Source organism: Schistocerca serialis, chromosome 3, assembly GCF_023864345.2.
Source record: "Schistocerca serialis cubense isolate TAMUIC-IGC-003099 chromosome 3, iqSchSeri2.2, whole genome shotgun sequence".
Classification (NCBI taxonomy): domain Eukaryota; kingdom Metazoa; phylum Arthropoda; class Insecta; order Orthoptera; family Acrididae; genus Schistocerca; species Schistocerca serialis.
Window position 1 is genome coordinate 411066357 of NC_064640.1, and position 121896 is coordinate 411188252.

Genomic DNA, 121896 nt, shown 5'->3' on the forward strand with positions numbered 1-121896 from the left:
TTCACAGCAAAACTTTCTTTCAATAGGTGTGGTACCAGTGCACTCCCATAGGATAACAGAATATTATGTCCTCCAGGAATCACATTGGGCACACCACATACAGAATAAACTGTACAGCAATTACAATGTTTTGTGAGCAAGTAATACCAGTCAGTACCATTAACTTTAACGTAACTCTTCACTCCCATAATTACCTGCTTATATGTGTGCTTGTACTACAGGTTATTGGTAAAGCAAATACTAATTGAATGGGTCTTCACACTTTTAATACTTAGCAGAAATTCTGAAAAAAGTAAATTGTTTTATTACTGTATCACCTCTATGGTGAATCAAGAGGTACTGACTCGTTTCTTTGAACATTTAATAGAAGCCTTCTTCTTACCTGCTATTGATAAAGAGCCATTCCAAGTTCTGTACAGAACAATCTCTCGCATTTTTCATGAGGTTTGTTATTCTGTACACTAATATTTCTTCTTCTAAATGGTAAATAATGCATTCAGACATTGTTGGTATTAAAGGTAATTCATGAAATAAATTATATTTAAACCAGAAAATTAAAAATTCCACATGGCACATGAAAAGCACCTTGCTACACACATGTATGTACAGATTCCAAAATGTCTGTGTATTTGAGTTACAAACTTTTTTAAATAGAAATATGAAGAGCACAATACTTTGGATCTGCAATAACTCAAACGTAAAATACTTTAGTTCCCTATGGGAAACTTTGTTCTTTCTGTGACTCGTGCAACTGCTTTCACTCTTAATGGAAAACTAAATGGTTTATGTTAAAGTTAACTACCGAAAAGTGTAACCATTGTTACATAATTTCTGTGCAGTAAGATTCCTTAATGTTAATTCCTTCCTTTGTCTTCATAACTTGATAATTTCAGTTCCGTATGGGACATATGAACTAACAAAATGAAATGCTTTTATTACTATGCCCAAACAAAATCTTTTTAACATGTAGTACACAGTTCAAATTAGCAAAAAGTGTAACCATATAATCAAGGTAAATGATGAAAATTAGGCATATAACATGAATACTGAAATTTCCCAGATTTCCAAGTGTAACTGTAATCACTGTATTCTGTACTTTGTAGTGCTAGAAAGATAATTCTATATGATTATTTGCATTCTTCTGCCCCCCTCCTCAACACAGGAAAATATAATAGAAAGACCTCCTAGCAAAATAATGATAAAATTCAGAAAATTAGGTTTTGCCTGAATCAGGCCCCCTTATTCTAGAATGGTTCTAAAGTAATAAGAATTCTTACGATCAATTGGAACATTGTGTTCATTCTAGAAAGTATTAAAACAATTTTATTGCTCTTATGTTGCAGAGTATCCACAAACATTACTGTTTGAAACATAGGTCCACTGCATACTCCATTAGATCACATCCATCCTGTGATTAAACTTTTTCTTGAAGTGAAAAATTCAAGTTAACATAGTTATTGAGTGAAATATTTTCTCTCACTGAAAGCCATCTGTCAAATAAGTCCCAGAACATTTTTTTTCATTAATTTCACACAAATTACGTGTTTTTAATGCAAGTGCATATTTTGTAACACCAAACATCTTAAAATAAGCTTATATAATAAACAATTATAATTTCGTTACAATATCTACACAGGATGTAAAGAGTTAATTTTACTTCAATGTGATTCATCCTTTGAAGTTCATCATTACACAACGACAAATCTATGGACAAAATAGTTTTAAAAAAATCTGTCAAAATGTCACACCCATCTGCATGGAATGTCCCATTACACAATCTTTTCCAATTTGAGCACTATACATGATTAAACAATATGAGTTTATTTAACTTCTGCCTTATACTTGATTTGTTGTTTAAAATTTTATCTGCAGACATTTTTTTACATATGTTTTTAAGCATATGCAGGAGTACAGGGATGCAATCTTGCAAACAAGTTGAGTCTGATGTAAGTCCTCAATCCCAATTTCATTATGGTAATCATGACCAAGAGCAGGAAATGGGTAATCTACAAATTTATTTTTAACACAATGCAAAATCTTGGCCTGTATATACTTCTATCGCATATCCCCAGCAATCACAAACATCTGAAACAGTTTCTCTGAGTATTCTACAACAGAGTACATACAGTCACTTGTTTTAACGAACTTCCCAAAGTTAACAAAATTCACAAATGCATTTTTGTTGGTCATATTGGGAAAAGCACAGAGAGCATCACATTCTAATGCAGATTTAACTACTGGTGGCTTCAGTATGCGAAGACAGTCTTCGCATGTGATCTGCCTTGAAAGGCGCAATGACACATACCCTGCAATATAATAGAGTATGTTTTGCTTGTAAAATGAGAACTTAATCTTATCATCAAGAAGTGCACACCACTTCTCTACTTCATTTTCTGCAGCACTTTCATCACTTTCTACTACATGCTTTCTTGCATGAAAATCATAAACAGGTGGCAAACAACACACATTAAAATTTGAACAATTCCCATTCATTGCAGTGACACTGCTACCCAAGAGCAACTTTCTCATGGCACATTTGAACTGGTATGCATTTGGATTGTTGTTCCAACCACCTCTGGACCAAATGCAGGAAAAAAACCTCTGTGTGGTCTTGTGTTTATGTGTTAGCAAATACTTCAGAGGAGATTCAACACGAAGCAAACTTGCCAGAGCTATGTGCCTGACAGATTGCGTATTGAAAATTATCGCAAAAGCAGAAGTATTTCTTGCATGGAGCAGCAACGGAACACCATTCATTTTTAAGCTTTTGATATAATTTTCAGTATCTCTGAAAATACTAAGACAATAAGATCGGTTGTCAAGTCTCAGGGGGCTCTTATACCCTTTACCTAATGGATTTCTGGAGTTCAGAATATGAAAAATCCTATCAATATAATACAAAAATTCTACTGTTTCTTCACTTCCTTTAAAATTTGGATCACCAACCCTCCTCAAAAACTCGATACTATCTGCCACACTAGAACTCAAAGTCTGTGCAGCTAATGAAACATTCATTTTTCTATTTACATAACTTATATGTTGTCCTGATAGTTTGTTGGCAAATGTCATACCTTCTTCTTGTTGTACCTTGTTCAATTGCTCAATGAAATGCCATTTAATAATCCCAGTTGGAGACTCAATAGCAGATACTTATGCTAGAGCATTTCTGGCTAACTTAATCATGTGACACATGTCCAAGATACAATAAACATTGCATTTTTCCACAGGGTGAGGAAAGTGGCTTTTAAAACCACCCTTGGAAAAATTTAAAGTACAGCCAAGTGGACCTAAAGTGTTTATATTTACCTTGGAGCTATCACATGTAACACACCAAACCCTAATGCCAGAACTATGCGGCCTCTCTAAAGCAGATTTTATCAGTGTGGCCTGATTATTTGCCTGTAAACTGTTGATAAAGAAATATGCAATTGGACACTTAAATCCGCCTTTAATAGAGACAAGCATGAAAACCAGAGCCTCAGATGCCTCTATTACTTCTTTTGACTGATGCACTTCCCCACCAAAGTTTAAAAAACCTGTGTATTGCTTAGTTCCTTGGTCCCAAACTACTTGCTTCCTAATTTCCATACTGTCTACAATTAGACATGAATCACTGAACTGATCCCTTAGAATTGGGTTCAAATCAATGTACTTAAAAACACCTTTTAAGAATCCAGGTTCACAGTCTACACTTGCCACCCATTTGACGAGAGAGAGTTCACTAAATTGCACACTTATTCCACTTGTGTTCCTTTCTGATGATTGAGGAAGTTATGTAACTTCTCCTTCAATGAACTTATGATGTCACCCATGGAAAACACTTTCTTCTCTCTTCTTCGAAGTTTTTCACGGACGCACTTCCGTTTACGTTTTAATTCGTGCACAATGTCTGAGAAAAAGTTGCAAGTTTCGGGCGCCCTGTTTTCCATTTCTACTTTCGACTGTATACCACAATTAATTACTGAAGAACCAACTGCACTCTGAAATAAAGAAATAATTTCGTTATATATGACTGAAAGAACTCAAGGCTTGATGAAAAAATATTATAAGAAAACTTTGGGGGGTGTGAAAACATCCTTATCTAAAGTTTACGACACAATTCGCAGCTTCTGCATTGGATAAATGGGACATGCTTTTCACGGAAGAATTCTCATTGACAACATTCTCCACGCAATCAGTAGCTTCTGCTGTGGGCAAATCGAGCACAGATTCCATGACAGAACGCTAAAAACACAAATATGGACCTGTATTACAACATTGCTTAGACCTACGTTGCCTATTTGTGTCCGTACGAAATAAATTCACAAAAGTAAAAAAAGCACACACACAGCAAGGAAATTAATTAGCTACTTCAAATGGAGAAGCATCGTTGTCACTCAAAATCCTAACAACATGTTATCGTGGCTGTTTATTTGGTGGCATCAAATGTGTCGGAAAGTCAAAACATGATGGCACTGCTTCGGGTTTGAGACGTTTCTTCCACGTTCTAGGGCTCACTACGTAATAATCTTGTCGGAAATGGTTTTCGCAAAGCAAACTGCAAGACATTGGATTAACACCTTTCCGCTTCACGGAAGTAATCCACTTCTTTAGCAGCTCTGGGTGCTTTAGAGGAAACCTGTTCAAAAACATCGAATTATCAAACGCACTAAGTCTGTATTTTTATCGTATTGTATCGGTAGCCCTATTACCTGTGAAATGGTAAGTCACTTTCCTTACTACATCACTTCGTACAATTGAAAGCGGAACAAGAAATCACCATTTCGATAATCCTTAATTCTTTATACACCGTACAGACCGAGAGAAACTTCTTGTCAAATTCGAATATGGCGCACAATACAGACGACAGTAATCAGCTGGTAGAGCCATCTATCGGTAGGTCCACATCCCTCATTTCACTATCCAGACGCCTGTGCGGAAAACGTGCTAACTGCTAAGAGATCGACAGAGAGGGAAGAAGTTCGAGCTGTATTGGCGTCTGCGTGACGTACGGACGAACTGGGAGTTTCAAGTTTGTAGTGAAGCTGGTTAAGTTAGAAAATGCAGTACACGTACGCGAATTAGGTATGGTGTAAAATAAATGTGGTAAACTCAATATCTGTGTGTAAATAATACTGGAAAATTGATTGCTATGTTGAATTCCAGTAATTTGTAGCCAGAACCATTTTATGTTTGGACCTTACGGTGTTTGTGTAAAGTTTCAGTTGTGTGGATGACACCAGTGCTGCGTATAGCAGTCAGTTAATGTGCTTTGGAGTTGTTATTGTTAGGACGGCGGTTATAGTGAGTTATTCGCAATTGAAATATAGTAACATGCCAAAGAATTGGGTGTATTGAGGCTTTGCAGACGCCGGTGTTATGAAAAAGATACACATCGGAATTATAGTTATATTTTGTGATCGTATTCAGTAAGATAAATATATTTACGTTTTTTGGACTCATTCCCAATACTAAAACGAATCAGTCATTCGTTGGAACACCAATTTGTCAATCCAACTCGCAGCCGTTGAACTTAGTAAAGCGCCTTATGTCTTGGTTTGATAAATGGTTTGGTAATGGTATTAACAGGTGCAGAATAAGAATTATCGTTTTGTGGTTAAATAAATTTTTAAAATCATTAGCAGCGCTGTATGTGGTAAAAATAGGTAGTATGTACTAAGTCCTGCGGCGTGGTTGTCAATAAATTGTAATCTAATATTGTATTGCTACTAGTTTATAGGCTAACAGAATTTAAATAGTTTCTGTATAGGATTAGTTTCCGACGCTATTGTCAACTATATAGGAGCGTCTAAAATTTACCGTAATACAGTGTGCAATAATTGATTCTGGTTTCAGAAGTATAAGCTGTCTATTTTTGTCAGATTTTAATCGCAATCACTATTTTAGAGGTATCAGCTGAATTCTGTTAAGGCACTCTACAGTGAATTTCTTGAAGTTGACTCTGTTAAATTATTAGGTATGAGCACTTTCTTTATTTATGAAGACTTTTGTGAAAGAATGTAGGCCCAACCAGTCATCTAATTATCAACCTAAGTTCCATCACCAGTATTGCTGGAAGTAATGATGATTTCACTCAGATAATCGTGTCTCAGAATTGTTTTTAGTTTGATTGTTATAAGTCATAAGTCAAACTGATTTTTGTTGCTCAGTATGTGAGAACATTGGTTTCTCAGTTACCAGGAGTGTGCAGTACTATTCGACTCACCAGATCAAAGAATCTGAGTTGTTGCCCGTTATCAGGCCATTGTCACAGGAGCAAGAAATTAAAAAAAAAGTAATTTATGTGTATAGGACGTCGTACAACAGATCCGTCAGGAAGGTAAGACAGTTCACACACATTCTGCAAAGTTAAAAGAATCTTGTGAATTATGAAGTTGTGCTTTTAATTTTGTTTCATCATTTTACTCTTACAGTATTTTAGACATTCTGATTTGTGTGCAGTTAATAAGTTTTTACATTAATAGATATAGTAACACTAGAATTATGCCCTTTATTTGCAGATGAGTAATTATAATTTTGTATATAATTAACCTCAGTTTAGACTTTAATGAAAATGCTGATAGTGTCCTCACCTTTCTTCTAGAGAGCTGTTCCCAACTATAACTATACATATAATTTTTTTTTACTGTGGAAAGTGTATAGTAAAGTATCGTTTGGTCTCCCATTCTCTAAAATGGATATGTTGCATGTGGAAAAAGGTTACCTGCTTATGTACATACTATGATTAATGTGTTACGCTGTAGTTTTTGTATGTTATATAAATTTTGGGGAGTAATACGTTCATTAGTGTGGTAATGCATAATGGCCCCACCAGCCCAGTCTCCATTGCCTTGGCATCTTGGTTGTGGTGCCACACCGATCTGCACCACAGCATGAGGTTTGTGTTAGGTTGGAAGTTGACATTTTGGTTGAGAGGTAATGAAGCCAACATGTGTGAGTGTGAAATGATTACAGTAAAAGATCTGTAGCAAAGTCCATTGGGGTTCCCCTTTCATATTTCTGTATGGTGCAGGTGTAAACGTTAGCCTCCGCTACTGGTCAGTTTGTCACAACCAGACTTCCTGCTTTCACATTCATTGGCTTGGCCAACTCTGAACCAGTCAGTCTTCGTCAAACCAAACCTACATTTCAGCTTGTGCTGCAGCTTCTACTGTCATAAACAGAGAATAACATCCTCTAAATAAATTGTGTAATGTTTGTTGCTTGATCAGACACTTGCCGACCTAGGAAATATTTATTGTATGTAGGTTTCTTTGGCTCCAGATGCATTTCCGACTGCACGATAGTAAGTGCGACAGAGTGTAACGTGTTTGTGAAATTTTTCAGGCAGCTGTCAATTCGTCTTTCACACACAACCAGTTGAAGTTTTTAAAAATATGAATTCCGGTCCCTCAGCGTTGAATATTTGGGTAATTTTTTTTCCCCCTAATTCCAATGGAAGTAAGTACTTGACTGACTTGTCGTGCATAATCAGTATCCAGTTTGAAACATAATGCAGCTTTGCTATCAGTCTATTGATTTTACATTCCCCTGAAAAAGAAGTCAAATGGTGTTTTTGTGAGTGTTTCTCATATGCTGGAGATTACTGTATGGCATAGCTCACAGTGATGGATGACAGTAACAAAGAAATTTCCACATGAGAGGGGATCTCACAACTTACAAAATCGTTGATGAAACTGCAAATTCTACCTGAACTTCGAATAATCATTGCAGACTGATGTGGCAGCTTAGAAAATTTCATTTGGGATCCTGGTTAGCTTGTTACGTGGTGTAGGGGGTTCATTTGTGCGGTAGCATTGCGCGTGTGTGGTATTGGTGTTGACCGTGCTTTCAGTGGGATATTTTTCAATGAGTTAACAATTTTGGTTTCGTTATGTCAGCATTATTGTAGTTTTTTTTCCTGTTCGTTGTGTGTGAATTTTGGTAAATCACTTTGTTTATGTCTTTGGTAGGTATGGATATGACTGACAAGGTCAACAGTTTTTTGGTTGTTGGTGATGATGGAGGACAGTGTGTTGTCTCTAATAAAATTTCTTAAGCTATTTGGCCTGTTGGCTGAAGTCATGATGTGTTCAGTGTCTCGTGAAGAAATGAGGCTTACTAAAGTTCCGGCAGCTTGGATAACAGGTCAAGGGAGATGTTATATTCAAATTTTGATTTAGTAGATGTTTTCTTTTGTGGTAGGATTAAGTGTGGTGGTGGTGGTGAAAGTGTGGTATTGGTAGTTGCTGATGACCTATATAGGTCAAGGGAAGTGTTAGATTCCAGTGGATATAGTGTTTAGTTGATTTTGGGAAGGTTGTGGTCGTTTTATTTTGTCGTTTGGTTTAGTGGTGTGTGTTTATTTTTAGTTTGTCCCCACCCAGAAACCCCCCAATTTCCCCCACTTGTCCCATTAGTTTTATTATATTTTTGAAGGAATATGTGTTTTACTGGATCTATTTTTGTGTTTGTTGTCATGATTATGTAATAACATCATAGTCGCGATATGGGAGTTGTTGTGAATGGCTGTTTCCGTCATATTGGTGACACTATTGGTCAAAGCATACGGGTGGAATCGGACATTTCCATTAACCTCTAGTGGCTAGCGTTGCTCGCTCCGGATCACGGGTTTCCAAGTTTGATTCCCGGCTGGGTTGGGGATTTTCTCTGCCCAGAGACTTGGTGTTTGTGTTGTCCTCATCATTTCATCATCATTCGTGACAGTGGCTAGATTGGACTGTGTGAAAAACAATTGGACTGTGTACGGGCACTGACGACTGTGCAGTTGAATGCCCCACAAACCGAACATCACCACCACCACCACCACCACCACCACCACCACCACTTCATAGGGTCCCCTCTTGGTGACATCTCCGAGTGCTTGATTAATCTTTGCTAGGCAGTTGATTAGATATGAAATTTCAGCTTCCATCATACTTAGCTGGACCATATGTCAGAATGCCACAGACTGTGTGTGACTGAATAGTGTCCATAGTGTGGAAGTTGATATTTTTACCCATGATAAATTTCTCGTTTTGTCTTTTTTTGTCCTCAAAGAATACAAAAGCAAAGCTATTTTTGTTTATCCATAGAACATAAGTGCATGTACATTTCAGTAGCTGGATAACATTGCAGATATAGGTAGCTATTTATGAAAAGTGAATGGTGGTGGTGGTGGTGGTGGTGGTGGTGGTGGTGGTGGTCAGTCCACAGACTGGTTTGATGCAGCTCTCCATGCTACTCTGCCCTGTGCGAACTTCATCATCTCCCAGTATCTACTGCAACCTACATCTTTCTGAATCTGCTTAGTGTATTCATCTCTAGGTCTCCCTCTACGATTTTTATCTTCCACGATGCCCTCGAATACTAAATTGGTGATACCTTGATGCCCCAGAACATGTCCTACCAACCGATCCCTTCTTCTAGTCAAATTGTGCCACATATTTCTCTTCTCCCCAATTCTATTCAGTACCTCCTCATTAGTTATGTGATCTACCCATCTAATATTCAGCACTCTTCTGACACTTAAACCTATACTGAATGTTAACAAATTTCTCTTGCCATAGCCAGTCTACATTTTATATCCTCTCTACTTTGACCATGACTAGTTATTTTGCTCCCCAAATAGCAAACCTAATATCCTCAGTAACACCTGATTTAATTCAACTACATTCCATTATCATTATTTTGCTTTTGTTGTTGTTCATCTTACATCATCCTTTCCAGACACTGTCAATTTTGTTCAGCTGTTCTTCCAGGTCCTTTGCTGGTCTGGCAGACTTACAGTATCGTTGGCAAACCTCAGAGTTTTTATTTCTTCTCCATGGATTTTGATTCCTACTGCAAAATTTTCTCTTGTTTCCTTTACTGCTTGCTGAATGTACAGATTGAATAACATCTGTGACTTATTAAACGTATAGTTCGGTAATTTTCACACCTGTCAACACCAGCTTTCTTTGGGATTGGAATTATTATATTCTTCTTGAAGTCTGATGGTATTTAGCTCGTCTCAATCATCTTGTTCACCAGATGGTAGAGTTTTGTCAGGGCTGGGTGTCCCAAGGCTATCAGTAGCTCTAATGGAATGTTGTCTACTCCCAGGACCTTGTTTCGGCTTAGGTCTTTCAGTGCTCTGTCAAACTCTTCTTGCAGTATCATATCTCCTATTTCATCTTCATCTACATCCTCTTTCATTTCCATAATATTGCCCTCAAGTGCATCACCCTTGTATAGACCCTCTATATACTCCTTCCACCTTTCTGCTTACCCTTCTTTGCTTAGAACTGGATTTCCATCTGAGCTCTTGATATTCATACAAGTGGCTCTCTTTTCTCCATATGTCTCTTTAATTTTCCTGTAGGCAATATCTATCTTACCCTTGTGAGATAAGCCTTTACATCCTTACATTTGACCTCTAGCCATCCCTGCTTAGCCATTTTGCACTTCCTGTCAATATCGTTTTCAAGACATTTGTATTCCTTTTTGCCTGCTTCATTTACTGCATTTTTATATTTTCTCCTTTCATCAATTGATTTCGATATTTCTTCTGTTACCCAAGGATTTCTACTAGCCCTGGTCTTTTTACTCACTTGATTCTCTGATGCCTTCACTATTTCATCTCTCAAAGCTACCCATTCTTCTTCTATTGTATTTCTTTCCCTCGTTCTTGTCAGTCGTTCTCTAATGCTCTCTTTGAAACTCTGTACAACCTCTGGTTCTTTTAGTTTAGCCAGGTCCCATCTCCTGAAATTCCCACCTTTTTGCAGTTTCTTCAGTTTTAATCTATAGTTCATAACGAATAGATTGTGGTCAGAATGAATAGATCTAGAAAATAGTGTTACTATAATTAGAACATTGAGCAAGTAGTAGTGTGAAAAGACAAGGGGAATCATGGTCTGATCATCTAGATTTAAGTTTTCTGTGGTTTACCAATATCAGTCAATGTGAATACTGGGATAGTTGCTATAACAAGACCACAGAATAAATCTCACTTCCAGACTGTAAAAATAATGAAAATGTGAAAGTGACATTCTGGGATAGGTTTTTTGTTGCAGAAAACGAATACATAATCAGGTGATATAATACTTGAGTAATTTTTGTTTCTTTGGTACTGGTGTAAATTATTCAGTGATTTTTGACATGAGCAGGAAAGTATATAGCTTGAAATATGGATGTACATGTTAAGGTATACAATACAAAAGCCTGTCATATTTTTAAGATGACAGCATTACCGTTCCAATGCCAAGTGCTGTAATTTCAGAAAAAGTTCCAATGTGATCATCAAGGAGTTAACTGAAATTTTGTGTGAACATTTGCATATGTTCCGAATGAACATTGGTATAGTTTCATGATCATTAATTCAATACTTCGGAGATATAGTCATTTGTTTGACCCAATAGCGTAGCTACACTATGTGATCAAAAGTGTCCAGATGCCTGGCTTAAAATGACTTAAAAGTTCATGGCGCCCTCCATCTGTAATGCTGGAATTCAATGTGGTGTTGGCCCCCATTAGCCTTCATGGCAACTTCCACTCTCGCAAGCATATATTCAATCAGGTGATGGAAGGTTTCTTGGGAATGGCAGCCCATTCAAGGAGTGCTGCATTGAGGAGAGGTATTGATGTTGATCAGTGAGGCCAGGCACGAAGTTGGCATTCCAAAACATCCCAAAGGTGTTCAATAGGATTCAGGTCGGGACTCCGTGCAGGCCAGTCTATTACAGGGATGTTTTTGTCATGTAACTACTCCGCCACAGGCCATGCATTATGAATAGGTGCTCGATCGTGTTGAAAGATGCAATCGCCATCCCTGAATTACTCTTCAACAGTGGAAAGCAAGAAGGTGCTTAAAACATCAATGTAGCCTGTGCTGTGATAGTGCCACGCAAAACAAGGGGTGCAAACCCCCTCCATGAAACGCCATAACACCACTGTCTCCAAATTTTACTGTTGGCACTACACACGCTGGCAGGTGACATTTACTGGGCATTCGCATACCCACACCCTGCCATCGGATCGCCACATTGTGTACCGTGATTCATCACTCCACAATGGTTTTCCATTGTTCAATCGTCCAATGTTTATACTCCTTACACCAAGCGAGGCATATTTTGGCATTTACCAGCATGGTGTGTGGCTAATGAGCAGGTGCTAGGCCATGAAATAAAAGTTTTCTCACCTCCCACCTGACTGTCATAGTACTTGCAGTGGATCCTGACACAGTTAGGAATTCCTGTGTGACGGTCTGGATAGATGTCTGCCTATTACGTATTACGACCCTCTTCAACTGTCAGCGGTCTCCGTTAGTCAACAGACAAGGTCGGCCTGTACGCTTTTGTGCTGTATGTGTCGGTTCATGTTTTCATTTCACTATCACATCAGAAACAGGGACGTGGAAATCTCGTCTACAGACATATGACGCAAGTGACACCCAACCACCTGACTATGTTCGAAGTCTGTGAGTTCCGCGGAGTGCCCCTTTCTGCTGTCACATTATCTAATGACTACTGGGGTCGCTGATATGGGGTACATGGCAATAGGTGGCAGCACAATACACCTAATATGAAAAACATATGTTTTGGGGGGGTGTATGGATCCTTTTGATCACATAATGTATCAACAGTGCACTCTGGAGTTTACAGAAACTTTGAGACATAATATGTTGGCCAATATTTTCTTGAAAAAAATAAAATGTGATCATTGTATAAAGGTTTTTGCAGTCTTCAGTGAAATAATAATAATAATAATAATAATAAAACCCGTGGAGGCCCGGGAAAAGAATAGGCCTCCGGTATGTTCTGCCAGTCGTAAAAGGCGATAAAAAGAACAAACCACTAATAGGGCTAACCCCCCTTTTAGTGTGATTAGTTGGTTCAGGACAGAACTAAAGAAGCCTCGGACAAGCGCCGTCATGGTCGGGGACGACGCTTGAACCCTATGCACGCCCACAATGGTAACAACACTGCTAGCCAACTGGAAAATGATTTAAATCCAAATAGAGGTGTTTTGCAGGATATGCTTCCTGCAACCACCCTAGAAGGAAAACAAAGACAAGAGGATGAGATGGTCAGATGAAGTTAATCGACACCTTATGTTCTGTTATTACCAAGCAACAAACGTAGGAACCAACACAACTGGATACAGATCACAAGTATACACAACATTTATTACCAGATACCCAGAATTAAAATTTTTAGCAGAACAACGACTAGCTGATCAGATCCGTGTAATAATCAAAAATAACAGGATACCCCAGTCAGAATTAGAAAACATTAAACAACAAGTACAACAAATACTGGAACAAAATAATGTGCAATCAGAAGAAGAAGACAATACAGTAATGGACTCAAACATCCCAGAGCAAACAAACAAAGAACAACACGCATCAATTCAACAGTCAGAGGAAAACGAAATCTTAAGACAGCCACCAGAACAAGCACAAATAGAATACGAAGTGACACACATGTTAGATATAGAAGAAAAATTTCAGCTGACATATATAGAATACAAAGACACAAATACAGACATTAGACCATTCTTGCATAGACCGCCAAATAACCCACAAGTCGAAACAACAATAAAAACTATAAACACAATCATACACAACAAAATAAATGAAAACACAACTATGGAAGAGTTACAACTACTGGTTTATATAGGAGCACTCACTACACTAAATCAAAAGAAGCAGAAATTACAAGCATTGGCCAAATGACTTAGAAGATACAAAAAAAGTGAAAATAGAAGGAAACAAAACCAAACATTCAACACAAACCAAAAGAAATTTTACCAGACAATAGATAACACACACATTAAAATAGACAATCCACCAAACATAACAGACATGGAACACTTCTGGAGCAACATATGGTCAAACCAGGTACAACATAACAGGCATGCACGGTGGATACAAGCAGAAACAGATACATACAAGATGATACCACAAATGCCTGAAGTGATAATTTTGCAACATGAAGTCACCCAAGCAATTAATTCTACTCACAATTGGAAAGCCCCTGGAAAAGATAAAATAGCAAATTTCTGGCTAAAGAAATTCACCTAAACACATTCACATCTAACTAATTATTTAACAGTTACATTGCAGACCCATACACATTCCCTGATACACTTACACATGGAATAACTTATCTGAAACCTAAAGACCAAGCAGACACAGCAAACCCAGCAAAATATTGCCCCATAACATGCCTACCAACGATATACAAAATACACTCCTGGAAATGGAAAAAAGAACACATTGACACCGGTGTCTCAGACCCACCATACTTGCTCCGGGCACTGCGAGAGGGCTGTACAAGCAATGATCACACGCACGGCACAGCGGACACACCAGGAACCGCGGTGTTGGCCGTCGAATGGTGCTAGCTGCGCAGCATTTGTGCACCGCCGCCGTCAGTGTCAGCCAGTTTGCCGTGGCATACGGAGCTCCATCGCAGTCTTTAACACTGGTAGCATGCCGCGACAGCGTGGACGTGAACCGTATGTGCAGTTGACGGACTTTGAGCGAGGGCGTATAGTGGGCATGCGGGAGGCCGGGTGGACGTACCACCGAATTGCTCAACACGTGGGGCGTGAGGTCTCCACAGTACATCGATGTTGTCGCCAGTGGTCGGCGGAAGGTGCACGTGCCCGTCGACCGGGGACCGGACCGCAGCGACGCACGGATGCATGCCAAGACCGTAGGATCCTACGCAGTGCCATAGGGGTCCGCACCGCCACTTCCCAGCAAATTAGGGACACTGTTGCTCCTGGGGTATCGGCGAGGACCATTCGCAACCGTCTCCATGAAGCTGGGCTACGGTCCCGCACACCGTTAGGCCGTCTTCCGCTCATGCCCCAACATCGTGCAGCCCGCCTCCAGTGGTGTCGCGACAGGCGTGAATGGAGGGACGAATGGAGACGTGTCGTCTTCAGCGATGAGAGTCGCTTCTGCCTTGGTGCCAATGATGGTCGTATGCGTGTTTGGCGACGTGCAGGTGAGCGCCACAATCAGGACTGCATATGACCAAGGCACACAGGGCCAACACCCGGCATCATGGTGTGGGGAGCGATCTCCTACACTGGCCGTACACCACTGGTGATCGTCGAGGGGACACTGAATAGTGCACGGTACATCCAAACCGTCATCGAACCCATCGTTCTACCATTCCTAGACCGGCAAGGGAACTTGCTGTTCCAACAGGACAATGCACGTCCGCATGTATCCCGTGCCACCCAACAAGCTCTAGAAGGTGTAAGTCAACTCCCTGGCCAGCAAGATCTCCGGATCTGTCCCCCATTGAGCATGTTTGGGACTGGATGAAGCGTCGCCTCACGCGGTCTGCACATCCAGCACGAACGCTGGTCCAACTGAGGCGCCAGGTGGAAATGGCATGGCAAGCCGTTCCACAGGACTACATCCAGCATCTCTACGATCATCTCCATGGGAGAATAGCAGCCTGCATTGCTGCGAAAGGTGGATATACACTGTACTAGTGCCGACATTGTGCATGCTCTGTTGCCTGTGTCTATGTGCCTGTGGTTCGGTCAGTGTGATCATGTGATGTATCTGACCCCAGGAATGTGTCAATAAAGTTTCCCCTTCCTGGGACAATGAATTCACGGTGTTCTTATTTCAATTTCCAGGAGTGTATTAACTTCAGTCATTACACAGAAATTAATGACACATACAACAGAGAACAAAATTATAAATGAAGAACAAAAAGGCTGTTGCAAAGGAGCACGAGGATGTAAAGAGCAATTGATAATAGATGCAGAGGTGACATATCAAGCTGAAACTAAACAAAGGTTGCTACACTATGCATACATTGATTACCAGGAAGCTTTTGATAGTGTACCCCACTCATGGTTACTACAAATATTGGAAATATACAAAGTAGATCCTAAATTGATACAGTTCCTAAACATAGTAATGAAAAATTGGAAAATCACACTTAATATCCAAACAAATTCAAATAACATCACATCACAGCCAATACAGATTAAGCGTGGAATATACCAAGGAGACTCATTAAGTCCTTTCTGGTTCTGCCTTGCTCTGAACCCACTATCCAACATGCTAAATAATACAAATTATGGATACAATATTACTGGAACATACCCACACAAAATCACACATCTGCTATACATGGATGATCTAAAACGACTGGCAGCAACAAACCAACAACTCAGCCAATTACTAAAGATAACAGAAGTATTCAGCAATGATATAAATATGGCTTTTGGAACAGACAAATGTAAGAAAAATAGTATAGTCAAGGGAAAACACACTAAACAAGATGATTACATATTGGATAACCACAGCGACTGCATAGAAGCGATGGAGAAAACAGATGCCTATAAATATCTAGGATACAGACAAAAAATAGGAATAGATAATACAAATATTAAAGAAGAACTAAAAGAAAAATATAGACAAACACTAACAAAAATACTGAAAACAGAATTGACAGCAAGAAACAAGACAAAAGCTATAAATACTTATGCTATACCAATATTGACCTACTCATTTGGAGTAGTGAAATGGAGTAACACAGACCTAGAAGCACTCAATACACTTACACGATCACAATGCCACAAATATAGAATACATCACATACATTCAGCAACAGAAAGATTCACATTAAGCAGAAAGGAAGGAGGAAGGGGATTTATTGACATAAAAAACCTACATTATGGACAGGTAGACAATTTAAGAAAATTCTTTCTAGAACGAGCAGAAACTAGCAAAATACATAAAGCAATCACTCATATAAATACATCGGCTACACCACTGCAATTTCATAACCACTTCTAAAACCCTTTAGATCACATAACATCAACAGATACGAAGAAAGTAAATTGGAAAAAGAAAACACTACATGGCAAGCACCCGTATCATCTAACACAGCCACACATCGGTCAAGACGCATCCAACGCATGGCTAAGAAAAGGCAATATATACAGTGAGACGGAACGATTCATGATTGCAATACAGGATCAAACAATAAACACCAGATATTACAGCAAGCATATTATTAAAGATCCCAATACTACAACAGATAAATGCAGACTTTGCAAACAACAAATAGAAACAGTAGATCACATCACAAGCGGGTGTACAATACTAGCAAATACAGAATACCCCAGAAGACAAGACAATGTAGCAAAAATAATACATCAACAGCTTGCCTTACAACATAAACTTATAAAACAACATGTTCCCACATACAAGTATGCACCACAAAATGTACTGGAGAATGATGAATACAAATTATACTGGAACAGAACCATTTTAACAGATAAAGCACCACCACATAACAAACCTGACACCATACTCACCAATAAAAAGAAGAAATTAACACAGCTAATCGAAATATCCATACCCAATACAACAAATATACAAAAGAAAACAGGAGAAAAAATTGAAAAATACATCCAACTGGCTGAGGAAGTCAAGGACATGTGGCATCAGGATAAAGTTGACATTATACCAATTATACTATCAACTACAGGAGTCATACCACACAATATCCACCAGTACATCAATGCAATACAGCTACATCCAAACTTATATATACAACTACAGAAATCCGTAATTATTGATACATGTTCAATTACCCGAAAGTTCCTAAATGCAATATAACATATACCGTTCAGTTAAAAGGAAGTGACGCTTGATCAAGGTCCGCGTCACTTTCCATTTTTGACCAGACATAACGTCTGAGAAAAGAAAGAAATAATAATAATAAATTCTTGAGTGATTTACATATGGAAAAATCTGAAGCAGTCACCTGAAAATAATCACCTATTTATACCTCCAGAAGTATTTTCGGGGTATGGATTAAGTAACCTAATATAAAGGATAGTTTCCTCTTTTTTGTGGTTCTAGTACTCTGAGGTAAACACATCTGTTAAGCATAATTTTTTGGGTTCTGTCTTATCAAAATTTCTTCCGGAGCAGTAACATTAATGATATCATCTGATGAGCAGTACAGTTTTCCTCAGGACCTCCTACAGCAAGTTAATGAAACATGTAAGAAATTAAAGTAGCTTGAAGTAAGCATAAGCTTTGGATCCCAAAAGTGACATCTTCTAGCTTTCGCCTGTGACATTTACAGAATTATAGCATCAGCTTGAGATCCTGTGTAAAGAAACCCTTATCAAGTTGGGGAACCTGTGGTAAAGAAACTCACTCATGGCTGCTGTTGCACAGGTAGGGATGCTGGCTTTCTCACTTTAAAAGAAACCAGCGTTGGTTAAGCCACCACAGGGCGCACGCGATCTCGCGCACACACACATACATGTATACAACTTTTCATATGTACTCTAATGTTCCACATTAACTGCAGACTATGCTAAGACACAGTATGCTATACTTTAAACCAGAATTAAAGTATGGCATGAACGGCATTACACTATAAAAAAGAGATACTAACCATTCTGCATAACATGAATCCACTCCAAAACATGTAAGGAAGACTGCTGTAAACTTCACAAAAATTTGCACTATGTGATAATGTTGTAAAACATGCAGGCTATTTATATGATGTGTGCTGCAGCTGTTGTGCGGCAATTTTACTACTGTGATCTCCACTGCATTGGAAATGCACAGTTAACTTATGAAGTTTATAACCAGTTCAATTCTGTGGTTATAGTAGGAAAACAGACTGAAATATGTTACCATTAGTCATTGCAGAGGACATCTTTTTTAAAAAAAGTTTTTAGAGTTATTCGCACTTTCTCACTTCCTAGCCATGAAGACTTTTGATTTTGCCTTCCACAGAGTACTAAAAAATTGTAGAACATAATAAAAGATGTCAGATTTAACTGAGTACCAACGAAATGGCAGACCCTTTTCAATGCCTCTCCACCTTGTCGTTTTTAGGGCCTTATATACTCAGATTGCAAAACCAAATATAGTTTTTGGGTGGTCTAGGACATATTCTTTCCAATGAAAATGATTTAAGAGTTTTCAGAAGGCGAAATGCTACTGACAGACCACAGTGTCACCTTCAACCAACAGCTGTAACTGGATGTAGATATGGAAGGACATGTGGTGAGCACACCAATCTTTTGGTTGCTGCCAGTTTTCCTGATCAAAGCTTTTATTTCTCAACCAAGGAGTTCCCCAATTGGCCTCACAAGGGCCAAGAAAAAAATTGTCATTTTTGCCTCAATTTGTAAAGTGTTGGAAAGCAGTAGATGTATGAAATTTTATGTTCTGAGACCTTGTATTAGTAAGTTATTATGTGCAAAGCTTCGAGTTTATCCTGTTATTACTGCCAGAAATATAAAAACCATCAAAAATCTGGGATAAGGATTCACTGATAGTTTTTACCAATTTATCATCAGCAAATGATAATCATTTATTTTCAAATGGCCATTTATGTACACTAGTCCATTCAGTCACCAGTTGGACTCGACAATTTTTGTCCATCAGTATATGTGCTGGAATGAAATTTTCACTCTTCTGCGGAGCGTGCACTGATATGAAACTTCCTGGCAGATTAAAACTGTGTGCCGGACCAAGACTCGAACTCGGGACCTTTGCCTTTTGCGGGCAAGTGCTCTACGAACTGAGCTACCCAAGCATGACTCACGCCCCGTCCTCACAGCTTTAATTCTGCCAGTACCTCATCTCCTACCTTCCAAACTTCACAGCTTTCCTGCGAACCTTGCAAAACTCGCTCTCTTGGAAGAAAGGATATTTGCAAAGACATGGCTTTGCCACAGACTGGGGGATGTTTCCAGAATGAAATTTTCACTCTGCAGCGAAGTGTATGCTCATATGAAACTTCCCTTAGTATATGTGCTGTATATCTTGGCACTTCACATGTGGTGTGCTAGAAGTGGAGAGATAGGCAGAATCCTTTTTCATTTGCTCCGAGCATGTGGGAAGTGCTAAGTTACATTGTGTACGGAACAGTGGTTCTTGGTATGCTGAAATACTTTCAACAGTATTAGCTTTTGGAACATGGTGCTTCGGTATGTATCTGAAGTATAATTCTTGGCAAAGTACTCGTATTTTATAATGTTTAGAGCACTGTACAAATATACCTGCAAGAATTTACCACACTCCAAAAATGCAGACTTCACAAATCCTGAGATTGTGACAAATAGAAACTGTGTTTTAGCCTCTCTCTAATGATCAACATGATGTCTATTATCGCAAGAGTAAAATCAGTATCCTGTCAGTTCCGGATGCTTAATTTTTTTCCCCATCACGTGACCACAGATTTGTATCTCTTTAAAGACTGAGTTCATTGTTACTTTACCAATACTCGTCCTGAAGTAGACATTATAACCACATTTCAAAATGCAAAATTTCCACAAAAAATCAGAGTACAAGCATGGGCTTTGATGAAAATTCAGATGTGACTCCTGACTTTGAAATTGTACAGGAACATCTGTTTTTCAATGTTTGTTGAAAATAGTGTGATGCTTATGCCATGGTAGTTATGGGGTGTAACAAACAAGTGCCACAATGATTTGACAATAGACTTTGATGCCTTAGGCGCTAAGGCGCTTATGCCCTTACCTTGACCCTTCCTTCCTTCCTTCCTTCCTTCTTTCCTTTCCTTTCCTTTCCTTTTCTTGCTGGTGCCCTTTATCCAGCCAATGCTATGTCAGGACTGATATAGCACATTTCCAGTTTTGCGGGGAACTAACCATACCTGTACGTACACTATTATTATGAGGAGGTTGCCACTCCCAAAGATGTTTTAAAGCTACTGCCAGCCACCCTCCAGGGAGGAATATGTGTATCCCTTCTGGCTCATCCAGTGCATTTGCATGGCTGAAGTAACATTGTGTGACTGAGGTGGGAACCATTCCAATGTTTACCTCAGTGGATGTGGAAAATCACCTAAAGATCATGTTCAGGGTGGCCACCACACTAACCATTGTCATTAATCTGGGAGGCAAGTTTAATACTGGACCACTGCACCTCTCACCATCCCAGAAGCAGGCATTTTAACGTGTTCAGCTGTCCAGGTGGTTCATCTTGCCACTAAATAGATAAAGTGTGACATGGTCACAATGGAGGGTTCAGTGATCCTGTGTTTGAAACTGTAGAATTCATGTCAGTTTTTGGTTGGAATAATTTTTATATTTAATTTGAATATATTTTCAATCAATTATTGTCAAGAGGTTGATCTATGTTGATAAAATGATATATAAAAATGTAACAATGGAAAGTCCAGGTTGGAATATCAACAATATTATGTAAAGAGTAGTTTGCTACTCACCGTGAAGGTGACACACTGAGTTGCAGACAGGCACATCGAAAAGACTGTTACACATTGAGCTTTTTGCCAGAGCCATCTTGAGAAAAGGAAACACATACCTACATTCACACAAGCGAGCACATCTGTCACACAGGTGTGCACAACCCGTCTGCAACTCAACATGTCGTTTCTATGGTGAGTAGTGATTTATCCTTTTCATAATATATAAAAATTTAAAATTTTAATGTCACAAAATATAAAATGTGATAAAACTAAAAATTAAAACTGGGAAGTTGTACGCACACTGTCGGTCACTGAGCCACAGCTTGAAACCTGACTGAAGCAGCCAGGTGAACTTAGCCACTGGTGATGCCAACAACATTCAAAAATAGTGCTGGTACTGTGCCTGTTCTTAAGTTGGGAAGGTGATTGAAGTATTGTTGAAATAGTCTGCTATACCTTCATTAACACACTGTATTTTTACATTAAGTTTTCATCTCATTATTAAAGTTTTGAGTCTAAGGCCTCTAACCAGTTCCTTCCTTCTGTGAAGTGAGCTGGATTTTTTCTCTCTATATACATAAGTGGCTTGACAGACAGGGTGAGTAGCAATTTATGGCTGTTTGCTGACGACACAGTGGTGTACGGGAAGGTGTCGTTGAGTGACCAGCAATGCTCATGACGACTTGGACAAAATTTCTAATTGGTATGATTAACGGTAGCTTGCTCTAAATGCAGAAAAGTCTAAGTTAATGTGGATGAGTATAAAAGACAACCCTGTAACGTTTGAATACAGCCTTAATAGGGTGCAGCTTGACACAGTCATTGCGAATAAATATGTTGCATAGTGATATGAAATGGGAAGAGCACATCAGTTTGATGGTACAGAAGGTGAATGCTTGACTCCGTTTTATTGGGAGAATTTTGGTTAAGTGTAGCTCATTCATAAAGGAGACAGTGTATAGAATGCTAGTGCAGCTCATTCTTGAGTTCTGTTGCTGTTGATCAGCAAACACGTATTATGAAGATACATCATGAAGTCAGATGGGAATCTCTAGAGGAAAGATGATGCTCTTCCTGCAGGGCACTATTGCACAGATTTATTATTATTGCAGAACGATTCTACTGCTGCCAATGTACATTTCATTGAAAGGTCCTGAAGCTAATATGCGAGAAATTAGAGTTTGTATAGAGGCTTTTAGACAGTCTAATTTTTTCCTCACTCTATTTTCAGGTGGAATAGGAGAGGAAATGATTAGTATTGGTACAAAGTACTTGCTGCAATGCACTGTATGGTGGTTTGTGGCGTGTGTATGTAGTTGTAGATGTTTTGTGTTTGAAATATCAGGAGAAGGAATTAATTATCTACCCCTGCATTTTCAAAACTTCGTTGTTCCTGTTTAAACACTATTTGGTTATTTCTTATTGTATTTCAGTTAATGCAGTATATTAGAAACATATCTAGTCTCTTCTTGAATTTATTATCCCTTGTGTAGATTGGCTGTTATTCAGTGCAGATACCTAGTTGGTCTTGGATCATATGAACACCTTACTGTTCATTTGTACAGTAAGTGCTTTAGTCATCTAGCATGCTTTTAGAATAATCTTCACATAGGCAATAGATGAATTTACATTTTTCTTCAGTCAACTGCAATGTTCTACTCAACTATGAGAAATTATGATATACATAATTGTTTATTGTAACTGATTCATTTTCAGGACAATGAGCAGCTCGGAGGAGGTTTCTTGGATATCATGGTTTTGCGGGCTTAGAGGAAATGAGTTCTTCTGTGAGGTAAATACTGTAACTTGGCAGGTTAATTATGTAGTACTCATGTGTTCTTGTGTGAACAGATGCTTACTGGGAATGACTGTTTACAGAACAAAGAAAAATTGACACTGCAGTGCATTATTCACTTAACATATAATAAAACTGGAAACTTTAAATCAGAAAATACAAAGGTGTGCTGGAAAGTAATGCCTCTGAATTTTTTATGTGAAAACTCTTAAAGCTTTTTAAATAAAAGAAACATTAACTTTCAATATCTGTATTCTTCCCGTCAACATATTTGCATCCCTTTGCCAATAGAGGGCTCTGAATTGTAGCATGTAACAGTGTTGTGTAATGTAACTGTGTCAGTGCATGAGAAACAGCATGCTGTATTAATGTTTTGAATTTGAAAGTTCGTACACACATGGAGCAATCTCTCCTCTCAACATGAAAATGCCAGACCACACAAAAGTGCTGCAACAATCAGATACCTTGCATTCATTGTCGTTGATCATCCTCCATACAGTCCCAGCTTGGCCCCGTCCCGTATTTTTCTGTTTCCAAATCATAAAGAACACCTTTGAGGATTTCATTTTGGTAGTGATGAAGCAACACAACAAAGTTAAACATTATTCAGTGATGGTATCAAGAAACTGTTACCTCGTTGGGAGAAATGTATTTATTGCCAGGGTAACTGTGGAGAATAAATATATGGACATGAAGAAAAAGGGTGTAGAATGTCAATTCTGTTTGTTTTATTTAAAAAGCCTTAAGAGTTTTCACAAAAAAATTGGAGAAATTACTCTTCAGCATGCACTCATACATTTATTGGTGTGTAACGTCTGTCAGCTAGAAAGGCTTTTATGAGTCTGTGAGTCACACAGGTTAATAAGAAATCCATGGATAACAGGCAAAAATGTTCGAAATTACATGCTATTCAATATTGTACCACCAATTATGTGAGTAACACATTTTATCTTGAAGCCAGAGTAGTGATCCCACCACCGTAATAAAACAAAATCCAGTAGTGTTGATGCCTTTCATTTGAATCAGTAATATATTTAAGAATTGTGTTCCCTGAGTGAGTTCCAAATATGGTGTTGGATTCTCTTCTGGAAATGTTATTCTGTATTGAGAGGCAGCTTAGTATTGAGCATGTAATGTTTTCAGCTCCCTTTACAGGGGTTGTACAGTTGAAACCTGTATGTCTGTCACTGTAAATTGTTGACTGCTGCCAAAACAGGTCTGCTGATATTTCAGAGATGTGAGACAGTATTACAGCTTTAGTGCCAGGTGGAACTCACTGTTGATCTCACTAGCAGATGGAACACGTCTCACAATAAGGGAGATATTTGGCATTACAAAAATAAGTTTGTAGAATGTGAGGATACAAAGGAGTTTCACACATTTCAGCCTTTATGTGATGGTCCCCTGTAGGGTTTGACTTCCATTCTTCAAAATTTTCCCAAAGAGCGAGCCAAATAGTGAAGGACGCCTTAAAAGGTGCATTGTGTACATTGTGCATTGAGATCTTTAGCCCACTTTCTCTTTGTCGCATTGCAGTCCTGCCCATTCTCCATCTCTTGGGTGAGGACACCTTCCTGGGTGTGTTTTCCACCATGCACGATGCAGTGTCACTTTCTGCGCCAACGATGACAATGGACTTCTTTGCACCTGATATCCAGCACGGTAGACAGTCAGTTGTGGTGGGGCCACAATGTACCCTGTCGGTTGTAGCCCCCCTGACCACACAGGGATCTATCTGCTGATGCCTGCGCCGTTAACTCCCCACGTATGCCAAGGGGTAGATGCCCATCGCCCTGGGGAATCGGGACTCCCGGCAATGGCCATCTTGCCAGGTGGCCTTTGCTGCGGCTGGTGGTGAGGGGCCCCTGGTCGGAGTGGGTGGCATCAGGGTGGATGACACGCAGTGAAGTGTAGTCCATCATCTCTTGCTGGTGGTGAAACACCAGCAGTCTCTAAGCGAAGACGAGCTCAATTCAACATGCAGAAGTACGACCCCAAATCGCTCCCCTCCCTGGCCGCACCATGAGAGGAACGTCAGGCTAAGAATGGCAGCGGATCTTATTCGCCCTGGTACCTTGTATGTTTGAGAGCTGATGGGGAATCTTTCCTGACGATGAAGCCTCAGTTTTTTGTTGAGCTTTTAGAGGTCAAGTTCGGGGAGGTGGAGGGCTTGTCCAAAATGAGATTTGGGTCAGTCTTGATCAAAACAGCATCCTCTGCCTAGTCACGGGAGTTACTCGCTGGCGAATGTTTCTGTAACCATCACGTCCCGTAAGAGCTTAAATATGGTCCAGGGTATCATATTTCACAGAGACCTTTTGCAGTCAGACGATGAGCTGCTCGCTAATTTAGAGCGGCGAGGTGTACATTTTGTCCAGCGTGTCCATCGGAGTCTGAAGGACAATAAAGTTGTCACCGGTGCCTTCATCTTGGCATTTGAGGATGATAAATTGCCCGAGAAGGTCAAGGTGATGTTCTACCGGTGTGATGTGAAGCCCTATATCCCTTGCCCGATGCGGTGCTTTAAGTGCTGGAAGTTTGGCCATATGTCTTCCTGCTGTACTTCGAGTCACATGCTGAGATTGTGGACACCCATAACATCCCAATACTCCATGTGCCTGGCCTCCCATCTGTGTCAACTGCAGAGAGCACCATTCACCTTGCTCACCTGACTGCAGGATTCTACAGAAAGAAAGGAAAATCATGGATTACATGACCCTGGACAGACTGACCTAGACTGAGGCTAAGAGAAAATTTGAACGCCTGCATCCTGTGAGTATGACATAGTCTTACACCGCCGCTAGAACAGTTCTGGCACCGTCAGCTCCGCCAACCCAGGTCACCTCCCAGAGCCGGAAGACTACACCTGCCCCCTTGACGGTGGGTGGCATTTCCCTCCCTGTTGCTCCTGCACCACCTACTTAGGGGGCAACACCCCTCCCCCCCCCCCCCCCCCCCCCCCAAACCATTGGGGACATCCATCCCCACTTCTAAGCCAGAGAAGCGTAAGTCTTCTTCAGCTTCTCTCGCTAGGAAGGGGTCCTTTGGGTCACTCCCTTCCCAGGTTTCTTATAGTGGGAAATACTGTTGCAATTTGACCTCTGCCTCTTAAATACTGGGCCGCCACACATTTCAGTGTGGCTCATGGTAGTTACTTGGCCATTGATTTATCAATTTGTAGCCCAGGACTTCTCCGATTTATCCACTAGAGAGCACTTGACGACCTGTGTGGTAGTGACTGCTTCCCCGTCTTCCTGTCACTGCCCCAGAATCAGGCACACGAACGACTGCCCAGATGGGCTTTTAACAAGGCACCCTGGGGAACTTTCACCTCTGCTGTCACTATTGAATCTCCCCCACACAGTAACATCGATGTGATGGTTGAGCAGGTGACTAGCACAATTGTTTCCGCAGCAGAAAACACGATCCCTCACTCTTTAGGGTGCCAGAGGTGTAAGGCAGTCCTTTGGTGGTCGCCGGAAGTCACTGTAGCAATTAAGGAGCATTGGCGAGCTGTATTTAGCGGCATAAGTGGCGCCCTTCCCTGGAGCACCTCATAGCCTTTAAACGGCTCCGAGCCCGTGTTCGCTACCTTATCAAACAACGGAAGAAGGAGTGTTGGGAGAGATATGTCTCCACAATTGGGTGCCACACATCACCTTCCCAAGTCTGGGCAAAGATAAAACATCTTTTCGGGTACCAGGCCCCAACATCTGTTCTCGGTGTTACCATAAATGGTGAAGATCGCTGTACCCTGCTGCAGCTCTACAGAGCCCTTGTCCAATCCCGAATTGACTATGGGAGTGTTGTTTATGGTTCGGCGGCACCTTCAGCATTGCATTTACTCGACCCTGTGCATCATTGTGGGGTTGGATTAGTGACAGGAGCTTTAAGGATGAGTGCGGTGACCAGCGTACTGATGGAGGCTGGTGTCCCTCCACTGCAGATCAGATGTGCACAACTGCATGCCAGTTACGCAACACACATTCATAGTTCCCCTGAGCATCCGAATTACCGTCTCCTTTTCCTGCCCGGGCAGTCCATCTCCCGCATCAGCAGCCCAGATCGGGGCTAACGATTGCGGTTCGCGTGCAGTCCCTTCTCTCTGAACTGGAGTCCTTCCCTTTATTACCTCTACTTCTGGTCCATTCACGTATGCCTCCATGGTGTACGCCTCGGCCGCAGCTTTGTCTGGACCTTTTGCATGGCCCTAAGGACTCTTTTAACCCCGCCGCTCTCTGCTGTCACTTCCTTTCGATTCTCGACATTTTCCAGCACTCTGAAGTGGTTTACACCGATGGCTCAATGGCTGATGGTCATGTAGGCTTTGCATATTTTCATGGAGGACATACTGAGCAGCAGTCCTTGCCATTTGGCTGCAGTGTTTTCACTGCAGAGCTGGCGGCCATATCTCGTGCTCCTGAGTACATCTGCTCATGCCCTGGTGAGTCATTTCTCCTGTGTACGGTCTCATTGAGTGGCCTACAAGCTACTGACCAGTGCTACCCCACCACCCTCTGGTAGTGTCCATTCAGGAGTCCATGTTTACCTTGGAACAGTCCCGCCGTTCCGTGGTGTTTGTGTGGACCTCAGGACATGTCGGAATCCCCAGCAACAAACCTGCCAACAGGCTGGCCAAACAGGCGACGCGGAAACTGCTTCTGGAGATAGGCATATCTGAAGCTGACCTGCGTTCTTTCTTACACCGCAAGGTTTTCCGGGTTTGGTAGATGGAATGGCATAACAGCACGCACAACAAACTGTGTGTCATTAAGGAGACTATGAATGTGTGGAAGTCTTCCATGTGGTCCTCTCGCAGGGAATCAGTTGTCCTGTGCCGGCTCCACATTGGCCATATGTGGCTAGTACACGGTTACCTACTCTGTCACGAGGACCCACCTCAGTGTCGCTGTGGCTGCCAAATGACAGTTGTCCACCTCTTGCTGGACTGCTCACTTTTAGCCGCTCTATGGCAGACTGTTAACTTTCCCAGTACCCTGCCTTCGGTGTTGGGCAACAATGCCTCCACAGCAGCTTTAGTTTTAAGTTTTATCTGTGAGTGTGGGTTTTATACTTCTATCTAGGTTTTAGTTCATGTTCTTTGTCCCTCTGTTTCCTCCACCCTAGTTCTTCTAGGGTGGAGGTTTTAATGTGTTGCAGAGTGGCTGGCTTTCCCTATTTATTCTCATGGTTGGCCAGGCACTGTAATCTGCTTTCATGTTTTACTCTCTTCTGTTTCTACTGCGTTCCTTTTAGCGTTCGTCGTCTTTCCTTCGTTCTTATGGCTTTTCCTTTCTCTCTGTTTTGTGTTATATGTTTCATTCATTTTATTCTCACACTTGTGTTATTGTTTTATTTGGACCAGGGGACCGATGACCTCGTAGTTTGGTCCCTGCTCCCGCCTCTAAACCAACCAACCAACATTGGTCAGACCACACACAGTTCATGAAAGATGCGTGAAACATGATTTCCACACTTGCCCTTTGCACGCAAGTAAGTCTGACGTAGCTTCGCATTGTATTTCAGGAGTACTGAGGATTATTCTGCCACATAAATCTGACCCACGATGGGATCCTTCTGGGATTCAGTTATTAAGGATCTGTGGAAATACTCTTAGTGAAAGATGCTGTTAATGCTATTGGCAACTCTCAACTTGGTAAGACATGGGACCCTGCGATTTCATTAACTACTTCACAAAGACAAAATCTTACACCAAATATTATTTGCAGTGGCAATTAATTTGACCCCCAAATTTTTATTCTGTTGGCTCACAGGTAGTGAGGGGGAACTTGCGCAATACCACTGTTATGCATATGCCTCATATGGAACGACATTTGACAGAGGGAAATAAACTCATACAGCTGTTCATACAGCAAAAACCTGTGCATATGCCACTGTGACAATTTTTTGTATAAAGTTGATGTGCACCAGCAATCTGCTGTGTAAAACTAACTTGAAGATGACTGAATGGTTTTCAGTCGAAAATTTTGATGAGGTGTCACTGCCATCTATCTGCAGTCTCCAAACCTTGTAGAATACATGGATTTTTAATGGGTAACAAAAAGTTGTGGTTTCTGTCAAAATCAAGGCCTCTCTGTTGTCACTTTACAAGTTAACCTGTAAAGAGAATTGCACTCATTGACCTACAGTCCTGTGTAAATCGTTCCTCCTGCAATCACTCTCTCTTGTGACTTATTGTGAATGATAACGTTATGGCTTATTTTTTCTTATTTATTTTTTTTCTCTTCCATAATTACCACTTTCATAAACTCTTGAGTGCACCAGCTGACAGCCTTCCCTCAAACTTGTAATTCTCTGCTAAAAACAATGGCACAGTCCACCTCCATAGCTGAGCAGACTGTGTGTGTGAGACTGCATTGTGGAGGAAGTGGGTTCGATTCCCATTACTACAGTTGATTTTTTCCTTGGTTGGGGGACTGAAGGTGCACTCACCCTTGCAAGACCAATTGAGGTGCTTCTTGAATGGGAAATAGCAGCCCTTAGGGTCTGAAAAGCTAGCAGCTGCTGAGTGAGTGACCCCTTCATCTCTTGTATTTTGTCAAAATGATGGTATATGGCATATGACACAGCTCTTAGTCAGCATCATGTTGTCCTTTGGGCCTGAGTTACTTTGTTGCAGATGACACAAGCAAATTCCAGCCCAATTGATTTGGATGTGATATTTTTGTGCAGGGCTACTGTGTTCATAAAATTCTGAACCTTCATGTCGTTCTATATTGCATGTGTAGTGCGTCACAGTGCTACATCAGGAAATGTTTGCTGCTGTAATTCTATGTGAAGTTTTGTAACTTACTCCTATACCTTTTCTCCCCTTTCTCTATGTCCAGAATGTTACCAGTCCGTTTACCACCTTACCTGCCAACGTCTCCCTTGTATTCTTACATCCCCATTTCTTCTCTGCCTGTGTGTAGGTCGAACCCACAAATTCTGGATATTGGCTTCTGTATGTAACACAATGATATTGCAGTGTGTGATGTGTGCATGTGCAAACAGAGATACAACAGGGCTATGAAAATATTTGTTTTCCTTCTGTATAATTTTTTTGGGATATGGTTTGAGGCTCAGTTGAAAAGTGATATTTTATTGGTAAATTGTCAAAGCTAACAAATGTGATTTCATGAGAATAAGTATAATTATTGTTTTAGCACATATTTTCCACATATAAGCAGGTATTGACAGGTTCAATATTTTCCTTCCCTCTCATCCCCATGAGACACTATCCTCTTTCCTCTCTTTAATACTTTTCTTTCCCTTTCACTTGTACTTCACCTTTTGTGGTTTAATTACTATTTTTATTACATGTTTGTAGGTTGATGAAGACTACATTCAGGATAAGTTCAATCTTACCGGATTGAATGAACAAGTTCCACACTATCGTCAGGCACTTGACATGATTTTGGATCTTGAACCTGGTAAGTTTGTACAGAGGGGCTTCTGCTGATACTTGTCCTTGATAATAAATTCAAGACTTTGTACTTCCTCATACTTCATGAGCATCCCATAAGCTAGATCCTGAATGACCTCCCTCCTGCTCAGACAGTACTCTTATCTACTGGACGAACACATGGTTCTGTAAGCTGTGATATGCTTTATTGACATAGGTCTCTATTAGCTTTTGTTGATGTTGCTTCTGGAAGTAAATATGGCCCAGCTCACATGTCTGTCACTAACAAATTTCTGAATGAATTGTATTGTCCTTTGTGTGCCTCTCATATATGCTTTGCAGGATATTGTCTGAGAAAATGACAAATGGAGTTTTGCACAAGTGATGTTTCCTAAATCCTTGCCGATTTGTGGGTAGATTTTCTGTCTCAAGGAAATTTATTACATTGAGACGTGGAATATGCTTAATAATTCTGCAACAAACCAGTATCAAGGGTATTGGTCTGTAATTTTGTGGGTCAGTTCTTTTACTGTTGTTATATACAGGAGTCATCTGTACTTTTTTTCCAGTCTCTTGGGATTTTGCACTCTGAGAGATTTGCAATAAATACAAGCTATGTTAGGGACCAGTACCAAATTATTTAAATTCTACTAATGTATAGAGACCATGTAATCATGATCATTCAGCAAGACCACAATAAGCAAATGGAAGGGAAGGCTGTTAAATAACAAAAAGGACAATTGATCAAAACTTTTGCATTAGCTTCCTTGCTTTAACATTTGTTACTGCTCCTTGCAACAGTGACATAATCTTCTTCAGGTAAAAAATAAATCCGTATCAGGGAAATATCTAATCCTGACACATTGTTAAAGGTTGTTTAAGTTCTTAAGCTGACAAGTGATAATTTGAGAATCTTGTAAATTTATTAAAATGTGGATAATTTTATCATACATAGATGAACAGATACAAAACTAATTTTCTTTCCCATGAGTAATTAAATACAAAACTAGACAGATTTTTCACAGCTGCATCAACTGTAGTGTGTGTGCACTAAGAATGAATTGAATATGCCAGAGAAAGGGGGGGGGGATGAAGTAGGGCTGTAAAAGTAATGACTATATTTTGTATTGTATATATTCGTTATTGTCGAGACATGTACCTGTTACAAAGTATTCATTACTGAATGTTGTTACTTATAAATGTTTTTTATTATTTGTTGTTGACACTACTAAGACTTGGGAAGCTTCTTGACACAAGTCACATTTAATCATTTCTTGCCTCTTCTGTGAAGAAAATCACAGTCTGCATATTTTCCACTACATGATTGCTCTAGGCAGTGAGAAAATGTACTACATTATCATTGTTGTGAGCACATTTGAATAGTATATTGTAAATTAGAAGTAAATTCTCCAGTCAGTTCTTGAAACTTTCTAACAATTCAACATCGTGACCAATAGAAAAGCCAGTAATTTCCTGTACAGTAGAAACTAGAATGAGAAATGTATCATGGGGGAAGCAATTGGAGTCTTAAAAATACTACCAACTCATCCAAGCCGGACATAAACTGCATGTGGGAAAGGAAACATGGGAAACAAAACATTACTGGTAGGTTTGATCATCACGCGAGTGTTACGGAAATGTTATTACTGACTTGGACTGCTAAGAATAAAAAATTAGAGGAACTGGCATGAACTGCATGCAAGGAAGAAGAAGTGAGTAATGAAACATTTCTGTGAATCCCAAGCTACTGAGGTAACAAATTTGGGGAATGCGAAAACTACCAACTCGACCATAGTTGTGCACAAACTGTGTGTAGAGAATAAAACTTGCAGATATCTAAATATCTCAAACAGTAATGAAATGTTACGTAGTCTCATGACATATTTGTTATTTTGTAACAGCATGAGGATGAAGATCCAAAAGCAACTAGACTTCTTTTCCAGCTGGTGGAGGTGTTTCGCTGCTGGGGTTGTCCACTACTCAATGTTTTCAATAAGCTCATAAACTATCATCCAAATGAAGTCTGGTTAGGTCACAGTGATTATTTTGTGAGTGCTGTTTCATACATTTGGTGGTTTTTTAATTTTTTTTTTTAATAACTGAATTTGACTTGTAAAACTGATGCTTTGCACCAGTCTGTTGATGCTTGTGTGTTTTGTTAATAGGTTTTCCATTTTTCTTGCAGATGATGAACTGGAGGACAATCCAAACCAATCTGATCTTATTGAGCAAGCAGCTGAAATGTTGTACGGTCTCATCCATGCTAGATACATTCTTACAAATCGAGGAATAGGTCAAATGATAGAAAAATACCAATCTGGTGACTTTGGCCATTGCCCAAGAGTTTATTGTGAAAGCCAGCCAATGTTGCCAATAGGTAAATAGCCAGTTGGCAGATTTAAGACTACTGTTATAGCAGAATTTTCCTAAAGTAAGAATAAATGATAAAAATGTTCCTTTTCCTTTTTTAGTGTAAACTTCATGCTGTTTTGCTGTTTTTCTTTCCCAGTACACACACTCTACTAAAGTGTCCACACTTTGGTTTGTTAGACTTTGTCCACTCTGAACAAATAAAACTGTTGTTTCAAAAGCTTTGTGTTAAGTTGTCTCACTTTGTGGTGTTGCCACATTTTGCGTGTATGGAGTAACATAGGGGAAGTAGAACCATAATTGACCTCAATAATTATCATACTAGTTTTCTTATTGGGTAATTAATGAGTCATCACATATTGTAAGTGCTAGAATTTGAAAAGCTTTTCAAGTTGGCTCTGTTGTAAGTTCAAGTGATTGCATTCAGTTGTTGATCATCTGAACCTGTATGTGATATCTGCACAGTAACTGTCCTCTGTATTGAGAAAGCTAATGATAGAACTTGGAGGCATAACATCTTTCATTATATCTTCCTCGAGTCTTTCCTTTCCTATTTAGAATGGCTGTGTATGGAGACAGATGTGTATTAGAAAAGGTTCTGTCGTAAGTGTAACTACCCTCTATTTATTCACAGTATGTTGCTCGTATTAGGGGCACCCTGTTAGTAGTGCTGCTGCTGCTGCTGCTGCTACTACTACTACTACTACTACTACTACTCATCTTCTCTCTCTCTCTCTCTCTCTCTCTCTCTCTCTCTCTCTCTCTCTCTCTCACACACACACACACACACACACACACACACACACAGTGGCAAGGGACTGAGTGAGGTGCACAGTGGTTAGCGCACTGGACTCACATTCGGGAGATCGGCGGCTCAAACCAGTCTGTGGCCATCCTGATTTCGGTTTTCCACGATTTCCCTAAATCGCTTCAGGCAAATGCTGGAATGGTTCCTTTGAAAGGGCATGGCCCATTTTCGTCCCCATTCTCCCCTGATCTGAGCTTGTGCTCAGTCTCTAATGACCTTGTTGTCGACGGGACATTAAACACTAATTTTCTCACCTCACAGTGGCAAGGTTATCATTCTTCTTTAAAAGGAAGAAGTTGACAGACAGCTGAAATAGCTTATCTATTGCATTTAGCACACTTGTCTTGTATTTAGTCCCATTGTAGCACAAAACGACACACTGTCATTATATTTTTAATTCCCTTGTAATACTATTCTCTGTTGCAGAAGTTTACTAGTTTTCTGGTTCATATGTTCAGTACCAGTTGTATCACATTTAAGATATCAAAACCCCACAAACTCCTCCAAGCAATGAACACCTAAGTGCTGTATATACAATATGTGGAGCAGATGGAGTACTGTTGGCCCACTTGTGTGTGGCATACATAACTGCAAATTCGCTACGTGGAATAGTTTTATCACAGGAGTCCTAAATATTAACTGCCTAGCTGTTAGTCATTTTTGTAATTGGTAAACTTGCCCTTGTTACATAGGTAAAACTACTTTTTGTGCTCGGCATGTAGCAGTGTAGTGTGGAGAGCCTAGTTACTAAGCATAAAGTTGTAAGGCAACCAATAACAGATATTTACTTCTTTAAACTTAGTTTGTGTTTCATGTGAACTTAAAATACTTCACAGCTAAAATGTACAGAATGTTGTTATAGTAATGGGGCAAATATTCAGGTTACAATTCCGCTTTTTGTGAGAAAACTGTGTCTTTCAGTTACTTTCTTTTGGGCAGGTACTACAGTTGCACAAAATTTCTAAGGTGACAATATTTCTGCCATTCACTGTAATTTTTATTTATTTTCTACTAATGAGCAATTTCAGCTATTGTGCCATTTTCAAGTGGTAGTTGCTCTGCACAAGGGCAAACCCCCTAGTTGTCCAGGCACCAGCATATGGCAAGCAGTAAATTACAACAATGTATCATGTGTACTACAAAAACAGTTTATGAACAGCAGGAGAAATGAAAAAACTTTCCGCTGCAAGTCGACTGTAGTCAAATAAATGTTCATAGTTTGGTGATTGTTGAACAGGTAATAACGTCAGCAACTGAGTGCACATAGAGGCATTGGTCTCATTTGTGTCAACATAAAAACTCTTTAAACTATTTTTTACTAGTTGTACACTTATTTTAATATTTAATTGTAAATATGTTGCAAATAATTCGCTATAGTTAAAGAGGAACAATGACGTACATAAAAACAATATCAGAAGAAAGACATTCATTACTCCACATTAAGGTTGTCTTTAGCACAAAACAGGGTGCACAGTGCTGCAACAAAAATTTTTGATCTCTTACCCAGTGGCATAAAATGTCAGTCTGCAAATTAAAATTTAAAACGAACTGAAAGTTTCTCCTTGAAAACTTTCTGTTCCGTAGAAGAATTTCTATTAGTGTAATCTGTGATAACTGGTGGGTAGGAATTACTAACTCATGTCTGTATATTTCAAATAACAATGTTCAGCATGTAGCCAATTTACAAATTAATTTGAGATGTGAATTGAAAATGGCCCATTCCACATCATTAAGATTAATCACGCAAAGTGATCCTTGGAACATGAAACCAGCCAACTGTTTACCCACCATGTGCTGGTGACCGTATGCATTGGTGACTTGTCCTTACTCACATCAACTACTGCTTGAAAATGGCCAAAATTGGTCATTAGTGGAAAACAATCAATAATTACAATGGGTGGTGGAAATGGGCCAATAGTGGAAAATAAACAATAATTTCAGTGGATGGTGGATGTGTTGTCATTCCAGATATGGTCACTTTCATTGTCAGTGATATGCTCTGAGATTGAAGGTGGAGGACTCATTTGGATGAATGACATTTTATTACCCTTTGAAAAAAAAGTATTGCATCAAAGATTTTTAATTTCATTGTTAATTTAATAATGGAAAATCCTTGTAGAGTGTAAATAATTTTGGGGCAAAAATAACAAACAACTTAGCAAATTGTAGAGGTATTGAATTGTCCACAGGCATCAAAAAAAGACTGTCTATGGCTTGGGAAAAGATTCATTCAAAAGCTAGAGAGATTTGTCATGTTTATGTGCCTGTTGATGAATTGATGCCTCTGACTTTAAACTTCAGCCCCCTGCTTTTGTTTTACATCCCAAATTTAGGGATGTTAACTTTTCATAGTTTTCCAAGTTTTGCAGTTGGCATTGTATTTCTGTGTGAAATTAAGAAATGCTGGAACATATAAGACTTCAGCATTCAACAGTCATGTATTGCATGAAAATTTTAAACCTATAATTTATTATAGTGGTGAATGTTCCTTAGGTTTATCAGACATCCCAGGTGAATCCATGGTGAAGACATATTGTCCAAAGTGTATGGATGTTTATACACCAAAATCTTCACGACACCACCATACTGATGGGGCATATTTTGGTACAGGTTTTCCACAGATGTTGTTTATGGTGCATCCAGAATACCGTCCAAAGCGACCAGCTAACCAGTTTGTACCTCGGTAAGACCCTATAAGTTTTGAGTTCACCTGTGCGTGCGTGCGTGTGCGCATGCATGCATGGGCATGCGCGTGTGTGTTCACCATTTGTGAATGTCATTTCAGCTGAACATATTATTCTGCAGAACTGGCTTGTTGCAGACAGTGTATCTGTGATGATCTGTCATTGATGAGCTGTACTTGTCAACGTTTATACAATGCTTCTCAGATGTTATATTTTTCAATAATTGAATGATCAGAATTGTTTTTGCCCTGTAAAAACAATCCGTTAACTATTGTACTGAGTTTGTTTACACTTGTACATTCTGAAGTATCAGTTTGGTGAAATAACTTGTAGTTGATCTTTGATTTTTCTTAGGGATATCAGGTGACATATTATGTGAAAGTGATAGAGATCTTTGTTGGCACTGATATGTCTGATTACAATTTCATTTCTGATTTGATGGGTGAGGCCAATCCAAAAAATAGCCAATTCTAGTATTACTGGAGTAATATGGTTTGATAGCATTTTTTCTGCATTTGCTGCTTATGTCATACATAAAGTTCTCAAATTAAGTATTATCATTATCTTGAATTCCTTAATTTTTTTACTCTTAATAATGTGAATAGCTGGTTGTCAAGGGGATCACTAATATTGATAAGATTTCACTTGGGTAAAAAATTTCTGTAACGAATTAGTCACATAACACAATTTGATTACTGAAAAATTATTACTATGAACATAAAATGTTTGATTTAATTTATCCGGAGGGAGAAAATAAGTGTCTAATCCCCCTCCTGCCCACACTGAAACTGAATTTGTGTGGTCTCTCCCTGTCATGCTAGAAAAGCCAACTAGTACCTTTAAGGCTCCCATAAACAATCACACTTGTTTGTCAAATTTGCTCTTTCCTATCCCTGGCTTTATTGAATAAGCCCACAGACTTCCGAACAAAGTTTATCAATTTAAACTTACTTTTGAAACAGATGCTGTTCATGTTGTGAAGTATTTTGATACTAGCAGAAATGACTACCAATGCAAAGCAAGCATTTCTTGTGTTGACTTTGACACTGCGTATAAATAAGAAAAAGCAAACAAGATTATTGCCCAGGCAATAGTTGAAACTGAGAAAAATATACCCACAAAAATCTGCAAAAGTATAATGATCTATAATAAAATCTGCTAAAGGAAATAGTGTACACAGAACCTGACAGTTACATCAACGTTTTCCAAATGGACAGTCAGTAACTTGTTACTTTGCACTCATGTTGAAAAAGAGGACCAAAGTATTCACAGATTCAATCTCTTCTTGATCCTCCGACAGTTCATTAAAATACCACAATGTGGAACACACATTGTCTTTGGAGGAACTGGAGGGCTTCAGTTATGTTCATTTTATTTTATTGCACTCCTGTTTGTATGTTGTGTGTAGAATACTGATTTTGTTCTTAATATATACCTGTGTAATATATGGTTGGGAAAGATGCAACACCTCCACCATTTTGGTAACTGTCAGTGCTCTTTTGTTTTTGTCCTTGATTGTAGTTTCCACAATCATGGAAACTCGCAATACAGAGAAAGAAATTGCAATAACAAATTGTTGTTTATTAAATAAGTGTGTCTTCAGATTTTCTGGCAAACGCGATCTGTTTGACAAACATGTTACTCACAAACAGTCAAGTATTTGACAAAGCCTGTCGACGGCTCAGTGCTTCTGCTTTTCAGAGCACTGTCTCCTTTACTCCTCAAGCACTGACATTCTACCAGAACTTTACTAAGCAATTAAACAAACCTAGTGATGTTTGACAAATTATTTGTGTGTGTGTGTGTGTGTGTGTGTGTGTGTGTGTGTGTGTGTGTGTGTGTGTGTGTGTTTTGGGGGGAGGGAGGGGGGGCTTTAGAGTGTGGAAGGAGTCTCTGTACACTCTACTACATTTCTATTAGCCCCAATTTCTTCAAGAAGTAATGACACAAGTATTTTGTGTCTAATTGGCCTGAGTTGAGTAGCATTGGAAGATCCCCTGTAGCCCAGTGTGCACTCTTCCTCTGTGCGCGTCGTGTCTGGGTGCTAATTGAAGTTCCCATAGGCAGTCATTACATCTACCATGAGTGTAATCTGCCTTGTGTTTAAGCCCAAAGTTGCAGAAGTTCTCTTAAAAAATAATTTTGGCATTATTAGCCCGTCGTGTTTTTATTTATGGCTTTTAGTCCATTATTTAACACATTGCCTCCTGATCCAGCTGCCTAGTGATGGTTACAACAGGTTCATCTACATCTACATCTACATACGTACTCCGCAACCACCATACGGTGCGTGGCGGAGGGTACCTTGTACCACAACTAGCATCTTCTCTCCCTGTTCCACTCTCAAACAGTACGAGGGAAAAATGACTGCCTATATGCCTCTGTACGAGCCCTAATCTCTCTTCTCTTATCTTTGTGGTCTTTCCGCGAAATGTAAGTTGGCGGCAGTAAAATTGTACTGCAGTCAGCCTCAAATGCTGCATCTCTAAATTTCCTCAGCAGCGATTCACGGAAAGAACGCCTCCTTTCCTCTAGAGACTCCCACCCGAGTTTCTGAAGCATTTCCGTAACACTCGCGTGATCAAACCTACCAGTAACAAATCTAGCAGCCCGCCTCTGAATTGCTTCTATGTCCTCCGTCAATCTGACCTGATCCCAAATGCTCGAGCAGTACTCAATAATAGGTCGTATTAGTGTTTAATAAGCTGCCTCCTTTACAGATGAACCACATCTTCCCAAAATTCTACCAATGAACCGAAGACGACTATCCGCCTTCCCCACAACTGCCATTACATGCTTGTCCCACTTCATATCGCTCTGCAATGTTACGCCCAAATATTTAATCGACGTGAATATGTCAAGCGCTACACTACTAATGGAGTATTCAAACGTTACAGAATTCTTTTTCCTATTCATCTTCATTAATTTACATTTATTTATATTTAGAGTTAGCTGCCATTCTTTACACCAATCACAAGTCCTGCCCAAGTCATCTTGTATCCTCCTACAGTCGCTCAATGACGGCACCCACCTGTACACCACATCATCATCAGCAAACAGACGCACATTGCTATCCACACTATCTGAAAGATCATTTATGTAGATAGAAAACAACAGCGGACCTACCACACTTCCCTGGGGCTCTCCAGATGATACCCTCACCTCTGATGGACACTCACCACCGAGGACAACGTACTGTGTTCTATTACTTAACAAGTCCTCGAGCCACTCACATATTTGGGAACCAATCCCATATGCTCGTACCTTAGTTAGGAGTCTGCAGTGGGGCACCGAGTCAAACACTTTCTGGAAGTCAAAGAATATGCCATCCGTCTGATACCCTTCATCCATGGTTCGCAAGATATCATAAAAAAAGGGCGAGTTGCGTTTCGCAGGAGCGATGCTTTCTAAAGCTGTGCTGATGCATGGACAGCAACTTCTCTGCCTCAAGGAAATTCATTATATATAGTAAGATGGTGGACAGTGCAGTGCATTGTATTGAGAATGCTCTTGTGATGATCGGAAAAGTGGCAGGAGGAGGAAGATATATGAAGAAGGAAATGAAGAACGACTTACTAGAGGCAGTGAGTGAAATAAGAAAATGCTTAGAAACAAAAGCAACGGAGGAGGAGGAGAATAGGAATTCTACAAGAGAGGTTAGGAACATTCAACAAGAAGAGACGAACGGGGTAGAAGACAGCCGCACTGCTAGACAACTAGCGACATCTATTGGAGAAACGCAAGAAACAGCACGTAGCAGACAGTGCCTGCTGGGCACCTAGCGACAAATATTGATTACGCAGGAAACAGCACATAGCGGACAGAGGCAGACAGAAGAGACACCTACAGGATCTGAGAACTACTTCAATGGAGACATCGTTGTGGGTAGCTTTCTGGAAAAAGCAAAAAAAGATGGAAATAAGACGGAAATTGGAGAACTGAGGCATAAAGTGGAGGAGATAACTGATTTCCTAAGAAACCAGCTAGGGATATTAATACAGGAGCAAATAAAGAAAACTCTAGAGAAGGGATGCCACCTAGACCCAGAGAAAACCAAAACTGATGGAAACAACATACAAACTAAATACAACAACAAAGTTAAACCAGAGGGAACGACAATATACAGAAATCCTCTGCTCCAGCAACAAAATCAGCTACAAGTCCAAATCAGTGCACATGAGCAACATAATAAAATCCTAAATCAGGTTAACGAACTTGAGGAACCAACTTGGAGTTCTGTGTTAGGGAGGAGCTGGTACAGAAGAAACCAGAGTAATAATAAAACCATAATAGGTACAAAAAAAAGACGAAGAAATGCAAGCAGCAGAAACAACAGCGTGGCTATACATCGGTAACTTAAAGAGAACCACCACAACTGCTACAGTAGTGAAATACGTTAACAAGAACAGAATACTGGGACAACTAGAATGTGAAGAACTGCACACACTGGACGACAAAAAAGCTTTCAAAGTAGGCATTTCGTTTGAAAAGCTACAAATCGCACAAGAACCAGACTTCTGGCCAGAAAAGATAAAAGTATGTAGATTTCGTTTCCCAAGACGTTCAATGTAAGAGGGAGCAGAGCTCAACTAAACTAAGAAGAAAACCAGAAGAGCAAGAAATAAAAGCAGTCTTGTGGAATACAGAGGGAGTAAAAAGTGCTCTTAACCTAACACCAACAGACATTCTGCAAAATTTGGATCTTGCAATTCTAACAGAAACCTTCCTGATACAGCTGGCAACATAAAGATTTCTAAAATTATCACCTAATGGCAAAGAAGGGAGAAAGAGGACGACCCATGGGAGGAATATCTATCCTACTGAAACCCTGGATGATGCTCACCAAAAAAATCATAAAACAAGAAAATAGTATGCTAGTAGAAGCAGCAAACATAAATATAATTGCAACCTATTTTAAATCGCGCACAAATGCTGTAGAAATAATTGACGAAATAGTCACACTCATCAAACAATGTGACAGCAAACCCACCATTTTTGCAGGCGATCTCAACTGCAGAATAGACACAGAAAACTATAAAACAAAACTAGTCATTGAAACCCTAAAAGAAGATGGTTTCACCCTACTTAACGATAGACAGATACCTACATACATATGCCACAATGGGAAAAGCACCATTGATATCGCATTAACAAGAGGAGAAATAGAAGGAAATATTCAACCAATATGGCATGACTCCATTACTCCTATAGGAAAGCACATTCCAATCCAGATAAAAATAAATATAGTCACGTCACCGCCAGCAAGAAAGACCCACCAAATCACACAAAGAAAAATTGATATAGAAAAATTAACAAACCAGCAAGAACAATTAACACAAATAGAAACTTTAATAGAGGAAGGAGACCTTGAAAAAGCAACAGAGCAAATAGAAGACCTCCTTAAAAAATTCAGTGATACAAACAAACCCAAAAACAAGGACGGCAAAAAGATGGTTCGATGCTGAATGCTACAGCAAAAGGAACACTGTTCTAAGAATGCTCCACAAATTAAGAAACCAGCATGACGAGGAAACATACAAGCTGTACGCAGAAGAGAGGAGAATCTACAAAAAACTAATAGAAGAGAAGAAAAAAGAATATATATAAAGAGAGGCAAAAAGAGAAGTGGATGAAGCAGAGAAAGACCCATACATAGCAGCAAGACCAAGAAAAGTGGCTCATACACCAAATACAGACTTGAAGGAATGGGAAGACCACTTCAGTAAGATACTGAACAAACGAAGAATCAAAACACCCCCAAAGAAACAGAAACATCATCAAACTAAGTAAAAAGACAATATATGGGAACCTCTAAATGAAGAAGAAGATGTGAAGAAGTAATAAAAGCACTGAAGAACAAGAAAGCAGCAGGACCCGATACTATATATAATGAACATATAAAAGATGCAAAAGAGGCCCTCCAACATGTATGGAACAAACTATTTAACAAATGCCTGGAACTTGGAAGAATTCGGACACAATGGAGACACTCGACAATAAAAGTTATCTACAAAGGTAGAGGAGACTCAATGGACCCAAACAAGTACAGAGGCATAGGCCTGGAAAATACTCAATTCAAGATGTTTTCAAAGATAACACAAAAAATCCAAGCCTCTGTGGACAGTCATCTCCCAGAACGACAAATGGGTTTCAGATCTGGAAGATCAACACTTACGGCAGTCAGGCTTCTTCTAAACAACATCGACGAAGCGCTACAAAAGAAACAAATGTTCTACACAGTGTTCATAGACTTTACCAAAGCCTTTGACCTACTGGAAAGAGATCTCATAGTCCGAAAACTGGAAAACACAATGGGAGAAGATAGCGTATGGGCAAGAATAATAAAGTCAATTCTCAAATACGACTTAATCACAATATCAGACAACCTCTCCTTTTCGAACCCCATTCTGCAATCGAACGGAGTCTTACAGGGTGACCCAATGAGCTCTTTGCTCTACATTCTTGCCACTGAAGTAGTACTCCGAATTGGAGAAAATGAAGATGATGTATATGTATATGCATACGCTGACGACATAGCTGTAGGTTCAACAGATATACAGAAGCTGCAATCATTGAGAAAATAGACAAATGGTGCAGTGAACACAAACTACACATAAGCATAACAAAGACAGAAATGGTAATTTTCAGGAAAGGAGGCAAAACACCCAAGAATGTGGAAATCAGCATCAGAGGACAAAAAATAAAAATCTCATCAGACTTTAAATGCCTAGGAGTGACATTGCAACCTACAGCCAAATGCTTCACAAAACATACAACAGACTGTGCAGCCCAAGCAATAATAGCAATACAGGACATCAAAAACATCCGCCTACTCAGTCTAGAAACAGCCATGAAACAATTCAACACAAAAATCTTGCCAATCCTGGCCTATGGGATGTAGGTTATATGGGACCACCTGACAGAAAAAATCTAGAAACACTAGAAAAGGTAAAATCGATCTATCTAAAAAGAGCACTAGGTCTCTCAAAGAGAACAAGATCTAGACTAGTGTACCTGCTAGCGAGAGAGACATTCCTAATTTAAGACATCAGACTTCGATATATGATGCCACACACCAGGGCTTCCAGAAAGCAACTGAAGATCATGGAGGACAAACGAGAAAAAATATGACCGGAGTTCTATGGCACTGAAGCAATGACGAACCACTCATGGACAGCACCAAACTTCGAACAGCGACATGTCGTAACTAGACTTTCTATTCACGGCTTTCGTCATCTAATCTGCAAAAACAAAACTTATTACGACCCAACCACAACATGTGTATGTGAACTGTGTAACGAAGCCTGTGAACGATATCACATAGAACTGTGCAGTAAGAGTGAAATCGATAAATGAATATGCAAAAATGTAAATGTAAAATGTTAAGCAAAGTAACTGTATATGGCTATTTGGCTGCAATTTTATTAAATAAAAAAAAAATTATATTCGAATTGAGAATATGTTCGAGAATCCTGCAACAAACCAATGTTAAGGATATTGGTCTGTAATTTTGAGGATCCATCCTTCTACCCTTCTTATATACAGGTGTCACCTGTGCTTTTTTCCAGTCGCTCGGGACTTTGTGTTGGGCAAGAGATTCGCGATAAATGCAAGCTAAGTAAGGAGCCAATGCAGTAGAGTACTCTGTAAAACCAAATTGGAATCCCATCAGGACCTGGCGATTTATTTATTTTCAACCCATTCAGCTGCTTCACAACCCCAGGGATGTCGATCACTATGTCCTCCATACAGGAATCTGTACGAGACTCAAACGGCGGTATGTTTGTACGATCCTCATGCGTGAAAGATTTCTCAAATGCTAAATTTAAAATTTCAGCTTTCGGTTTGCTGTTTTCCGTTGCCATGCCAGACTGATCAGTGAGTGACTGGATGGAAGCCTTCGACCTGCTTACTGATTTTATGTAAGACCAGAATTTCCTTGGGTTTTCAGAAAGATCTTTTGCTAAGGTATGACGGTGGTAGTGGTTGTATGCTTCGCGCATCGTTCTTTTTACAGCAGCACGAATCTCTACGAACTTTTGCCTGTCCTCATTCTCCCGATTTTTCTTGTACCGCTAGTGCAACTGTCTTTGCTTCCTGAGCATTCTCCGAATTGCTCTGGGTCTTTTCTGTCCATAACCCACTTTTTTGGCACATACTTGTCCAATGCGTGATTTACAATGTGTTCAAAATTTGCCTATAATTCTTCCACGTCCATCGTACCGGAATTAAATGAAGTCTATTCATTTACTAAGTGGGATGCTAACAACTGTTTATCTGCTCTTTCTAGTAAGAATACTCTCGTAGCCTTCTTGACCGACTTCTTAACTTTTATAACCGTAGTTGTAATGACAACCTCATGATCACTAATCCCTGTCCCAACACTGACACCGTCGATGAGGTCTGGTCTGTTCGTGGCTACCACATCTAAAATATTTACATTACGCGTTGGCTGTCGATTTAGCTGCTGAAGACAGTTTTCGGATAATGTGTTCAAAAGTAATTCACACGACGGCTTGTCTGTACCACCTATAATGAATCCATAGACATCCCAGTCTATACTAGGTAGGTTGAAGTTGCCTCCGACTAAAATAGCATGATCCGGGTACTTCTGCGATACAGTGTGTAGACTCCCTTTGAATGATTCTAGAACTGTCACGGTGGAACCTGGTGGCTGGTGATAACACCCAACAATTAACTTTATTTCTCCTAGCCCTGTTAAACATGTCCAGATAACTTCACAATCACACTCTACTTTGACCTCAGTAGACACAATATTTTTGTCAACTGCAATGAAGACACCACCTCCTACAGTGTCTAATCTGTCTTTCCGATACATGTTCCAACCCTCACTAAATATTTCAGAACTTCCTATCTCAGGGTTCAGCCAGGTCTCAGTCTCGAGAATAATTTGCATGCCACATGCTTCCTGGAGGGCAATAAATTCAGGAACTTTATTCCGAACACTCTGACAATTTACTGCTAATGTCTTGATAACTGAAGTGTGTTTACACTGAGCTCGTCCTGATTTCCCTGTCTGCACGTCGACTGGTGAGTGTCCATCAGGACACCTCGCACTACTGCCTAGCCTAAAAAAAACCGAATGTGCACACCACAAGTATTCTGATACCCAAGTGGCCGCTCCTTTGTGTAGTGCACCCCTGACCTATCTAGGGGCATCCTAAAATTCCCCACCCAATAGCGCAAGTCTAGAAATCTGCAAAAAAGACCGTCACATAGTCGACGAAGCCTCTGGTTGAGACCCTCCTCCCGGCTCCAAACCAAAGGATCCCGATCCACCCTGGGAACGATGCTGTAAATAGAGCGCTCTGCTTGCACCCTGTGTGCGAGGCCAGCGATCTTCACCAAATCCGCCAGCCGCCTGTACGAACTGAGGATTGCCTCAGAACCCAAGCGACAGGCATCATTGGTGCCACCGTGAGCAACTACTTGCAGACAACTGCACCATTGCTGGCTGAATTGCTTCACAGCCGCCACCATTGGACAATGCTCTACCCCCCTCAACATCTGGCACTGAAGGAAGGCCACAAGTATTGCTTTGTGCTGCATGATATTGTGCTTTTCAGGGTTTTTAGCAGCAGCAGCAGACATTGGGCATGAGGCGAGATCCTTCATCGACTTGGCACATGCACGTATCTCATTTCAGGCCCATACAGAATGCAGCGCCGACATCACAGTCAAATTCTCCACGGTCATGTGCACGGTGATGCGTCTGTATCTCTTCCCCCCATATTCATGGGTTCTGAGGACAGCATGACCATAGCAGCCGCCAGAGTGTGTCACCACGACACTGCAGGACAACCCCATGGAGACGGAGCCTTTGCAGCCTCCGCCACCTCTCATCCTACCGATGGAGCTGGACCTGCCCACGCCACAGAGTCTGACACCTTCTGCATCTTAGTATGGACCTCAGGATGTGGACGAGTACTCTTCTGGACATTTTCCGGGGCATTTCCACCAGAGTGAAGGGCAGATGGCGGGGTGTGACCGGGTGTCTCTCACGTCCCATGCAGCCACAGCTTCTGGTCCATCAGAGGTTCTATGCTCTTGCCCTGCCCCCCCCCCCCTTTCCCATTGTTGTTTTCCGTATACAATGACAGTCTACTGCTTTGGGAGGGGGGGAGGAGGGAGGGAATGTTATGGTGTAAAGTCAGCTCCAGCTGTGAGAAGAGCTCTGCCAATTGCACGCTGACCGATCTCCCTCAAGGAACAAGGAAAACAATGTGCCAGCAGCGGCCCCTAGGTGAACAGGACACAAGTGCCACGCCCCACTGTTGGAACCCACTTCTATAGCAGTGTCAACATTAGCCACTTCGTTAGGAATCTCTATGTTGTGGTTGTCTATTCTGAAGAAGACTGATTATTTTGTGTGTCACCCTTTGCTTGCGACACGTCTCAAAGTTGGCCAATTGCTGCACCTTTAGTGGTCCTTAGCAGCCACCTTTAGTTCTACTTTATTCCTCCATACTGTAACCCCAAAAATTATCATAGGTCTTATTACAGGGGTGTAGATCCAGTCCATGCTGTGAGGGCTAAGACCCCAGTTTTTTTTTCCCCCACTGGTTGTTCTCGTGCACATGAGAGTATGTTTTCCCTTAGAACATATATTCGGTATGTGAGGGGTTCATGTTAGTTTTGCATGCAGGCTTACCGCTAGATACTTTAGTACCCCCTCTGCAGGTCGAGTTTTACTGAAAAGCATGCTTCCTCATGACCATTACAAAAACAATTTTACTTGGACCTACCCTTAGATCCTGTTTCCTACACCAGTTTTGTACAATATTTAGAGTGCATTGTGTTGCTGTTCTACCAGTACTTACAAATTTGGCAAGTATTGCTATGACTGAATCGTCTGTGTATCCCTGATAAAAATAATGTTCACCACTTATCACCTTTATGAGCTCACTTGAAGGTCGTGTTTCCAAAAGCCGCCTCAGTATTAAGGAAGATGGAAAATGACATTTCCTGGAAGAGTAGTACTTTTACTACTTTCCCAACAAGTTTGCGAAGTGCTATTTTGCATGATTTTCCTGGTTCATCATGTAACATGCACATGAACTAGGCTTTTTAAGTGTGTTTACAGGGTTATATGCCCCAGGAAATCTGGGGAAAACCCGGGAATTTTTTCATCCAGGAGAGAGCCGGAAAAAGTGGGAATTTTTTTGGAATTGTGGGAGTTTTCATTGTTTTACTTTTGAATTAATTATTATTATTATTATTATTATTATTATTATTATTAATTTTTTTTAGCCCACTACTGTAGAATAATACTCCAGCAATAAAACAACATAAGAGAGAAAAACACCAATGTGAAACTTAAGTTGCAAAGAAAATGTGCTCTTTAAAACAGCAAAACACAGTGCACACACAAGTGTCTGCCAACAGCAAAATGTCAGAGGCTTCAGGATGAAGACCATGCAGTACAGTGCAAAATATATATATGGTTATAATAGAGGGAAACATTCCACGTAGGAAACATATATCTAAAAACAAAGATGATGTGACTTACCAAATGAAAGTGCTGGCAGGTCGACAGACACACAAACAAACACAAACATACACACAAAATTCAAGCTTTCGCAACAAACTGTTGCCTCATCAGGAAAGAAGGAAGGAGAGGGAAAGACGAAAGGATGTGGGTTTTAAGGGAAAGGGTAAGGAGTCATTCCAATCCCGGGAGCGGAAAGACTTACCTTAGGGGGAAAAAAGGACGGGTATACACTCGCGCGCGCGCACACACACACACACACACACACACACACACACACACATATCCATCCACACATATACAGACACAAGCAGACATATTTAAAGACAAAGAGTTTGGGCAGAGATGTCAGTCGAGGCAGAAGTGCAGGGGCAAAGATGTTGTTGAATGACAGGTGAGGTATGAGTGGGGGCAACTTGAAATTAGCGGAGATTGAGGCCTGGTGGATAACGGGAAGAGAGGATATATTGAAGAGCAAGTTCCCATCTCCGGAGTTCGGATAGGTTGGGGTGTTAGTGGGAAGTATCCAGATAACCCGGACGGTGTAACACTGTGCCAAGATGTGCTGGCCGTGCACCAAGGCATGTTTAGCCACAGGGTAATCCTCATTACCAACAAACACTGTCTGCCTGTGTCCATTCATGCGAATGGACAGTTTGTTGCTGGTCATTCCCACATAAAATGCGTCACAGTGTAGGCAGGTCAGTTGGTAGATCACGTGGGTGCTTTCACACGTGGCTCTGCCTTTGATCGTGTACACCTTCCGGGTTACAGGACTGGAGTAGGTGGTGGTGGGAGGGTGCATGGGACAGGTTTTACACCGGGGGTGGTTACAAGGGTAGGAGCCAGAGGGTAGGGAAGGTGGTTTGGGGATTTCATAGGGATGAACTAAGAGGTTACGAAGGTTAGGTGGACAGCGGAAAGACACTCTTGGTGGAGTGGGGAGGATTTCGTGAAGGATGGATCCCATTTCAGGGCAGGATTTGAGGAAGTCGTATCCCTGCTGGAGAGCCACATTCAGAATCTGATCCAGTCCCGGAAAGTATCCTGTCACAAGTGGGGCACTTTTGTGGTTCTTCTGTGGGAGGTTCTGGGTTTGAGAGGATGAGGAAGTGACTCTGGTTATTTGCTTCTGTACCAGGTCGGGAGGGTAGTTGCGGGATGCGAAAGCTGTTGTTGGTGTAATGCTTCAGGGATTCCGGAAAACCCAAAGTTTGGTACAGATTTATTGATGACATCTTCATGATCTGGACTCACAGTGAAGAAGAACTCCAGAATTTCCTCTCCAACCTCAACTCCTTTGGTTCCATCAGATTCACCTGGTCCTACTCCAAATCCCGTGCCACTTTCCTTGACGTTGACCTCCACCTGTCCAATGGCCAGCTTCACACGTCCGTCCACATCAAACCCACCAACAAGCAACAGTACCTCCATTACGACAGCTGCCACCCATTCCACATCAAATGGTCCCTTCCCTACAGCCTAGGTCTTCGTGGCAAACGAATCTGCTCCAGTCCGGAATCCCTGAAGCATTACACCAACAACCTGACAACAGCTTTCGCATCCCGCAACTACCCTCCCGACCTGGTACAGAAGCAAATAACCAGAGCCACTTCCTCATCCTCTCAAACCCAGAACCTCCCACAGAAGAACCACAAAAGTGCCCCACTTGTGACAGGATACTTTCCAGGACTAGATCAGCTTCTGAATGTGGCTCTCCAGCAGGGATACGACTTCCTCAAACCCTGCCCTGAAATGAGATCCATCCTTCATGAAATCCTCCCCACTCCACCAAGAGTGTCTTTCTGCTGTCCACCTAAGCTTCGTAACCTCTTAGTTCATCCCTATGAAATCCCCAAACCACCTTCCCTACCCTCTGGCTCCTACCCTTGTAACCACCCCCGGTGTAAAACCTGTCCCATGCACCCTCCCACCACCACCTACTCCAGTCCTGTAACCCGGAAGGTGTACACGATCAAAGGCAGAGCCACGTGTGAAAGCACCCACGTGATCTACCAACTGACCTGCCTACACTGTGACGCATTCTATGTGGGAATGACCAGCAACAAACTGTCCATTCGCATGAATGGACACAGGCAGACAGTGTTTGTTGGTAATGAGGATCACCCTGTGGCTAAACATGCCTTGGTGCACGGCCAGCACATCTTGGCACAGTGTTACACCGTCCGGGTTATCTGGATACTTCCCACTAACACCAACCTATCCGAACTCCGGAGATGGGAACTTGCTCTTCAATATATCCTCTCTTCCCGTTATCCACCAGGCCTCAATCTCCGCTAATTTCAAGTTGCTGCCACTCATATCTCACCTGTCATTCAACAACATCTTTGCCCCTGCACTTCTGCCTCGACTGACATCTCTGCCCAAACTCTTTGTCTTTAAATATGTCTGCTTGTGTGTGTGTGTGTGTGTGTGTGTGTGTGCGCGTGTGCGCGTGTGCGCGTGTGCGCGTGTGCGCGTGTGCGCGTGTGCGCGTGTGCGCGTGTGCGCGTGCGCGTGCGTGCGCGTGTGCGCGCGCGAGTCTATACCCGTCCTTTTTTTCCCCCTAAGGTAAGTCTTTCCGCTCCCGGGATTGGAATGACTCCTTACCCTCTCCCTTAAAACCCACATCCTTTCGTCTTTCCCTCTCCTTCCCTCTTTCCTGATGAGGCAACAGTTTGTTGCGAAAGCTTGAATTTTGTGTGTATGTTTGTGTTTGTTTGTGTGTCTGTCGACCTGCCAGCACTTTCATAATGAGGGAAAGATTCCACGCGGGAAAAATATATTTAAAAACAAAGATGATGTGACTTACCATACGAAAGCGCTGGCAGGTCGATAGAAACACAAACAGACACATACATACACACAAAATTCAAGCTCTTGCAACAAACTGTTGCCTCATCAGGAAAGAGGGAAGGAGAGGGAAAGACGAAAGGAAGTGGGTTTTACGGGAGAGGGTAAGAAGTCATTCCAATCCCGGGAGCGGAAAGACTTACCTTAGGGGGAAAAAAGGACGGGTATACACTCGCGCGCGCGCACACACACATATCCATCCACACACATGCAGCTGTATATGTGTGGATGGATATGTATGTATGTGTGTGCGAGTGTATACCCGTCCTTTTTTCCCCCTAAGGTAAGTCTTTCCGTTCCCGGGATTGGAATGACTCCTTACCCTCTCCCTTAAAACCCACTTCCTTTCGTCTTTCCCTCCCCTTCCCTCTTTCCTGATGAGGCAACAGTTTGTTGCGAGAGCTTGAATTTTGTGTGTATGTATGTGTGTGTTTGTGTTTCTATCGACCTGCCAGCGCTTTCGTATGGTAAGTCACATCATCTTTGTTTTTTTATACAGGGTGGTCCCGAATTCATGGTACAAACTTTAATGGTAGGTGCAGGACATTGTAACAAGGATATATTGTATAGGAATGTATAGTCCCAGGTGACGCGGTGAGGCGTAAACAGGGGAAATAACGGCCGAAAGGAAAACGAAAGATTTTATTGAAATCGTTGTTGACAAGTGTCATGTTTACAGTAAGTGTTCAAAATTGCGTCCACCATGAGCGATACATGCTTGACAGCGTCGGTGCAGCGATTGGCGTACACGTTCAAAGATGCCTGGTATTTCACGCACACCTGCAGCAGCTACAGATATGCGAGCAACGAGATCCTCATCTGAGTCAACTGGAGTCTCATAAACAAGACTCTTAAGATGTCCCCATAAAAAGTAATCGAGGCAAGAGAAATCAGGAGATCGGGGTGGCCAAGGGACTGGTCCACCACGCCCAATCCATCTAGCACCAAACGTGGCATTCAGGTAATTCCGTACAGCAGTGCTGAAGTGTGCTGGCGCGCCATCGTGCTGAAACCACATGCGGTTACGAATGGCGAGCGGAACATCTTGCAGCAGTTCTGGTAACACTTCTTGCAGAAAAATAAGATAGCTTTCGCCACAGAGTCGCGTGGGTAGTAAGTATGGCCCAATCAAAAAGTTGTTCACAATACCAGCCCACACATTAATACCGAAACGTTGTTGATACGCATGTGGACGCGTTGCATGTGGATTATCTGTTGCCCACACATGGGAATTGTGCGCATTAAAGACACCCTCGCGTGAAAATGTCGCTTCATCTGTAAATAGCACATGACCTACGAAATCCGGCTGCAACGCACATTGCTGCAACAACCACTGGCAGAAGTTCACGCGAAGAGGATAATCTGCCGGATTCAATGCTTGTACTTTTTGAAAATGGAAGGGGTGTAAGCGATTTTCATTTAACACTCTGCATACAGTCTGATGACTCACATGTACGTCACGCGCAACAGTTCTTGTGCTTGACTCGGGTCTATCAGCCACTATGTTCAAGATGCGTTCTTCCAGTCTTGGAGTGCGTACAGCTCTTAATCGACCAGCGTCATGTCTGTTGACGTCGAACGTACCTGTTTCACAAAGTTGACGATGTAACCGTTGAAAAATTCTATGATCCGGCATTCGTCGATTAGGATACTCCGCGCGATACATTCGTAACGCAGCTCTGGCGTTACCATTTGCACGGCCGTACATGTAATGCATGTCTGCTTTTTCTGCATACGTAAAGTCACCCATCGTCTACGGCAGCACAATTGTGAATGGCGCTTGTCCCTACTGCGATACATCATGTTCATCTACTGCCCTCTACCGGCAGTGACACCAACCGATCACTCCATTTCTCTTTCCCCTGTTTACGCCTCACCGCGTCACCTGCGACTATACATTCCTATACAATAAATCCTTGTTACAATGTCCTGTACATATATATATATATATATATATATATATATATATATATATATATATATATATATATATATTTTGCATCAAATATCTTTCCAAAATTCCTTTTTTTAACTAGGTTTCATTTCCTAAAGTGCCAGGAAGTTCTATGCCAGTGTGTAAAGATTTAATATTCATAGAATTGACAGGTTTCACAGTTCCGAGAGGAAAATTCACTGTCACTTAACATGGAAATTGTATGTGTATTTTCAACCGGAAAAAAGAATATTTGTAACCTGGAAATCCTGGAATGTTTTTCTTGTCCACATGTACACCCTGATATAGAAGCAAGGCAACAGACTGATTGATCTCACATCCTGAGCCTTGATAGGATCAGTTCTCATTGGCTTTGGATTGAAAGCAATCTTCATTGTCCTCCAAGCATTAGGAATGACTCTTGCTGCTTGTTGCAGCAGAGCCAGAAAGTTACCATCTGGACTAGATGACTTGAAAGGTTGAAAAGTTACTACTGCGTGTTTTTTTTAAAATGTATATATTCCTTGACAGATTCAGTTCTTAAATTGGTTACCTGTAAACCAGTACCTCACAGGGTCCGTTTTAATCTGAATCATTTGGCAGATTGCATTTGGGGAACTGAGCCTTGAGTAGAACTTCTTCTATCTCATGTGCTGACTTGGACTACTCATCATATTGCATAGTGTGCCTCATCAATTTGTTTGTTACCCTAGTGAGGATTTTGTGAAGTCTGGTTGTGGCAGTTATAATTTTCACTTCTTCGCAGAATACATTCCAGGATGATTGTTTCGCTTCGTTAACAGAAAGATTGTGTTTAGCAAGGGCCTCTCAATATTTTACCTACTCTTTCCGTATGGAAAAATTAACAGTATTTTTTCCTGCTTTCTTTGCAGTTCCAGATTGTTCCACTGAGGAACATACCTGTTTGTACACTTAATTACGATTCAGCAGTTTACTAAATAAGAGGTAATGATGACAACCGTTACTCCATTTAAATGTACTGGACTTTTTACTGAAATTTAAACTTCAGAGAGATATCAGTTCAGAAATTTCCTATATGAATCCCAGTTTTAGGGTTCCTATCCTTCTAGTCTGTGTACACCCATTTCCACATGGCGTTGTTTGACGCAACTACTCATTAAGACAGTCCCAAGAGTTAAATCAGTTACTACTGTCCCATCTACTGTTCCTGAAGGTAGGTTCCTTACCCCCTATTAAAGCTGTCTGTTACTCCCTAATCATTATTCAAGTAGGTACTCACCTCTTCTGTTACTACCTCCCCACAGCAAGTTACAAGCATTGGCATAACAACCAACCAGCAGTTGTTTGTTCAACTGCAAGCAGCTGTCTACCAGTCTCCTCACTTTCTGGGATGGAGGAGCACTCTTCGTAAAGGAAGGTATACTGAGACCAATACCATTTCCCTCATACTCCTGTGCTTTAGCTGTTTCATTCAGATGGCTATTAAGTCCCTAGAACAGAAGTTCGCTATCAGCATTAATGAGATTCCATTTTTAACTTAAATGCGTGTTCCGGGGGTTTTCAGATTCCTCGCATAAATCAGCTTAGCTCCAGTTCCTCTGAGGCCAGTTACACCCCCTTTATGCAGGATTCTTGGATCAAGGCCTACAGTCTCCTAAAAGGAGACTGTAGGTAGCAGTTACCCTGTTATTGTCCCCCCAGGGGGTCCACAACTCTTTTGTGGACACGTGCGTAGCGAGCACGGGACCCCGAGCTAATGTGGCCCTCCTTCCTTTCCGGGCTGCATACCTTCCCTTCCCTTTCCGCATCCCTCCCCGTCCCCCATCTTCGCCCCCCCCCCCCCCCCCCTCACCTCTGGCTCTTTCCTTCCCTTTCTCCCTCTCTGGGAGTATGGTTTGTGCCTACGTCCGGAGACGGATGCTCGAAACTGTTCCCAATTCCTTGCTTTTACACTTGCAAGTCCTCGTCCTTCCTCTGTCCTTCTCTTTTCCTTCCCTCTTCTCCTTCCCTCTTCTCCTTGCCCTTTTCTCCGCTGCGGCGTTTGAGACCCCCTTTTCTTTGCTTTCCCTTTCTCTTTTTTCCTCCCTGTGCGTGTCTGAAGGCCGACCCACGCACTTCCATGCGTAGCCGGTGACGGGGTAACGCGTAATTCCCCGCCCCGGGTAGACAGGTAGGACACGTACGTACCCCCTGGTAACGGCCAGGCCCAGGGAGGGGTGATTACCCGAGCTGATACCTTCCGAAAGTGCCGATTGGTCCCTCCGTCTGTTTGTCGGGAGGTGTGACCTGAGGTGTGAACAATCACCTAAGGCGGGTGTGCCCTCGGTGAGGGCCCCCACAAGGGAGGAGTGCGCCATCGGAGACGCCGGTAATCATGGGGGATTCTTCCGCAATGGTTTCCTCACCTTCCACTATGTCTGCTCACAAACGTAAGTTCACTGAGTCTCAGCTACAGACGGTTCTTCCATCGTTGCCACAGTTCCTTGTTGTTTCTCGGTCTGACGAAGGTCACGACTTTTCCACGGTCAACCCTTTCATTATTCAGAAAGGTGTCGACGCAATTGCGGGTCCTGCAAAGTCTTGTTCCAGATTACGGAATGGCACCCTGTTGTTAGAAACACACAGTGCCCTCCAGGCTCAAAAATTGCTGCGTACTTCTCTGCTCCACACCTTCCCTGTCCGGGTGGAACCGCACCGTACCTTAAATTCCTCGCGTGGAGTCGTTTATACACGCTCCCTCGATGGATTGTCTGACGAAGAAATTCAGCACTATCTGTCTGACCAGGGCGTCACGGCCGTTCATCGGGTTATGAAAAGGGTTGACTCGAACATCATTCCAACCCGCACTGTCTTCTTGACATTTGACAAAGTTCAACTCCCATCAAAAATCAAAGCAGGCTATGAGATAATTTCCGTTCGCCCTTATGTCCCAAACCCTACGCGTTGCTATCGATGTCAGCGGTTCAATCACACCAGCCAGTCCTGTTCCAATCCGGCCAAATGTGTTACGTGTGGCAAGGATGCCCATGAAGGTGCTTGTCCACCTCCATCCCCTCGCTGCATCAACTGTATGGGTGACCACGCTGCTTCCTCTCGAGATTGCCCCGTTTTTAAGGACGAAAAGCTGATCCAGGAAATAAGAGTGAAGGAAAAGGTGTCGACCTTCGCTGCTCGAAAGTTACTCGCCAGTCGACAGCCCACCGTGCCTCAGAAAGGAAAATACAGCACTGTCCTTGCTTCTCCTCGGCCAACAAAGGAGGCGGCCACGCAGACTTGCGACCTCACATTTAGTACCACGGTCGTCAGATCGGCCAGCGCAAAGATCGCCCGTTCAACCTCACCTCTTTCGCCTGCCCACTCTATGGCTCACCCTTCGTCGGGTTCTGCTAAATCTCGAGCCCAAAAGTCAGACGCCAAGTCTTCGAAAAAAGAGCATTCTCGTGAAGAGTTTTTACGTACTGCAACTTCACAACCATCGGTTCCTCCTTCATCTAAACATACCTCCAAGAAGGCTACGAAGAAACACAGTTCCTCTCCTTCTCCGCCAAGGCGTGTCCCATCTACAGCACCACCTGGCGGAAATCGCCCTCGGCCATCTTCTGTGTCGCCGAGGCGCACTGCTGGTGGCCGGTCAACTGGCCGATCGTTTGTGGCAGGAGCTGCTCCTGACCAACCTATGGATCAGGATCTTCTGCCTTCGACTGAATGCCATTCCATGCTGTCGGTCGCAAGCTCTGAGCAGTCGTTGAGTTGACAGCACCCTTGGTCACGTTCCTCCATTTTCTGTTCACCCTATGTCCATTATCCACTGGAATATCCGCGGCATTCGCGCCAATCGGGAGGAATTGTCGATCCTCTTACGATCCTACTCGCCGGTCATCTTCTGTCTTCAGGAAACAAAGCTGCGTCCCCATGACGGCTTTGTTCTCCCTCATTTTCAGTCCGTCCGATATGACCTCCCCTCTGTTGAAGGCACTCCAGCCCATGGAGGACTCATGATTCTGCTCCATGATACTCTCCATTATCACCCAATCCCCTTAAACACTTCCTTCCAAGCTGTCGCCGTCCGTCTTTCCCTTTCTGGATACACGTTCTCTCTTTGTACGGTATACATTCCATCGTCTACACCAATGGCACGAGCTGATCTCCTTCATCTTCTTGATCAGCTTCCACCCCCCCTATTTGCTGGTTGGGGACTTCAATGCCCACCACCCGCTTTGGGGATCTCCACATCCTTGTCCACGTGGCTCACTATTGCTAGACGTCTTCCACCAAGCGGATCTAGTCTGCCTCAACACTGGGGTCCCCACATTTTTGTCTGCCTCCACGGCAAATTTATCCCATTTGGACCTTGCGGTCGGTACTGTTCCGCTAGTTCGGCGCTTCGAATGGTTCGCCCTTGATGATACACACTCGAGTGACCACTTTCCATGTGTTCTTCGACTGCAGCCTCAACTGCCATATATGCGCTCGCGACGCTGGAAGTTTGCCCAAGCCGATTGGACACTTTTTTCGTCTCTAGCGACATTCGATGACCGTCGCTTTCCCAGCGTCGACGATGAGGTCACACATTTTACCGACGTTATTCTCACAGCTGTGGAACGTTCAATACCACGCACCTCCGAATTGCCCCGGCGCCCTCCAGTTCCTTGCTGGAACGAGGCATGCCGTGACGCAATACGTGAGCGGCGACGTGCTCTTCGCATTTTCCGTCACCATCCAACTTTGGCCAACTGTATCCGATATAAGCAGCTCCGTGCGCGATGCCGTCGCATCATCCGCGATAGCAAGAAGGCGAGCTGGAAATACTTTATTAGCTCATTTAACACCTTCACTCCCTCCTCGGAAGTTTGGAGTCGGCTTCGACGGTTCTCAGGCGCGCCTAGTTTCTCCCCGGTCTCTGGGCTCACTGTCGCGCATGATACCTTAGTGGACCCCGTCGCAATTTCTAACTCATTGGGTCAGCACTTTGCTGAGATTTCGAGCTCTTCAAATTACCCGCCAGCGTTTCTCCCGAAGAAACGTGCAGCGGAAGTGCGACATCTTGCTTTCTCCTCTCAAAATCGCGAAAGCTACAATACTGTTTTCTCCATGCGCGAACTCCAACATGCACTCTCTTCTTCTCGCTCCTCCGCCCCAGGACCGGATGGTATCCATGTCCAAATGTTGCTGCATTTATCAACCCATAGCCTGCGTTACCTCCTTCGCCTTTATAATCGAATTTGGACCGACAGTACCTTTCCCAGGCGATGGCGGGAAGCTATTGTCGTTCCCGTTCCGAAACCTGGAAAGGACAAACATCTCCCCTCTAGCTATCGCCCCATTTCTCTCACGAGTAGTGTCTGTAAGGTTTTGGAGCGTATGGTGAATTACCGTTTAGCTTGGTGGCTGGAGTCCCGTAGTCTTTTAACACCAGCCCAATGCGGATTCCGAAAGCATCGTTCTGCCGTTGACCATCTTGTTGCTCTCTCCACTTATATCATGAACAATTTTCTCCGGAAACGCCAAACGGTAGCAATATTTTTTGATCTGGAGAGAGCATACGATACCTGTTGGAGGACAGGCATCCTCCGCACACTGTTCTCTTGGGGCTTTAGAGGCCGGCTGCCCCTTTTTCTTCACGAATTTATGGCAGAGCGCACATTTAGGGTGCGGGTGAACACTACTCTCTCCCGTACTTTCTCCCAAGAAAACGGGGTACCCCAGGGCTCCGTGCTGAGTGTTGTACTGTTTGCCATCGCCATTAATCCAATTATGGATTGTCTCCTTCCTGATGTCTCGGGCTCCCTCTTTGTGGACGATTTTGCGATCTACTACAGCTCTCAACGGACCAGCCTTCTTGAAAGACGTCTTCAAGGATGTCTCGATCGCCTCCACTCGTGGAGCATCGAAACCGGCTTCCGTTTCTCACCCAGTAAGACCGTTTGTGTTAATTTTTGGCGACGTAAGGAGTTTCTTCCGCCCTCCTTACATCTAGGTCCTGTCAACCTTCCGTTTTCCGACGTCGCTAAATTCTTGGGTCTTATGTTTGACAGAAAACTGTGCTGGTCCTCCCACGTTTCCTATCTTTCGGCTCGCTGTCTGCGTTCCATTAACACCCTCCGTGTCCTGAATGGTACCTCTTGGGGAGCGGACCGAGTGGTCCTTCTCCGCCTCTATCGCGCCTTAGTGCGCTCGAAATTGGATTATGGAAGCATAGTCTACTCCTCTGCTCGGCCGTCTATTCTTCGGCGTCTCGACTCTATCCACCACCGTGGATTACGTTTAGTGTCTGGAGCTTTTTACACCAGCCCTGTGGAAAGCCTTTATGCTGAGACTGCTGAACCTCCGCTGTCCAATCGGCGGGCAGTCCTTCTGAGTCGTTATGCTAGCCATCTGTCTTCCATGCCTGCTAATCCAGCCCATAACCTTTTTTTCGACGCCTCCTTTGATGTCGGGTATGCAGGCCGCTCCTCCTCCCTACTACCCCCGGGAGTCCGCTTCCGTCAACTGCTCCATTCTCTTTCCTTCCGCTTTCCTAAAACCTTCTTGACAACTTGGGGTACAGCACCGCCTTGGCTCCGTCCCCGGATCGACTTGCTCAGAGACCTATGTCAATTTCCCAAGGATGGTACCCCAACACTTGTTTACCGTCGGGCATTTGCTGCTCTATGTGCACAAATGACGGAAGCCACATTTATTTACACCGATGGCTCGAAAACATCGTTAGGTGTAGGGAGTGCCTATATTGTTGGCGACACCCCAAATCACTTTCGGCTTCCCGACCAGTGTTCGGTTTATACTGCGGAGCTTTACGATGTTCTCCAGGCTGTCCACTACATCCGCCGCCATCAGCGGATACAGTACGTAATCTGCTCAGATTCTCTCAGCTCTCTCCTAAGTCTCCAAGCTCTTTACCCTGTGCACCCTCTGGTCCACCGGATTCAGGACTGTCTGCGCTTGCTCCACCTGGGGGGCGTCTCAGTGGCGTTCCTCTGGCTCCCGGGATACGCTGGTATCTGTGGAAATGAGGCGGCCGATATAGCGGCCAAGGCTGCAGTCTCTCTTCCTCGGGCAGCTATTCAGTCTCTTCCGTTTACCGATCTACGGAGCGGTTTATGTCGCCAAGTTGCTCATTTATGGCATGCGCATTGGTAAACACTTCCCCACAATAAATTGCAGGAAGTGAAAGCCCTTCCTTGCGCTTGGACCTCTTCCTCCCGAACGCGTCGTCGGGAGGAGGTAATTTTAGCTCGACTCCGGATAGGGCACTGTCTTTTTAGTCATCGACATCTTTTAAGCGGTGATCCTCCCCCACTCTGTCCCCACTGCTCTCAGCTGTGGACGGTCAGACACCTTTTAATTGAATGCCCCTATTTTAATCCGTTACGCTCCCATCTACAGCTATCGCCTGATCTATCGTCGATTTTAGCAGATGACACGCGCTCAGCTGACCGCGTTCTACAGTTTATTAGTGACAGTGAAATGACGTCAGTCATTTGAAGCTTTTTTTGGGGGACAACCAACCCCTTTCTATAGTGGATTTTTAAGCATTCCTTCTGCCTTTAGTTTCTCAAATTTTATGACTTTGTTCCCATTGCTGCTGATTTTAAATTTCGTTTTTTTCCTGTTTTCTACATCACGGGCTGGGCGCTAATGACCATAGAAATTTTGCGCCCTAAAACCACAAACAAAAAAAAAACAAAAAAAAAAAAACCCTGTTATTGTGCTGCATGTTTACCTGCAACACTTTGACCTACCAACTTGGTATCATTGTCACCTTTCATGTTTTTGATCACCATGACAGTCACCTGAGGGAGCCCCCCCTTTTTTTGTCTCCCCCCCCCCCCCCCCCCTGGGGACCCACAGTCCTTTTGTGGGTATGTGTGTGGCATGCACACGGCCCCGAGCTATTGCAGTCTCCTTTCCTTTCCTGGCTACATTACCATCCCTGTTCCTCTCCCTCCCTATCCTCGCTCCTTTGTCCCTGCCCCCTCTTTTCCCTCTTAGTGGACTTCTTTATGTCGACCTGGCTGTCCACGCGTCTTTGTTTTGGTCTGTGCTATTGTTTAGTTTGCTGTTTCCATCTCCTTTACGGCATTGTTGGTCCCCTTGGAGATTGACCTCCATTTCAAAAATTTTCCGTTCAGTGTGAGCCACCTAGGGATGAACTATCTAACTTCCATGGTGCAGGTTCCTCTCCCTCTCCCCCTCGCCTCCCCTAAGTACCCACTTGGCTGAGCCACCTAAACCCATTGGGATCACATTGCTAGTACCTGAGCTGTTAACACATCGTGTATGCCCAGGAGTCGATGCTCATCACTTTGGGGCACCAGAACTCCCAGCAATGGCCGCCGTGCCAGACGGCCCTTGCTGTGGCTGGATGGTGCCCACAGGCGAGTCCCTGATAGGAGTGGGTAGTACTAGGGTGGCCGCCTTGCGTGTGAAGCGACAATAACTTCACCATCCTGGCCATTCTCTGGCTGTCTCAAAGAGTGATAGCAGACGTGACACTCCTTCTGATCCTTCAGCCTTCCCCTCCCTGGCCACCCCCTGGGAGGGGGTCAAGCTCACCAGCTTGGGTTGAAACTTTTCTCTCGGTACCTGGTTTGTACCAGGACGGATGGCGGAAGCTTTGCCACGACCAAGCCTTTGTTCGTCGTGGAGATGATTCAAGATAAGTATGGCGAAGTGGAATCGGTGAGTAAAATGCGGTCCAGTGCTTTGCCCATCGAGACATCTTCTGCTGCCCAATCTGACGCCCTGCATGCTTGTGACCATCTCGGTGACGTCCCAGTCTCCATCACACCCCACCAATCTTTGAACTTGGTACAGGGCACTATTTTCCACTGAGATCTTCTTCTGCAAACTGATGAGGAGCTCCGTGCTAACCTCAAGTGGCGAGGAGTTAGTATTATCCGCCGTGTACAGCGAGGCCCTCCAAACAATCGCACTGCTACGGGTGCCTTTATCCTAGCTTTCGAGAACGATGTCCTCCCAGAGAAGGTCAAGGTAATGGTGTATCGGTGTGAGGTAAAACCTTATATTCCACCAGTGATGAGATTCTTTAAATGCTTACAGTTTGGACAAGTCTTCCTGCTGCACAACTGATCCCCTCTGCGGTGACTGTGGGTGCCCCCTCCATGAGGGAGTGCCTGTGCTCCTCCGCCAGTGTGTGTAAATTGTCATGGACAGAATTCGCCACGCTCGCCTACGTGTTTGGTGTTTGTGAAAGAAAGAAAGAAGGATTCAAGAGTACAAAACTTTAGATCGGCTCACATACACTGAGGCTCGTCAAAAATATGACTGGCTCCATACTGTATCTATAACTTCTACTTTTGCTTCAATTATGTCCATTCCCCTTGACAGTGTTGATGAATCTACTCAGACTTTGACTGCCGCCATCCTTTCAGCAGCTGTTTCAGCAATCCCTCTTCCTCAGGTTCCCCATGCTGGAAGATGGTCCCTTGGTGGACTCCAGAAATTGCTGCAGCCATAAAAGACCACTGCCGTGCTCTTCAACACTTCAAGCGGCACCCTTCTACTGCTCTTCTTCTGGTCTTTAAATGACTCTGCGCCCGGGCCTGCTACCTAATCAGATTTCAGAAAAAGATTTGCTGGGAAAGGTGTGTAGCTGCCATAGGACAACACTCCCCCTCTTCACAAATCTGGGCTAAGCTGAGGCGAATTTTTGGCCACCGTCCTCCCACTGGGGTTGCAGGAATTTCTGTGCATGGTGTTGTCCTTACCAATCTGGACTTTGTAGCAGAACATCTCACTCAACACTTTGCTCAAGCTTCAGCATCGGCTCAGTATCCACTCACGTCCCTTCTCCTGAAAGAGCGTTCAGAACAACTGCCTTTGTCTTCTGTTTCTCACTGCTCGGAGCCATATAATGCCCCATTCAGCAAGTGGGAATTTGCCAGTGCCCTCGCCCTTTGTCCTGACACGGCTCCTGGACCGGATCGGATACATAACCAAATGCTCCAACACTTATCAGCGGCTGGCCACCATCGTGTACTGACCCTCTTCATCCGTCTGTAGAATGAGGAAGTCTTTCCTACCAGTGGCAGGAAAGCATTGTTGCTCCGGTGTTGAAGCCAAGGAAGCCACTTCTTCAGTTGGATAGGTACCGTCCAATTAGCCTTACTAACACCCTCCGCAAGCTCCTTGAACACGTGGTGTGTTGGCGGCTGTTTTGGATCCTTGAATCCTGCGACCTTTTGTCATCGACTAGTGGTTTTTGGTGTGGCCGCTCTACGGTGGATAACTTGGTCCACCTGGAGTCTGCTATATGGTCGGCTTTTGCCCATCGGCAACACCTCCTTGCAGTCTTCTTTGATCTGCGCTAAGCCTATGACACCATGTGGCGCCACCACATCCTCACGGGCCTTCGTGACACTCTGCCCTTTGTTATCAGTAATTTCCTTTCTTGTTGCTCTTTTCGGGTCCAAGTTGGCTGCTCCTACAGCACTCCCCATTGGCAAGAAAATGGGGTTCCACAGGGTTGCGTGCAGTGTTTCCCTCTCTTTCTCATAGCCATTAATGGCCTGGTGACAGCTGTTGGGCCGACAGTGTCCCCCTCTTTGTATGCAGATGATTTTTGTATCTACCTCACTTCCTCCATAATTGGCGCTGCAGAACACCATCTACAGGGGCAATCTGCCGGGCGCACTCATGGGCTCTCTCCCATGGCTTTGAGTTTTTGGTGGCCAAGACGTGTCATACATTTCTACCGTTGCCGTACAGTCCATCCCCATCTGAAACTGTTCTTCGATGGCCAGCCCTCGAGGTGGTGGACACTCATCGCTTCTTGGGTCTTGTCTTTGATGCCCAGTTGACATTGCTCCATCATCTTTGCCAGCTGAAGAGGACGTGCTGGTCCCGTCTCAATGTTATTAGGTGTCTGAGCAATTCCACCTGGGGTGCAGACCGCTCTGTTCTCCTGCAATTGTATCAAGCGTTGGTCCAGTCTCGTTCAGACTATGCAAGTCCTGTCTATGGTTCTGCGTCGGCTTCGACGCTGCAGATACTAGACCCCATCCACCACTGTGGGGTCCGACTTGCAACTGGTGCCTTCCGGACTAGCCCCGTACTTAGCCTTCTCGCCAAGGTGGGGATTCCACCACTGGGAGTTTTGCACCAGCAACAGCTGATATTCTATGCACTCTGCATTTGCTGCAATCCAAAGCACCCTAATTATGGTCTCCTTTATCCAGACATGGAGATCACCCTGCCGCAGCAGTTGCCACGATGTGGGCTTACCGTGGCTGTCCGCATTCAGTCGCTCTTTTCTGAGCTCCAGCAATTCCGTTTACCACCTCTCTGTTCCGCTCACGCACATACCCCTCCATGGTGCGTCTCTCGGCCTCAGCTCTGTCTTGATCTCTCAATCGATTCAAAGGATTCTGTCCCTCCGATGGTTCTTCACCACCAGTTCTCCTGTCTCCTCAGTTCTTTTCAGGGTTCAGAAGTGATCTATACTGATGGCTCCATGGTTGCTGGCCACACTGGTTTTGCTTACACCTATGTGCGACGCACGGAACTTCGTTCCTTGCCAGATGGCTGTAGTGTTTTTACTGCAGAATTGGTATCCATCTTGCGCATTCTGGACCATATCTGCTCCTGCTCAGGACTATCCTTCACTATCTGCAGTGGCTTGTTGAGCGGTTTGCACGCTATTGGCCAGTGCTTTCCTCGCTGTCCGTTGGTCATCGCTATCCAGGACTCCCTTTCTCTCCGTGCTCAATGCAGATGCTCAGTGGTTTTCATTTGGACCCCTGCCCATGTTGGGATTCCTGGCAATGAACTTGCTGATCGACTGGCTAAATTAGCTACTACCAGGCCACGTCTTGCTATTGGCATTCCGCAAATAGACCTTCACTCTGCATTACATTGTCTGGTTTCGGGCCTTTGGGATGCGGAATGACACTCTCTTTCTTCACCGAACAATCTCAGGGCAATTAAGGATTCTACAACTGCATGGCGGTCCTCCTTACGGGCCTCTCATAAGGCCTCTGTTGTCCTATGCCGGCTCTGCATCAGCCATACTTTTTTTTACTCACGGTTATCTCCTCCATCGTGAGGACCCTCTCTCTGTCGTTGTGGATTGATGTTGACTGTGGCTCACATGTTATTGGACTGCCCCAACTTAGCTACCCTGCGACGGACTTCTTGCTTTCCAGACTCACTGCCCCCTGGTGTTGGCTGACAATGCTTCAGTGGCGAATCTCGTTTTACATTTTATTTGTGATGGGGGTTTTTATTGCTTTATTTAAGGGAGGGACCTTCCACTTTATTGATTAGTGGAGGGGATGGCAGGCCCTCTTGCTCCCCCCTTCGCCCCGACTGAATTGGCTTCAACTGGGCTTGGTGGTTTACCTTGGCCCTCTGTCTTCCCACTCCTTTCCTTATGGGGTCTGTTATGTTTTGAGCGACTCTCTTGTGCTTCTTCCTTCATGCCCGTCATTAGTCACTTTCTTTACCTCACCTCCTCTTCCGCCCATTTCCTTCCGTCCCTGTCAATATTTTATCATTTTATGGACATTGTAGTTCCCTCTTCTAATGTGGGATTTTATTGGTTTTAGTTAATCTAAGGTCAGAGGGACTGATGAACGCGTAGTTTGGTCCCTTCTCCAACCAACCAACCCTTTTGTGTCTTATCACAGTGCCTCTTGTTTCCTGTAATAGCAGGAGTCTACGAGTACTGACCCCTTAATTAGAGACAGTCATTTCTGGAGGTCTTAGGTTCAAGACCTTTTAAGCCCCTCCATTTGTTCTTAGAAACCCATTCCTTTCCTTCCTTTTTTCTTTATTCTTCAAGAAGTTGCCTTCAGTGTGCCCCTAGGCTTTAGTCTCGATCTGGCCAAACTTCCCAGTAATGTTTTCTACTCGTGGAACTGGTCCCTCCCCCAAGCCAGTTGCAGAAACAGATTCCATGGGTTCAGCACTCGATATCTGGGCATGTGAGGTATCTTGAACGCCAAGTGTGTGTGTTTTTTTCTTTCCTTCATTGGTACACACCAGTGGGGCCTCACACCAGTGTGAAGCTACTTGATCAGTGAGGTCACCTGGTATCCCTGAGGCTCAGTCTGTCATCCCATGTAATGTGCACCCCTCAGTGTCACTCTTTGTGTTGGGTGAGTGCCTCCATTTTGTCCCACTAGTTCCATCCAACACACATTTTCATGTGAATGGGATGACCCATGAGAGGGAGTACTTATTTCCTCTACCTCTGAAAGGGTCTACTCTTGCCTAGGATCGAGGTCCCCAGACAAAAGTAGAAGCTCACAGGATGATTAAATGTTTAGCCTGAATGTGTTGTGTAGTGAACATGCACTAATGCAATGCCGGAAGAAAGAAGGTGAAGCATGCAGAAGGAGAGAAGGGAATGAAATGAAATGAAATTTTGTGGGTTGAGACAGTCATCATCATCAGTTATCTGCTATATTAGCAGGTCCTTTGCCTCTCCATTTTCTGCGATCCATTGCTTCCTTCTTAAGGCTGCTGTATGTTGTACCGTACATCATGTCATCCAGTATCTGGAATCTCTTCCTTCCTTGCTTCCTTTTCCCTTCTACATAACCTTCTAAAACTGTTTTTATCAGTCCGTCATTCTTTCTTAATATATGCCCAATCCAATTTCTTTTTCTTCTCTTTATTACATCTAGTAACTGCCTTTTCTCTCCCACTCTTCTCAGTACCTCTTCATTTTTTACTCTGTCCATCCAACTTATTCCTTCCATCTTCCGCCATGTCCAGATCTCAAAAGCCTCTAGCCTTTCTCTGTCTTTTTTCCTCATAGTCCATGTTTCAGCGCCATATAGAAGAACACTCCATACAAGACATTTTATGAGTCTCTTTCTGAGTTCTCTGTCCATACCGCTGCAGAAGATTCTCCTTTTCTTATAAAACGCCTCTTTTGCCATTGCTATCCTTGTTTTAATTTCTGTGGTGCACTTCCAGTCGGTGTCTATCCTGCTTCCAAGATACTTAAAATTTTGCACCTGTTCTAGTGTTTCTCCATTCAGCACAATTTTTATTTCCTTATTTCCTCCTATTGCCAATACTTTTGTTTTATTTGTGTTAATTTTCATTCCATATTTTTTTCTGTTAGTTGCAATGGTGTCCACCAAATCCTGTAATTCTTTTTCCCCTGTGGCTAGAAGGACCATGTCATCAGCAAATCTCAAGCACCCTACTCTTCTTCCTCCAATTTCTACTCCTTTGTCATCTAATGAGCATTGGTCAATCATATTTTCCAAGTACAGGTTGAAAAGAGTAGGTGATAAACAGCATCCTTGTCTTACTCCTTTCCCTAGTCTGATCCAGTTTGTACTTTCTCCTCTCACTTTAACTGAAACTTTTTGATTAAGGTACAATGAGTTTATAAGTCTTCTGGTTTACCAGTCCACTCTCTTTTCCCTCATAATAGTCGCCAGCTTGTCCCAAACCACATTGTCAAATGCCTTTTCTAAATCGATGAAGCACATATATAGGTCTCTTCCTTTTTCAATAAACCTTTCTCCCAAGATTCGTAGGAGCCCTATTGCATCTCTGGTGCCCGTATTCCGTCTAAAGCCAAACTGCTCCTTGCCGAGATTCTCCTCTATTACTTTTTCAAGTCTTTTATTAATTATTCTTAACATCACTTTGGCTGCATGTGAAATGAGGCTGATTGTCCTGTGCTCGCTGCATTTCTTGGTTCCTTGTTTTTTCGGCAATGGAATCATTACTGTTGTCAAAAAGTCCTCAGGCCATTCACCACTGTCATATATTTTATTACATAACCTCAATATTTCTCTTATTCCATTGTGGTTCAAGCATTTTAGTATTTCTCCCGGTATTGTATCTGTACCTACTGCTTTGCCATTTTTCATTGCAGCAATAGCAGACTTTACTTCTTCCATTATGATGGTCGGTCCTTTCTCTTCATCACTTACACTGTTGTCTGATTCAAGTTCCAGAGTTTCTGGTTTGCTATTTGTGTCATATAGCTCTTTTATATATTCTTCCCATCTCTGGAGGACATCGTCACGATCTTTATACACTACCTCTTCGTCTTTACTCAAAATTTCCATAGTAGCACTTCCTGCTCTGTTTTGTTCCCATGTCATAGTCTTTACTCTGTTGTATAGTAAGTCGTATCTTCCTTTCCTGTCCAGTTCTTCAATTTCATCACATTCCTCTTTTAGCCATTTTTTTCCTAGCCTGCTCTGTTTCTCTTCGCAGTTCGTTATTTAACCTTCGGTATATCTTTCTTGCATCTTCAGTGTGAGACAGTATGTGATGTTAATTCAGTGACTGCCAATTAGTCAAATAAACAAAGAACTTGGCTGTATGAGACAACTTACCAGTATGATGTTGCATCCCTCCTGGCCTGGATGCATGAACTCATACAGTTGGGAAGGGTCTCATAAAGCCATTGTATCCTCTCCTGAGGCAAGCAGGTCAACAACTGTTGTAACTGGTTGTTGATATCCCGGATACTTGGGATGGAGTCAGTGTCTGAGCTGGTCCCATCCATGGTCTATTGGGGACACATCTGGGGATCTTCCTGACCACAGGAGTACCTAACATCATGCAGACAGTTCATAGACACACTTTCCATGTGCGGACATGCATTGTCCTGTTGAAAAATAGTACCACGATACTTTCACTTGAGTTAACATGAGGATGCAGGATGTCTCTGACATGCGGTTGTGCCACCAGTTCCCTCAGTCAGTACCAGTTATGACCAGAGTCTTACCTGATCGCTGATTGCCAAGAGCAACACTGCTGTGCCCCTCCAGAACATTGGAAGAATGGAACCTCTCCCCAGGTCGCTGCTGTACTCCCCGACACTGGTAATATGGGTTGATGCAGAACTACAGTTAGTCACTGAGCACAGTACAATGCCATTCATCAGCAATGTGTATTCCCCACCCTCAGGGGCTCAGCATTTGTTTGCTGGGTACGGGCTTGGTGACCCCAGGGTTCCTGAGCTGGGGATTGGTTAGCATTGGCAGTTCTCTCTCTGCAACCTCTGGATACGCTTTAGTGACCACTGTATGATGACTTGTTGAAACATTTAAGAGGGAATGGGGATCTTGGGTTGACCATCCGGATTGTGAGAATGAAAGGAAACTTAAAAACAAACCTCAGTCTCAAGTTGCGCTACAGACTGATGAGATGTGTGGCTGCTGGGATGGAACAGTCATTAGCCAGCAACCACTGGGGAACTTCCTGCACCTCAGTTGTAAAAAGCTTACTCAGCAACATGGGGCTCTGGCTGAGTGGACTTGTATTTCCATAGCTGTTTGTGGGACCAAGATGGAACCCTTGAAATTAAATTCTTCCACTTGCAGCAGAATGCATGGGCCACTGGTTGGTATCAACACCCAGTCCAACAAGGGGGCTCTTGTAGCCATTCCTCCTGACTCATGGATTTTTCATAGTACTTCCATTAACAGTAACAGAATGCGTACTGCTGGTCAGAATGTGATTATAGTAGTTAAGAGGATGGAGTGCAGCTTTGAGAAAGTTTCCACTTTTTTCATTCAAAGGAGTTTAGAGGGGATTGCAGGAGATTTAAAATCTGTCAAGTTATAGTGCAATGGGCCTCTGTTGGTAGATATGTCTAGTTCCCAACAAGTAAAGAACCTCCAGAAAGCTCATTGTCTCAAGGAGTATGTAGTAGAAACTGAACTGTGCAACACCTTGAAATACAGCAAAAGTGTTGTGACTTTCAAAAATCTTTTTGACATTCTCAGAGATGATCTGAAAGCTGAGTGCATCCAAGAAAGCATTGTCAATGTGAAAAAGTAATGGAAAAGGGTGGAGGGTGATCTAGTCAAATCAGACTTGTTTATATGGACTTTGAACAGCATGAAACTTGCAAATCACATTAAGGCAGGTTTTCATCACCTAAGCATGTGGCCTTATGTTGAGAACCAAGTGCACTGTTTCAAATGCCACCACTTTAGGCACACTACTCTTGGTTGCAAGGAAGAAGCCACTTAAGACAAATGTGCTCAGCCCACCCACGACTGAGTCATTTGTTCCCTTCCTCCAAGTGTGTAAATTGCTCTGGGGATCATCCCATCTGAAGTAGGGACTGAAGTATCTTCCTTGAAGAGAGGAAGATACAGGAAATTACAACCATGAAGCATGTCCCTGATGTACCTCAATGTCTGTGTGGCGCCCAGCTGACAGTGGCCCATATCTTGGTGAGCTGTCCTTCTTTGGCTGCTCTGCGACAGACTTTTCAGTTACCAGACTCATTGCCATTAATTTTAACTGACAACACCTCATTGGCTAATTTATTTTTAAGTTTTATACATGATGGTGGGTTTTATCATTCTATATTAGTTTTAGTGCATTTCCTTTGTCCCTTTGTGTTCTCCACTCAAATGCTTTTAGGACGGATGTCTTAATGTGTTGCAGAGTGGCTGGCTTTTCCTTTTTATACTCCCGGGCAGCTAGCCATGGTCATCTGATCTCTTGTTTTTATGCCTTAGACCTGTTTCTCGCTTCTCTCTGTGGTTTTCTTTTCCTGTTTCGTTCATAGTAGTTCTGGTTTTTCCTTTCTCCTGTTATTGTGCTGTGCATCTCCCTTTTTTATTTTTTTGTTTTTTATATATTAACTGGGAACAAGGGACTGATGACCTCAGAGTTTGGTCCCCCCCCCACCCCCCCCCACCCCCCACCCCCGCCCCCCACTTCGTGTTCTTTTCTTCTGTCCTTGAACAGCCAGTTCAGAAGACTGTTGCTGCTACACAAACAGAGGTTGCTAGTGTCAGCACTAATACCTGCATATATCAATGCACTTGTGCTACTGCAGTTACTTCCAAGCCCTTACATCATCCCAGAACATCAGAAAAGGACATGGTTGCAGACATTCTGGACCTCCTTGCTCATCCAAACTTTCAGTTTCGTCGACTGTCCAGTGCTGCCACTATCACCACTGCAGTTGTGGGCCCGAAGCCTTGCAAAGCAAAAAGTAAAAGACAAAGAATCATCCACTGATGGAGACGATAAGTAAGCAGCCTGACAATGTTTACATTGCTTTCTCTGGCATCACTTGCAATTCGTCTTCAAAAGTGATGTACCTTGATGTAGGCCTAGGGCACTCATCTCATCCCAAGGCCAATCCTCCACCATCCACTATGGGCTCCCCTTGCTGGCAGGAAGACAGGGTGACAGCACAACCCCCATGATAGATGGATCCCATACTACAAGGGTCACTCCAAAAGACATGCACACTTTTTTTTAATCCATCTTTTATTCTACATGTTTGAAAGTTTTACAGTGAGTTGATACATCCTTTAGCAACAATATTTTCATTTCTCCACATAATTTCCATCCCTCTCAACTGTGCCTTATGCCATATTGGAACCAGTGCCTGTATACCCGCTCGGTAAAATTCTGGACTAACCTGTTGGAGCCACTGTTTGGCAGCGTGCATAAGGGAGTCATCGTCTTCAAACCTTGTTCCACGAAGAGTGTCTTTCAATTTCCCAAAGAGATGATAGTCACATGGAGCCAGGTCAGGACTGTGAGGTGGGTGTTTCAGTGTTGTCCATCTGAGTTTTGTGATCACTTCCATGGATTTTTGACTGACGTGGCCGTGCAGTGTCATGCAACAGCAAAACATCCTGATTTTGCCAATGTGGTCGAACACGACTCAGTCAAGCTTGAAGTTTCTTCAGAGTCGTCACATATGCATCAGAATTTATGGTGGTTCCACTTGGCATGATGTCCACAAGCAAGAGTCTTTCAGAATCAAAAAACACCATAGCCATAACTTTTCCAGCAGGTGGTGTGGTTTCAAATTTTTTTTTTTCTTGGGTGAATTTGCATGATGCCACTCCATTGATTGCCTCTTCGTGTCTGGTGAAAAATGATGGAGCCATGTTTCATCACCTGTCACAATTCTTCCAAGAAATTCATCTTCACCATTCTCGTACTGTTCCAAAAGTTCACTGCACACCGTTTTTCTTGTTTCTTTGTGAACCACTGTTAATATCCTGGGAACCCACATGGCACAAACCTTTTTTAATGCCAACACTTTCAGTATTCTGCAAACACTTTGTTCCCCTATCCCAACGTAGCGTGACAATACGTTCACTGTGATTCATCTGTCAGCAGTCACCAATTCGTCAACTCTCTACACATTGTCTGGAATGTGTGCAGTACGAGGCCTGCCGCTGCGAGGACAATCCTCAACATTGCCGTGCCCACTTTCATCACATAACCTGCTTGCACACTGACTAACTGTACTGTGATAGACAGCAGCGACTCCATACACCTTTTTCAACTTCTTGTGGATGTTTCCCACTGTCTCGTTTTCACAGCACAGGAATTCTACGACAGCACGTGCTTCTGACGAATGTCAAGTGGTAGCAGCCATCGTGAAGACATGCTGTAATGGCACCACTCATGGGAAAAGGTTGAACTAAGTTTGAAAACAAGTGGGAAGGATGTATCTACACACTGTAAAACTTTCACACATGCAGAATGAAAACTGTATTTTTACAAAAATACTGTGCATTTCTTTTGGAGTGACCCTTGTACTACGGGACACTGAGTTCAGGATCCATGTGAAAGAACTGAGACTCATAGCGTAGAAATGCCCCCTGTACTTGTATTTGCAGGAAACACATTTTAAAGTACCTGATACACCTGTACTGCAGGACTATACCTGTCATTACAAGGATGACCCGACTGGGGAAAGGGCCAAATGAGGGGTTTCTGCATTTGTCAGTAATGCACATCACTGCTCTATTATGTCTTTGATTATTGACCTGCAAGCCATAGTTGTTGCAGTTTGCGGGGGTCAGGAGATCATTATCTGCTCACTATTCTTAACTCTGCAGGATGCAATAGGCACTGAGACACTTGCAGACCTTGTAGGACGACTCCCTGTCTGTTTCTCCCACTGGGTGATTTCAGTGCCCATAATGTATTATGGGGCTCTAACAATACTTGCCATACAGATCATGTCTTAAAGATAATCATGATGTCTCAGAAGCTGTGAATCCTCAACACAGATGGTCCCACTCATTTCTCACCTACTGCTGGCTCACCGTGTAGCCATTGACCTCCGTTTCTGCTTTCCAGCCCTTGCAAGCCCTTGCAAACCCTGCTCAGTAGGAAGCAACTGATAAACTTCATTCCAATGACCTCTTCACACTGTGAATCCACTACTGGATGAAGTTTTACTTGAACATAGCCACCGAAGTGGATGGTCGGCTGGGTTAATTGAACACTATTCAGCTAGCTAGCTGTTTTTGAACACTGTGCAGTGTCCAGGAATCAGTGGACCACATCACACAGGCGATCCATCTTACCACTGACTTACCCATCCCAATACCCTCAGGTCACCTTACGAGGCAACCTGTACCTTGGTGGACTGTTGAATGCTGCTCAGCAATCAGAGACGGGTGTGTGGCTCTTATATGGTTTAAATACCACCCAACAGCAGACAACGTGAAGCCTTTAGAGTCTAGAGAGCCAAGACTTGACATGTAATTAAGGACAGTAAGGAAAGGTCATGGCAAGAGTTCCTGGACTCGTCACCCATTCCACTTGTTCTATGAAAGTATGGTAAGCCATCAGGAGGATTTCCTGTAAACAGTCGTTTCCCAATGCTGAAACAGGGGTGTCTCCAAACAGCACCCAGACAAAGGCAGAGCATTTTGCGATGACAGCTGACAATGCCAGCCAGGATCCGGTACTCTGTGACTACATTGTGACTATAGAGTGGGAACTGGATTTGGCACTGTCTGAGACTCGGGATACTGCACCCGATCACTACCGAATCTGGTACTGCATGCCTAAGACATTTTAGACATTTGTCATCAGTCACAGGAAATCATCCTTGACTATTTTAACTTTGTATGCAAGACAGGCCAGTTTTTCAACTCACAAAGAGGGGCAATTTTCATATCCCTCCTCAAACCAGGAAAGGTCTGCACATGTCCCAGTAGTTACCGGAATGTCATCTTAATGAAATGTGTAGGAAAGACACTGGAGCGAATGGTTAACTGTGGTCTGGTCTAGTTGTTAGCGACCAGGCAAGTCCTTAGCTGCTCTCAGTGTGGGTTCTGGAGATGTCGGTCCACTGTCGACAGCCTGATGCTGCTAGAGGTGGCTATTCAGTGGGCTTTCATATGTAAACATCACTGTCTTGGAATATTCTTTGCCAACAGTAGGGCATACAACACTACTTGGAGACATAATATTGTCATGCAGCTCCATCACTGAGGATTTCCTGGCCACCTCCCCATCTTCATAGTCTTTCCTGTAGTTTTTTGGGTTCCGAGTTGGTGACACACTGTCAGATCATTTTGAGCAGGATAATGATGTTCCTCAGGACAGTATTTCAAGTGTTACCCTCTTTGCCATGACCATAAGCAGTATCACTTGTATGATAAGGTGTCCTGTTCTGTGCTCTTTATTTGTGGATGATTTTGCAGTTTTCTGTTCCTCTTCCAGTGTTGCAACAGCGACTCACCAGTTGCAACTTACACAGTATATGAATCAGTGAGGCCCTCTTATCTGAAAATTGACACTTCAGGCTGACTGCATATGCTTATAGGACCTCTCCACCCTGCATCGGGCTCACCGTTCTTTGGCGGGTTCGTGCTTCGCTACCACGGGTCCCCAGCCCTTGCAGCATCTTTAACTCTCTGTGCTGCATATGTATTGTCTTGCTCTTCTTATTCGCCTCACTTGGGGAACTTGTCTGGGAAGATTGCAGCTTTACTCGGCTCTGTGAAGGATGATTTATAGCTTCGTAAAGCTGGTGTGTATCAGATTCCTTGCGGAAATTGTGAGAAGTCATACATAGGTCAAACAACACGCGCACTGTTCGTGAGGGGTGTGGACCATCGAAGATACACACGCTTATTACATCCAGACAAGTCAGCTGCGGCCGAACATTGTATTGATACAGGGCATTCCATGAATTACAATGATGTGAAGATTTTAACATCCACCTCTTCTTTTGGGAATCTGTCTTCAAGGAAGCTATAGGGATTAGATTAGCTAATAATTTAATAAATAGAGATAATGGTTTTAATTTGGACAAAGCATGGAATCCGGCTCTTGGGGTAATTAAACTGCAGAGAAGTCGTCATGGTGTCACTGCCACTGATCATACATCGATAAGCGAATCGAATGTCTGTACGCCTTCGCCACAGGCATCGCATGTGTAAACGTATTTCTCTGCCACCGACCAGCATCTGTGACCCGCATGCGTAGTACCCCCGCAGTGGAGCATATACGGTCGTGCTTGGCATCTTGTCATCAGTCTTGTGACTTACTCTGAGGATGGCCGGACGATAGGCGGCCGAAATATCAGTGGAGGAAATTTTATTTGCAATTGGTATTGTAGTTGTAAATTGTCGTAGCTGTGTTGGGAAAGAACCAGAGCTCCAAGCCCTAATAGAAAGCACTGAAGCTTAAGTAGTTGTAGGTACAGAGAGTTGGATAAAGCCGGAAATAAGTTCAGCCGAAATTATTTCAAACTATCTAACAGTGTTCAGAAAGGATAGATTAAATACAGTTGGTGGTGGAGTATTTATTGCTGTCAGTGGTAATTTGCCTTGTAGCGAAATTGAAGTATAGTTCGACGGAAATAGTATGGGTAGAGGCTATACCTTACAATTGGACTAAACTGTTAATTGGATCATTTTACCGACCCCCCGACTCAGAAGATATAGTTGCTGAACAGTTCAAAGAAAACTTGAGTCTCATTGGAACTAAGTATCCCACTCATACAATTATAGTCGGTGGTGACTTCAATCTACCCTCGATATGCTGGAAAAATTATACATTTAAAGCTGGCGGCAGGCATAAAAGTCATCTGAAATTGTTCTGAATACTTTCACAGAAATTTATTTTGAACAGTTAGTTAATGAGCCCACTCGAAGCATAAATGGTTGCGAAAGCATACTTGACCTTTTAGCAACAAATAATCCTGGACAAATAGTTAGTATTGTGACGAATACAGGGATTAGCAACCACAAGGCAGTTGCTGCTAGGCTGAATACTGTAACACCTACAACCATCAAAAAGAAACGCAAAGTAAATCTATTTAAAAAAGCTGATAAAGATGCTCTTAACGTCTTTTTAAGAGACAATCTTCACTCCTTCTGATCTGATCATGTAAGTGTAGAAAAGGTGCGGAATGTTTTCAGAGAGATAGTATCGACAGCAATTGAGAGATATATACCACACAAATTAATAAGTGACGGTACTGATCCTGCATGGTACACAAAACTGGTCAGATCGTTGTTGCAGAAGCAACGAAAACAGCATGCCAAATTTTAAAAAATGCAAAATCCCTAAGATCGGCAAAGTTTTACAGAAGTTCGAAATATGGCACGTACTTCAATGCGAGATGCTTTTAATAATTTCCACAACGAAATTCTGTCTTGAAATCTGCAGAAAACCCAAAGAGATTCTGGTCATACATAAAGCACACCAGTGGCAAGAAGCAATCAATACCTTCACTGGGCGATAACAATGGTGAAGTCACTGATGACAGTGCCACTAAAGCAGAGTTATTAAACACGGTTTTCCAAAACTGCTTCACCAAAGACGACGAAGTAAATATTCCTGAATTCCAATCAAGAACAACTGCCAAGATGAGAAACATAGAAGTAGATATCCTCTGTGTAACGAAGCAGCTTAAATTACTTAATAAAGGCAAGGCCTCTGGTCCAGATTGTATACCAGTCAAGCTCCTCTCACAGTATGCTGATAAAATAGCTCCATATTTAGCAATTACATACAACCACTCGCTCACAGAAAGATCCGTACCTAAAGACTGGAAAATTGCTCAAGTCACACCAATACCCAAAAAGGGAAGTAAGAGTAATCCGATGAATTACAGGCCTATATCACTAAACCCGATTTGCAGTAGGGTTTTGGAACATATACTGTATTCGAACATTATGAAGTACCTCGAAGAAAACAATTTATTGACACATACTCAGCACGGTTTCAGAAAATATCGTTCATGTGAAACACAACTAGTTCTTTATACTCAAAAAGTAATAAGTGCTGTCGACGGGGGATGTCAAATTGATTTCATGTTTTTAGATTTCCAGAAGACTTTAGACACCATTCCTCACAAGCAGTCTTCTAACCTAGCTGCATGCCTATGGATTATCGGCTCAGTTGTGCGACTGGATTTGTGACTTCCTGTCAGAAAGGTCACAATTCGTAGTAATAGACGGAAAGTTATCAAGTAAAACAGTAGTAATCCGGCTTTCTCCAAGGAAGTGTTATAGGCCCTCTATTGTTCCTGATCTGTATTAACGACATTGGAGACAATCTGAGTAGCCGCCTTCGATTGTTTGCAGATAATGCTGTCATTTACCGTCTTGTAAAGTCATCAGATGATCAAAATGACTTGCAATATGATTTAGATAAGATATCTGTATGGTGCGAAAAGTGGCAATTGGCCCTGAATAAGGAAAAGTGTGAAGTTATTCACACGAGTACTAAAAGAAATTTCGATTATGCGATAAGTCACACAAATCTGAAGGCTGTAAATTCAACTAAATACTTAGGGATTACAATTACAAATAACCTAAATTGGAACAATCACATAGATAATATTGTGGGTAGAGCAAACCAAAGACTGCGATTGATTGGCAGAACACTTGGAAGGTGCAAAAGGTCTACTAGAGAGACTGCTTGCATCACGCTTGTCTGCCCTATTCTGGAGTATTGCTGTGCGTTGTGGTATCTGCATCAGATGAGACTGACAGATGACATCAAAAAAGTACAAAGAAGGGCAGCTCATTTTGTATTAGAGTGATGTAGGGGAGATAGTGTCACAGAGATGATACGTGAATTGGAGTGGCAATCATTAAAACAAAGGTGTTTTTCGTTGCAACGGGATCTTCTCATGAAATTTAAATCACCAGTTTTCTCCTCCTATTGCGAAAACATTCTGTTGGCACCCACCTACATAGGGAGAAATGATCATCACGATAAAATAAGAGAAATCAGGGCTCGTACAGAAAAATTTAGTGCTCATTTTTCCCGTGTGCCGTTAGAGAGTGGAACAGTAGAGAGACAGCTTGAAGATGGTTCATTGAACCCTCTGCCAGGCACTTTATTGTGAATACCAGAGTAATCACGTAGATGTAGATTATCTAAAAAATAATTGCTGGTGGTTGGGTTTGAACTGGTGATCTTCACCACGCCAGCCTGTGATGCTAACCACTACTCCACACTGCATGGAGCATACCTCACAACATTGCTTCCTGTCCTGGAGAAACAGTGAGTTGCCATTTCACAAGTTTTCATTGTAGCTGGATCCTCGCAGTATATTTGTGTTACATCATCTTCACTGTGATGAGCATTGAAGATAGCCCCTCCAGTGGAAACTTTGTGATCGTTAAGAGGATCTTGTTTCCTTTAATCTTTCAATCTCCCATTATCAATCTGCAGCTCAGGAATGTAGAGGGTTTAATGTGGATGACATGGACAATATCTCTGCACTTCTGTTTTTTTGATGTAGGGTCATAATCCTTTTCCTAACATGTGGTGTCCGAGCGGTGAAGGATATGACACAACCAAAAATTAGTGTATCGTATCCGTGCACCTCTGTGGCAATGGCAGCACATGGTAAAACAATGTTCAGATAAATGTCCCAGCTCATGTTTACAATAGCTTTAATAGATTGGTGCAAGTCATGGTATGAAAACTATCCCCAAAACGTCACGCAACCACCTGTGGCCGAATTTCACCCTCCACACGCTGTGGGTAAATACTTCATTAGACTGTCAGTGCAGTTGACGTCTTCCATCACTTGAGAAAGCTACAGTTGTGACTCTCCGGACCACGCCACGTCTCCAGGCACCTACTGTACATTTCCTGTGCTGCGTAGCCCATTCAAGATTTAAGGCTTTATGCTTCGCCGGGAGCAATGCCCTTTTGAGAGGGACCCGGTTCCAGATATCTGTTGTATGTAGTTCCCTTGCATTATTCTCTCGGAAATTGTGTGTTCACTGGCAGCACAAATTTCTGTTGGGTTTGGAATGAATTGTCATTGGGAAGGTGTGACATTTGTCTCTGGTTCCCGCTGTTAAGAGTCTTTTTACGTGAACTGTTGTCAGTGCGTCACCTCACTATGAACGGTACACTGCATCGTGTAGACACGTTGGATAATTTCTCTTGGTACACCAACAAACTGGGTTTTCGGGTACTGCCTTTGTCCGTGTAGTACAAACATGACAGCTCATTTCTGTCGTTCTGACATGCTTCCTCGTCAACTCATCTTACTGAAATGGCTCCATAGAACCGATCGGCACATACACAACTTCACTATCATGACATATGTCAGTGGTGCACGGTCATATGCCTACATCTTAGTAGTTCCATATTATCAGCATCGAGAGATCAAAAGCAAGTTTTGTGCTCGTTTCGGGGGGCTACTAATATTTTGCCCAGTGTGATTGTTAAAGTAGACACACAATCGTTGAAAAAGTCTTGAGATGAGGAATAATTTTCAGATAGTAATACTTTCCGTACAGACATAGAAATCAAAACTAAGCCTCCCAAGCTGTATCTACCAAGTGAGTGCTTGGTATTGAGGCATTGTTGGTTCTTCTCCTGGGTGTTCAGACTCGGTATGCAAGCCAGCTGTCTTTCTTCTTAGGTCCTGGTGTTGTGTTTCATGTAGTCACCCTGAGCCTCGTCTGGTTAGAGTGGGATCAGTGTACCCATTGTTGTTATGGCCTCATAACCATGAAGCAAGCCTGTAGTGTCCTGCTTCACTGTGTTATATGCAAATGTTATGGCGGACAACATTGTATCCCAATCTATATGTTAGAGATCATATCTGCAAATGTCTGTTTTGTGAGGCCATTCACTGTGGATTGTAGGCAATCGTCATCTCACGTGTGATGCTGCAGTGAAAATGAAATGTCGTGTGGCTAAGGCCCCCCGTCGGGTAGACCGTTCGCCTGGTGCCGGTCTTTCGATTTGACGCCACTTCGGCGACCTGCGGGTCGATGGGAATGAAATGGTGATGATTAGGACAACACAACACCCAGTCCCTGAGCGGAGAAAATCTCCGACCCAGCTGGGAATCGAACCCGGGACCTTAGCATTGACATTCTGTCACGCTGACCACTCAGCTAACGGGGCCGGACCGACTGGAAAACTTTTCCGTGATTTGAGATCATCAAACGGGATGCACTGCACTTCAAAATGATGTCTTCTACAAGGAACTCAGTTTCTGGAGCTTTGGCAGTCACATCAGCTTTAGTGACAACAGAGCAGTTGAGGTAGTTAGTGCAGACTATTAACCATCCATTACCATTTGTTGACTTCAGGAACCTCCCAAAGAGGTTGTCTCCAACTTGGTGGAACTGTAATTTCACTGGCATTATTGGTGCCAAATGCCCTGGGTATAACTGAAGCGCGTGCTTCCTTCACTGGCATTCCTTATAGTGGTTCACATACTGTATAATGGATCAGTATAGACCTGGCCATTGATTCTTGCACCTGATTCTGTCTAGTATTTATGAATCCCAGGTGACCAGACATTGGAGTGTACGGAAATACTTCATGGCAGCTGATGGCGGATGAGCTGGGATCACAAGCAACCATTTCTGCTCAGTTTGATCATAGTTCTTCTGTAATGCTCTGTAAATTAATTGGAATTCTCCTTTGGTCATTTTCTCCTCCTCCAAGGCTTCTGTGTTTTTTAACACAGCTGGATCTTCTCTCTCTTCAGCGGCAATGTCATTTAATGCAGCAATGACTGAGACTTCATTCACACTGCTGTGTTCCACCAAAGCCAGCTTTTGTATACCACAGTGACAATGTACTTGTGAAGTCTCAGTTCCCATCTCATCATTCATCATGACGAATCCTTCTACATCTACATCTACATCTACATTGATACTCCGCAAGCCACCCAACGGTGTGTGGCGGAGGGCACTTTACGTGCCACTGTCATTACCTCCCTTTCCTGTTCCAGTCGCGTATGGTTCGCTGGAAGAACGACTGTCTGAAAGCCTCCGTGCGCGCTCTAATCTCTCTAATTTTACATTCGTGATCTCCTCGGGAGGTATAAGTAGGGGGAAGCAATATATTCGATACCTCATCCAGAAACGCACCCTCTCAAAACCTGGCGAGCAAGCTACACCGCGATGCAGAGCGCCTCTCTTGCAGAGTCTGCCACTTGAGTTTATTAAACATCTCCGTAACGCTATCACGGTTACCAAATAACCCTGTGACGAAACGCGCCGCTCTTCTTTGGATCTTCTCTATCTCCTCCGTCAGACCGATCTGGTACGGATCCCACACTGATGAGCAATACTCAAGTATAGGTCGAACGAGTGTTTTGTAAGCCACCTCTTTTGTTGATGGACTACATTTTCTAAGCACTCTCCCAATGAATCTCTCAACCTGGTACCCGCCTTACCAACAATTAATTTTATATGATCATTCCACTTCAAATCGTTCCGCACGCATACTCCCAGATATTTTACAGAAGTAACTGCTACCAGTGTTTGTTCCGCTATCATATAATCATACAATAAAGGATCCTTCTTTCTATGTATTCGCAATACATTACATTTGTCTATGTTAAGGGTCAGTTGCCACTCCCTGCATCAAGTGCCTATCCGCTGCAGATCTTCCTGCATTTCGCTACAATTTTCTAATGCTGCAACTTCTCTGTATATTACAGCATCATCTGCGAAAAGCCGCATGGAACTTCTGACACTATCTACTAGGTCATTTATATATATTGTGAAAAGCAATGGTCCCATAACACTCCCCTGTGGCACGCCAGAGGTTACTTTAACGTCTGTAGACGTCTCTCCGTTGATAACAACATGCTGTGTTCTGTTTGCTAAAAACTCTTCAATCCAGCCACACAGTTGGTCTGATATTCCGTAGGCTCTTACTTTGTTTATCAGGCGACAGTGCGGAACTGTATCGAACGCCTTCCGGAAGTCAAGAAAAATAGCATCTACCTGGGAGCCTGTATCTAATATTTTCTGGGTCTCATGAACAAATAAAGCGAGTTGGGTCTCACACGATCGCTGTTTCCGGAATCCATGTTGATTCCTACATAGTAGATTCTGGGTTTCCAAAAATGACATGATACGCGAGCAAAAAACATGTTCTAAAATTCTACAAGAGATCGACGTCAGAGATATAGGTCTATAGTTTTGCGCATCTGCTCGACGACCCTTCTTGAAGACTGGGACTACCTGTGCTCTTTTCCAATCATTTGGAACCCTCCGTTCCTCTACAGACTTGCGGTACACGGCTGTTAGAAGGGGGGCAAGTTCTTTCGCGTACTCTGTGTAGAATCGAATTGGTATTCCGTCAGGTCCAGTGGACTTTCCTCTATTGAGTGATTCCAGTTGCTTTTCTATTCCTTGGACACTTATTTCGATGTCAGCCATTTTTTCGTTTGTGTGAGGATTTAGAGAAGGAACTGCAGTGCGGTCTTCCTCTGTGAAACAGCTTTGGAAAAAGGTGTTTAGTATTTCAGCTTTACGCGTGTCATCCTCTGTTTCAATGCCATCATCATCCCGTAGTGTCTGTATATGCTGTTTCGAGCCACTTACTGATTTAACGTAAGACCAGAACTTCCTAGGATTTTCTGTCAAGTCGGTACATAGAATTTTACTTTCGAATTCACTGAACGCTTCACGCATAGCCCTCCTTACGCTAACTTTGACATCGTTTAGCTTCTGTTTGTCTGAGAGGTTTTGGCTGCGTTTAAACTTGGAGTGGAGCTCTCTTTGCTTTCGCAGTAGTTTCCTAACTTTGTTGTTGTACCACGGTGGGTTTTTCCCGTCCCTCACAGTTTTACTCGGCACGTACCTGTCTAAAACGCATTTTACGATTACCTTGAACTTTTTCCATAAACACTCAACATTGTCAGTGTCGGAACAGAAATTTTCGTTTTGATCTGTTAGGTAGTCTGAAATCTGCCTTCTATTACTCTTGCTAAACAGATAAACCTTCCTCCCTTTTTTTATATTCCTATTAACTTCCATATTCAGGGATGCTGCAACGGCCTTATGATCACTGATTCCCTGTTCTGTACATACAGAGTTGAAAAGTTCGGGTCTGTTTGTTATCAGTAGGTCCAAGATGTTATCTCCACGAGTCGGTTCTCTGTTTAATTGCTCGAGGTAATTTTCGGATAGTGCACTCAGTATAATGTCACTCGATGCTCTGTCCCTACCACCCGTCCTAAACATCTGAGTGTCCCAGTCTATATCTGGTAAATTGAAATCTCCACCTAAGACTATAACATGCTGAGAAAATTTATGTGAAATGTATTCCAAATTTTCTCTCAGTTGTTCTGCCACTAATGCTGCTGAGTCGGGAGGTCGGTAAAAGGAGCCAATTATTAACCTAGTTCGGTTGTTTAGTGTAACCTCCACCCATAATAATTCACAGGAACTATCCACTTCTACTTCACTACAGGATAAACTACTACTAACAGCGACGAACACTCCACCATCGGTTGCATGCAATCTATCCTTTCTAAACACCGTCTGTACCTTTGTAAAAATTTCGGCAGAATTTATCTCTGGCTTAAGCCAGCTTTCTGTACCTATAACGATTTCAGCTTTGGTGCTTTCTATCAGCGCTTGAAGTTCCGGTACTTTACCAACGCAACTTCGACAGTTGACAATTACAATACCGATTGCTGCTTGGTCCCCGCATGTCCTGACTTTGCCCCGCACCCGTTGAGGCTGCTGCCCTTTCTGTACTTGCCCAAGGCCATCTAACCTAAAAAACCGCCCAGACCACGCCACACAACCCCTGCTACCCGTGTAGCCGCTTGTTGTGTGTAGTGGACTCCTGACCTATCCAGCGGAACCCGAAACCCCACCACCCTTTGGCGCAAGTCGAGGAATCTGCAGCCCACACGGTCGCAGAACCGTCTCAGCCTCTGATTCAGACCCTCCACTCGGCTCTGTACCAAAGGTCCGCAGTCAGTCCTGTCGACGATGCTGTAGATGGTGAGCTCTGCTTTCATCCCGCTAGTGAGACTGGCAGTCTTCACCAAATCAGATAGCCGCCGGAAGCCAGAGAGGATTTCCTCCGATCCATAGCGACACACATCATTGGTGCCGACATGAGCGACCACCTGCAGATGGGTGCACCCTGTACCCTTCATGGCATCCGGAAGGACCCTTTCCACATCTGGAATGACTCCCCCCGGTATGCACACGGAGTGCACATTGGTTTTCTTCCCCTCTCTTGCTGCCATTTCCCTAAGGGGCCCCATTACGCGCCTGACATTGGAGCTCCCAACTACCAGTAAGCCCACCCTCTGCAACTGCCCGGATCTTGCAGACTGAGGGGCAACCTCTGGAACAGGACAAGCAGCCATGTCAGGCCGAAGATCAGTATCAGCCTGAGACAGAGCCTGAAACCGGTTCGTCAGACAAACTGGAGAGGCTTTCCGTTCAGCCCTCCGGAATGTCTTTTGCCCCCTGCCACACCTTGAAACGACCTCCCACTCTACCACAGGTGAGGGATCAGCCTCAATGCAGGCAGTATCCCGGGCAACCACAGTCGTAGTCCGATCAGGGGATGCGTGGCACAAGCTGGCCGTCCCCGACAAACCCCCATCCGGACCCCCACAGTGATGCCCATTGGCAACAGCCTCAAGCTGTGTGACCGAAGCCACTTACTGATCTAACGTAAGACCAGAACTTCCTAGGATTTTCTGTCAAGTCGGTACATAGAATTTTACTTTCGAATTCAATGAACGCTTCACGCATAGCCCTCCTTACGCTAACTTTGACATCGTTTAGCTGTAGTAGACACAGAAATGCCCTGTGGTATCCTTCATCTTCATAAACACCACAGGTGGGACAAAGAATGCTCCACGGGTTCAATGATGTCATCTTGCAGCATCTTCTCAACTTCCTCCTGGATTATCAGGCAACATCAAGTTAGTCAGTCAGCGTAGAGAGTGGTGGTGCATCACAGTGGTGAATGGTTTGCCAGATAAATGTGACCTTAACTTTTTGATGCCCAAACAACTGCAAGGCAATCTCTTTCAGTTGTAGAGTATGTCATCTCAGACTTGGAGAGTACTTTGGAAGCATCAGCTATCTCTTATTAAACACCTTCTTGAATTCATACTGGAACTTCCCTATTCCAGAACTGGTAACATTGGTGTGAAGTTCTGCCTCAGCATTCGGCATAACTTTGAGATCATAGAGGCTACAATGAGTTACGAAGGCAGTCTTTTTCTGGTCAGCCTCGTTAATCATGGTTTGGTGGAAGCCATGTGTGCAAGTCCATAGTTTAGAAATATTTGCTTCTGTCAAGCAGTCAGGGGTGTTAGCAGTACACAGAAATAGGCAGACACCTTTCTTTCACAATTTTGTTCAGTTGTCGGTAGTAGACACAGAAATGCCCTGTGGTATCCTTCATCTTCATAAACACCACAGGTGGGACAAAGAATGCTCCACGGGTTCAATGATGTCATCTTGCAGCATCTTCTCAACTTCCTCCTGGATTATCAGGCAACATCTGTATAATTGGTGGGTGATTTCCAGTGTTAATACAGTGTGTTACCATGGATCACTTGGTCTGTCTTTTGCCCACTACAAATTTGAAAGCATCCGAAAATTGATGCAGAATGACTGTCAGTCACTGACTTTATTGTGAGGTCAATTCAGATTGTGTTGGCATTTCAATACTAACTGAGGCCGTGCAAGGTCTTTAGTGGTAGCAGGCCCGGATTCTTCATTGATCACATCAGTCTGTCTTTCATGGGCTGCTTCAGCTGTCCCTGTGCTGCACATACTTTTAGGAATGAGTTGGGGCTTGTCATGAAAGTTAGTGATCAAAAGTTCTCCTGGACTCATCACTGACATGTAGATTTCTTTTGTGAGCCTGAGTAGCTTTCTGGAATCAATAAGAACTTCACAGTTTAACAGAGCATCCTGACTGACAACTGGAGCTGGTTTTGGTGATGAGATTACAATGTCTTAAGTGGCATACAACCTCCCAGAGCAATCTTTTGTTGTGTGTACATGTTCGAATAGCTCCTTCAGTCTGGAGCTCTGATCTTCCACAGTGTAAAGCTGCTTGTGGTGCCTGCAAGAAGTCTCATCTGAGAATAGCATTGTGACTACAGTCTGTTAAAATGGCAGATTCAAAGGGCTGTGTTCTGTCATTGATAGTTATTCTTCCAGTACATATTCCTGTCAATGGGATGGAATTCCCATTTGCAACTTTCAGCAAAATCACTTTCATATCATGAAATATAGTCTTCTTTAGCTGGCGACAATAAGCATTCGACATTACAGAAAAAGAAGCCCCTGATTTGACTAGCACCTTGGCTGATTGGCTGTCAATGATGTCAGTGAGATTTCCTGTCAGCTTGGCAACTGACATCCATGGAGGATTCTCATCTGTGGCAGCTTCACCTTGTAGGGTTACTGACCTGGTTTTCATTCTCTCTCCTCAGTAGCACCACTCTTGATCACTTTGAAGCAGAAAATCCAGATAAGTTAAGGATAGTGTTCACTGAAATAATTACATAATACCACCATTTAGATTACATTAACATACTCATTTATTTCTTGTAAAGTTTGATGATCAATAATGGTGACCAGTTTATTAAATACAAAAATATGGGTGCACTGCACCAGATCACCTACACTATCTAACAGTCACAGTCCAGTGGTGAAGTTAATTATTAAAATGTGGCACAAAACAAAGTTAAAATTTACATGAAAATGTCATAGTTCACACTTAGCAAAACCCTTTAGTAATTTATTGTAGTGGATTGTGCTGTGATAGTTCATTTAACATTTAAGGACCAGGTATTTTTGTTCCAACTTACCACAGTGGCCAGGGAGAGTGTGCTTTCTGATGTGCATGCAGCTCACACAGTGTGCCTGTCTTGCAGGTTCTCTAATCTTCATTCCGTACAGTCATTTGACTGTAGAAAACAATATGTTTTTAGTTATCCGTTTTTATTTTTTTCTTGTAACCATAAACAAATTTACATCTCATCAACTTTGCATTGTTTGTATTTTAAACTTGCAGTATTTAAACATAAAACATGTCTGCTCATTATAAATCAATAATTTTTAATGCATGCAGGAAAGATCCACTTTTTATAAACTATTATAGTTATAGAATTGCAAACTACGTTAAAAGATAATCATCATTATCCTCCCTATTACCGTGTTACATTACACAAACAAAATTCACACTTATTTCTGCAATGTGCATTGTTGATCTATTCCTTTGTTATAAAACTTAGTTTCTATACACGTAGCACTGTTTTGAGACACACAAACTATTTGCAAATATTATCACTGAGCCCCTAGGTTTGATTTATTGAGAACTAATTCTTTGCAGTTACTTTTATGTCATATATTGTATTTAACTTAGAGCCTGTATATAAACATATGTTCCTAGTACTTTTGTAATGCATGGTACTGTGTAAAATATTTCTCTCTATGAAGTGAAGGTGAACTGTACAAAATTTGCAAATGTACCTTGTTTCACGTCTCTTTCTGCTGGGAGTACAAACTCTACAGGCTTTGGTAGGAAATTCCTTTATTTGAAGTGGACGCAGGTTCAAGCTGCTGCATTTCAACAGATAGCCAACCAGATGGATCTTCATGTGGTGCTCTTCCTGTTCCACGAGGTTGGGCCCCTCTCTCTCTCTCTCTCTCTCTCTCTCTCTCTCTCTCTCTCTCTCTCTCTCTCTCTCTCTCTCGCTGTCTGTCTGGGTCCAGAGGGCCTTCATTATCATTGTTGATGATTCAGTATGTCGCCACTGAAAGGAAAAACTAGTACTTTTTTCCCTGTGAATTCAATGCACAGTAAATTCTAAACAAATAGAATAGTCCACAGTTTATTTGATAAAAGGTGACTTTTTGTCTATTTCATCAGTTTGCTTAGAATAGGATAGTACATAAGGTATTGAGCCAGACTATCGATCCCTTTCGTGTGGGCATTGTATTGATTTACAAAAATGGGCTTCAGGATATCCACTTTGATTTTTCTATTTTTCATTCCTGTTATTTGAGACATGCATCATGAATTGTTGATATCATTATGACATCTTGTTTGTCTTTGCATATGGTGGGGTGCTTTCATTTTCCGTAAAAAACTGTCACGGTTCTTCATTCTTGATGCCTTTGCTTCCAGAGTTTGTGGTAAACCTCTGCACACCCTAATAGGCCCTTAAGATAAAAAAAAAAGCACCATGAAGGAATTACCAGAATGGGACGGAAAACAGTAAATGTGATGTACATGTACAGGCAAACACATGATTAGAATTTCAGATAAATTGGATGTTTTATTCAAAAGAAAGAGCTTCTCAAACCGAGTAAACCAGTAACATGTTGGTCCACCTTTGGCCATTATGCAAGCAGTTATTCGGCTTGGCATCAGTTGATAGTTATTGGATGTCCTCCATGCCAGATTCTGTCCAATCAGCATGTCAGATCATTAGAATCCAAGCTGGTTGGATGGCTCTGCCCATAATGCCTAACATATTCTGAATTGGGGAGAGATCTGACAATCTTGCTGGCCAAGACAGGCTTTGGCAAGTGTGACGACAAGTAGTAGAAATTCTCGCCGTGTGTGGGTGGGCATTATCTTGCTGAAATGGAAGCCCAGGTTGTGTTACCTTAAAAGGCAACAAAAAGAGGTATGTACCACTGTGCTGTAAGGGTGCCACAGATGACAACCCAAGTGGTCCTGCTACGAAACGAAATAACATCCCAGACCATCACTCCTGGTTGTCAGGCCATATATATCGGGCAACAGGTTGGTATCCGTCTGCTGTCTGGGGCATCTTTGCTTGTCATTGGGGCTCAGTTCTTAGTGGGACTCATCACTGAAAACAATTTCACTCCAGTCACTGAGATTCCAGGGTGAAGACGTGTCTGGAGACGCCCCAGACAGTGGTCAGATTCCAACCTGATTGTCACCCACCATATGGCCTGTCATCCAGAAATGCTGGTCTGGGATGCCATTTCATTTCACAGCAGGGCTCATTTGGTTGACATCCATGGCACTCTTAACAGCATACCGGAACATGATGGTATTGTATGTTGTGGGTTGGCAGGAGAGCCCACCGGTTTTGAGAGGAAGCCGAAAGGCACGCGTTTTAGCTCACGCAGGCTGGCGTGAGGTCTGGAACAGGTCAAGGAAATTAGACTGTAGAAAAAACTGACATAGCTGGTGGAATACTTAACTTTAATCCATAAATGGTGAACATCGCTCTTGAGGGTACATTATTCATAATCTCAATAGTAACTGGTAATGGCGCCTTGCTAGGTCGTAGCAAATGACGTAGCTGAAGGCTATGCTAACTATCATCTCGGCAAATGAGAGTGTAATTTGTCAGTGAACCATCGCTAGCAAAGTCGGTTGTACAACTGGGGCGAGTGCTAGGAAGTCTCTCTAGACCTGTCGCGTGGCGGTGCTGGGTCTGCAATCACTGATAGTGGCGACACGCGGGTCCGACGTATACTAACAGACCGCGGTCTATTTAAAGGCTACCACCTAGCAAGTGTGGTGTCTGGCTGTGACACCACATTGTACACCCTATTTTGTTGCTTTTCGTAGCAAGCCATCCTGGGCTTACATTTGAACAAGGTAATGTCTGTGCACACACAGTGTGAGATTCTACTGCTTTCTGTATGCTTGCCAAAGCTTACCTTCTGATATTTTACCTCTCAGAAGTATATTTCTGAAACCTTCTTTATTTACACTTTCGATATTGTCAAGGTGCATATTACAGTAGTTTGCTATCAATTTCTTTTCCTTTTTATGCTTATATGTGTTTATTATACAGGCTTATTCTATGACAGATGAATGGAAATATCAGAATTATTGGTACTGAAATTAAGACATAAAAGCAGTTATACTTATTATATACCAGGGGATATATTAAGAGATACTAAAGTTTCCTTGCCAAAAATGCAGTCACAAACATCATTTGCTGAGCAGAGTTAAAGTAAATAGAACAAAAATAACAATTTCAGCTGTAGTGGCTAGCATCTAGAAACCAAAGTATAGGTACTTTGAAACATGTGACAATGACAAACTTTTCTGCACCAATTCAGCACCCATGCATTAATAAATTGAAAGAGAGGACAAAAAATATGTAAATGTAGAGTTCACTTGTATAATTATCTAGCAATATCTTTGTGTTCAGTTCCTTCTGGGTCATTCTCAGCTTTTGTTGATATAGCCTGTGTAATACTTTTGCAGAAATAGTGAAAACAACCCACCTTAGTAGCTTTTGTACTCGTACATCTTTATACTATTCTGTAGTCATGGGTGTGACAATAGTTCATGTAAGTTCATGCCATACTGCCCCTCATGTTCGCCATTGTACATCAATCTCTTGTAATGCACCCTCAAATAATGTTTTCTAAAACACACAACCCAAATTCTGTGCCCATACTTGTTGGTGCACGGCTTGGCTAACCAAAATAATTTTTTTGGTCGTTTTATTTATATCTTAAGTAATTCTCCAAGTAACTGGTGCAGTTTTTGTTATTTAGATCACAAATGCCACAGTTGCAGGCTTTCCCAAAACATCTAATATGGTGAACAAAATTAATTTTTAGGTGATAAACTTTTGGTTGTCCATTTAACTAAAGGTGGTGGTGCTCCTTTGAAAAAACTTCCAAATTCTTTGCTATATGCCAGTTACACATCATGTACTTCAGTTAGTTCCTGGAAGCAGCATCACTGAGCAAACTGTTGCCAACCCCAAGGTTTCACAGTTATGGTATTTGAGCTCAGTTTGCTTTTGGCTCATTCAGTAACAGCAAGGATACCATCTACCACCTTCTATAAGAAATTATGGTTGATTATTTTAAGATTAGGAAAACACATCAGAATCCAAAAATATGACACAGTCATGGGGAAGTTAATGATTCTGACCTCCAATGTTATATGTTCATATCAAAAGTTCCTCGGTTTGAGTTTCAGGCAGGTTAGCCAGGGCCCACTTCAACAAACAAAATGACACTGCTTTAGGTCCACAACATGCAACTGTGTTATCTCACATGCAACTATAGGCTTCCTGCTTTGAAGCATCAAGCATTGTCAAATTATATGTGGAATTATAAGCAATAACAGTGGAAGTATTTCTTGTCTCATTCTACGTAATACTAAGGCATGTAAAAATGCAGGGAAATGGGCAAGTGGATACTGCAGCCAATTACTCCTGCAAGGAGTATGATCAGCGTGCCATACATGCTGTAATCTGACAGGTGACTCAAAAACTCATCCAGTCATGGATGGGCACTTACTTTTTATTCATGACTTCTTAGTCCAGTAGGACTCCCCAGTTTGTGGTGCATTGGAATGACTGTATGTCACTTGTCACATATTTCAATTCAGCTTAGGTGTTTATGCCCGATGTTATATATTGGTGTGTGGCTGGTTCATCTCTTTTTTTTTGCCCGGTGATCAACTGCCCACATGCCCCGTGTGTTCCTGCTGTAGAAATTTTAATGTCACCCATTAAAATTTTTATTTTTACACACACACACACACACACACACACACACACACACACACACACACAATCACCAAAGAGAACTTCTGAAGCATTTTGAATTTATGGCAGGTGATATTTACAGCAGCGACAAAATCTGACAAAGCATTAATAGTTGTTGCACCCCAGTGGTGGTATCTCCCAACTTATAACACTCTGCTAATTCATTGTGGATCCACCTCTGCCTTTTTAAATAGTTTGCCATCATTTTTGTAAGCAGAAAGATTCATGATAATCATGACTCATAATATTATTTCTGTAACTTTTTTAAAAGAGACATATAGTTTATAAGTACTTTGAATGATTTCTGACCTTCCAGTATTTTATTACTATATTAACTCTGGAAATGTTTCATTTGAAGCCAGTGAAGTTGTTGGACTTCAAAAACTTATTTCATGCTATTTCTGTAAGTAATGTAAAGGTTAATATGTTGCAGGCTATATGGATTCAAAATACACCCACTTGCATACCAGATACAACAGCAGGTAGCAACAACTTTCAAAGCACCTCCACGCCCTGTAACATATAACAATGGAAAGCGCTAGACTGTAGTGCAGTATATCTTGTCTCTTCTGTGGATCTGTTTGAGTTCTAAATTGTTCCTCTATTAGTTTAAATATCTCTGTAATACTTTGTCTCTCTGTTATCTGTTGTATTAAGACACTGGAAAAAAATTGTAAAGCTGTGTGTTATTACCCCCTTCTATGTGGAGTTTAATGTATCAGACTAATTAAAAATAGGCAGTCTTCTTGCATTTCCCGGGTTCCTATACCAGGATACAGAGGATAGGGGGAAAAAAGGAAAACTTTTTTCATTGCTACTTGTTCAGATTTGTACTGATTCTTATTACATTTAGCGGCACTTCTCTTTCTAAACATTGATGATGATTACAGCAAAATAGAACAATAAGGATGGAAGAAATTTTTCCTGTGTCTTGCAGTTTGTAAAACTGTTGTTTTTAGGTTTAAAACCAGACTTAATCCATATGTGTGCACAATATTAAATATTGTACTGTAAGGGGAAAAAGTGTAAGGATACTCCACAATGTATCCCAGATGTTACAGTAGTTATTTCTTTGTGTAATGGCTCCATTCATAACATCCGAATGTTTATTATAGTGAGATAGTTGTCATTTTCTTAGTGGTCAGTGATCTCATGTTAGACAGTACAAATAAATGGTGTAGAACAACTGAGAATTCATGGAGAAAGGTGTTTAAATGCAAACTTGTTCATAAACTGAGTGTTTTGTGTTGCACTTGTCCTTTTATTTAGATATAAAAGTTGTTCTTTTATTGATAAAAAATTTATATTATCTGCTTGTGTTTGAAATATTAAGTGTTATCTTGCATGAATGTTAATGTGATAAAAGAGAAAAACAAATAATTGTTTTAATAATTTTTTTTACAATTAACTAAGGGGAAAAACTGTTATGGACATTGATACATTCCGGTTAATTTTTTTCGCCATTCTAAGTTTACTATCCTTTTCAACCCTATCATTTGAGTGGAAGAGATCTCTAATTGTGATTAAAAACCACATAGAAAGCTATGAAATGAAATGATCTAAGACAGATAAAATGGCCATACTTAATTAAACACAGAATATTGATGGAAGCTGTTAGGGACATAAAGTAGTTTTCCATGTAACTAAAGATAGAATTAGTATGTTCACCAAGTGTAAATTTTGATCTAATTGTTTTTTCCTTCTGTTATCTTGTCACTGTGTGATTTTCATCTGACTTCAGTATGCTGTCTACCAGTTGTTGTTATTATTGGTCACTTCCAAAACTAATCTTGGCTTTGTTGTAAAACATGACAAAGGGAGTCTAGTTCCCTTTATCTTTCCTCTCTCGATGTTAACCAACACCACTTATCACATTTGAAAACTGTAGCCATATCTGTCTTGATATAATTCATAGCTCTCAGTTTTTACTTTCATGTTTAGATTTTATAAAGTGCATGCATATCTATATCTGAATAGTTATAGAATAATAAATGAATAAATGTGTACAAAAGAAAATTTAGTTGAAACAACTACTACTCCTGCTGCTGCTGCTGCTGCTACTACTACTACTACTACTACTACTACTACTACCACCACCACCACCACCACCACCTCCTCCTCCTCCTCCTCCCTCTCTCTCTCTCTCTCTCTCTCTCTCTCTCTCTCTCGTGTGTGCGTGTGTGTGTGTGTGTGTGTGTGTGTGTGTGCGCGTGCGTGCGGTATTGTGATATTTGTTAAAAAATAGTACAACCAAAAGTGTTTACTCTTGTAGAATTTCAGGCGAAGTGTTGCCTTTTATCTGACTTACTCTATAAACAATTGTGTGATGGCTCTCTTTTATTCCTTTTAAAACATGGATAATGTTTCTAAAACAACTGTAAATGTTGAACTTGGGTGTCTTTTGTGTGACTGTTGTAAATGAAAATAAGCCATTCAGAATTTTCAAAAACTGTCTTGATGTGAGTTTTAAGTGTCTATATGTTGTTGAAATGAATAAAAAATGGAGTTAAAACTCTAATAAAATGTTCAAAAAATCATTTATTTTACAAGCGTTGATAATTCTTTGTGTAACTCACCTTCAGCTGTCACTGTCATACATAAGCATTTCATAATTTAATTATAAATAAAGACAATGCAGCTGTCTATTGAAATGTACTCGCTTATTTCTTAGAGTTTTCTTAGAATACTGATCTGCCTTGAAGTGACTTAGTGTGGTTCAACCTGGAAACACTGTTTAAAAGGGCTGCACTTTGTGTCGGCAAGGTTCAGAAAACAGTCTGTTTCCTGCTGCAGGAATGGTTCTTCATAACATATCTAATTGAGGCTACTAAATAAAGCCCGTTATTGCCTAAATGCCTGTTCCATATACTCATTTTAATCATATAGAAGCTGGTACCAAATCTGTTGTAGCACACAGTTCATGGCGTAAAAACCTCTACTTGTTCAGTTTGTGCTCCCACATTCTCTCAATAGTAGCCAGCATAAGTATAGAACTCTCAACCTGCTGACCAAAGAAATAAAACTTTTATAAAAGTCCATAAACAGTTGTAAATTTTACAAAATGGTTATCAGTTTTGGTATGCTTCCTCAGTACTGTACAGTTCACAAATATTCAGTAATCTGAAATTCGGAATTATGACAGCATACCATATCACACACATTTTTTAGCCCATTGGTAGAAAGTCACAAATTCCCAAAATTCTCGAAACACTGTGCTTCTCAGCTACAGCAAGTTAAATTTCCACAAAATTATTTGGACACCTAAACATAGGCCCACATACACAAAGAGAGCTGAATTAAGACTCTTTGAGAGGCGTGTATAAAACTGATCACTCTTTATTTCTCCCATTTCCCCCACACCACCCCTCCACTCCAGGATATGTAAACATTCTCTATTATTGGCTGGAACATGCTGCAGCCAATCAGCTTCATAGCTTTACTCAGTAATTTCCCTCCTTGACCAATCACCAACTCTGAATATACTTTATTAATTTTCCATGCTTAGCATTTTTTTTTTCAAAAAACACAACTAAAAATATCATCTTTACTTCAGATTGAAAAACAGTCTGTGATTGTAGTCGTGTCTGTGTCAGTGCGAAATGGACCTGTTGTAACATGCACAGTTGATATGACATCTATACTTTGTAAGCGTGTCCTATACTGTGCTGCTATGACGAAGTTTGCTGGTATGGCCCACCTCTCATTGTGTATGACTTTCACAGATGTGTTGTATATCCAGTTACTTTTAACCAATCTGATGATGCCCTAAAAGGGTGAAACGTATTATTGAAATAAATTAATTTTTTCAACCAGATTGTTTTTCAATCTGAAATAATTCAAAATATTTGCTGAGCCGGGTAGCCAGAAAGGAATGGAATAAGTTCTTCATCCTTACTTTTCTTAAGGACAGATATAAATGTTTTGCATCTGGAATCATCACACTAGCTACTTTACATCAGGCACATTGTACCATGGAAAGGAAAATCCTCTCGTTCACTACATGCCACAGTAAACCCTATAACGCCCCATTTACAGAGTGGGAGCTCCTCAGCGCCCTTGCACATTGCCCCGACACAGCTCCTGGGCCGTATCGTATCCTCAATCAGATGATTAAACATCTCTCATCTGACTACAAGTGTTATCTCCTCATAATCTTCAACTGGATCTGGTGTGACGTTGTCTTTCCATCGCAATGGCGGGAGAGCACCAGCATTCCAGTGCTCGAACCCAGTCAAAACCCGATTGATGTGGGGTAGCTACCGGCCCATCAGCCTCACCAACTTTCTTTGCAAGCTGCTGGAACGTATGGTGTGTCAGTGGTTGGGTTGGGTCCTGGTGTCACGTGGCCTACTGGCTCCATGTCAGGGCGGCTTCTGCCAGGGTTGCTCTACCACTGATAATCTTGTAACCCACCCTTTTCCAGACTCCAACATATGGTTGGTGTCTGTTTTGACTTACTTAAAGCATACGACATGACCTGGCGACATCATATCCTTGCCACATTGTATGAGTGTGGTCTCCAGGGCCCACTCCCGATTTTTATCCAGAACTTCCTACTGCTCCGTACTTTTCATGTCCAAGTTGGTGCCTCCCATAGTTCCCTTCATATTCAGGAGAATGGCATTCCGCAGGGCTCCATATTGAGTGTCTCTCTCTTTTTACTGGTCTTTGGGAGACGGAATGCCATAACAGTATACACAACAAACTGCATGTCATTAAGGAGACTACAAATGTGTGGAAGTCTTCCATGTGGTCTTCTCGCAGGGAATCAGTTGTCCCCTGCCGGCTCCACATTTGCCATACATGGCTAATGCATGGTTATTTCTTCCATCGTGAGGACACACCTCGGTGTCGTCGTGGCTCACAAATGATGGTCGTCCACCTCTTGCTGGACTTCTTGCTTTCTGCCGCAGAGTGGCAGACTTTTAACTTTCCCAGCACCCTGCCTTCGGTGTTGGACAACAGTACCTCAACAGCAGCTTTAGTTTTACATTTTATCCATGAGGGTGAGTTTTATCATTTGATCTAAGTTTTAGTGCATGTCTTTTGTCCCTATGTGCCCTCCACCCTAGTGCTTTTGGGGTGGAGGTTTTAATCTATTGCAGAGTGGCTGGCTTATACTATTATTCTCATGGTCTGCCGGTCATGGTAATCAGCTCTCTTGTTTTGATCTCTTCTACATGTTCCTTGTGTCTCTCTGTGGTTTTCTTGTCCGATTTTGTCCATTTTAATGTTTGTTGTCATTCAGTCATTCTTGTGGTTTTCTCCTTTCTTTCAGCTATGTTTTTTGTGTGTCGATTATTTTACTCCCTCCGTTGTGGAATTATTTTAATCGGAACGAGGGACTGATGATCTAGCAGTTTGGTCCCTCCCCTCTCTTTTAAACCAACCAACATTGTACCATGCATGTGACTGCTCAATTGCACTGTATTATTCACATACTCATTAATCGTTAAGAACGCTCAAGATTTATGTGTTACATACATGCTGCATTCACCCCTGCACATACTGTAGTAGTATGACAGGTGAAAGTAAAAATGTCAAACACGGACATTAATAACTACAATTTGAAAACTGATAACCTTACATAACTTACACTGTTATCTACACAATATTGTTTAACTGCTTCGTGATGGAGCATTGAATTTAGTTCATCATCTGATATATTTACAAATGCAGTAGCATACTAAGATGTTTTTAATGGAAAGCTACAAAATTTTAATTGTTAGATAATTTTGAATATTTCTGAAAATATTTAAAGTTTGGAACTGAAACTCCTACAGCAGGTAACTATCATTTTTCTTATTGGTATACAGCAAAGTACTTTATTATTTTGCAGGTTGGTGTGTAATTTAAACAATCTACAAAGTGTACGTGCCTGACTAGGCCTGCAACCAGCTAACAAACACAGGGACAAGAAGTGGCAACTTCTTAGTGTTGAAACATGATCTGTAGGCCACCAGGCTACTAAAAAAGCAGCAAGGAAGAGTCTTATGCATCCTAATCATTATTTCATGTTGCTATACCACAACTTTTATTAAGGAACAGTTTTGTAATGGATGGAGAAAGCTTAGGGCTGTAAATAACAGCAACCAAGAAAATCTGTTAAAATGTGTGTTGTACTTATTTTATTGCTTGATGGTGTTCTACAGTAAGTATAATCTTAACAGCTGTTAACATTAGACTGAAGCAGGGTATGTAGATGACAATATATAGCCAGATTTTAATATAATGTTATCTTCTTTTGTAAAACTGTACGTGGAGAAAATTATAGAAGGTATTAGACTAGGTACCTTTAAGTCACATATCTTCTTCATTTACTTTCCTTCAGAATTAAATGATGAGATTGCATTTTGTAGGTTGTGATGTTCTTCACCTAAAGGTGATAGAAATATTATTATTTTATCTGGTACAAACTATGTTTGACAACATATGATTTATAAATTACACAGCACAGCAATCAGTTATTCTCTCTCTCTCTCTCTCTCTCTCTCTCTCTCTCTCTCTCTCTCTCCAAACCCAGATTTCAGCTAGTGCCTAGCCATTATCAATGCACCATTTTCTAGTCTCAATGCATGCCAGTTCCCTATTGTCTGGATTTGCCAAATAAAACCTGCAAAAAAGTGACGACTGAGTGCTGCGCTCTATAATTTATAAATCACATCAGTTGCTGAGTGCACCTACTTTCCTAATGGAAGGTAACCTGCGAACTTGATTTTTCAGCAGTTTCGGGCACTCATATTAGTTCTGTCATCATTAATGATGAAGATTATTAGTTTTAGGGTTTTCCTTAAATTTCTACTAGTTTTAATACCTTCTCGTTCATGAAATTTCCACAATTATGCAACTCTTGAGGCTGATGGCCACTCACAATATGTAGCAGACAAATTGCTTGTGGCATTTTGTCACAATATACATAGGTTGTTTTTAAGAGTGGCCATGTTGTTTCTTCATCAGTGACAAACTTCTCTGAGAGTGACAACAAACTTTGGCATTTCACTGATTGGGGCAATAATCCAAGTGAAAAACATTGATTTGGTCTTCAGTTTGCATTTTGTAGTAGTGTGCAACATCATACAATGCACAAGGAAAAATTTCACCATTTTATTTGACCCTGATAATTCGACTAACATGAACAGAAAATCTCCCCCCCCCCCCCCCCCCCCCCCCCTCCAGAGCATGGCTGGCCACCGTTGTGGAGGTGCTGGGTCCAGTTTCTAATGATCACTGTAGATATTTCTTGAATGGTGTCCAGCTAACCTGGTGAGACCAAACAAGAAGTTGCTCAAGTAAAATAAGCAGACTAATTGATACAAAAGAGACAAAATTCACATCTGCACCAAGCTGGGAGTCGTGGTATTTTGTGGTTACTGAATACAATACATTTGATGCACTTTAATGGCTACCAAGGAGATATTGTCAACCTGAGGGCACTTCATGAAATTCCTAGGAAATAAACAGCAATATTGTAGCAAAGATAACAATTGTGTCCTTCATATTATGGGAAAAATAAGTTCTTACATTGATTTCATTGAGAAGTACATCTAATGTAAACTATGTACTGTTGGTCTTTGTTTCATTCTGGATCAAGTAGTCATCTTTCGACTAAAAATTCTATTTGTAATTACAAGACAAATCATTCTCTGATTCAGAGGAAGAGTGATAAACAATTTTATTCAATGAGAATTACACACTATTTATTTTGCTTTTTCTAAATATTGTAGAACTCCAATTATCTGTACTCCAACTATCCAGCTCACCAGTTATATTGCATCACTTTGAGGAAAAAGAAACTTGTACTCTAGTGACTAAAAGTGTTCAATTTGTTTGATAGTTGTTATACAGCTCTCTATATGTTCCTTTATCATTCTAAAATCAATCTGCAGTGAATGTATTAACACAGAATCTTCTAATGAACAATGATTACAGTATGCACATTGTCGTATGTACAATATGCACATTGTTGTATTTATGGTGCCCGTCATTAAATGTGGCCCACATCAGTTGTGTCATGACCTTAATGCATACACAGGCAAAGGTCCCGAGTTTGAGTCTCGGTCGGGCACACAGTTTTAATCTGCCAGGAAGTTTCATATCAGCGCACACTCCGCTGCAGAGTGAATATCTCATTCTTGCTACTATATGTTCCATCTTCTATGTCTTTTGTGTGGCATATGTCTTCTAAAAGGGAACATATTGTTGGCAGACAAAATAAAAGTCCTTTAACAATTAGACAAAGGTGTTGGTAGTAAGCAGCTAGCTGAGATGTTTAGCATGGGAACATCAAAAATTTCAGACATAAAGTCTTCAGTTTTAAATTTTGTGTGTATGTCCTTGAGAATGAAGATAGGAGTTCGTTGCGAAAAGTGTTGAAAATAGCAGAAAACAAAGAGCTTGAAGCAGCGGTATTCAAGTGGTTTTTGGATCAGTGAGCATTGGAGCTTTCAGAGCTGATTGTTTGCAAAAAAGCAAAACCTTTAGCCAAGAAAATTGGCAGTTTGACTTCATGGCTACAGAATTTCAAGGCAAGGCAGAGAATTTGTGAGTTGGATTTATGTGGCAAAAAAGTATCAGTGGACACAAAAGCAGTAGAAAATTTCACTGAAAATTGAAGCGTATTCTTATGACACTGAGCTTTTATCCAACACAGATGAGACAGGCTTTATTTGGAAAGCTTTGTCTGGAAACAACCTTAGCTTCTAAAAAGGAAACTAGTGCACCTGGCCATAAGGTTGGCAAATATCATGTTACTGTGTAGAACTGTGCTTAACTATATGGGAAACAACAAAATACCCCTTCTGTTGTAGGAAAATGAGGAAAAAGGGGCTTTCAAAAATGTTAAAAAGCTCCACATTGTTTCCAAGGATCAACCAAATAACTGGATGACTGCTACTTTGCTTTGCAAATAGTATGATTCAGTTTTTATACCTGAAGTAAAGAAATACCAACAGGCTATAGGGAAAGGAGTGGTAAGTTAATGTTAATTCTGGACAATGCACCCAGTGACTCCACAGAAATCCTTCTTGATGGAGATGATGGAAGTTTCAAAACACTTCCTGCTGCCAAATGTAATGCATTTGCTGCAGCTAATGGACCCATCGGTTATGGAAACTATGAAGCAGAGGGTCAATGTGGAGGCTGGCCGTGTGGCATCGCCCACTCTGCCTGTCAGTGGACATGTGGCCGCTCCTTCAGCAAGGTCCGAGCAGGCACACGGGGGGAGGGGTTTATTAGTTATTGGAAGCTCCAACATTAGCCGGGTGATGGAGCCCCTTAGGGAAATAGCGGAAAGGTCGGGGAAGAAGGCCAGTGTTCACTCTGTCTGCTTGCTGGGGGGTCTCATCCGAGATGTGGAGGAAGCCCTGCCGGCGGCGATAGAGAGCACTGTGTGCACCCGACTGCAAATTGTTGCTCATGTCGGCACCAATGACTCCTGCCGTCTGGGTTAAGAGGTCATCCTCAGTTCCTACAGGTGGTAGGCGGAATTGGTGAAGGTGGAAAGTCTGGCTCGCTGGGTGGAATCTGAGCTAACTATTTGTAGTATCGTTCCCAGAACCGATCGCGGTCCTCTGGTATGGAGCCGAGTAGAAGGCTTAAACCAGAGGCTCAGACGATTCTGCGGAGATCTGGGGTGCAAATTTCTCGACCTCCGCTATCGGGTGGAGAAAGGTGGGGTCCCCCTGAATAGGTCAGGCGTGCACTACACGCCGGAAGCGGCTACAAGGGTAGCAGAGTACATGTAGAGTGCACATGTGGGTTGTTTAGGTTAGAGATTTCTCTCCCTAGGCCCGACAAGATGCCTCCTGAGACGCAGCAAGGTAGGAGTAGGCAACAGGAAATAACAATACTAATTTGCTAATAGTAACTGCAGGAGCGTCTATAGAAAGGTCCCAGAACTGCTCTCATTAATAAACGGTCACAATGCCCATATCGTACTAGGGACAGAAAGGTGGCTTAAACCAGATGTAAACAGTAATGAAATCCTAAACTCAGATTGGAATGTATACTGCAGAGACAGGCTGGACAGTGAAGGGGAAGGCATGTTTATAGCAATAAGAAGTGCAATAGTATTGAAGGAAATTGATGGAGATCCGAAATGTGAAATAATTTGGGTGAAGGTCACGGTTAAAGCAGGCTCAGACATGGTAATTGGATGTCGCTATAGGTCCCCTGGCTCAGCAGCTGTTGTGACTGAGCACCTGAAGGATAATTTGGAAAATATTTCGAGTAGATTTCCCCACCATGCCGGATATAGACTGGGAGACTCAAACGTTCATAACGGGTGGCAGGGACAAAGAATCCAGTGAAACTTTTTTAAGTGCTTTATATGAAAACTACCTTGAGCAGTTAAACAGAGAACCGACTCATGGCGATAACATATTAGACCTTCTGGTGACAAACAGACCCGAACTATTTGAAACAGTTAACGCAGAACAGGGAATCAGCGATCATAAAGCGGTTACTGCATCGATGATTTCAGCCGTAAATAGAGATATTAAAAAAGGTAGGAAGATTTTTCTGTTTAGCAAAAGTGACAAAAAGCAGATTACAGAGTACCTGACGGCTCAACACAAAAGTTTTGTCTCAAGTACAGATAGTGTTGAGGATCAGTGGACAAAGTTCAAAACCATCATACAATATGCGTTAGATGAGTATGTAGTGTGAGGAGGGCTATGCGAGAGGCGTTCAATGAATTCGAAAGTAAAGTTCTATGTACTGACCTGGCAGAAAATCCTAAGAAATTTGGTCTTATGTCAAAGCAGTAGGTGGATCAAAACAAAATGTCCAGACACTGTGACCAAAATGGTACTGAAACAGAGGATGACAGACTAAAGGCTGAAATACTAAATGTCTTTTTCCAAAGCTGTTTCACAGAGGAAGACTGCACTGTAGTTCCTTCTCTAGATTGTCGCACGGATGACAAAATGGTAGATAGCGAAATAGACGACAGAGGGATAAAGAAACAATTAAAATCGCTCAAAAGAGGAAAGGCCGCTGGACCTGATGGGATACCAGTTCGATTTTACACAGAGTACGCGAAGGAACTTGCCCCTCTTCTTGCAGCGGTGTACCGTAGGTCTCTAAAACAGCTTAGCCTTCCAAAGGATTGGAAAAGGGCACAGGTCATCCCCGTTTTCAAGAAGGGACGTCGAACAGATGTGCAAAGCTATAGACCTATATCTCTAACGTTGATCAGTTGTAGAATTTTGGAACACGTATTATGTTCGAGTATAATGACTTTTCTGGAGACTAGAAATCTACTCTATAGGAATCAGCATGGGTTTCGAAAAAGACGGTCGTGTGAAGCCCAGCTCGCGCTATTCGTCCACGAGACTCAGAGGGCCATAGACACAGGTTCACAGGTAGATGCCATGTTTCGTGACTTCCACAAGGCGTTCGATACAGTTCCCCACAGTCGTTTAATGAACAAAGTAAGAGCATATGGACTATCAGACCAATTGTGTGATTGGAGTGAAGAGTTCCTAGATAACAGAACGCAGCATGTCATTCTCAATGGAGAGAAGTCTTCCGAAGGAAGAGTGATTTCAGGTGTGCCGCAGGGGAGTGTCATAGGACCGTTGCTATTCACAATATACTTAAATGACCTTGTGGATGACATCGGAAGTTCACTGAGGCTTTTTGCGGATGATGCTGTGGTATATCGAGAGGTTGTAATAATGGAAAATTGTACTGAAATACAGGAGAATCTGCAGCGAATTGACATGTGGTGCAGGGAATGGCAATTGAATCTCAATGTAGACAAGTGTAATGTGGTGTGAAGACATAGAAAGATAGATCCCTTATCATTTAGCTACAAAATAGGTCGTCAGCAACTGGAAACAGTTAATTCCATAAATTATCTGGGAGTACGCATTAGGAGTGATTTAAAATGGAATGATCATATAAAGTTGATCGTTGGTAAAGCAGATGCCAGACTGAGATTCATTGGAAGAATCCTAAGGAAATGCAATCCGAAAACAAAGGAAGTAGGTTACAGTACACTTGTTTGCCCACTGCTTGAATACTGCTCAGCAGTGTGGGATCCGTACCAGATAGGGTTGATAGAAGAGAGAGAGAAGATCCAACGGAGAGCAGCGCGCTTCGTTACAGGATCATTTAGTAATTGCGAAAGCATTACGGAGATGATAGATAAACTCCAGTGGAAGACTCTGCAGGAGAGACGCTCAGTAGCTCGGTATGCAGGAGAGACGCTCAGTAGCTCGGTACGGGCTTTTGTTAAAGTTTCGAGAACATACCTTCACTGAAGAGTCAAGCAGTATATTGCTCCCTCCTAAGTATATCTCGCGAAGAGACCATGAGGATAAAATCAGAGGGCTCTAGCCCACACAGAAGCATACGGACAATCCTTCTTTCCACAAACAATACGAGACTGGAATAGAAGGGAGAACCGATAGAGGTACTCAAGGTACCCTCCGCCACACACCATCAGGTGGCTTGCGGAGTATGGATGTAGATGTAGATGTAGAAGCGACATTACAGAAGACAATGGTTGAGGAAGCTTTTGATAGAAAATGGTAGTGAAGAGGGCATTGCGGCTCACTGCAAAAAAATTAATTTAAAAGACTGCTTGTACTAAGTGGTGGCTAAGCATGGAATTTGCTGAAAACAACCATGTTAAGGAGAGCTTGGAATTGATTGAACGATATGTCAACCAAAGATGAGGTACAGAGAAATGAAGATGAAAAGAAGCAGTGTGAATAGGAAGAGGAGAAAAGAGAAGCAGCCAAGGACAAAATATCACTTGAGGACATAATAAAAATCCTTTTGAAAACTCCTGGGTGTTCTGATAGCATTGCAGAGGATATAAGTGAGTAGCTGGCTTGTGATTCTTCGGACCCTCGATTCCAAATTCTCTATGGTGGTGATATCATTCAAAGTGTGATTGAAGAAACTGATGGCCAGGAGGGTGACATGTCACTGAACCAGATGCAAGACAGTAAGCTGGTGAGGCATTTCCGTGTCTTGACACTCCACTATCATGGATAGAGTGGCAGCAAGAGTGTGACCATATACAGCTGCTCACTGTCAAGTGGATGCAATACTGCGTGAAAATTACTGAAGACAGCAAAACAATTGATTCCGACTGATGTGTTCAAAAACTGACACTGTGTGTGAGTACAATACTGTACAAAATCTAAACAACATTGTTTTGTAGTCATTAAATCACTATTACTGTATTATGTATATAAAAACTTAGCTTTCTTTTTTTTTAAAAGTTCTACTGTAACTTGTTTTGTTTGTGTTAATTTGAGACATAAGTTCAAAGCAGGTGTCCTTCGTATATCATGGTGTATCAGTAGAAAATGGCCTTAAAAAAAAAAAAAAAAAAAAAAACTGGTACTGCTTGTATCAGTATGGTTTCACCTCCATATAGTTTGTGTTATGTCACACAGTATCGACACCATACCAGGCAGAATGCATCCTGGTTGTAAAGCGTGTGACAGCCACGCCAGTCTGCAACTGTATGGAGTACACACTTTTTTGGCCAGTGCGTATGTAGTGCCACCATCAAGCTGGCATAAGAAGATGCCGCGATGAGGCCACCTGGTCTACTTGTATTCAGTTATGGTGACTAGGCTGTAATAACGGACTCTCTCAGACGTGCTGTGTTTGAAGTAAAGTAAAGTCAGTACTATTTAGATTACATATGCTGCTTATCATTTCTGCTTTCTATCTCAGCACCCACTAATTCCTCGGTACCCACCTCGGTAAAAGAGGGCACCCTAGTTCTGGAATGGAAAAACTCTGTCGATATCATCCACTCCATGTTGTATGTCCAGAAGCTGCCAACCTCAATGATCTGACATAGGAGGGTGAGTCAAATGAAAACTTTAAATATTGTTTTAAATATTATTTATTGTGCAGAAGTGGTACAAAGCTGTATCACTTTTCAACATAATCTTCCCCACGCTCAATGCAAGACTGACAGCACTTACAGAGTGCATAAATTCCTTTAGAAAAAAATTCTTTTGGTAGTGTGCGCAACCACTCATGCACCGCGTGGCGTACCTCTTCATCAGAACGGAACATCTTTCCTCCCATTTCGTCTTTGAGTGGTCCAAACATATGGAAGTCCCTTGGGGCAAGGTCTGGTGAGTATGGTGGATGAGGAAGACACTCAAAATGCAGGTCTGTGATTGTTGTAGCTGTTGTACGGGCAGTGTGGGGCCTTGCATTGACATGTTGCAGAAGGACACCTACTGACAACAAACCATGTCACTTTGATTTGATTGTAGGCAGGAGATGATTTTTTAGGAGATCTGTGTATGATGCACTGGTGACAGTGGTCCCTCTAGGCATGTAATGCTCCAAAATGACACCTTTTTTCTCCCTAAAGAGAGTCAGCATAACCTTCCCTGCTGATGGTTCTGTTCGAAACTTCTTTGGTTTTGGTCACGAGGAATGGCGCCATTCCTTGCTCACTCTCTTCATTTCCAGTTGGTGGAAGTGAACCCAGGTTTTGTCCCCAGTAACGATTCTTGCAAGGAAGCCATCACCTTCTCGTTCAAAGTGCCGAAGAAGTTCTTCACAAGCATCAACACATTGTTCTCTCATTTCAGGTGTCAGTTGCCGTGGCACCCATCTTGCAGACTCTTTGTGAAAGCACATCATGCACAATGTGGTGTGCTGACCCATGACTAATCTGTAAACATGCTGCAATGTCATTCAGTGTCACTCGGCGGTTTTCCTTCACTATGGCTTCAACTGCTGCAATGTTCTGTTGAGTCACAACTCGTTGTGCCTAAACTGGACAAGGAGCATCTTCCACTGAAGTCACACCATTTGTGAACTTCCTACTCCATTCGTAGACTTGCTGCTGTGACAAACATGCATCACCGTATTGAACCTTCATTCATCGATGAATTTCAGTAGGTTTCACACCTTCACTATGCAAAAACCGAATAACAGAACTCTGTTCTTCCCTGGTGCAAGTCGCAAGTGGGGCAGCCATCTTTATACTGATACTGTGACGGTATGTGTGCATCTGCACTATGCTGCCACCTACAGGCCATTCTGCATGCTGTTTTTAGCATGCTTACCAACTTAAAGGATAACGGTGTGAAATTTCGATTTGTTATTACAAATTTAAGGTTTTCATTTGACTCACCTCGTAGGACCATGTGTATGTAGTCAGTGTGAAGTGACTGTCATGCCATATTCCATTATATCACAAATTAATACAGGTCTTGATGAGATGAAGAGTGATGTACACAGGAGCAAGCTTCAGTTTTATGAGAAGAATTTGGAATTTTTGCAAAGACAATCCTGGTAAACCACCAGAAACTCTTGGCAGAAAGAGGTAAATTGAAATTCAAATTTTTCAGTTCAACTGTTATAGGACACTACCTTCCCCTTTCAGTTACTTTCAAATCGTTATTTTGTTAGTGTGTGTAAAAGCACCATTATTGATTTAGGCACTCCCAGTACAGTTTCCCTTAAAAGAAGAGTTCCCCAGGGGTGGGATCGACTTTCTGAAACCACACGTGGTCATGTATTAGGGTCCCAGGCATTATATCACACCCTGAAATCATTTACCCGGATGGGCCATAATTTGCAAGTAATCAAGAAAAATGATTTCCCTGTGACCCACTAAATGACTAAACCTTGAATAACAATATTAACTTTCAAACTTCCTCCATAGCTAGTGGTTAAGGTATTTGGCTGGTATGCTAAAGGTAGTAGGTATGAGTCCTGTTGAAATCAAGGAGCTTTACAGTGAGCAGAATAAAAGGGTTGTAGTTTACTGAAATGACTGTGTTCACTATATATATTCAATTAGTTGTGATGGATACACCATAACAGACAGGTGGCCAAACATGGTATGGTACCAAAGTGAGGATGTTGCAGTGGCTGCAAAAGAAGTGTGTTGGCTGCAATGACAGAATGAGGAAGCAGGCTCTGTTCTCTTTAATTTAAGAACATAGACTTGCTGAAAAGTCCTATATGATCAACAAAATGGCTACAGATAGAGGCCACATTGTTGTTTGTTTGCCACTCAATAACTGTGATTTAAGTGCAGTGGAACTGGCATGGGCAAAAGTGGAAAAGTCGTTTAGGGAGTGTGGCATTTTGTGGGACATGTCCAGTGACAATCTGTTTAATATTGCTAGCAAATCCCTTCTGTTAGTAACTGCTGGTGACTGGGAGGGATAGTCCTGGAAGGTCCAACAGCTGGAAGAAAATTACTGGAGGTGTGACAGTGTCATCAATCTCGCTGTAAACGAAATTGTCATTGATTGTGCTGAGTCAGATATTAGCAGTGATGGTGATAGTGATGGTGATGATGCATTATATACTGAAGAGGAATATAATGAGATTGATACTGAGTGATTTATGTGTGCTTACAATTCAGCATTACATACGTTAATAAGTGTTCAAAATTTTGATCATTATTGTTATTCCCACAATGTGAGTTATACTGCTGGCTCCTTTTAATTTTGAATTGTTCATGAAAACTGATACGGAATTAGTAGCAATAAGCACCAACATTCAACATAAAAATACTAATTCCAATTTCTCAAATCTTTTAAGCTTTTGTTACACCCTGCTCGGAGTATAAATTGGTCTTTTAACGCAAGTGTAGTGCCAGCACTGTGTGGCATAAGTGTCACTAGTTCCCCGTACTGACACTCACCCCTCTTCTCATTTTTTCTTGTGTCCCACATCTCTGCAGGATTGGCATAGTTAATTTATGGAGTGGTTGGGTGCACGTCCTCTCGCCACCCTTTCTGTTACACCCTGAACAGAATGTGTGTATCCCACCTATCTTCATGTGAAAGTGTGCAGAAGTTTTCTAAATGTACGCAAATTGTGTAACTGAGGCTGGACTTGGGTACCAGATTGGTATTCACCTAGTCAAATATAGGAAATGCCAAAAAACCACATCCAGGCTGGCCAGCACACCAACCCTCTTCGTTTATCTGCTGGGCAGATTTATCTGAGACCAGCACACCTCCCCATCCTGGAAGTGGCACTTTAATATTCACATCTATCCTGCCGGGTACTGTCCCCACCCCCACCCACTCACCCCTGGCTAGCCTAGCCTGTACACTTGGACAGATGGACAGAGCTTGCTTCCTTCCCTCCCCCTCCTCTCCTCAGTACCCATTTATATTCATATGAGCAGACTATATTTACTTTCATGGTGCTTTGAGGTACTCTAGAAATTTAGTAACTAGTATTGAGACTCTAACACTTGAGATTTCCACCCCAATGCAAATTTTCAATAACCTAGTTAAAGTTGCAGATAAGGTTAAAATTCACAAATACACATGAGGGTAGTTCAGTAGGTAAGGTGACAAGAGCTGTCATGGGTGTATAAATCTCTCTTGCAAATTAAATTCCATGTATAGGTAGAAGAAATAATGAACACTTCCAAATTCTGCCTGTAGGTGGAGGTAGATATGCCATTGCACATTGAAATACAGTTTCAAGAAGGAAGAAGTAACAGATACATGCTCTGTGATTGACTCATCACAAAATACTGGAAGTTGACAGAGCAAGTGTAATGTCACAAAAACGTGTTTTTGGTTCTAAGTGTTTGGTGAAGGCAGAACAAATTTCTGAGATGAGCAGAGGTCAGGGTGCCCAACCACATGCACCTCCCTCCCCCAGCCAATAAGAAGTTAGAAACAATTATATCTGTGAAAAAAAGTTACAGCTACTGGTTTAATTTCATCATGCATGGACACTTCGCACTTCAATCACAGACCATGTATCTGTTACTTCTTCCTTCTTGAAACTGCATGGAGTGAAACTAATGCTGTCAGTCATTGTGCCACGTGCAAAAATTTGCAGAAGGTGATTATTGGAAAGTGATTTGGATTGTTTTCCAAAGGTGGTGTTGCACAGTAGAACAGAAAGTGCAGGAATAAAATTTCTTAGAAGCTGACTTAGACATTGCTAAGTGGGGTGCATCTGCCAACTACGCAACTATGTTGTGACTGAATATTAACACAAGAGGCATGAAGTGCAAACAAGCTGGTAGCTCATTTTATCAGACTATGGGAGAGGAAAGCCACGAACAACTGATTCAGCACTTTGGCAACAGAGCAGACAGGATGCTCTACTGTAACGAGACTAAATTGGTAACTTCAGATAAAGATGTCATAAGAACATCTTATAGAGTGCAAACGTCGCACAAACAAATGGTCTGAAACCCTGAAGTTGAACACTAGAGCAGTCAAGAGCACTCAAAAGCTCAGAAAACAAGAGCACATTTGATCCCTAGTGTAAGGGGGAACAAATCATCGTTTTTTATGAAACCTAAGCCCTCTTGAAGCTCATTCTTAGAATGAGGTCATTCCATCTGCATTATGTATACCTATGGAAGACCAGCTCTATTGTTGTTGTTGTTGTGGTCTTCAGTCCTGAGACTGGTTTGATGCAGCTCTCCATGCTACTCTATCCTGTGCAAGCTTTTTCATCTCCCAGTACCTACTGCAACCTACATCCCGCCACAATAATGCGTTCACTATGCTGTTTGTAGTAGCTTACCCGCATTCCTATTTTCCTATTCATTATTAAACCTACTCCTGCATTCCCCCTATTTGATTTTGTGTTTATAACCCTGTAGTCACCTGACCAGAAGTCTTGTTCCTCCTGCCACCGAACTTCACTAATTCCCACTATATCTAACTTCAACCTATCCATTTCCCTTTTTAAATTTTCTAACCTACCTGCCCGATTAAGGGATCTGACATTCCACGCTCCGATCCGTAGAACGCCAGTTTTCTTTCTCCTGATAACGACGTCCTCTTGAGTAGTCCCCGCCCGGAGATCCGAATGGGGGACTATTTTACCTCCGGAATATTTTACCCAAGAGGACGCCATCATCATGTAATCATACAGTAAAGCTGCATGCCCTCGGGAAAAATTACGGCTGTAGTTTCCCCTTGCTTTCAGCCGTCCGCAGTACCAGCACAGCAAGGCCGTATTGGTTATTGTTACAAGGCCAGATCAGTCAATCATCCAGACTGTTGCCCTTGCAACTACTGAAAAGGCTGCTGCCCCTCTTCAGGAACCACACGTTTGTCTGGCCTCTCAACAGATACCCCTCCGTTTTGGACCAGCTCTATTAAGATGCAAGAATTTCTGGTGAATTCAGCGAGTGTCTACAAGCTGCTGCTAACTTGAAGTCCACTGCCACAGCCATCCAGCCACGGAGGGGAGGAGACTTCTGATCTGCAAGCCACAGTCCTGTTGGTCGCAGTGGTGATGGACTGAGGATGGGGGTTGGGCCAATCTTCCATGGATAAAGAACCAGTCTGCCTGTGTGCAAGGTGTTCAACTTGGAGGGCACCTGTACAAGTACCGCCTCACAGGTTGTATGCTGGGACTGCCACTCAGGCTGTGCTTTGTGTTGTTGCTGGATCTTCCACATTCACGTCATCTCAGCATTCAGATACATGGGTATGCAGTGTTCTGGGATCAAGCCTCAGCACAGCTTCACTCCTCAAGAACACTGAGGCTCTAACAGACATCCACAGCCATATGGGCTGCGGAGACGTACAGCCGCCACACCCTCCCACAGGCCACGGCACTGACCACTGGCAGTACCAGGACCTGCGTTTGGAGAGTTCATCACCAGGCACTGATGTGCGATCTCTCACTTTCAAGCAGTGCGGATTCAGCGTCGTCATCGCTAGGTAGTGCCGGGAAGAAGATGGAGTGATTGTAAAACTCTGCCCAATAAGTGATTGTTAGTTGAATGATGTTTCATTAGTGCCAAGGCACCCCACAGGATCACTTAGCCCTGTGCTTTCTCAACCTCTTTATAGCAGTACAACCCCAGACTGGGTCTTAACATTAGTGTCAAGAAGTGGAGCTGATATATAACATTAGTGTCAGCAGTGGTTATTTTACACTATATTTGCGTCAGGAAGTGATTCTGTTATGTTGTATGGCGCCAGAAGAATTTGCAGTCCTACACATTGGGTGGCTGAGGTGATGATGTCGGCTTTTGCCATCATCGACAAGCCAAATTACAAATGACATTCGCTACATCCGAGGAGCGGACAATGTGGTTGCTGATTTTCTCTCGTGCGTTGGTGCTGTCACAACCTTAATTGACTTAACGGACCTACCTCAGTTGCAATCGGCAGACCCCGATAGCATGCAGTTAATTTCGGACCACAGCTCCTCTCTCCAACTGGTACGCTCTAATTTCCCTGGCATATCTGACTTAGTGTGGTGTGATGAATCGACTGTTACATTGCGGCCATTCATTCCTAAGCCCCTTTAATGCCAGGTCTTTGACAAATTACACACATTAGCACACCCCGGTGTCAAAGCTTCCACCTGTCTGGTATCTGAACGGTTTGTCTGGAGAGACTGTCAGTCTTGGGCCAGGGCATGCGTGTTGTGTCAACAGAACAAAGTTTCCAGGCACACCTCCCCACCCCTTGGCTGTTTTGCCCAACCGCCAGGCCGGTTTCACCATGTTCATGTGGACCTCGTAGGCCCTTTGCCCCCCTCCGAGGGTTTCCGTTACTTGTTTACAGCTATTGACAGGATGACTCGGTGGGCTGAGGTTGTACCTATTCCGAACATTACCTCTGAGACAGTAAGTCGAGCATTCTTAGATTCGTGGATCTCTAGATTTGGCTCACCTGTTCACCTCACCACTGACCAGGGATAACAATTCGAGTCTTCAGTTTTCTCCGACTTATGTAAAATGTGTGGTATTGTCAAAATTCATACTTCCGCATACCACCCCCAAAGCAATGGGCTTGTCGAGCGATGGCATCACACCTTAAAGTCTGCCTTGCTTTGCCATGACTCACTATGGACAGAAGCACTGCCCTTTGTGCTTCTTGGCCTTCGTGCGACTTTCAAGGAAGACCTCAAGGGTTCCATAGCCGAGTTTGTGTATGGCCAACCTCTGGTTTTGCCTGGAGAATTAGTCACTCCCACCCCACTTCCACAGCCCTCTGAACTCCCTTCACTTCTCGAGCGAGTGCGCTTGCACTGCAGCAAAATCCAGCCGCCACCTCCAGCTACTCATACACCTCCGCGCGTGTACATACTGCGCACGCTAGACTCTTGTGAGTACGTGTTTCTCAGAGATGACTCAATCAAAGCCCCGCTTCAGTTGCCCTACACAGGTCCTTACAAGGTCATCAAACGCTCCGAGAATAACATGGATCTCTTTATAAAAGACTCTGTAACCACGGTCTCACTCAACCGAGTGAAACCAGCTTTCATTGAGCCTCAGGTGAACCTCCTTGATTCTGTCCCTATTTCTCCCACTCCTGCTTCGAGTGGCCATCCATCTTCTCATACCATACATTCGGGTATTGATTCTTCACAGCATGCTTCTCTGCCAAGCACTGCTTCTTCTCCGCATTCATCTAATTCAAGTGGCCAATCTTTTCGAGGTTTCACTCCTCACAGCCCTCGCAGTCGAACTGCCAACCACTCGGATTCTACCATTGTGTTACCATCTTCGTGTGACAGCTCTTTGCCACGCCGTTCAATCCACGCTGGCTTCTCGTTGCCTTCGGTCATGCTCCCTCGTCTGTCAGCTGATCACCCGAGGTTGTCGCCTGCGCAGTCCAGTGCACCTGCCACCCCCCTCTTTGCAGATGCTTCCCCCTGCCATGGCATTCCCACATCGCCCTACCTCCCTACCATTGCTTGTACAGGTGCCACCCAAGAATTCACAACACATGTACACCCTGATGACATACATAAATTATCTGTTGTTGTAGATGGCGATACTCATGTGGTACTCATGTGTGACAATGTTGAGGGAGGAAGTGCAGAAACTCGTGTGGTGCACCGCTTTAAATTTACGTGCCTTTGTTAGGCCTTCTGGCAAGGTGATTCTCCGCCTGTCTGCTGACGAAGTGCTACACGTCCACTCCAGGACAGGACGTCATCTTCAGCCGCCGGCGTCGTTTGCTGACTTCGCTGTCGACGTACCGGGTTTCACCCCCGGGTCTCCTACCAGTCGACCGCTTCCGCCTGACGCAGAAGAACTGTACGTTCTTAACTTCTCCCCCCCCCCCCCCCCCATTCACAGAGACGTACTCTAGACTGCGCAGGGGGAAAGGGGGGGGGGGGGCTATGTGGCGTAGAGCGCCATAAATATCGATATTTGTTCAGTGTATAAGTGTGCTATCTTTGAGGAGAGGACTTTGGGCGGACGTTGGTCACTAACGGGGGTTAGCCTCCGGACTTGTATCTGTGTAGAAGCGAAGTGCTAATAAATCTGTATCTGAGAGAATTCTAGTTGTTTACCTACAACTATATCCTATTCCCTCACATTTAATAGGGTGTTAAATTTTTATTATACCCTAATTAAAAAGAAGAGAAGCACCATCAAGGAATTATCCAAATGGGATGGAAATTGATAGATGTGATGTGTGTGAACAGACAAACAAATTATTACAATTATACAAAAATTTAAGAGAAAGAGCTTCACAAATGAAGCAAGTCAATAATGCATTGGTCTCCCTCTGGCCCTTAAGCAAGCAGTTATTCAGCTTGGCACTGATTGATAGTATTGTTGAAAGCCTTCCTGAGGGATATCACGAAAAATTCTATCCAACTGCTGTATTAGATCTTCAAAATCCTGAGCTTGTTGGAGGGCCCTGACCCTAATGCTCTAAATGTTCTCATTTGGGGAGAGATCCAGTGGCCTTGCTGGCCGAGGTAGGATTTGGCAAGCACAAAGACAAGCAATAGAAGCTCTTACTCTGTGTGGGAAGACATTATCATGCTGAAATGTAAGCCCAGGAAGGCTGGCTGAGAAGGATAACAAAATGGGGTGTAGAACATCAACATTCTGCTGCGATACAAGTGTACCATTGATGACAATCAAAGGTTCCTTCGATGAAAAGAAATGGCACCTCAGACCATCACTTCCGACTGTCGGGCCGTATGGTGGATGTCAGTCATGTTGATACCTCACTGTTGTCTGGGGCATCTCCACGTATATCTTCAGCTTGGACTCTCACTTATAGGAGTAGGATTGTCTTCAGGGATGAGCCTCATTTCGAAATAAGTGCTATTGACCAATGAAGACGTGTCTGGAGGTTCTCTGGACAGTGGTGGGATACCAACCTGACTGTCACCTGCCATACATCCAGACAACCTGGAATGATGTTCTGGGGGTGACATTTCTTTTCATAGCAAGACCCCTCACAGCACAGCTGTATGCTGACAATATTCTACACCCTGTTTTGTTGCCCTTCTTGGCAAGCCATCCTGGGCTTAAATTTCAGCAAGATAATGCTCACCTGCACACAGCGTGATTTTCTACTGCTTTATTCTTGCTTACCATTGTCTGCTTTGGCCAGCAAGGACGCTGGATCTCTCCCCAATTGAGAACATTTGGAGCATTAGGGGCAGGGTTCTCCAATGAGCTTAGGATTTTGACGATCTAATGCACCAACTTGCCAGAATTTGGCATGATGTCACTCAGGAGGGCATCCAACAACACTGTCAGTCAGTGCCAAGCAAAACAACTGCTTGCTTAAGTGCCAGAGGTGGACCGATGCATTACTGACTTGCTCAGTTTGTGAAGCTCTTTATCTCAAATAAATAATCCAATTTTTCTGAAATTGTAATCATTTGTTTGTCTGTACACATACATCAGATCTATTGATAGAGTGTATTTCTGTATGAAGGCTGCAGTTATTTCAAATATATCATAACAATACATAATCAGATCAGTAATCACCAAGCAGAATTACGTCACAGGAATGTTTCAGGAAGATGCTATAGGAATTAAAAAGAAAAAATGGAGCCATATTAATCTTGGATTAATGTTTTCATTTTGTTACACTTATTGGGAGTGTCGAATTTATACACAGATTGCAGGAAATTTATGTTTACTGTTATATCAGTGTTACTGAAGTGGCAACAGCAATATGCCATGAGATGTGATATTATATTCTGGGATTATAATATGTTTGTCTAAGTAAACACCATTTTGAACAACTTTTTTTTAAATAGATTTTGCGATCTGAATAAGATGTATTTATTGTACGCACAGAGAACTAAATTTCTCTTTCTGATTAAAATAATAATAATAGTAATAATAATAACCTATATTTGTCCATATTAACTTTACAGTCTTGGACAGTGTCAGTTTTTTGTGCATTTATAACAATGATACCATATGTCAAGTAGCACATTATATACTGTTATATAAACATTTACTCCCACTAGTATACTGCAGTATATAATAGTAGAACTATCTGTATTGCACCTCAGATTTCTTTAAGTGGGTATAAACATCTTTCACATAACAACTGTTTCAACTTGCCCATAAAAAGATTGCCATGGAATTGCTTTATATTATTTGGCAACTTACTTCAGAACTGTGTCCCAGTTTCAAGAGGCCTGTAATCTGTAGCTCTTTTATTAGCCAGTATCTTATGATAGTCACATCTGGTTTCTGTATTGTAATTGTGGATGTGTCTGTTCATTACATGTATTTCATCATTATCTTTCACAATCATTATAGTCTTAAGGACATACAATGAATACGGTCAGCAAATTATAATTTTCGAAGTAGTCCCTGCAGAGCTGGTATTTGCTTATATTAGCAATTATCCTAACTGCTCTCTTTTGAAGCCTGAAAATCCTATCCATATAAGACTGTGGGCTCCCCACCCCAAATCTCAATCCCATATTGCAAATGTAAGTGGATTCAACTGTAGTACACTTTTTAAAGACAGGAGGGATATTATATCTGCAAGATGTTTCAGTAAGTAAATATTACTAGTAACCTTTTTACAGATGCAGGTGATGTGTTCTCTCCATGTGAGATGTTCATCAATCAAAATACCTAAAAACTCATGTTTATCAGCTGTTTCAAACGTAGAGAGCAATTGAATATGAGTATTATTATAATTCAACAAGAACTTTATTTCTACAGTCTTGTCCTTATTCAGTGTAAGTTTATTCATTGTTAGATATTCTATCATCATTTCAAAGTTCTCTTAATTGCTTTGGAATACTAGCTGCTCAGTATGGCCCCAGCTAATAAATGATGTGTCATCAGCATAGTTCCATAGTTTTGAGTTTTGTGGCTGTGTTATGTCATTAATATATACAAGAAATGAGAATGGCCCAAGTATACTTCCCTGTGGGGCTCTACAGTTGAGAGTTGTGTATGCTGATTTTAAATGCTCTCTTAGTGGTTCAGGCTTATAGCTGAACAATCTTGAGGCTGTTTGTGGGTATAGGTTGTTCATTGTTGTCCTGTCTTCTTCAGGAATATAAATTTGTAGTGTCAGTGCACAATTGCAAAAATGCCACACATTTCTTAAGTGTAATTTGTAATTTTAGATGTGTTTTACACACTTCTTCTTTTTCTCCTTAAACATACTCTTTCACTCTTTTTAAAAATTATTTTTGTGTTAGATTTGTCTTTGTAGCACATTTATTACAACATAAGTCAATAATATACTCTGATTATCCTGAAGCATCAACATATCATCAGTTTGGTAATGGAGGGAAGTGTGGGAGATAAAAATTGTAGAGGAGTGCTGTGGGTTGACAAGAGCAAACAGGATCAGAATGGATGTAGGTTGCAACACCTATGCACAGTTGAAAAGTGTTGTGTACATAGTTCCACGTAGTCACCGCGTACACAACTTTCCCACCTGCGTCCCGCTAAGCACAACAGCGCAGGCACAGCGCTCGTCCGTCTCCGCACTACGAGATGGCGCTGTCATAGAGACGGACCAAATTCTGCTTCCGCCGATCCGCATATTAATATGTAACGCAGCCAATGAGATTGCTGCTAACGTAGAACCTTTTCTCCTCGCGGATCATGCTCGCACAGTGATACCTGAACGCGCGAGGTATTATAACGAGTGTACAGACCTCCGGTTAGTCAGTCTGCATTAGTCTGCATTTGTCTGCACCAGTCTGAATTTGTCTGTACCAGTCTATAGTCAAGTTTGAATTGCCCTCTCTGTTTATTGATTTGATAGCCACTGAATTGATATTTATTTATTTAATGGGATAATAATAATTATTAAAAGGTGGAAATTTTATTTAAGCACTGTTTTTACTCTTTTGATTGTTGCGAGTCAGCGATAGTGCAATGCTGCTCGCTTTGGAGAAAACACATTTTATAAGAATTATTTGGTCCAGGAAACACTTTTGCGATCACGGTTGCGATTTAGACGTTATTCGCATAATTGTACTAATTGAAAGTTATCGTTTCCGAAAGATGCAGGTTCGATTAAATCTGTGCGCACTTTTGCGCGTATAATGAAAATATTCATAACACGTCGCGTAACAAAAAGAAACATGCGAATCACAACTGTGATCAAACGAAGAAAATATATGATAACATAAATGTTCTTCGCTGTTATTCAGGACAGACTCAGATTAGACCTTGCAATTTTTAGTTATAGGAAATCACAAGACGTTACACTTAAGAGATATTTGTTTTGAATAACTTGTATTTACCTTCTCTCTCTCTCCTTTTTACAGCCTGTATACCTTCACATCGATTAAGGAACTTTTCCTTCTCTACTGACCAGTACGAGAACAAAATTCAGACTCAACAAAATGTCTTGCATCGAATTATTACCTGCTTAACCCTTAACAATCATATATAGTTTCGTGGTACAAACAATGCTAATTTATTCCGTGCACTAGAAAGTCTTTGATACACTGAGCACAAAAATGAAAATAATAAAATTATAATTACATTTTTAATATCATGAATACTTCTTTAAATCATGAAAATAAGGTTTGACATCGTCGTAATATTAATTTTCATCATTGTAGCACTAGAAGTTTCAGTCTGCACCTAGTAAGATTATCATATTCCTGTACATAGCCATGAAGAGAAATGAATAGACACTTTGTCAAGTATCAGAGATATGTGAGAATAAGATTAACATACCAAGACCAAAGGAACTTCAGATTGTCAATTGTAAACAGCATCCAGAATAAAGTTATGTAATATCTATGCCTTTTTATTATTTTAATAAATGTGTGTGAAAATTAATCAAGTTCTGTTTAAAGTTGGTCACCGTCAATCTGCTACTCTAAGTGTGCAAGTGGCATTTCTATCGTCTGACCTAACGGCAGAAGATAAACACGCCACGATAAGACCACAAGACATATTGCTGACACTTGCCTACTTAGTTAGAGCGACAAGTCAAATAATCTGATGATGTGTGTACCGAAGGTCTTACTGTACGCACACCACAAAAAGGCTTGCACAGGATAGATTAGTGTGGAGAACTGCATCAAACCAACCTTTAGACTGAAGACCACCACCACAACAACAACAGCAACAAATAAATTAGTAGCAAACAGTCTCAAGACAACTTAACAGATTGTATAAAAGAGAACACGTCTACATTTGCAGCCCACAACCCAGCTTATGGTGTGTAGCGGAAGGTACTTCTGGTACCAGTGTCCCCCCCCCCCCCCCCCCCACCCTTTCCTGTTCCATTCATGAATGGTGCATGGGAAAACTGATTGTCTGTAAAGCACCATATGACATCCAGTTTCTCTAATTTCCTTGTCATGATCATTTCACAAGTGGTATGTACTATGTAGCCTGACTCTTCTCGGAATGTGAGCTCTCGAAAGCTCAACTGTAAAACTCTCCTTATGTGATGCACAGTACAACACCCCTCCTGTAGCATCTGCCACAGGGGGAATTATCTTTTTTTTTAAGCTGTATATTTTCAAATTGTTTACAACCAATATGTTTCCAAACCAGTGCTTCCATTGTTCGAAAATTTTTTTGTAGTCATCTTTAGAAATGACTGACAGCTCCTCTCCTCATTTTTTTCTTGACTTCTTCAATGTTGTCAAATCAGTGTCCTTTCATGCCCCTTTCCATGCGCGGAAATGAGAGAAAGTCGCATGGAGCCACATCAGGTGAGCAAGCTGCATGGGGCAGCAGAACCGTGCCACTGTTGGCCAAAAACTGTCTAACAGAGATAATTGTGTGCGCAGGTGCATTTTCATGGTGGAAGAACCAGTCTCCTGCGTGCCACAAATCAGATCTTTTTTGATGAACACTGTTGTGCAATGTTCTGAAAACTTCCAGATAAAAGATTTGGTTGGCGGTCTGACCTGAGGGAGCAAGATCTAAATGAACTACACCCTTGGCATCAAAAAAGCAAATCAACATTATTTTGATGTTTGATTTGACTTCACATTTTTTTCTGGGCAGGATGACAATGACATCTTGCATTGGCTTAACTGTTGCTTTGTTTCTGGGTTGTAACCGTAGCACAATGACTCATCACCAGTAATGACCTTTGACAGAAAATCTGGATCAGTTTCAAGTTGTTGTTTCAAAGCACAACATGTTTCAACTTGACGTTCCTTTTGATTGTCGGTCAGAACCCGAGGAACAAACTTGGCAGCAACCCTTTTCATTTCCAAATCTTCCATTAAAATTTGCTGATTTGAGCTCCAAGATAACCCACTATTCTGTGACAGTTGATTAATTGTCTGTTGACGGTCTGTGAGCACAAGCTCTCAAGTTTTTTCAATGTTTTCGTTGATCTGACCAGTTGACGGATGTCTAGAATGAGGTTTGTCCTCAATCGACCCGTCGCCATACGGGGAGTGGCCGTATGGTTAGAGGCGCCATGTCATGACTCAGGCGGCGCCTCCATGCCAGAGGTTCCCTCGGGCATGGGTGCGTGTGTTGTCCTTAGCACAAGTTAGTTTAAGGTGGTTTAAGTAGTGTGTAAGTTTAGGGACCGATGATCTCAGCAGTTTGGTACCTTAGGAATTGACACACATTTGAACATTTTGGAACAAACCACTCATACACTTGAGTTTTTCCCATCGTGTGATTTTGGTAAGACGTTTTCAACATTAAAACAGTGTCAGCAGCATTTTTACTGAGTAGAAAACAAAATTTCACAGCTGCATGTTGTTCACTTAAACTTGCCATAGTAAAAAATGAAACACGAACAAAACAGTGCTAGTAAAAACAACCACTGCAGATGAACAGAACAAGCCAGTTCAACAACACAGATGGCACTGAATTGGCAACGAGCTGTGCTATACACACCTAGCAACAAAAATGTGCACTACACAAGCTCTGCCCACGGCAATGTTATTCTGATTTTTTTGGGTACCCACTCGTAAATGCTCCCATGAAGAAATATGCCTCCCTTTATTGAATTTTCTCTCTATCTCCTATTAATCCTACTTAGTAAGTCTTCTAGACAGATGAACAGTACTCAAGAATAGGTCAAATGTGTGTTTTGTAAGCGACTTCTTTCATGGATGAGTTACATTTTGTCAAGATTCTCCTAGTGAATCTCCATGTGGCATCTGCTTCTCTTGATATTTGTTTTATGTTGTCATTCCACTTTATGTTGCTTCAGACAGTTACTCTTATGTATCTTTCGACAGTTATTGTTCCTAGAGATTTGTCGTCAATAGCGTAATCTAACAGTATTAGATCTGTTTGTCTTTATATGCAAGATGCATTACATTTATTTACATTCAGGGTTGACAGTACTCAGTAGAACTCAAGAATAGGTTGAACGTGTGTTTTGTAACCCACTTCTTTCGTGGATGAGTTACATTTTGTCAAGATTCTCCCTACAACAATCGTCAACCCTTTTCAGGTCTTCCCACATTTCACCACAGCCTTTTGGCATTGTAACCTTCTTATGGACGACAGCATTGTCCATGAATAGCCTCATGGGATCTTCAACACTATCCACTATACCACTGATATAAGTTGAAAATACTAATGGCCTTGTAACACTCCCTTGGAGTACTTCTGAAATTATCTTTAAATTTGTCAATCATGATGAAATTCCTAGTGAAAGTGAGAACATTAACAGAAAATGTGCCAACAAAGTTACTAATAAAATATAGAGTGCTTCACATGCAGTGCAAATGTTGTGTCCAGTGTTATGTGTGAACCAAAACCAGAGGAGTGGGCGCCTATCATGGTGATGCTCTGGGCCATTCCTCAGACCCTGGCAGATGTAATATCAGTTGTAGCTGAAATAGACAACTTAAGGGTGGCCTTGGAAAAAAGTTCAAGAAAATTATTGCACTGTTTGGCAGTTCAGACTGGTGCGTCAGTAACTTCTGCACAAACTCAAGCTGACACTTTACAAAATAATGGCAATGCATTCAGATATTGTTGCTCAATGTTCGCAGTGAAATTGGCTATTGCAGTCTGTGAATGATGGAGACATTGATCCTGAAATGCTGCTTTTTTTTTTCTTGTAATGTGGCAGCATTTATATGGGTACATTAATTCCCAAAGAATCAATGGTGGAATTACAAAGAGCCTCCATGTGATGTGAACATGAATAACTGGACCAATCTTTTTCGTTGTGTGTACCGGGATTACGTGTCTACACATCTTATAACATCTGCCAAAGATAAAAGTCTGGTAGATTTATAGATGGGAAAGAGGACAGTCAACTATCACATCATCAGAAACATCTCGTAATACTTACATAGGTTAACTGGTAGTGTGTACTGTTGCATTGTCCTGCATGAAATAACCATAGGTGTTTTCATTGGTCATTAGTTCCGTGAAAAAGAGGTTGCAATTATTGTTCACATACCTATCAGAAGTTGCAGTTTCATGGAAACAGATCGGGTCCAGTGATTTGTGTTGCACTAATTGTACACCACACTCATGATTAACATCATGCAGAGACTTTTGATGTAAATGATCAGGAATTTCAGAACAGCAGTGTCAATTCTGCTGCGTGTTTACGTACCCAATAAATGCTTCGTCAGAAGAAAAGAGCATTTCATGATCAATCTGTCCATTGTACACAGACTGCAATAGC

At 42.2% G+C, this 121896-nt stretch overlaps 1 protein-coding gene across 4 annotated transcripts; it reads left to right on the top strand.

Moving 5' to 3' along the window:
* The first annotated feature begins 4907 nt into the window (after positions 1–4907).
* LOC126470277 (casein kinase II subunit beta-like) lies at positions 4908–97288 on the top strand. Of its 4 annotated transcripts, none has more exons than XM_050098026.1 (7): positions 4908–5064; positions 6174–6319; positions 22929–23004; positions 30338–30440; positions 32598–32789; positions 36084–36273; positions 96930–97288. In XM_050098026.1, the coding sequence occupies exons 2-7, from the start codon at positions 6282–6284 to the stop codon at positions 96970–96972; spliced, it is 642 nt and encodes a 213-aa protein (XP_049953983.1). In that variant the 5' UTR covers positions 4908–5064; positions 6174–6281; the 3' UTR covers positions 96973–97288. The 4 variants fall into 4 exon arrangements, with proteins under 4 accessions (XP_049953983.1, XP_049953980.1, XP_049953981.1 ...); XM_050098023.1 differs by lacking the exon at positions 96930–97288 and adding an exon at positions 91524–93627; XM_050098024.1 differs by lacking the exon at positions 96930–97288 and adding an exon at positions 91524–93627 and having other exon boundaries at positions 4918–5064; positions 6181–6319.
* Positions 97289–121896: the final 24608 nt, after the last annotated feature.

What these genes read in the sequence shown, in the direction of transcription:
- LOC126470277 (XM_050098023.1), top strand. Translation starts at nt 6,282, where the DNA reads ATGTGTATAGGACGTCGTACAACAGATCCGTCAGGAAG. An exon ending in ACAACAGATCCGTCAGGAAG is followed by an intron (nt 6,320 to 22,928) that starts GTAAGACAGTTC and finishes ATTCATTTTCAG; the next exon opens with GACAATGAGCAGCTCGGAGG. An exon ending in GAAATGAGTTCTTCTGTGAG is followed by an intron (nt 23,005 to 30,337) that starts GTAAATACTGTA and finishes ACATGTTTGTAG; the next exon opens with GTTGATGAAGACTACATTCA.